Raw genomic sequence first — 140901 nt, forward strand, 5'->3', positions numbered from 1 at the left:
TGACTGAGCTACGCAGGCACCCCCCAGAAACAGATGAGACAGTACCTGAACATTTCAAGCCCATTTCACTTATATCTGTAGATGTCAAAATCCTTAACAAAATCTTAGCTAAATGAATTCATTAGTACATTTAGCAAACCTGTTTTGATCAAATAGAATTTTTTTTAATTTTTTTTAACGTTTTTTATTTATTTTTGAGACAGAGAGAGACAGAGCATGAACGGGGGAGGGGCAGAGAGAGAGGGAGACACAGAATCGGAAGCAGGCTCCAGGCTCTGAGCCATCAGCCCAGAGCCCGACGCGGGGGTCGAACTCACGGACCGCGAGATCGTGACCTGAGCCGAAGTCGGCCGCTTAACCGACTGAGCCACCCAGGCGCCCCTTGATCAAATAGAATTTATCCCAGGAATTCAAAAATTGAGTCTGTATCAGAAAAGCTATAAATGTAGTTCTCTACATTAATGGACCCAAAGTAAACAAACATAGTAATCTGAACCACAGAAAAAGCACTTGATAAAGGTTCAAGAAACCATGAATGAATGCCTATATAAATGAATAGGTGAAAGAGTAAATAAATAGAGAAAGGAAATATTTTTACAGGAGAATGTCAACTGATAATACTAATAATTGTCAGCAGTGATGGAATTAGAAAATATATACATGCCAAATTAAAACTAGCATTGACACTAGCAGTCGGTGGGTCAGGTCGGTTACACTTTGATGAGGAACAGGATATTTACATAGATTCAAAGTATCTCTCCACGAAATGCATGTGAGTTCATTCCAAAGGGAAAAGGAACAAAACAACCATTATCAGTATTAAAATTACGAGCCAAATGATAGCATGAAGTAAGGAGTCCGGGTCGCTTCTGTGATATTTCCTCCCTGAGTGCAGAACCGGAATCCAACCATGAGGAAACATCAGACAAAACCAAACTGAGAGGCATGCAACAAAATTCCTGGCTTGTCATCTTCAAAAGCATCAAGGTCATGAAGGTCAAGGGAAGACTGAAGAACTGTTCCAGACTGCAAGAGACATGCTATTTGAAAGTTCAAATGTCACCTCCTTAATGAGGCCTGTCCTGGCTACCCGGTTTAAAATTCCAAACCCTCCCCCGCCAAACTCCCTGTGCCTCCCTCCTTGCATTACTTTTCTCCATAACACTTCTCAGCTTCTAACATCCTCTAGATTTTCCTCCTTTTCGATATTGTTTGTCTCCTTTACTGGAACGAAATCACCACGAAGGAAGAGACTTTTGCCTTGCTCACCGCTGTGTCCCTAGTGCCTAGAACAGGACTTGGCATGTACCAGAGCTGGGAAGCATGAGTAAATACGCACATCACAACTGTTCAAATCACTCTCACTTAAAAAGAGAAAAAAAAAAAAAAACAAACCAAAAAAAGCTAGAGGCGCCTGGGTGGCTCAGTTGGTTAAGCGTCCGACTCTTGGTTTCAGCTTAGGTTATGCATGATCTCACAGTTTGGGAGTTCAAGCCCTGTGTCAGGCTGTGCGCTGCCTGTGTGGAGCCTGCCTGGGATTCTCTGTCTCCCTGTCTGCTCAAGCTATTCCCTCCAACTGGAATGATTGCTCTTCCCTCTTGCTTGGGAAAGTGCAAATCCCGCCTCAATCACTCCCACTGATCCAGATTCCTTTGAGGGCCGTCAATTCTTCACAGAAGAACTCGGCCACACTCATGGCTTCAGCTGTCACCTCTGATGGTCCACAAGCCTGTATCTACTGTCCCAGGCCTCCCTCCAACCCCTGAATTTCGCACCTGGTCCCCAACTGTCTCACTCAACCAACACATACCACAACTCGGATGTCCACCATGCATCTCAAATGTAACATATCCAGAAACAAACTCCCGATCTTGCCCCACACCTGATTTCCCATGTCAGTTGATAACAACTCCATCCATCCTTCCAGCTCCTCAGGCTAATAACCTGGGGGTCTAGCCTGGACTCCTTTCTACTTTTCATGTCCTTTGTTTATATTTGATCTCTTGGCAAATCCTGGAGCCTTTACCTTCACAACCAATCCAAAATCAAATCCCTCCTCACCACTTCCACTTTTACCATCTCTTTTTAAAAGTTTGTTTAGTTTTGAGAGAGAGAAAACACAAGTGGGGGAGGGGCAGAGAGAGAGAGAGAGACACAGAATCCGAAGTAGGCTCCAGGCTCTGAGCTGTCAGCACAGAGCACAACGCAGGGCTCAAACTCACTGTGAGATCATGACCTGAGCTGAAGTCAGACGCTTAGCTGACTGAGCCACCCAGGTGCCCCTTACCATCTCAGTCTGATCCTCTCTCACGACTTCCTGGACTCTTGCAGTGGTCTCTCTGCTGGTTTTTCTGCTCCCGTCTTTTCCTTCATAGTTCTCTCTCCCCCCACACACAGCAGCCAGCTTGTTTATTCTAAAACATAACTTAGGTATGCCTGGGTGGCTCAGTCAGTTAAACTTTGGACTTTGGCTCAGGTCATGATCTCATGGTTTGTAAGTTCGAGCCCCGCATAGGGCTCTGTGCTGTTAGCACAGAGTCCCCTCGGGATCCTCTGTCCCCTCTCTCTCTGCCCTGCTCCTTCCCCACTTCTGCTCTCTGTCTCTCTCTCTCCCTCAAAAATAAATAATCTTTAAGATAGATAAAGACAAAAAATAAAATGTAATTTATATAATGTGGCCCCTCTGCTTAAAATCCTTTTACAGCTCCCCACAAATCTTAGAACAAAAACCAAACATCTCAGCCTGGCTTATAATACCCTACTTGACATGGCCTCTGATCTCATCACCCAGTGTTCTCCCTTCCTCACCCCTCTCTGACTACACAGCCTTCTGCTCTTCCTCAAACAAGAACCTCCAGCCTCAAGGCTTTGCACCTAATGTTCCCTCTGTCAGGAATGCTTTCTTTCCCCCATGTGACACATGGCCTGCTTCCTCACTTTTCACATGCCACTTCCTCAGGGAGGCAGTCCCTTAACTACTTTGCATGGGGTATCAGGGGAGGTCTCTCTGAAGTGAGGCAAAAGATAAATAAGAAGGAAAATATCTGGGACACCCGGATGGCTCAGTCAGTCAAGCATCCAAGTGCGGCTCAAGTTATGATCTGGTGGTTTGTTAGTTCAAGCCCTGCATTGAGCTCTGTGCTGACAGCTCAGAGCCTGGAGCCTGCTTCGGATTCTGTGTTTCCCTCTCTCCCTGCCCCTCCCCTGCTCGTGTTCTCTCTCCCTCAAAAATAAATAAAATTTAAAAAAAAAAAGGGAAAAGATCTGATGGGAGAGTGTTCTGGACTACTGCAAGGGCAGTCTCCTCCATATGTTCTTTGCTATGTTCTCTCAGTGCCCTGCACTTAGTAGGCACTCAAGAAGTCTTTTTCAAATGAATAAATTTGGAGGTTGTTGACAGGATATGAGATCCAGAATTCGGGATGAGGTGATAAAAGAATTTTGTGGTAAACACAAACATTCAAGCATCACCTTCTCTGCAAAGCTTTCTTTGACCACACTAAAAATGCAACCTGACCCCACAGATTTCCCCTTACCTTGTTCTATCTCTCTCCATAGCATTTGGCAGTTATCACACACATATATACAACACACGTATATATTTAATTATATATTCACATATGAATATAGAATAGACACAACGTATTCAAGACATTTATTATATGTATGTAAAGGTAAATTAGTTACATAGTAACACTAGTTATCATGTTATGTCCACTAAGTAGTATTTATATGTCTATTTTATTACATATAATTTGTATTATACAGTCATATATATCTGTTACAATAAATATATGCAAAACAATAATTTTTACTTATTTGTTATATGTATGGTCTATCTCTCTCGCTAGAATGTCAGCTCCGTGAGGGCAAAGGGAAGAATCCCTAGCGCCTGGCCTACAGCCTGAGCTCCATAAATGTCAAATGAATGAACTCATTTGGCCATCTGAGCCTCAGCCTTCCCATCTGTAGGATGGGTGTGCCTTTCCATCTGGAGGCACCCCATATTCCACTCCCCCTTCCCATCCCCCGGAGCCTATAGCTCCTGCAATTCCACAGCCCAGGTTTACATTTTCCCATACTCTGGGAGCTGTAGCCCACCACGTGCACCAGGCACTGGCCAGACAGGACTACCACCCCCAGCATGCCTCGCGCGTTTAGGAAGTACCACAACCCGTAGGGGTGTCTGGGTCTGACACGGGCGCCGACGGCGCGGGAGCAGGGGCCAGCTTCCCTCTTGCTAAGCATCTGTGGTACGTCCCAAACCGGGCGCCCTCCAAGGCCCCGCGCTTCCGAGCTCCGCGCAAACTCTGGCTCTTGTACGACGGAGGTGGTTTGCTCTTCCGTTGCCCCGTGGCTTCGGCTCATCTCCAGCAGGAAGGCGAGGCTTCCGCCCGGCGCAGGGGGTGAGCTGGAGCACGGTGCCCCCAAACCCTGGACAGCATTTGGGGGAGGGGGCTCTACTGGGGGGATCCCCTAATGGGCACATTGGGAGGCTCTGGGCCCGGGGTGGCGCTTAGGGGTGGCTGTTTTCGAGGGATCCCTTAGGAAGTGGCGTTTGGGGACGCCCGGGTGGGATTTTTGAGTCTGTTTTTGGGAGTATCACCGGGCGGCAGGGTTTTTATACCCCTCGGAGACAGGGTTTAAGGGGATGTTTGAGGAGACCCTTAAGGTCCGTGTATTAGTACTCTGTCCATGGGGCAGGGTTTCGGGGTGCTCCCCAAAGAGAGAGGGGAAGTTTGAGCATCCCGAAGTCAGGGCGGAATTTGGGGAGAGCTTGTTTCAGGAAAGGTCTTGGTGACAGTGAGAACGTTCGGGACCGACGTGGCATTGTGGATGTATCTGTGGCCTTTGTGACCTCAGGCTGTATGATGAGGTCCCCCCGCGCTTGGGTACTCGGGGCGAGGAGAGTGGACACGTCGCGGTCCATATGCTTTTAAGGAGAGGAGCCCCCAGCCCAGGCTGTGGAAGGGACACTGGAACCCAGTGTGCCAGGCTCTTCCCGAGGGGACAGCGTGCTGCCGGGCCTTCGTTGGCCGCGGCTTTTTTCATTATTCATGAGGAGGTGGGGCTGTTGAGGAAGCCTATTTTTGCCTCCTTCGCACCTGGTCCGCGGGAAGTATCGGCTTGTGAATTATTCACGAGAGGGCGGATCAGCGTGCTGGAGGGGTGTGCTGAAGGGGCGTTCTGCCGACTGCCGGGCAAACTAGAACTCATTGATTAATCGTAAAGGTGAGTAGCGCCCCCCCCCCCCCCGTTTTCCGTGGCTTTTCTAGGGGCGTTGCGCATAATTCATGAGGGGCGTAGCTCTTACGGTCTCATCTGCATGACCGGCTGTTAGCTTTCCCTTTACGGGTTCCAGATTTAAGCCTTAAATCTAAGCAAAGGAACGAGGCCTCCTGCATTGTTCATTCCTCATAGCTCAGTAATTCCAGATTATCAACAAAGGCTCTAGACTCCAATCTCATCCATCCTTGTCAGCTGTGTGGTCTTTGGCAAATCTTTCTGTGAGCCTGAAAATGGGTATGGGCATGATGATGGTCAGGTCATTTCACACTTTATTAGCCCATTTAATCCCCACAACAATCCTAGGAGGTAGGTTATTATTATCCCATTTTATAGATGAGGAAACTGGGACACCGGGAGGCTAATTTGCCTAAAGTTACTTACAGTCAGTGAGTGGCTGAGCCAGGATTCAAACCCAGTTAATCTAGTTCCAGAGTCTGTAGTCTTAATCAGATGCCATAATGTGTCCCCACCACCACCAGTTTAGTGGCAGGTACTAATAATGTTGGTCACACAGCACTTTGTGCCAGGCACTGTTCTAAGCCCTTTCTGCCTATTTACTCATTTAAACTCCATCTCAAGGTAGGTTACTATTGTTCTCATTTTATGGCGGGGGCGGGGGGTAGCAGGAAACAGTAGCCCAGAGAAGTGAAGTGTCTGGCCCCAGGTCACACAGCTAGTCATCGGTGGGTAGAAATGATTTTTGTGAGGGTTCAAGAGCTCTCTAAGGAGGTCACCTTCGAGCTGAGACCTGAAGGCCAGGAAGGAACCGATTTCCTGCTCTGCATTCCTGAGACCAGTGACACAATGCATGGAAAGGACCCATCACCATAATATGCCGCCTGTTAATGTGATCTGTTATTATTTGAGAGAAATGTCTCTCGGGTGCTTATTGTGTATCCGACAGTTGTATCTCTGGTGACCTGTTACTCTATCCTACCTATTCAGTGGACATTGTGGTGGCTTTAGCATTCTGTTTTCCAGTGTCCTTCTGGACGGTTGTCTCAAGGCATTGTGTTTTGTGTTTTTTTTAATTAAAAAATTTTTTTAATGTTTATTTATTTTTGAGAGAGACAGAGACAGAATGCGAGTGGGTTGGGGCAGAGAGAGAGGGAGGCACAGAATCTGAAGCAGGCTCCAGGCTCCAAGCTGTCAACACAGAGCCTGACGCGGGGCTTGAACTCACAAGCTGTCAGATCATGACCTGAGCTGAAGTCGGACGCTCAACCGACTGAGCCACCCAGGCGCCCCAATTTTTTATTATTTTAAAAAATTTTTATTTTTGTGTAATCTCTACACCCAACATGGGGCTCGAACTCACAACCCCGAGATCCAGAGTCGTGCACTCCGCCGACTGAGCCAGCCAGGGGCCCCAAGGCATTGTTTTTTAAATAATGCCCCACGTTGGAAGTTTCTCTCGCAACTGGGTATACCGTCACCCATAACTAATTTTTTTTTTACCCATAACTAATTTTATGTTATTTTATGTTATTTTGGGTTTTTTTTTTACTAATTTTATATTCACAGAGGTAGATATTTATATAGTTCTTTTATGTTAATATATAATACTTAAATTTAATAGTGCCCTGTGTCAGCGCTGCTCCGAGCTCACACTGTAATCCATATTCTCTCATTTTCCTAATAGCACATTTTGCCTTTATGAGGTAGATGGGTTCTGTTACTATCCCCATGTTACAGTTGTGGCAGCTGATGCACCTGCCAAAGGCATATAATGAGTCTAGATTTGGTTGGACCAAGGCAGCCCTGGTTCCTGTTCAGTTAAGTCAGGGGTGGGGAGGAGGCAGCTGCACTTCCCCTGGGTTTCCCCTTTGGTTGTGCAGCATCATCTTTCATTATTCATGAACAGGAAGGTGTGGCTGTGTTGCCTTGGCTGGAGTACCACAATCCCTGCTAGCTGGGCAGGGCTGTCTTGAGTGTTTCCGTTCATCCAGCCTCATACATAATTCATAAGTAACTAGGTGGGGCCTTTCTTGACCCCTCTGAGTTTCCAGGTTGAGCTGCTGCAGCATCATTATTCATTATTCATGAGCCGGGGCGGGGGGGGGGGGGGGGAGGAGTGTGTTTTCCCTTTGGTAGCCCTACTTCCTTACTTGTGCTTATGGGGTATTAGATGCAGCAATAGGCGGACCGGTACCTTTTGTTCCAGCCCACCGGGCCTCATGCATTATTCATGATAAGATGTGGCCTTGGTCTCCTTGGCTTCCGGGCTGCTGTAAGGTCGTTAATTATTCATGAGCTACGGGGGCGTGGCTTCCATGTTTAACATTGGCTTTCTGGTTGCCGGGTGTTAGTCCACCAGCCACCAGGCCTCATGCATAATTCATGATTGGGAAGTGTGGCCCTGAGGTCCTTCTTTTCCTTAGCCTCCTGGCTGCAACAATGTATTCATTATTCACAGTTCCATGGGGCGTAGCCTTTATGTTGTTTTACCTGTTTTCTCAGTTACTGCCACCTTCACCACCAGGTGGAGCTCTTCCTCTTCGAATGAGTCAGGGACCACCATACATGATTCATGAAATGGGCGCGGCCTGCCTGCATCCGGGTTTCTGGGGGGTGGGGCTCAAGGTTTTGTTCCGGCCTCAGACTCCGCAGCCGCCATCTTGTGTCGGCGGCGGAGGTGAAGGAGGTGGCCGGGGCGAGCGCAACCACTACGGCCGGGGGAGGAGAAGGCGGCCCAGGCGGAGGCGATTCTAGGCGGCCCAGGCGGCGGGGAGGAGGAGGAGGAGAAGGAGGAGGAGGGTGGCGGCCGGGCTTGGCTTCGGCTCCTAGAGGAGTTGGCGGCGGCGCGACCCGGGGAACCGGCATTGGTAACAAACGGCCTTTCTCAGCGCCTTGGCCGGGGCAGGGGTTTCGGGAGGCATTGGAGGGCCGGGGCAGGGGTTTCGGGAGGCATTGGACTGGGTCGGCGCTGGGCCAGGCTGGTGTCGGGATTGGTGGTGGTGACTTGGCGGTGGTGACTCGGATGCTAGGGATCTGTGGGGAGGGGGTGTACAGATCTTGGGGCGGGGTCCATATTTCCCATCCTGGACCAGCCCAGTCCCTCGGGCTCTGAAATCTGACCTTGGGGTCAGGACCCCCCCCCCCCCCCCCCCCCGCCCCCAGGATCTGCTTGTAGAGACTCAGGCTCAATATCCTTAGTCAGGGTTCGGGACCCTGTCCCGAACCTTGTATCGCAGGTCAGAACGCCCCCCAGTAACCAGTAGACACTTACGGGATTGACATTCCTGGTCGAAGCCCCCCCACACAATGCAAGCCATTAAAGACCTACCCCAGAAGCTTCTTTCAGACACTTCTAGTTTCTCAGTATTTGCTCTTGTACCTTCCAAGAGGGGCTAGACCGCCGGGAATGGCCTTCATTTCTGAAAATCTTCCCTAGCATCTTCCTTCAGGCCACCCCCCCTCCCCCAACTCACACACGCATTATCTGCCCTCAGAGCTTCCAGGGAGACTAGACCCTGTGAAAGACGATTTGGGCCTGGCCTCCATGTCAGAGACCCATTCACGTCTTCAACCCCAACCTGGCCCTAACGTCTTCCATCAGAAAGCCCAGCATTTCTAATCCGAAGTTCTCAACATTTACCTTTAGAGGCTCCTCTAATTCCTGGTATCTGCCTTTAGAGACTTTCTGTACTTTAAGAGAATGCTTTCTTTTTCATGCTCAGTATTCTTTTTAGAGACTGCCTCTTGCGGGTCTCGGCATATCCCTGATCATAGGTTCCTAACTCCCAGGATGTTCCCTCAGAGCCTCCCAGAGGACTAGAAGCCAGGGCAGAACGGTTTGGACACATAATTTGTCCATCACAGATCCACCTGCCTTGGCAGACCCTATTGCCTCCTGGCCAGTCCATCAGACTCCTCTCAAACCCCACCCTTCACTCAACCTCTGCCTTCAAAAGCCAACCAGGGTTCCAGCTTCTCTCACAGCTCCCTTAACCTCACATCAAGCCTCAGGATCTGCCCTCAGAGTCTTTGAAGGTTCCCAGCATCAGTCAGAGGCCCCCGGCTTCTGTTTTCAGGTTCATAGGACCCCAACATCGTTGTCAGATGTCCCTTTCCCCAACAGGCCCAGTTGTCTGTCCTCAGTCAGAGTGGAAAACCCCCTTCTCAGCATCTATTCGCAGAGCCTCCATGGGATTCCACATAATTGGTCAGAGAAACCCAACCCTGCTTGGAGACCTAGTCAGTATCTGCTTACTTAACTTTTTAGGGCCAGACCTGTCTGGGCTCAGCTTCCCCTCTCCTCGCTGTCAGAGCAGTTGCTGTACTTAGCATGTATCAATCAGAGATAAGACCAAGCCTTTGTGCTCCATTAGAAATCCCTCCCCAACCCTACCTGAGGACTTACATTCACCTCCGTAGCCTCCTGGGACTCTGATGTTGATGTCAGAGATCTCTTTCCCTACAAGTCCCTGTTATTTTTGGTCAAAGATTTTTCTGTGCCACCAGCATCTGCTCGATGAGACCCCTAGGTCCCCAGCATCCTCCTGATGGAGAGCACACCTCCCCCCAGACCCCAGCATCTTCCTACAGCCTCCTTGGGCCACAGAATCCCCCACCCATTCCCTGTGCCACTTCCAGGGGACCTGGCTACTGCCCTCCTCCTTGCAGCCTCTGGGGACCTCTAGTGTAATTTCCTGGTCCTTCTCTGAAAGATCTTTTCCAAAGACCCAGATATGAGTCTTAACAGCCTGGCCTGGCTCTGCTCTGCCTGCCCCCTAGGGCTTCTAATCCCCTATCCCATCTCCCTCTGAGCCTCTATGGGCTCAGACAACCACCTCTTGACTCCTCTCTTTTATGTTCCCAGGGACTTCTCAGTTAATCCCTCCCAGGAGGTTTGACAGGCCCCAGCATCCTGTGCCCTAGCTTCCCCATCCCGATAACCTGACCCTCTGCCTGCCCCCTCTCAAACCTGCTCCAGGACTCCTACCTCAAACCTTTTTCTCTGGTTTGGGTGGTAGAGAATGCTCAGGCTTCACAATCACCAGTTTGGAGACCTCAGGCAAGTTCTGAAACTCTCTAAGCCCCAGTTCAGCTTTGCTGAACAATGGATAGTACATGCGTCCTAATTGGGGCCTGAGCATATGTTGAGGGAGAAAAGGTATCAATTTTGTACTGGGGGTGGGGAATCTTTAACTCCTCTCTGGGGTTTCTGCCCCAGAATCCCTCTGCTTGCCTTGACACTGGGCTGTTCCAAGTCTTAGCAATGGACATCCTCTCTGGAACAATCACCCAAAGCCTGATTAGACCCTTGCTGGCGGCAACAGGAATCCAGAGGTAAAAAGTGCACATATTAAAGATCTCTCTGGTTCTGGATCTTCTCTCAGATTTAGGAAGCAAGGGAGATGGTGTGTCCCAGACAAGGAAATGGGTGACAAGGCAAGGAGATAACTAAGTAATGGAGGCCACTACAGGTGCCCAGGGAGGAGCTTAGTTATGTCTTCAAGTTGCTGAGTTCTGACCACAGGAGTAGACATTTTTAACCTTCTCAGCAGCCCCTTGAGGACAGTCCCATTTGTCCCTACTTTTGGAGAAAATGGGGCTCAGAGTAAATGAGATCCCTTCCCCAGGTCAGAGGGTCCGTAAATGGAAAAATATGGTTTACTTTGCATACTAATTCACCAACTTTTTCTTGTCTAGGTTGGTGCTTTGCATTCCAAGTAATTAGGTTGGTTGGCTCCAGGGCCCTAGCCAGCCTCCTGCCTTCTGGGTCCTCCTCCCTCACGGCTCATCCCTTAGCCCTGTGGGCTGGGCCCTGAGCTTGGTCCTGACTCTCTTCTTCCAGGGGGCGTTTGGCAAACAGACCTGCACCAGTTGCCTGACTGTGGGCAAGTGATTGGAGTTCTCTGAGCCTTTGTTTTCTTATGTGTGATGTGGGAATGAGGTTATCTGGTTCGTGGGCATTGTTAGGATTAGACAAAGCCCTGTGATTGACAGGCGGTAAGCTTCTGGTAGATGGTAGGGAGCTCCTGTCCACTTGCTTAGTGTCAGAGTATGACAGGTGCCAAGATGAAATCTTAGGTACAGTGGGGGTGCTCGGTGTGATGGTGGGGGGAGGCAGAAATGGCTCATTGGAGGAGAACAGGGGCTTAGAAGAGCACTGTGGGGTGAGGGGAAATGATTCAGGGTCCTGTTGTCTCCAGCATCTGGATCCAGCCACACGCAGCTTTCACTCCCACAGCAGGCTGTATTGTTCTGTCTCTGAGACCTGGTGTGTGATGCTTGGCAAGTTAATTTGACCTCGTGAGCTCAGGTTTTCTCATTTGTCTGGCAAGGACACTCAACCCTGCCTTGCAGGGTCAGGACCATTGAGGGGATGAAATGTGAGAACACCGGGCGGCCGCCTGGACTTCAGGGTCAGCAGATCTGTTCTGGGCCCCGCTTGGCCACTGTGTTTGTGGGAACCTCAGTCAGGTCGCCAGATGTCCCCGAGTGAGTTTTTTTTCCCTCCTCTGTTAGTTGAGAGATGTCACCAATAGTAGCCCAAACCCTATGGGGGTGCCCTAAGGACAAAGTGAGGCAAGGCTGATGAAGTGCTCAGTGTGACATCTGGCGCAAAGAAGATCTCTAATAAATATTCATCCACTGTAATTGTCCACCTGTGTAAGGGGCTCCGTATGCAGACAGGGCTTGGGAAGCATGTGTTTTATCTCTCACCGTGACCTCTTTTGTTGGCCTGGGCCTTTCCCCTCCCGGAGCTGGGGGGAGGGGTGGAGTGGGCTTTGTAAAACTCTGCCTCCCAAGCCCTTCTGGGGGGACTGGGTTTTCGGCAAGGTGTCTCCTGCCATCACGTTCCCCTGATGGAAGTCTAAGCCATGTTTCCCTCCTGCGCCCCTGTCGCCGGGGTTAAGGGTGAGGAGAACAGCTGCTTGTTGTTGTGTGCCCGCTCTGTGCCAGGCTCTGTGGTCTGGGCTCTATTTCATCACTTCAGCAACTCCGTGGGGTAGGTAAGTTGCATTGTCAGCCCTGTCGCACAGGTGAGGGACCTGAGCCCACAGGGGTTAAATGATGCCTGTCAAAGAGCGGCAGGGTCTGACCTGAGCCTACACCCTCCTCTGACTTTCCCACAAGGACATTCTTCTTGTCACTCCTCTCACCCTGCAGGACTGGAGTCTCTCCCTCATGCTGGGCTGGGGAGAAAGGCGAATGGCCTAGTGGTCAGCAACATGGATTGCAAGCCAGACCACCTGGGTTCAGATCTTAGCTCTGACAGCTGTGTGACCCTGGGCAAGTCACCTCACCTCTCTGTACCCGCCTCCTCTTCTGTAAAATGGAGACACTAGCCCTTAAGTCTTCCCTTCCCCCGCAGTCACCGCTAACCAACTGAAACGCCCATGTGCCCCAGGCTCACCTCTGACCCTCCTTTTCCCTTACAGATGTCCAGCTCGCCGCTGTCCAAGAAACGTCGCGTGTCCGGGCCTGATCCAAAGCCGGGTTCTAACTGTTCCCCTGCCCACTCCGTATTATCCGAAGTGCCCTCGGTGCCAACCAACGTAAGTGTCTTCTCCCTGGACCCTGGCAGGCAGGGTGGTGGCAGTGGTGGGTGGGAGAGCCTTCTGTATCACTGTGCATCTGTCCACGCCCTCCTCCATTTCTCCCCCAACCTGTTCTTCTCTGTCCCTAGGGAATGGCAAAGAACGGCAGTGAAGCAGACATAGATGAGGGCCTTTACTCCCGGCAGCTGTAAGTGGGGCCTAGGTTGGGCCGAGCGGTGGGAGGGGCGCCGGGAGGATAGGGTCAGGAGGGCCAGGCCTTGACCTGGAATTACCCCCTGACCTGGCAGGTATGTGTTGGGCCATGAGGCAATGAAGCGGCTCCAGACATCGAGCGTCTTGGTGTCAGGCCTGCGGGGCCTAGGTGTGGAGATCGCCAAGAACATCATCCTTGGTGGGGTTAAGGCTGTCACCCTACATGACCAGGGCACCGCCCATTGGGCTGACCTCTCCTCCCAGGTATCTCTCCCTGGCCCTTCTTCCCTGCTGACGTGCCGGTCCCCCGGGCTCCGCCGCCACTCCCTCCTTCCCTGGCTCCCTTTTGCAGTTCTACCTGCGGGAAGAGGACATCGGGAAAAACCGGGCTGAAGTCTCACAGCCCCGCCTCGCTGAGCTCAACAGCTATGTGCCTGTCAGTGCCTACACTGGGCCCCTGGTCGAGGACTTCCTTAGTGGCTTTCAGGTACCTGGGGTTGGGGGTGCAGGGGGTGCTACCCAGCCTCCTTCCCAGTTGTCTCAGAGTACATCTCTGCTTTGTTCGTTAGTTCTCTATTAAGTGGGCTGGGCTGTGTGCCAGGTTTCATGCTAGGGATGCAGGTGGGATTTGGACCCTGGGCCTGCCTTTTTGGGGAGCGGGGCATGTGAATGGGCAAGACCTGTGGCGTAATGGTTGTGAGCACGGGCCGGCGCCATGCTGCTGTGGTACGAGCCTCTAGTCTACTAGTGTGGCCTCAAGCAGGTCACTTCATCTTGGCTTTACTTTTTTTCATTTGTGGACCTGGGACCGATAGTAGTACCTACTTCGTAGAGTTTTTGTGAGGGCTAAGGGCTTAGAATAGCAGCTGGCACACGATAAAGGCCATCTGGTTATTCGTTAAATAAAAACTCTGAGCCGGAAAGAGGAGCTATGGGAGCGGAGATTTGTGCCCTGGGTGTCCCCGTGGGCCAGGGCACTGCCGCTGAGCCTGAGGCGGTCGTAGGAGCTCGCCCTGGCGGGGAAGGGCGGGCGGGCTTTCGGGCAGAAAGCAAAGTCCCAAGGAACACGGCTGAGCGGGCATTGTCTCGAAAACTGGGAGCACGTGGGTGTGGTAGGAGTGAGCTCAGACTTTGGCTGCAGAGGGAGTTTTACTGCTGTGTCTCCCGGGCCAAGGCAGGGTTGTGGGCAGGCAGCAGTGGGTGTTGGTGTGTAAATGAGTCAGCTGTTCTCCACACTCCGTCCTCCTGGCCGCCTCATCACCTTGCCTGCTACCTTGCCCGCCCTGCCGTAAGGATTGGCATTTCTCTTCGCTGGGTCTCACCCTGGCTGCGTCTGCTACATCGTAGATACTTTGTGAATGGGAGTTGAACGGGCAGAGCTTTAAGGATCCTTCTCTCTGAGCCGCCACCACCCCTACCCCCACCCCCGGCACCAGCCTTCCTCCATTATTCTCTCTTCTCTGCCCCAGTCCTGGGCCCTTTTCCCTGAGCTTCCACCTCTCCACAGGTGGTGGTCCTCACCAACACCCCCCTGGAGGACCAGCTGCGGGTGGGTGAGTTCTGTCACAGCCGTGGCATCAAGCTGGTGGTGGCAGACACGCGGGGCCTATTTGGGTGAGTGCCCCCGGCCTTGTCCCCCGACCCCTGCCAGGTCCAGGTCAAGACCCCCAAGCTCTCACTGCCCTCAGCACCCTGCTTAGCCGCCCAGGTTTTGGATTCTGTGTGTCCAACTCCCCCCACGTGGCATGGGCACTGTGCAATTCCCAGCAGCTATGGGCTGAATTTGCTCAGCAAGTATTCGCTGCACCTTGAGGGACGCACAGGTCCCCGTGAACATGGGACTCTCGAGCATTAGCCCTGTTGCCTCCCTCTACAGGCAGCTCTTCTGTGACTTTGGAGAGGAAATGATCCTCACAGATTCCAATGGGGAGCAGCCACTCAGCGCTATGGTTTCTATGGTCACCAAGGTGAGATCAGCCTCGGGGGCCCTGGCAGGCAGGTGGGCAGCAGCAGGCCTTCCGTCTGCTCCTGGTACCCTGAGCCTGCCTCTGAGGCTCACTCTGCCTTTATCCAGGACAGCCCCGGTGTGGTCACCTGCCTGGATGAGGCCCGCCATGGATTTGAGAGTGGCGACTTTGTCTCCTTTTCAGAAGTACAGGGCATGGTTGAACTCAACGGAAGTCAGCCCATGGAGATCAAAGTCTTGGGTGAGCTAGGGCCTTGGAGGAATCAGGGAAGATAGGAGATATGTCCCTGGGCTCTGAGTGAGGGGAGACCCATCCTGGGTGTCAGAGGTAAACCAGAGATAGAGTCCCCTGCTGGTGGGCATGGGGTAGAGGTGCTATCTCATGTTTGAGCTGTTCCTAGAATAGGTCCCTAGTATCTGTGTGGAGGGGGAGAAGTTCTCTGGTGTTTGAACAGAGCAGATCAGAGGATCCACTTGTATCTGAGCCGATTTGGACAAGGAGCAGAAAACGTCTTCTAGTATGGACTTGGGTCCAAGGACACAGGCTCTCGTGGGCTCTGAGCCTGGGTCTTGGGGAGAGGAGAGATAATTTCTAACGTCCAAGTAGAATCCAGGGTGGAGAGATGGCTCCTGATGACTGAGCTGGATCGGGGATGGATTTTCCCTTATCTTGGGGGTGTTGTGGGTTTTAGGGAGGGCGGGTAGCCTGACAGTTTCCCCGTCTACCTAGGTCCTTACACCTTTAGCATCTGTGACACCTCCAACTTCTCCGATTATATCCGTGGAGGCATTGTCAGTCAGGTCAAAGTACCTAAGAAGATCAGCTTTGTGAGTGTGGGGGGTAGTGAGTGGGCTGTGGGGGGTGGTTCTGGGCATTTCTAGGCTCTGATGATGCCCTGCCCCCCACAGAAATCCTTGCTGGCCTCACTGGCAGAGCCTGACTTTGTGATGACGGACTTCGCCAAGTATTCCCGCCCTGCCCAGCTGCACATTGGCTTCCAGGCCCTACACCAGTTCTGTGCTCAGCATGGCCGGCCCCCTCGGCCCCGTAATGAGGTGGGTGACTCAGTGGGCCAACCAGGGCAGATGACCTCGGCACTGAGGGCGCACCGTGCCTCTACCGGTCTACTCTTCCCCGTCCCCTTCCTCCCTCCCCATCCCTCTTCCACCAGTGGCCTGACAGGTGCCTTTTTGGTTCCTTCTGCCTCACCAGGAGGATGCAACAGAGCTGGTGACCCTAGCGCGGGCCGTGAATGCTCGAGCCCTGCGAGCAGTGCAGCAGGACAGCCTGGATGAGGACCTCATCCGGAAGCTGGCATATGTGGCTGCTGGGGATCTGGCGCCTATAAACGCTTTCATTGGGGGCCTGGCTGCCCAGGAGGTCATGAAGGTCAGGATGGGTAGAGAGGGGCAGGGGCAGGCCAGGCACCTCCCTGAGTCCCATCATTTATTGTCCATCTGTGTCAGTCCCCAAGTAACCACTGACCACTTTCCCTCCCCTCCCCAATCCCCAGGCCTGCTCCGGGAAGTTTATGCCCATCATGCAGTGGTTGTACTTTGATGCCCTGGAGTGTCTCCCTGAGGACAAAGAGGCCCTCACGGAGGACAAGTGCCACCCGGTATGTGTGTGTGGCCCATGGGGGGGGGCCCATGGGGAAGACATCATTGGGGGCATTTCTGGCGAGGCTCCCTCTGACGTGGCCCTTGTCCCTTCGTGTTCCTCAGCGCCAGAACCGTTATGATGGGCAGGTGGCCGTGTTTGGCTCAGACCTGCAAGAGAAGTTGGGCAAGCAGAAGTACTTTCTAGTGAGTAATCCCCTTAGACGCCTGGAACCTTCACCTCCCTGGGCCTTCAGCTATCTCTAGAGTCTCCCACCTCTCAAGGGAGAGTCTTGCGGTTCTTGTACCTCTGTCGCGTGCCTTTTGCCATGTTCTTTATCTCGAGGGAAAGCCTGGCGTGTCCTGTTTCCCCCCACCCTGGCTCTGCCTTTCCTCAGACAGCTATGGGTTGTTTTTTCTAGCCCTGAGACTTGAGGATGTGGCCCCTAGACCCGCTTCACCTCTCCTGCTGTCTTTGGGGAGAGTGAGGAGTAATATGTGGTGTCACGCTCACCTGTGCCACCCTAACCAGCCTGTCTCTCCTCAACTGCCTCCTAGGTGGGTGCAGGAGCCATCGGCTGTGAGCTGCTCAAAAACTTCGCTATGATTGGGCTGGGCTGTGGAGAAGGTGGAGAGATTGTGGTCACAGACATGGACACTATCGAGAAGTCAAATCTGAACCGACAGTTTCTGTTCCGGCCCTGGGACGTCACGGTGAGTGGGCTGGGGAGAGGGGGTGAGATTTTGTCATCTCCCTTTTCCTCCTGTCTTTCGCTTCCATTCTTTCTGGAAAGGAGGCCTTTCCACCTTTTTCATTCAGTTCTTTCCCTCAGCTTCTCTGTGTCTCTTGTTCAGCATTTATCGAGTACCCTTCCATCGGATCTGCCGTGTTTCATCTTTTTTTATTTTTTATGTTTTCTTTTTCCTTGATCTCTTATCAGTGCTGGTTGAGACAGTGTGTAGGGGTCCCCCAAACCACACCCGGGTCCGATGCTGGACTAGGAGGACTCAGGACAGCTTGTGGCCATTTTCACGGCTAGTATTTCTTCCAGCAAAAGGATGCAGAGCAAAATCAGCAAAGGGAAAAGGCACCCGGGGCGAAGTCTAGGGGAGACCAGACACAAGCTTCCGAGACTCCTCTCCCAGTGGAGTCACACGGGACACCCTTACTTCCCCCACTAGCGAGTTGTGACCACACACGTGAAATGTTGCCAACCAGGGAAGCTCACTAGAGCCCCAGCACCTAGGGTTTGTACTATGGGCTGGTCACATAGGCACCGTCTGCTGGGCACATACCCAAATTCCAGCCTCCTAGAAGGAAAGCAGGAGTTGGGCACACATCACACTGTTTGCATAAGCAGTCTAGGCACAGTGAGCCACCCTAATCAGATAAGGAATGGTGAGAACCGTCCTGAAATCCAGGTTCCTAGACCGGCCAACCAAGGGCCGACCTTGCCAGCAAGCCTTCCCTTAGGAGAACATCTGTGCTACATTCACACTTTTCTGCCAGATGGAGCCCGGGCTGTTCAGGGATCAAGCTGGGAAGCCTTCTGTAAGGGACAGTGCCATGTTTGCCTGCCCAGGATCTGTTCCCCTTCCATTTATTGACTTAGTCACTAGGTAGTCGTGGGCGTAGGTGCTGCTCTTGCACTTGGGATACGCCAAGGAGACAAAGGCTCTGGAGAGGGAGGACAGGCCATAAGCAATCAACACAGCAAAGCGGTGCAGTTTGTAGTTAATGTTGGTAAGTGCTGTGCAAAGGAAACAACGAAAGCAAGCTAAGGGAAGTCAGGCGTGCCCAGGAGATGGGTTGGCAGTTTTGCATTACAACGGCTGAGGAAGGATTTGTTTCTGCAGACCTGGAGGGTAGAAGGGAGTAGGGCCCCTTTTTCTGGGTAAGAGCATTCCAGGCCAGGATCTTGATGGTGTGGCGGTGGGTAGGAGATGAACTAGAGGAAGTGGGGGCCAATTCATTTTCCCCTCAGTGGAGGAGGGACATGACCTGACCCGGGCTTTGAAAGGATCCTGTTTCGTTGGAGAGAATGTGCCCCAGCCCTGGGTGCCGTTCCCTGAAAGAGCGGTAGGTATTGGGTAGGCATAAACACAGATGCCTGGCCTCTTGTCTCCAGTCTGCATTTGTCCAGCTGCTTCTCTTTCCACTGAGCCCCTGCCATCTCTGTTCCAGCCCTAGCCGTGTGGCACTATCACAGACTGTCTCCTTCTAAATCGGGGAGCTTTCTGAACTCAGGGCCTGGTTCTTCCCAGGCATTAAATAAATCTACTTTTAGGAAGACAGCCCTATCGAGGTTTGTTGGATGAGTGTGTGAATAACTGAGCTCCGTTTTCCTGTCCCACCCTCGGCCCCCTAGAAGTTAAAGTCTGACACAGCCGCTGCGGCTGTACGCCAGATGAATCCGCACATCCGGGTGACGAGCCATCAGAACCGTGTGGGCCCTGACACGGAGCGCATCTATGACGACGATTTTTTCCAAAACCTGGATGGTGTGGCCAATGCCCTGGACAACGTGGATGCCCGTGAGTTTGGAGGCGGGTGAGGTGGTCAGGGCAAAGGCGTGCGCGCGTGCGTGTCAGGAGGGCCTGTCTTCCCGTTGTCTGTTGACATTCCTTTCCTGGCACTCCTGTTGTCTCCCCGCCTCCCCCCCATAGGCATGTACATGGACCGCCGTTGCGTGTACTACCGTAAGCCGCTGCTGGAGTCTGGCACGCTGGGCACCAAAGGCAACGTGCAGGTGGTGATCCCCTTCCTGACAGAGTCCTACAGCTCTAGCCAGGATCCGCCTGAAAAGTCCATCCCCATCTGCACGCTGAAGAACTTCCCCAATGCCATTGAGCACACCCTGCAGGTGATCAGCTTTGTGGGGAGAGGGGAGGGAGCAGCCACTGGGCCCCCTCAGGGGTCCCAAGCCTCCTAAGCTCAAGATGTGCTTTTTCTCTACACTGGCCTCCCTCACTCCCATCCAGCAACCTGGGTTTTTAGAGCGATTCATTCGTTCTTTTTCTTTTATTTTGAAAAGTTTTCAACGTGTAGAGAACTGCAGAGAGTGGCATGACGAATACTCAAATATCGTTCCTCGCCTAGATGTAATAGTAACTGTTAACGTTAGGACCCTTTTTTTAAGTGCATTTTCTTCTTCGTTTCCTGTATTTTTCCTTGTTTGGGCTGGACTGTTACCACGGACCGCACAGCACTTCACTCCTTCATACCTCTAGTATGTTCTGCATAACACGGTCTCTCAGCCTTGGCATTACTGACACGTGGGGCCACATATTTCTTTGTCAGGGTTGCGGGGACATCCTCTGCACTGTCCAGTGCTTGGCAGCATCCCTGGCTTCTGCCCACTAGATGCCACTAGCATCCTTTTGCAGTTGTGACAACTCAGGATGTCTGCACACATTGCCACATCCCCCCCCCCCCCCCCCCCCCCGCCAACTTCAGGGGACAAAAGCGCTCCCGAGTGACAACTCCTATCCAGCCAAAACCCCACTTTCACGCAGAACAATTAACAGTATTTTCTTACTGCCTCCTCCAGTTATTTGTCTCTAATGCTTAGTCCCTATTCAGGTGTCCCCAGCTGTAGCTCAGAGTGGCTTTAACAGCAAGTTTCTCAGGATGATTCTGTTTGTGTGATGCATGTGCGAATAGAATACGGCACAGTGAGCCTATCACCAGGCTGAGTTATGACAAAGTGAACACACCCGGGTGACCGGCCCTGGGGCCACAAACCAAAGCCGAACGGCAACCCGAGGATAACCGTTGTGCAATCAGAATGGCCCTGTGGTCTTTGAGAGCAAACCATTCAGGATGTTTAGTTAGGGGTGTGGGGTGAGACCGGGAATAGGGAAATAGAGAAAAACTGGTTTCCTCGGCCACCTTCCCTTCTGACCTATAGTTCAAGTGGGGGTGTTCATATTTGAGCACCCACCTCGGGCTCACTAAGCCACGTGTGACTTTGGACTCCGCCTCTCTGTGCCGGATTCCTCTTCTGTGAAATGGGGCTGACTGCGTGTCTGCTTCACAGTTGTAAAGCCCTTAGTGTTTACTGTGTATCTGGTGCTGTTTTAGGAAACTCAGTATATACACACTTGCTCGTTTTTTCTTTGCAACCTCACCACACAGGTATTATCGTTACAGCATCTGTTTTAGAAAGGAGGGTGTAAAGGTAAGTGTTACTATATGCTCCTGAAGTCACAAAACCATATACTAGGTAGCGGAGCTGGGGTTTGAACCTAGATGTCTTACCCTCCAAACCCCCTCGCCAGTGAGTGCGTTTATTGTCCTAGGAATTTTCACCGTGCTGAGTGGCTGTCTTGTTTGCTGCCAAGCCCCTGGGTCCTGTATAGCGACCGTTTAGGTTTGGGTCTGAAGTTTTGGTTTTTTCTTTCTTTTTTTAAATGGTGGTAAAAAATACATGACCGAATTGTTTTGTTTTTTAATCAAGATGTAACGTATCTCTAGTAAGGTACACAGATCCTTAAGAATGACTTTGTTTTCACACGAACACTAGCATAGCCGCTGGTCAGTTCAAGTGCATTGGTTTTTAAATTGAGGGGCCGTGGGGGGGTGGGGTGGAAGGTTGGGGACCCGTGGTGGGGGGCTTCTCTTTTCCCAGAGCAGCTGTGTTTCTTCCGATTGGATTTATTCACTTTCTTTTTTAAACATGTTTCTTTCTTAATGTTTATCTTAGAGAGGGAGAGAGGGAGAGACAGTGTGAGTGGGGGAGGGGCAGAGAGAGAGAGGGAGACAGAGAATCCAGAGCAGGCTCCAGGCTCAAACTGTCAGCACAGAGCCCAACGTGGGGCTCGAACCCACGGACCGCGCGATCATGACTTGAGCCGAAGTCGGATGCTTAACCGACTGAGCTGCCCAGGAGCCCCTCAACTGATGGTCTTTCTAATGACGTACACCCATTTGTCAACCATCACTCCATGTAGTCCATTTGGTCTGTCTTGCAGTGGGCTCGGGACGAGTTTGAAGGCCTCTTCAAGCAGCCGGCAGAAAACGTCAACCAGTACCTCACGTAAGTACCCAAATGCCGCCCCCGTGCCACCCCTGCCTGCCAGCCAAGGCGTCCCGTCTGCTTTCCTCACCAGTAACACCCAGCACCAGGCACACTTGTCAAATGAATCCATGAATCCTGGGGGGTCAGGACTAGCTTCCCGTGGAGAAAGTGGGGTTGCCCTGGAGCCCACTCCTGGGGCCGCTGTGTAATCCTGCCCCTTTGACCCCTCCAATTCCTGATAGAGACCCCAAGTTTGTGGAGCGGACCCTGCGGCTGGCGGGCACCCAACCCCTGGAGGTGCTGGAGGCCGTGCAGCGCAGCCTGGTGCTGCAGCGGCCACAGACCTGGGCCGACTGTGTGACCTGGGCCTGCCACCACTGGCACACCCAGTACTCTAACAACATCCGGCAGCTGCTGCATAACTTCCCTCCCGACCAGGTAATGCCCGCTTGCCAGGTCCGTTTGGCGCAGTGCGTTTTCCCGAGATAGGAACCTGCTGTGGGCTCTCCACATGCTCTTCCCAGTCACCAGTCCAGCTGTGGCAGGCGCCCCGAGGCACGGGGATCTCAGAAGAATGATTAAGTCTGACCTGTTTCTCCCGTCGTATTGCCTTTGAGCCAGAGACTTCGTTTCTGTCTCCTTTACCTGTGGCATTCTGAGTCACACTCGATTCCCAAGGCTATACGATTATGGGGGAGAAGTTTTGTAGTTGAGAACATGGGAATCCATATGGGTTCGAATCCCAGCTCCATTTGCACTTGGGGGAGTCACATAAGTTCTCCCTGCACCTCAGTTTCCTCTTGTGTGAAGTAGACCTGGTAGTAATTTACCTCGTGGGGGTTTTTGTGACGATTCGTTGGTACTTACTAATAGTAAGTTAGTACGGTGCCTGGCTGTCTGTAAGAGTTGGCGGGCACAAAGTGAGCGCCTGCCTCAGTGAGGTCCCTGGTTCAACCTGGCATCGGAGCATCCACCTCCAGGACCCTGCAGTCGGGGTCTTGCGTGACTGACTCCAGCGCCCTATGTGTGCCCAGCGAGTCAGGGCACGTCTGGGGCCAGTGCGAGGAGGCAGGCCTGTTAGGCCTCTCCTGTCAGGTCCTGCCCCTCAAAAATCTCTTTACTCCTCTAGCTCACAAGCTCGGGAGCTCCATTCTGGTCTGGGCCCAAGCGCTGTCCACACCCGCTTACCTTTGATGTCAGCAATGTAAGTCTCCTCCCTGGGGTCTCCTCAGGTCGGGTGGGGGGGTGGGAGGGAAGGAGGCTGAGGCACATCAGGTGAGAGCTGATGGGTTCATCCTTCCGGGCCCTGCCTTCTCACAGCCCCTGCATCTGGACTATGTGGTGGCTGCCGCCAACCTGTTTGCCCAGACCTATGGGCTGACAGGCTCTCAGGACCGAGCTGCCGTCGCCACACTCCTACGGTCTGTGCAAGTCCCCGAGTTTACCCCCAAGTCTGGCGTCAAGATCCACGTCTCTGACCAGGAGCTGCAGAGCGCCAATGCCTCAGTTGGTAAGGGTGTTTGGCCAGTCGGCCCGGAGTCCCCACCTACCTTGTGCCTGGCCTGGGCCAGCCTCCCCACCGGTCCTCGGCCCCTGGCTCTGCTCTGCGACCCCAGGCCTGAGGCTTCCCTACACCTTCCTTTGATCCTTCCTCTGAAATGATGAAGTTCATTTGGGCAAATTCTCTCTCTCTCTCTCTCTCTCTCTCTCTCTCTCTCTCTCTCTCTCTCTCCCTCCTCTCTCTCTCTCCCTCCTCTCCCTCCTTCCTTCTCCTCCCCGATGTTTTGCCTTTAAGAGAACTAGCTGTTTGTTTCTCGTGCTCCATGTGTATTTGCCTTGGAAAGAAAAACTTTTCTGTTTCTTTTTATGTTTCTCTGGGGGGTATGAACTCCACCAATGGTCTCGTTTCCTGATATCTGCCCCCCGTGTTCCTCTGTGTCTTCATCTTAGTATTGCCCTCCATATATCTTTCCTCGTCCCCCTCAGCACTCCCCCCCCCCCACCGTCTCCCTCTCCATATCTCTTCCCCTCAACTCCCCGTCTCTCTCCATCTCTTTTCCTCCAGCTCATGCCGAATATCAGGTGAAGGGCCAGATAAGAACTGTTAGGCTTTACAGGCCACATAGTGTCTGTGGCTAATCACCTGTCACAGTTGAAGCACGAAAGCAGCCATACACAACATGTAAATGAATGAGTGTGGATGTTTTCCAGGAAAATTTTACACATACAACAGGTGGCAGGCTGACTTTGGTTCAGGGGCTATAGTTTGCTGACCCCTGGTTTCTATGTATTTATCTCTTTCCTTCTGTACCTGTCCCTGTCCATAGATTAGATACTGCATCTATAGCTTTGTGACCCGCCCCCCCACATTTACCATCACCACCACCCCCATCTTCTTCTCCACAGATCTCCCTTCTCCTGTCATCTCCCCATCTCCTTTCCCACATATCTACCCTCTCATATTCCTCTCTGTATGTTTATTCTCATCTTTTCTTCCACATCTCCTTTCGTCTTATCCCTGTATTTGCTCCATTTTTCTCCTCATACAAATATGTAGGTATGTACGTATAGTTGTGTAAGTGGACACAAGATGTAATAGTGCATATTACACCTATATAATGTACATATGGTATACGTAAAGTGTATATAAGCAATATGTAAGGCGTGTATGAAATATACAACATACAGGGGTGCCTGGGTGGCTCAGTCGGTTGAGCGACCGACTTCAGCTCAGGTCATGATCTCACAGTCTGTGAGTTCGAGCCCCGCGTCAGGCTCTGTGCTGACAGCTCAGAGCCTGGAGCCTGCTTTGGATTCAGTGTCTCCCTCTCTCTCTCTGCCCCTCCCCCACTCATGCTCTTTCTCTCTCCGTCTCAGAAATAAATAAACATTAAAAAAAATAAAAAGAAATATACAACATACATAAAATTTCCTACTTGTCAAATGCCCCCAATTTTCCCCTTTTTATATCTTCTGCTCCTCTGCCATATCTTTTCTCTATCTCCATGTCTGCATGTTCCACCCCAGTATTCCCTCTGTATATCTTTGTCGCCCCCCCGTCCCCTCCCCATAGTCTTATCCATGTCTCCCCACTTCTTTTGTAACATTCTCCCCAAGACGTATAGCTCTCCCATCTGGGTCTGTCCATGTCCACTTCCTCCTGATGTCTTGCTTAGTGTCTCTGGAGATCTCCCTCTTGATATACCCATTCCCCTTTCTGTCTCCTTCAGGTTTATGCTCTCTTGCCCTGCCGTACCTCTTCCCCTTGCGCCTCCTCTCTCCCAGGATAGTTTTCCTTTTCACATCTTTTCTCTACCTGGACATATTTTGCCACCCCTGCCCCCCACCCTGGGCTCCTGTTTCCCCCTCAGACGCTGGCCTGGGATCTAAATGGCTGATGGTATCCCTTTCTTCCTGCAGATGACAGCCGTCTAGAGGAGCTCAAGGCCACACTGCCCAGCCCAGAAAAGCTCCCTGGATTCAAGATGTACCCCATCGACTTTGAGAAGGTGCTGGGTGGGGGCCCTGGGCAGGCAGGGGGATGGGCTAGACAGCACAGGTCTGTGGGGATCTGGAGGCAGCCCCAGGCCTTTATGGGGATTGGATCATGGGCCTGCCACAGGCCCTGAAAGAAAAGACGTTCCTAGCCATGCGTTTGTGATCTGAGAGAGCCCAGCAGGTAATTGCAGTGGAGGATACTTGTGTCCCTAAAGTCCAGGAATCCTCTTTCTCCTCTGATCCTGTCATCATCTCCCCACCCTTCCCCTTCTCCGTCCCCCCATCGTAAAAGGATGATGACAGCAATTTCCATATGGATTTCATTGTGGCTGCATCCAACCTCCGGGCAGAGAACTATGACATTCCCCCTGCGGACCGGCACAAGGTGAGGGGAGTCTGGACCTGATTTCCTGCCTCCCCCCCTAAACCTCCCAGACTTGAGTTCTCCACATCCCATTCACTGTGTGTGGGCTCTGAGCTTCTTCTACCTTGACTACCACCTTTCTTGATCCTTCTGCCTCACAGAGCAAGCTGATTGCAGGGAAGATCATCCCAGCCATCGCCACGACCACGGCGGCTGTGGTTGGCCTTGTGTGTCTGGAGTTGTATAAGGTGGTGCAGGGGCACCGACAACTTGACTCCTACAAGAATGGTTTCCTCAACTTGGCCCTGCCCTTCTTTGGCTTCTCTGAACCCCTTGCCGCACCCCGTCACCAGGTGAGGGCCTACATCAGGGCAGGTGGGTTTGTGAGTGGGTTGTTTCTCTGTAGAGCTTGCTTTAGTTTGCTTCATAGCTTGTCACCAGGTGAGAGTTTCTGTCAGTGTGTACCTTCTTTTGTGCACCCGTATTCATTTATTCACTTACCATATTTTGTGCTAAGTATTGGTCTGAATCTGCCAATGGAAGCCCTTAGAAAAGATGGGATTTTTTTTTTAATTTTTTTAATGTTTTTATTTATTTTTGAAGGAGAGAGAGAGCTTGAGTGGGGGAGGAGCAGAGAGAGGGAGACATGGAATTTGAAGCAGGCTCCAGGCTCTAAGCTGTCAGCATAGAGCCTGATGCAGGGCTCGAACTCACGAGCTGTGAGATCGTGACCTGAGCCGAAATCGGACGCTTAACGGACTGAGCCACCCAGGTGCCCCAATGGGATATTTTAATTGTACCCAAGGAGGTTATTAATGACACAAAAAGAGCAACCAACGTCCATTGGGTGCTTATTCTAATTACTTTTACATGTTTCATTCATTAATTCACTTCAAAGTTTAATTGAGCACCTGTGTGCCAGGTACTCTTAATAGGTGTCAAGAAACTCTATTGTGAAATAGAGTGTATAAATGACATGATAAGTGGTTTTAGAACCCCCCAAAAAGGGCAGGGTAAGGAGGACTTGAGTACCAGGTGACAAGGGGATGGGCCGGGGATTTTAAATGTGAGATGGTCAGGAAAGGCCTTGCTGGACAGATGACATTTGAGCCCAGACTTGGAGGAGAGGAGACCAGGCAGGCTCCTGGGGGGAGGGCATTCCAGGCAGTGGGATCAGTCTCCAAGGGTTCTGAGGTAGGAGCATGCCTGGCACGGTTGAGGAAGACTAAGTCGTTAGAGCAGGAGTGAGAGGTTGAGGGGGTAGAAGATGAGAACAGAACAGGATCCCAGTGATTAGGCCATGTGGGTCATAGGTCATCGGAGGGTTTCCATGCTTAACTCGGGGTTTGACGGAAGCCACACGTTCTTGACAAAAGAAGCTTGCAGTCTGACTTAGCGTGTTAGCATGAGCGGTGGTGAGTGGGGCAGAGGCCGAAGATACGACTGACCCTTTGGTGGCCCCCATCCCATGGGACCACTCCTTGTCCCGCAGTACTATAACCAGGAATGGACGTTGTGGGACCGCTTTGAGGTACAAGGACTGCAGCCTAACGGGGAGGAGATGACGCTCAAACAGTTCCTCGACTACTTTAAGGTGAGGTCCCTCCTGCACTCTCCCCCGACCTGCCAGCAGCGCGTGCAGGTGACTCACTGGTCTGTCAATCCCCATGACACTGCTGTCCCCTTCTCCCTCCTCCAGACAGAGCATAAGTTGGAGATCACCATGCTGTCTCAGGGCGTGTCCATGCTCTACTCCTTCTTCATGCCAGCCGCCAAGCTCAAGGAACGGTTGGATCAGCCGTGAGTTGGATGGCGGGGGGGCCTCCACTTGCAGCTACTCCACCCCTGTTCACCAGCCTCCGCTTCTGCCTCCCTGCCCCCCCTCCTTGCCTTTTGCCTCTCTGACCTGCCCCTCCCCCCGCACCCAGGATGACTGAGATCGTGAGCCGCGTGTCGAAGCGAAAGCTGGGCCGCCACGTGCGGGCGCTGGTGCTTGAGCTGTGCTGCAACGACGAGAGCGGCGAGGACGTCGAGGTCCCCTACGTCCGATACGCCATCCGCTGACCCTGTCCATGCCCGTAGACTGGCCCCAGCCCCACCCCCTCCAGCCCAGGGGCTCCCATTTGGCCTCTGGCAGTGGCCCAGCTAGCCACACTTGGTGTTCCCTCTTCATCCCCCTACCTGCACCCCTCTTGCCGCTGCTTTCTACCTTGTTTGGAACCTGAATCCTAATAAAGAATTAACCCAGATGTGGCATGCCCTGCTGGTTCCAGGGAAGGAAGAGACTTCCTGGAGCTGTCTGGTTCAGGTGGTAGCGCAAAGGGCTCAGCGCCCGCTCCCCGCCCCCCCCCCCCCCCCCCCCCCAGCTGCCAGTTGCCTGGGCAGAGAAAACGTGGCAATTGCCACCTCTTCCTCCTGCCCTCCCTGCTTAGGAAGAAATTAGAATGCGGGTACCTAGGCCCATGTGACTATATTTGAGCGGGGGTTCAGATTTCATCTGCTCCAGCTCCTAACTCCCTGCCATGTTGATTTTGAGAGGTAGTATAGAGTAGTGTTTGAGCAAGTCCTGTGACTTCTCTAACCTTGTTCCCCCTCTGTGAAGAGGAAAGTTACTGCGGCTGGTCGGCCAGGGCTTGGTCAACGTGGCTAATGTCCTTGGGGCTGATCCCTTCCCACCTGGTTCAAAGCCCCAAGACCCTGGACAAGTCTTTACCGTCATGGTTCCCAGTGCCAGGAATGCCTGTGGTGCCCTGGTTGAACTTCCCAGCTGCACGAGGGCCTAAACAACTCTGTTGGACTGAGGAATGCCCGTGACTGCAGACTTTGCAGTTTTCATGCAAATAGTTGGCTTAGAACATCTGTGGAGGAAAAGCCCCTTTCCCATTCCACCCTGCTCTCCTTTGGGCCTGGTCTGCTTGTCAGGAGGCCTCCTACCTTACAGAAGAGAGCCAGCTGTGGGTTGTTGGTTACAGCAGGCTCACCACAGGCCCTACCAGGACCACAAAGCTCCCCACACTCATCCGTGGCTCATGGCTGAGCGCTGTAGACAATTGAAAGCACTGATCGGACAGGCAGACTGGCCACCTGGTGTGTGAGGATGCCACTCCCGCCTCTCCGTCACCCAACCAGAAGGCCAGCTTCTCTCTCCCTCTTAGACCCCTCATTCCTTCACTCAACCCTGGGTATTGGGAATAGCGCAACCTATCCCTGAACCGGACCTGACACTCCTCACAGCGTGTCCTGACATCTGCTGCCCTTCCTGGGCCAGCTCCAGACCCCAGGCACAGTGTATGCCCTTGTCCACCCCGTCTCGTGACTCTTTCTTGGCCTGCTCTTCTTGGGTGACCTCATCCTTCCATGCTTCCTTTTTATCTCCCTCCAGGACATTAGGGACTGAGTGTTTTACCTGTGGCATCTATTTAATGGTGATGCTACCTGTTTTAGGTCAAGCAGAGAGGTTTTCTCACCAGGGATACTTTTTCCATTATTGCTGCTCAAGAGTACATCAAACACCATACCTCCTGTCCACTGTTGCTATGATGTTACAGCATCTGAGACTTAAACACAAACTTCCTCTGCCCCCTTTCTCCACTGTCCCAGCTCTTTGTTTGCTATCTCCCCCATTATAGCTCCTGAGTCTGGACACTTCTGTCTCTTTCTTCACCACCCACCCCAGCTCCCAGATCCCTTACTACCTTAATTTGCCCCTGCAACACTTCATCAAGAACCCATGAGTCTTGGTTGCATCCTCGTTTCCCCAAATGCTATTTTACTTTTGTCATGTTTGTATACCTTTATAATACCACCAAGACAGAAGACCAGGGTTCAGTGGGCAGGGTTTGGGTCACTTCATCGAGTCCCCTGCACCCAGCAGGCACCATGTAGTGGTACATGGTTGTCTCTTGTCTCAGCCTAGAGCTTTGCCATCAAACATTTGCCACATTTGTTGAGTGCTTACTGTGTGCCAGGCACTATTGTAGGCATTGGAGACAGCGATGGATCAAAAAGTCCCTGTCTTGGGGCACCTGGGTGGCTTAGTTAAGCGACCAACTCTTGGTATGGCTCAGGTCATGATCTCTCGGTCTGTGAGTTCGAGCCCTACATCGGCTCTGTGTTGACGGTGCGGAGCCTGCTTGGGATTCTTCTCTCAACTCTCTACCCCTCCCCTGCTCGCTCGCTCTCTCTGTCAAACTAAATAAAGTTTAAGAAATTAAAAATTCCTGTCTTGAGGGGTGTGGGTATGTGTGTGGGGGGAGGGGTTCTGTTCTGCTCGGGTGAGACACAGAATAGACCAACAAGTAGATTGTAAGAGGTTGACCGGTGCCATTAAAAAGGTCCGTACAGCCAGGTCTGGGGATCTAGAAAGATGGGGGTGCAGGTAGGCATTTGTAAATAGGGTAGTCAGGGAAGGCTTCATGAAGGTGACATTGAAGCAAGGACTTGGAAGGAATTAAGGGATGAAACGTGGATATCTAGAAGAATATTCCAGGCAAAGGAAACAAGTGCAAAGTCCCTGAGGCTGGATTATGCCTGCTTTATTCAGAAACAGAAGGAAAGAAATACATCTGGAGTGGAGTGCGAGGAAGAAGGGTAGATGAGGATGAGGTCAGAGAAGTGAGGGACCTGATCCTATAGCCCGAGGTGCACTTTTGCCTCTCTCAAGTATTTCCACTCCCATCATGCTCTTGTAAATTCTTGCTAGTATGAAACTTACTGAAAACTCTAACCAGTGTGACCAAGGCTGCTATAAAAGGAAGCCCAGAAGAGGCGGGGAAGCTGGCTTTGGGCTGGGGTGCAGTGTAAAGATATCCCAGAAAGGCCTGCCAAAAGCTGCCGCCATTTGAGCTGGGCTAGGTGATAGTGTAGGAGTTTTTCAGGCATAGAGGAATTGAGGGATTAGTTTTGTTGGCAGTGCTTGACACACAACAGACGCCCAATAAATAAAACAGAAAACCGCAGACCTGGGGAGAGCCACGGGCGGGGCTCTGGCAGGCAAGAGGTAGTTGAGAGGTGGCAAGAAAGAAAACCCAATCCAGGGTGCATACGCAAAAGCTCGCGTGAGGCGGCAAAGAGATCTTCTTCGACCCAAAGTCCCAAGCATGCGCAGTAATGCATCCTTCCCTCTAAAGGTCCGCCTTTCTTTTCTCAGCCTAGGCTCCACCTCCGTGAGTCTTGCTGAGGGAGATGGGAGGGGCTAGAGGCGGGACGAAGGCGATTGAACATTCCTTTGACCAATCACCTTGCGGAATATTCGGCCTATAGTGAGAGAGGAACTCAGAACAAAAAGAAGTGCCCGCCCCCCCGTGGTGAAAACCAATGAACACCGGGCAGAGGCGTGGTAGGAGAACAGTGAAATCACGCCTCTTCAGTTCGGCCACGCCCTTCATTCTTGCTCAGCCTCACCCCAGGGGGCAAATCTGATTGGCTGGGCGACAACCTCAAAGGGCGGGGCCGCACACGTTCACACTGAGAATGAGCTAGCGGAGGGAGCGGGGAGGTGGGGGAGCACATCTGGGCGGGGCTAGACTGTGTCCTATCTAAGGTGGTAAAAGGCCAATGATTCTCCAGGCCGCCTCTCCTAGAAAAGTCATCTTCTCGCGAGCATTTAAAATTCCTGCCTGCTGAGGCACCTCAAGGGACTCAGACTGCCTCATCTGTCTTTTTCTTCCTTGCAAAAGTCCCGTTTGCCACCATGGGGATGTACCAAATGAGACCAAGTAGGGGGACCAAGTGGTGATCGGCACGCTGGTTACTGAATGCTGCCCACTTCGGCGCTAGCAAACTTCTAGCAAGATCGGAACTGAGTACTAAACAACCTCTACACGTCCCCCTGGCGCCGTTCCAGGGCTGGCGCCACATTCCCCGGTGGGCGCGCAATGGCTGCGCCCCCTCCCGCTGCGGACGGGTCTTTTGGTACAGGCAGTCCGAGGTGAGTCCCCTCCTTCCCACTTCAGCCTTTGCTGCGCGTGCGTGCGCATGCGCGGAGCGCGGCGCGCGCGGCGGTTGGGCCATTGGGCGTTCGGCCCTGGGATCCGCCGCGTCTCCGCAAGCGGTCGGCTCTGAGCCGCGAGCCGCCGTGAGCTCTCGGATTCGAGCCGGCACCAGCGAGCCCGGGGGCATCGCCCGCAGCGGCCAAGCTCATGGCCGGCTGAGCGGGACGCCGCCTCCGCCTCAGCCACCGCCGCCGCCGCCGCCGCCTCCTCCTCCTCAGCCGGCGGCGGCCCGGGCCCAGCAGCCATGGCCGAAGACTACTGGGACGGGCGCCTGCGGCGAACAGGAGGAGAAGGAGGTCGCGCGGCCTCAGCCCGGGCCGCCGCCCCAGGCGCCGCCGCGCCGGCCCCGCGGCGCTGAGGTTGCTCGCGCGCCCCCGCCGGTGAGCGCGTTTCCGAGACACGGGGTGGGGGCTGCCCTTTTCCTGCAGAACCAACTCAGACCCCGGGCGGTGCCTAGGGGTCTGGGCTGCACCGCTGGCATGTGCCCCCTCCCCCAGCGAATTTCCCAGAGTGCACCGGGGCGGGGGGTCATTCTGGGCCTCCCTGACCTTGGCCCCGCCCTGGGCCCGGTCTGGGAGCTGGGGATGGGCAGTCCTGTGGGTGCTAATTGGGAGCAGGGTGATCAAGGGACCAGAGAGTGTGGAAATGGGTGGTGAAAGGCTCGAGGTTTGCTAGTGGCCTGAGCTGTGGAGGGGTCGGAGCATGTGATAATAAGTCTTAACCGCTGTGTAGGGCTTGAGGCCCAGCGTGTGCTAATGGGGTGTGTGTGTGTGTGTGTGTGTGTGTAGGACCCCAAGGGTGTGTGATAGGGGAGAGCATGCCAGAGGAATGCTGAGGTGTGCAAACGGGGTTATAGGTGTGGAGAGACCCCGTGTGTGTTAATGGGGGATAGGGTGGTAGAGATAGCAGGAGGTGTGCTCATAGGATCAGGGCTCTGAAGTCCTGTGTGTGGTAATGAGCGTCAGGGTGGTGGTAATTCTGTGTATTTGTCCATGAGGGACTGCGGTGTGTGAGGGTCCAGAGAGCGCTCGTGGAGGTCAGGGTAGTGGAAGAAGTCCAGTGTTGAGAACGTGCTAATGGGAATCATAGCCGTAGAGGGTACATGCATGTGGTAATAAAGGTCTGGGTAGGATGAGGCCCAGTATATGCTAATGGGGACAGAGTGGTGGAAGACCCGAATCTGTGCTACTGGGTATCAGAAGTTGTGGATATATGTGGGGTGGGAGGGCACGGTGGTGAGGGAAGTGCCTTAGCACTGTGAGAGGTCCAGTATATTAAGGATCAAGATGGTGTGAGATCAGTGTGTGTGGGTGTGTGTGTGTGTCCATGTCCGTGAGGACAGGGGATGTGAGACTACTGGATGCGCTCAGGGACAGGTATATATGAAATTCTAGGGACCGTTAAAATGGGCTTAGAGCCTTGGAGGCGCTTAAACGTGTGCCACTGGGGGAAAGAGCCGGGGCAGTACGGGGTCCGGAAAATGCTGGTGAGCATCAGAACCTTGTGAAGACAGTGTGTGCTTGTGTCCACAGGGGACTGGGGTGTGTTGAGGGTCCGTGGGGTGCAATGAGGAGGATCAGGGAAGGTTGTGAAGGGATTCAAGTGTGAACCAACAGGCATTATAGCTGTGCGGGAGTTCAAGCAAAGAGAAATAAATGAGTAGGGATATGTGATGGTCTAGGTGTGCTGAAGTGGATTAGAACCATGTAGGGCTGTGTCCTAATGAGGCTCCAGGCTGGATGAAGACCTGTGTGCACTAATGAGGGTCAGACCATTATAGAGCAGTGTGTTTGTGTATCCCTGGAGAATGGGGCTGAGTGAGGGTTTAGGGTGTGCTAATGGGGACACACAGTGTGTGAGGCTCAATGCGTGCTAATAGAGGTCAGGGTGAAGTGAACGTCCAGCTTGTGCTGATGGGAGGTGGTGGGCACAGGGTAGTGGGAGGACAAGAATGTGTGTTTAATGATGGTTCTAGCTGTGGAGGGGTCTGAGTGTGGGCAAAAACAGGTCAGGGATTGGCAAGTTTCACTTTGTGTTAATGAGATTCAGGGCAGTGTGAAAGTCCAGTGAGTGCTAATGTGGGTCAGCCACAGAGGGTCCCAAGTGCATGTTAATAGGGGTCAGAATCATGCACAGGGAACGGTGTGTTAATGGGGGTGAGTGCTTTGGAGAAGCTAACAGGCAGCCGGACCTGGGAGGCGCCCAAGAATGTGGCAGTAAGAGTTAACTTAGAGGGGTCCGAGCGTATGCTAAGAGTTTTGTTCTCTGTTGGGGCTTCGTATGCTGATGGGGGTTAGAAATAAGTGGGGAAATTGCAGGTGCTGATAGTTAAAATGCTGAGAGGCCTACTTGAGGGTCCAGTGTGTGCTTATGGGGGTCTGAACCAGATGAGGATGGTGTGTTTCTGTGGGAGTTAGAGTGTAATGACTGTGTCCTCAGTGGTCAGTGTGGTGTGCGCTGATGAGTGTCCTTGGGTGTGAGAGTATTCCGAGGATGGGTGTGTGACCTCGGAGGTCAGGAAGGACAAAATGCCCTTTTTTGAGTGGACTTGTGTGTCTAGTTTCTTGCTCCATCCCTCACTCTTCTGGGATCTAAAAAGCTCAGAAAATGGAAATAATAATCTTTAAAAGTTTTACTGTATATTAACGTTCAAGTGTCTCTGTTCCCAAAGGTCTGCCCAGGGCACCCCTGATGGGAATATTGCATGATACACAGATTTTGTGTCCCGTCTTCCTCAAATCCTCAAAACAACTGAACTCTGGAACATGTCCAGCCCTTGGAGTTTCCAGTTAGAGGTCATGGACCCATGGCTCCTTGTGGCTCCCTCTTCATCTTCCGTCCAGTCCTGCTTACCCCTGCCCCTAGATCCCCCATTTCCTGCCACAACAGGCAAAGCAACTGGGTATTTGTACCATGGAGGCGAGACTGCCTTTGGGGGCTGGCCATGCTTCTTCTTCAGCTTCAGGTCCAGTGTTTGGCCTACTGGTTCAGGATTTTTGTTGTTATCTTGGGTTCTCTGAACGGACCTCATCCTCTTTACTGGGGTCTTTCTGCTACACTGGTTTCTCTTCCCCTCCTGGGGGTGGTGGTGAGGTCAGGCAGGTGGAAGTAAGGTATAGGGACCACTGGGGTAAGCACCTAATTTCAAGGTAACAGATGACCCACTTCTCTCCTCGAATCCAGCCCCAGCCTCATCCTCCCACCTCCTATCTAGCTCCACTTCCCTTGGGCCCAGGGCCATCTTAGGCCCTGCTGCGAGTCCAGATGGTTCCTAGGCCAGGTCTTTCCCCCACCTTGCTGGCCTAGAGCCCAGGAGGAAGCAGAAGAAGGCCAGCTTAAGCGTTTTGGTGGCCCTGTTCCCTCCAGCAGCCCCATCTAGGTCATCTTGCCGATGCCAGCGTCCCTGGGCCACCTTTTCTGGAGTTATTCACGAATAGCAGAGACTTACCCTGCCCATCCTGGTAGAGATTGGTCTTAGGCCCTCAGCCCCCCATTCATTAATATCTGCCATAAGCACTTTTTGAGCATCTACTCTGTGTCAGTCACTGTTCCAGGTCCTCAGGATCTAGCCGTGACCTAAACAGACAGAAATCTACCCTGGCGGAGCTGATCTTCTAGTTATGGCGGTGAGGAGACAGACAGTTAAGAATAAAGAAACAAATAAGTAGATGGTGTCATTTCTGAGGAGGTGATAGTGCTGGGGGGATGATTTGACAAAGTGAGGGAGCTCGGTATGGTTGAGATTTTAAATAGGGTTATTTGTGGAGGGTTATCCATGAAAAAGGTGATATTGGAGCAATGGTCTGAAGAGGGTGAGGGAATGACCTATTTTGAAGGGTTGTCCAGGTACCAGGAAAAACAGCCTGTGCAATGGCCCTGAGGTGGGACTGCTGGGTGTGGTTGCAGAACAGCAACTAGCAATGATTGAAGGGGAGATGAGGCCAGAGAGATAATAGGGATGAATAGGGTAAGACTTTATGGGCCACCCTTGAGGACTGGGACATTTATTCAGGGTGATAAGGGAGATGAGCACTCTCAACTAGAGGAGAAATGAGACCTGGCTTGTAAAAATGTGGGTGGGACCCATAGGGTCCCAACCTGATCGAACCTTGCGAGCAGTCCTCAGGACTGCTGGTGTGCATTGAGCCCCCCCCCCCAACCCTAGCCAGTGGTTGGGTCTGGGTAGGACTCCCTTCTCCTGCACCCCTCACTTGGGGAGACCAGTGGGGTGGTCCACCAATCACCGTGACGATGGTTGCTGGGCACGCCGCGAAGGTCCTTGTGGCTGTGGGGAGCATTCTGCCTAGGCAGTTGGGGGTTATGTGGGGCTGGTGCCGGCGGAATATGCCATTCTACGGGCGTGCCCGGGGCCGTATCAGTGGCCCCGCGGTCCTGGGCGAGCCCCGAGCCCCATCTACAGATGGGTACATCTCTGCCGCCGCACCTGAAAATGCCTGCTGTGGAGGCCTCTGCTCCCACAGTGAGGCTGCCCCCATACGGGCCAGCACTTCACCAGTTGGTCCCTTACCCTCAGCCAGCCACCCAGGCCTCAATACCCAGGTGTGCTACTTAGGAAGAGGGTACCCAGGGGCTGGCTGTAGGTGGGCAAGCACTGACAAAGGTCCGTATCTATGCCAGGTTTACAGGAATCCTGAGTGGTTCCAGGGCTCCACAGTGGTTGGGTGGATACTGACACAAGTTCATGTCAGTATACCTCAGTAAACCTTGGGTTTTAGGGGGCCTGTGGTGGTCAGGCCAAGTGCTAATGTGGGATCCATTGCCATCTATACCCCCTGCTCAGGTCGCCATGGATCGGATGAAGAAGATCAAGCGGCAGCTGTCAATGACACTCCGAGGGGGCCGAGGTGTGGACAAGACCAATGGTGCCCCTGAACAGATAGGCCTGGATGAGAGTGGGGGTGGTGGCGGCAATGACCTCGGAGAGGTACCCACTCGTGCCGCTCCTGGGGAACCTCGCTCTGGACGGGGCCCTCTCAGTTCTGCACCAGGTGGGTCCACTGACCACTTCTGCCCCCAGACTGGTCCCCAGGTGCCACCTCCCAGCCGAGTTCCCCTTAGATTTGTGTTATTTCCATTTTCCTTTCTCCCGTTTTCTCCCCCTTCCCTGCTATCCTCTCCGCACACGCTCTCTCTATCTGTGCCCCTTTCCTTGGCTTTGTGCCCAGGCCTCGGGGAGGAAGAGTGCCCTGCCTGCTGCAGCTGCCCCCAACCTTCCCTTTGCCCTTCTCCTGCGCTCTGCTATGGCCCCCCTCAGGCCTACTGGTGCCTGCCTACCCTGGGCCTGCCTTCTCAAGGCCTTTGGCTACTGTGCCGCTGCCTGCCTCCTGGTCCTGGGCCATCCCCAGTCTCAGCTCACCCCTGAAACAGGGTGCTCCACTGGGTGACTATTGCCCCCCCCCATCCCCCGTTCAACCTGTCCTGACCTGTCTGAACCTCCCTGGGCCTTGCCACCCTCTCCCTGAGGGACTCTAGGCTGTTCTGGGGGTTTGTGTGTACGTGTGTGATCAGGGGATTGTGTTACGTTGAGGAGGGGGTGTCCTGGGGCTTCAGCCCTCAACTGGTCTGCCCTCCCCCTGTCCTCACTACCAGAAATTGTACACGAGGACTTGAAGATGGGGTCTGATGGGGAAAGTGACCAGGCTTCAGCCACGTCCTCCGATGAGGTGCAGTCGCCAGTGAGGGTGCGCATGCGCAACCATCCCCCACGCAAGATCTCCACTGAGGTGCTTAACTCCCTGTCTGGCTGGTGGTGGGGCTAGGAAAGAGGGTTAAATGTGGGGAGGTGGAGCTCATGGTCCCGTTTCTCACCCATCTTGCCTGTTAGGACATCAACAAGCGCCTATCACTACCAGCCGACATCCGGCTGCCTGAGGGCTACCTTGAGAAGCTGACCCTCAATAGCCCCATCTTCGACAAGCCCCTCAGCCGCCGCCTCCGCCGTGTCAGCCTGGTGAGTGTTTTCTGTGCCTGTCCTCTCCTCCTTTCACTGCCCACCCGCCTCTGTCCCCTCCTATGAGCCTTCTTCAACCTGCCCCTTTACCCCACAGTCTGAGATTGGCTTTGGGAAACTGGAGACCTACATCAAGCTAGACAAGCTGGGAGAGGTGAGAGACCATCGTCAGGCACATGGTGGGGATGGGGGTCACTGAGAACTTCCTGCAGCTTCCTCTCCTGTCACTCGTCCTCACACACCAGGGTACCTATGCCACCGTCTACAAAGGCAAAAGCAAGCTCACGGACAACCTTGTGGCACTCAAGGAGATCAGACTGGAACACGAAGAAGGGGCACCCTGCACCGCCATCCGGGAAGGTACAGACACACAGGAAGGCTGTCCCAGGCTTTCCAGGCTCACCTCTTGACACATACACACACGCCCTGTAGTAGGAACAGGGACTGGGGGTTGGGGCATTCCCTCCTGACACTCTGGGCTTCACGCGAAAGTGCCCATCATGCACATATCTAGATGATGATCAAGGTAACCAGGAATCTGTTCCCGTTTGGAGAAAAGACCAAGAATTATACAGCAGGGTGTTCGCTTTGGGTCTGAGAGCACCCGTGAAAGTGCTCACCGGTTTACTTGACAACAATTTCTAGTCAGAATATCACGCAGGATGAATTTGAATTGTGTAGAAGTTATGTGTGCAAAGTGAGTTTCGCACCAAGTTGCAGGCCTCTGTACTGAGGGTTGACGCAAAACCCCTTTCCGGAAAGCAAAAACAGGTTGTGAAGATCTAGTGTCCTGTAAGCCTGGGGTGGCAATCCCAGGTCCTTGCTCCATACTTTTCTCTGAGCCTTAGTGTCCACATCCGGAACATGGAGCCACCCCTTCCTGGCATTGGGTGGGATAGAGCCAGTGGCTATGAGCCACCACCTCAGGCTGCACAGGGAAAGAAGGAAACCCTGGGCTTGTCCCTGTCTGGTCCTCCTCGCCTCTACCCTGAGGGTGGGTGGGGCCCTGACTCTTCCCCCATCCCTTCCTCCCCATGCTCCCTGCAGTGTCCCTGCTCAAGGACCTCAAACATGCCAACATCGTCACGCTACATGACATTATCCACACGGAGAAGTCCCTCACCCTTGTGTTTGAGTACCTGGTAAGGTTGGGGGGCAGTGGGGGTGGGGAGTGGGGAGATGGCCAGGAGCCACAGGATGTGGCCCTCTTTCCTCCCGTCTCCTCTTCTGTCCTTAGGACAAGGACCTGAAGCAGTACCTGGATGACTGTGGGAACGTCATCAACATGCACAACGTGAAAGTGGGTGTGGGGCAGGAAGCAGGGGCACAAGGGGGCCCCCACTCACCCACTCCACCCCACAAATCTCCCTGAAACAGACTTTTCCCGTTTGGCTTTTTTGCTGGGAGCCCTTGGAGGGCATTGGGACCTTGTCCTCTTTTGTGAGATAAAGCTCTGGGCTCAGTGTCTGTGTTTGGGAGGGGGAACAGTGTCTGCTGGGGGTCAGGCTTCTGGATGCTCTCTGACATCTGCCTGCCCTTCCTGGGTCCCCAGCTGTTCCTGTTCCAGCTGCTTCGTGGCCTGGCCTACTGCCACCGGCAGAAGGTGCTACACCGAGACCTCAAGCCCCAAAACCTGCTCATCAACGAGAGAGGAGAGCTCAAGCTGGCCGACTTTGGTACCCTGGCCTCCCCCTTCTTCCCAGTGATCGCCCCGCCTTACCCTCTCAGACTCCCCCTTCCTCATGACTGCCTTATCTCAGTCCCCTTCAGCTTCTCCAGGCTTTGCTTAGGACACCCTCAGTCCCAGCTGTGCTCTCCCCGAGGCTGCCCGGGACCTCCTCAATTCCAGCTGCCCCTTCTCTCAACCTACCAGGCCTGGCCCGGGCCAAGTCAATTCCAACGAAGACCTACTCCAATGAGGTGGTGACACTGTGGTACCGGCCCCCCGACATCCTGCTTGGGTCCACGGACTACTCTACCCAGATTGACATGTGGTGAGGACAGGTGGAAGTGTGGCAGGAGCCATGTGGTGAAGCGGGTGGCTTGGTCACAATGGCCAACCAGCCAACTGCCTCTCTATTCACTGTGCCCTCCCTGCCTAGGGGTGTGGGCTGCATCTTCTATGAGATGGCCACAGGCCGACCCCTCTTCCCAGGCTCCACAGTGGAGGAACAGCTGCATTTCATCTTCCGTATCTTAGGTGAGGAGGAACGAGCCCTAGGAACTGTGGGGACATTTAGGGATGCCCTGTGGATGCTTAGGGTAATTCTCCTTCCCTTCCAGGAACCCCAACTGAGGAGACGTGGCCAGGCATTCTGTCCAACGAAGAATTTAAGACATACAACTACCCCAAGTATCGAGCCGAGGCCCTTTTGAGCCATGCACCCCGGTGAGGCTGGTGGGTGGGAGGGTAGGTGGGTGTTAGGGGCTGGAGTGCCCAAACTCAACTTAAAGCAGATCCTCTTGTCCTTGCGGTAGACTTGACAGCGACGGGGCTGACCTCCTCACTAAGCTGCTGCAGGTGAGACCACCCTCCCGGACCAGCCTTGGGGGCTAGGGGATTCTAGGTGTAGGGGGACAGGGAGCTCCCGGGGTACGGTCTGGGATGGGGCAAAAGAGAGGTCTACTTGTTGAAGGGGTCAATACACCCCCCCCCACCCCCCCGACCCCTGCCTGTCCTCCCACTCAGTTTGAAGGTCGCAATCGGATCTCCGCAGAGGATGCCATGAAACATCCATTCTTCCTCAGTCTGGGGGAGCGGATCCACAAACTTCCTGACAGTGAGTGCAGCTGGTGGGCCCTGTGGGGAACAGGATGCTGGGTGGGCTGTGCGGGGCACACCCTTGATCACACATATGACATGTTATGTGTATTACAAGTTATTTAGTTTTCAGTTCCTTTTTACCTTTCACGGGAATTTTCTAACATACGTGAAAATAGACGTAACATCATTTTCCTCTTTTTTTTTTTTTTTTTTTTTAAAGCAAACGTTTCCTTGTAAAATATATACCGAGAAACGCACAGGTCATGAGTATACGGCACAGTGAATTTTTAGAAACTAACCACACCCATGTAACTGGCATACAGGTCAAGAAATAGGATGAGAGAAGCTCCCCCGAAGTGCCCTCTTATTTCCTTTAGTTATTCCCAGCCCCTTGCCAAGGGTTACTACTAGTTTGACTTCTCACAGCATAGGTAAGTCTTCCCCATCCTTGTACTGTACAGAAACAGAATCCCACGTGGTGTTCTCCTTTTATACCTGATTAAAAAACTTTTTCACATGGACACTTTAAAATTATATATGTTTAGGGGCGCCTGGCTGGCTCAGTCGGTGGAGTATGGGACTCTTGATCTTGGCATTTGTGAGTTTGAGTCCCACGTTGGGTGTAGAGGTTACTTTAAAAAATAAATACATAGGGGCACCTCAGTGGCCCAGGGATTGTCTCCCTCCTTCTCTCTGCCCCTTCCTCCACTTGGTCATGCGCGCTGTCAATAATAAGTAATTATTAAATAAATAAAATTAGACCCAATAACAAGTCCCCAAGCACTCTAGCAGGTCATCAACTCGTGGCCAATCTGGTTTTGTTTTGTTTTTTAATGCTTATTTATTTTTGAGAGAGAGCGCGCAAGCAGGACAGGGGCACAGAGAGAGGGACAGAGGATCCGAAGTGGGCTCTGTGCTGACAGCAGCGAGCCTGATGGGGGGCTCGAACTCACGAACCGTGCAATCATGACCTGAACCAAAGTCGGACACTCGACTGAGTGAGTCACCTGGGCCAATCTGATTTTATCTGTATTCCCTCTGATTATTTTGAATCAAATCCTGGATATATCATTCACCTATAAATTTCAGCATGTATCTTTAAGAGGTTTTTTAATAACTATCATTATCCTACCTTCAAAATGTTGGCCCACTTCCTGAATCTCCCCACTGGATTAATCTAAATCAAATCCCAAACACCATCCATCACCTAGACTCAACAGATGGTAATTGCAATACCATTATCACACTTGACAGAATTACTGACTTCTTCGTGTAATAGCCCATATTCCATTTTCTCTAGTTGTAGCTGGTTTGTGTATAAGGATTATATGACAGATGAAAAAGTCAAACTTCTCAAAGACAAGACAGCTTTTTGTAATTCCCCCAATGGGGCCATGTGGGAGGTGGTCCTTGGCTGGCCCCATGGGTCATTTCCCACTGTCTGTCCTCCACCCACAGCTACTTCCATATTTGCACTAAAGGAGATCCAGCTACAAAAGGAGGCCGGCCTTCGGTCTTCATCAATGCCTGACTCAGGTAGGTGTGGCCCTTGCCCTCTTCCCCGCCCTGGCCACCTACCTGCTTACCCACCAACAGCCATCCGCTCTGCTTTCCCCTGCAGGCAGGCCAGCTTTCCGCGTGGTGGACACCGAGTTCTAAGCCAGAGACCGAGGCCCCAGCAGGCAGCAGCTGGAGGGATGCCACTCCCCCTCACAGGGCAGCCCCCAACTGTATCCTCCTTGCTTGCTGCCTGCCTACCTGCCTGACTCATGCTCGCCTGCCCACATGTCCCCTGCTGCCTGTCCAAACACCCGACCATTGGCCTGTCAACCCACCCATTGGCCTGTCTGCTGGGTGCTAACAAAGCTCTCATCGCTCCTTCGCCTGGTTTGTCTGTCTGTCTGTATGTCTGTCTCTCTCTGTCTCGGTAGTTGCCGGCGGACAGCATGGCCGTGTCAGCCTCCCACACTGAGGCCAGGCCTATCCCCCTTCCCATCATCCCCTCCCCCAGGACCACTACCCCATGGCCAGCCAGGGGTCCGGAGCTAGCCCAGGCTGGGGATCTCGACTCAGACAAGACGTGACAATGCCTTGGGTCTGAGGCTTCCCCTGCCTGCTTTCCTGCCTGCCCCACCTGCCTCATGTTGTGTGGGCCTTTTTTTGTTTGTTTCATTCATTGTTGTTTTTTAATTATTTTAAATGAGGTTTTCATTTTTTAAATGCAATATCTCTGTATACAGAATGGCTGGGCCCCACCCCCTGCGTGTGGCCCTCCCACAGTATTTTGTGCAATGAAGCCCCGCTCCCAGCCTTTCCAAGGCAGGGACACAGCCCCTATTTGGAACCCTGACCATCACCAGACCCTGGGGTCGGCTAAGGGAAAGCATGCCTCGACCATTCGCCTTCCTACCCCCCGCCTGCCATCCTCAGCTGCAGGGGGACCTGGGGACTACTGGAGACTCTCTGGGAGGTGGACGAGGTGGGGGGGCCCCCACTCTTTCCTCCTACAGTCCCATAGCTGGGGCCTCCTTCCTTCTCAGGGTCTCCCTAGCCCAACCCTCCTGCCCCCATCCCACTCGGTGCTGTTGAGTAGGGGCCCTGCCAGGAACTGACCAACTCTTCAAGGAGCCATAGTGTATATATGTGCACAAGCAGGGGCAGAGGGGCGCATGGGGGTCTGTGCCCAAGCGTTAGCCCCTAACCCCTGGGGAGGGTGAGGCAGGGCAGGGGCAGTCTCTGGGGTCAGTCTCAGATGGGTGGTTACCTCCCCGTCCTCCACTCTAAACCCTGGGGCCCTCAAATGGGGTGGGAGGGCTGGGGTGGGGGCCCTCCTAGTGGGGTTTGGAGGGTTGGGTTCCTGAATGCACCATAATCGCTGTATGAAATATTAAAAAGTCTAAAGTGAAAAACCTGATTGCAAGTCCCTGCAAGGGTGGGGGTGGGCTCAGTCCAAGGTGAGTCCTGGGACTTTGGAGAATTCATACCTGGCCAGGGACATGTCACGACTATGGAAGGCATTGGAGGGGCTGCACATGCAATAGAACGTCAAGTTGAAACAGGGCAGGCTGAATAGAGGGTGAACCAAGAAGCAGAGGGAAGAGTGAGATTTACTCAAGAATATGAGGAAGCCAAATAGATGGGACACAGGTGTTATGTAGAGAGGCTGTTTGTTTGAAAGACACTTGCAAGGCCCCATACAACCAGGAGGTGGGGAGGTGAGGCAGGCCCAGTATGACCACCATGCGTCAGACCTGGACACCATGAGGCAGGCCAGTTGGAGAGGGGATATGAGAGGAGGGTAGATTTTGGATTGCTGAGTAGATCGGGGGATCTTAATACACGGGTCAAAGTCAGGATTGGGGCCATCGGTGGATGGATGGAGCTGGAAGTTTGGATTGTTGGTGTCCAGGAAGTAACAAACCATGGGCATGGGTGAGAGAACCCCGAGAAGGATGAAATGGCTTGTGAGAGACCAGAGGTCAAATGGCACCGTGGGACTTGGCCTCAAGTGTGAGGATAGTTGCGGCTTTGATTTTCTCCATCCTTGGAGCTCCAGCCTCTGTCCCAACCTCTGGGCACAGCCAAGGATAGATTGCAAGCAGAAGAGAGGAGCATGGGCAGGGCCAGGCAAATACTGCAGAGAATAAGCCTAACTAAGGCTGGTTACTGAAGTTCAGCAGTGGTGGCCCAAGGATCATTCCACTGTGTCCCTGTAAGCACTTTGGTGAGCTCTCCACTTGCAGCCTTACAACTGTAAGGGTTCTCCATGTTCCCAGAGATGGGGAAGCAAGCAAGGAAAACAGGACACCCTTCCTGTTTCCTTGTAGCAGAGCTGAACCTTCCACAAGCCCCTCAGCAGGCTTCCTGTGCCATTCTGTGGCTAGAATAAGATGATATGGTTACCTCTGGCAACAAGGGAGGCTGGGAAGACGAGGGCCTTGCAAAAGGAGACAGGATTGCCAGGCCAGACTTAGAAGGACTAGAATTCACCCAACTGCTCTGGGAAGTGGTAGGGGCATTGGTGTGTGCAGAGGTGGTTGGCCTTTGGAAACCAAACGGTCTAGGCCTGGGGAGGGAGGCCTCTTGTTGGATTGTAGGAAGGGCAGGCTACCTGGTAAGTGGGGTGGGGTGGTCTGTAGAGGGGCAACGAGGAGAGGAGAGGCAGTTCAGAGAATCTGACAAGATTCAGCTGGGCTTGAAGAGCAGCTACTTGCCAAGTGCCAGACCCAACTCCATGCCACTTTAGAGACACCCCCCACCCCCAGGTGAAAGGGTTGCTCCCTTTTCTCCCTCAGTTTGCACAACTGAGTTGCAAACCCTCATCTGTGCCAGGTCTGGGCTAGGGGCTGGAATCACAGTAATAAAGACACATCCCTGCCCTGTAGAGGTTAACCGACAATAGAGGTGAATTATGATGTGTATGGGTGGGTGGGGGTTGCAATTGTGCAGGAAGAGGGTGTTCTGGACGTGCCAGACCCAGTGAGCTATGTGCAGCAACCTAGAGGTGGGGGGAGGCGAGCTGTGGTCTTGGTTGTGGGAATGAATGATAATAAGGAAGTCGCTGAACCAGAGCCAGAATCATGAGCCTGTCTTGGGGAGTTTGTGGGATGGCCAGGTGGAGACAGCCAATAGGCAGGCAGATGCAGGGAGCCGGGGAGTGAAATATTAAAGTTATCTAGTGGTAGGGCTGGGAGCCCTAGCAGATGCCAGAGCCTAGTGCAGTGGTTCTCAACCAGAGATCATCTCCATCCCCCCAGGGAACACTGGCAATCTCTGGAGACACTTTTGGGGATGAGACAAATTAGGGGATGATACTGCTATCCAGTGGGTAGAGGGCAAGGATGCAACTAATGCTTCCTTGTACAATGCTTCCTACAACAGAGAAATGTCAATAGTGCCTAGATGGAGAAGTCCCTGGCCTGGTGCAAAGGTTCTAAACTTTGCGGTCACGATTCCTTTATAGCCTTAAAAACTGAAGACCTCTAAAGAGCTTTTGCTTATGTAGCCTCTCAGGATATTCCACCGCACACGCAAGAGAACAACAATGAAGTACTGTGAAAATAGTTTTGACTTTGTGAACCCCCTGAGAAGGTCTCCTGAACCAGCAGGAAGCCTAGAACCACAGGTTGAGAATCTCTGGTCTGGTGCTTAAGATCATAGCTGAGTTTGAACTACAGCTCAGCAGTTTACTACCTGGGGCAAAATGAATTAACGTTTCCAGTCCTCAGCTTGACCCATTGATGCCCTTAGGGGACAGTGATATTTATCTGTTGCCTAACGCTACTATTTACCGTGCAATAAAGCACTTAAACAGGGCCAACTATCATTAGTTATCATTGCCATAACGCCAACAAATACACTGAGCCTGAGGCTGACTTGCCTTCAACACGTTTGTCTAGAGAATAAATCTAGTTCAGGCAGGGAAGCGGCCCTCAGGCCTGGGCGGTGACCTTTTTTTTGCATTAGGTGGCCCGCAGGCCTGGGTGGTGACCTTTTTTTGCAATAGGTTTGATGGAAGGGAAGAGTAGTGCAATGAAAGAAGGGCATTCTGGTCAGGATAAAAAAAACTCTCAGGGTAGGGGCCGCGGTCCCCAGCAGAGCACGGGACCGAGAAAGCCTGGAACCTTTGCGCCCCTAAGTACTCCCCAAAATGTCCTCGTTCATATCGGGGACCTCTGCCTCCACCTTTCCACACAACCTTTTGCCCCGACTCAACATGGCGTTAGAATCCTACAAGACACCTTTGTCTTTATTAGTTCCCAACTGGAGGTTTTACCCCGCCTATTGGCCGCAGAGGTCACCGCCCACTCAGTCCCGAGGCCCGCCTAGCCACTCCACGCGTCCGAGCGCGGGGTCCCTTTCCAAGATGGCAGTAGACCCCCGGCTATTTGGGGGGCTCTGTTTCCGTTTCCGGGACCAGAATCCGGAAGTGGCAGTTGAGGGGCCTCTTCCTATCTCCAGCTGCGGTGGTTGGGAGAGGAGGGCGAACGGTGATGGCGGCGGTCGCAGCGAATGTAGCGGCTGCGGCCGAGGACCAAGAGCCACAACACGAAGCGGTGCCGGGCCTGGAGAGCCAGTGGCTCCAGATCGAGAATAAGGAGAGTGGGCGAGATCGTCCACTGCGGGCCGGGGAAAGCTGGTGAGGCAGGGCTGCAAGCGGAGCCTCCGCAGAAGGGACGGTGGGGGGCGTTGGCGGCGGTGGGGGACGTGGCGATTAATTGCCATGGGGGCGGGGAAGTGCCTGAGAGTGGATCGCCTTGTCTGGGAAAGAGGCGGGGCCTGCACGGTGGCGCCTGAGGCCTGAGAACAGGAGAGGGTTTGTTGTGGGGAGGCAGGGGAGGGGCCTGAGAGGAAACGGCCATGGGGGTGGAGCCGGGCCTGCGAGGTGGAACTCGGAACCTGGGAAGGGGGCGGTGTTGGCGGCGGGGGCTTGGGGGGTGTGGTCTCCGTGGCTTAAAGTAGCTTCTGGCGGCTGGGGCGGCGTGCGGTTTTTTGGCGGCGTCTGAGAGCTAGGCAGAGCGGATGACGTCAGGCAGGAGAGCGGAATCCAAACCTTAGGGCTGTGGGCGGGGGGAAGAAAGTCGGAGCCTGCGCGGTGAGGGAGCTGGCGCCTGGGAACGAGGCTTGTGACGTGGGCCGAGGGGCGTGTCCTGAGGCCGAGGAAAGACTGCAGAGGGGAGGTGGTGCCTGTGAAGCAGAAAATGGCGCCTGCGAATGAGCAAAGTTTGTGACGCGGCGAGGTTTTTGCCTCTGGCCGAGGCCCTCTTCCCAGGACGGGAGAAAGTGCAGGTGATTGGCACGGGAGGGGCCTTCGATGTTACATTTGTTTTCTGTCTTAGTACTGTCTTGTTTTTGTAATCCAGAGAAATAGCTATTTAGAAAAATGTCTATGCGTATCTTGATAAATCGGTTTGTTTTACTGATTTCTTGGCTAACCAGTGCATGTAATGTAGTGTTTCTGGGTTTAATTTCTTGCTCGCCGAGTTGCATCTCATTTGTTAAATTGTGAAATACGTAAGACCTAAAACGGTTGCAGAAAGCGTTTACGTAGCCCAGATTGATGGACATTCTGTAAAAGTAAACGGCCTGTGGTCCTAAAAAATTTCAAGGTCGTGAAAGACAAAGGATGAAGAACTGTTCCAGATTGAAGGAATTAATGGGATTTAAAGAGTCATGATAACTAAATGCAAAGTGTGATCCTGGATTGGATCCCGGAACAGAAAAAATAAATTACTCAGAAATCAGGGTTTTTTTTCCCCATAAAATTAATTTTCTCTTTTTTACTGTAAAAGATGTTAATGGGAAAATTGGCGAAATTTGACTGAGGTTTGCAGATTAGCTATTAGTACTGATCATTTCTTGCTTTGGATGACTGTATTGTGGTTATGAAAAGGAGTATCTTTTTTTTTTTTTTAAGGGCATACGTATCGAAATATTTACGGATAATGAACCATCGTGTAAGCCGTTTACTCGCAAAGGCTGGGAAAAAACTAGTGTATGTAAAGATGTATTTAAAGAAACAATGATTGGGCAAATGGTGAAAATGTTACATTTGGGGAATCTGGATGAAGGGCATATGGGAATTCTCTATAAAAACTGTTTTTGCATTTTTTTTCCTCAAGTCTGTTTCAAAGTAAAAAAAAAATAGAGAATAATAAAACAAAAATTCGTGAATTCACTATTCAGATTAAGATTCAGACCGTTACCTTAAGAAATCCTGTGCCCTTCCCAGATGAAAATCCCCCTTCCTGTGTGCCACGGGAAACTATTACCGTGAATTTTTAAATTTGTCAACGTTTTCCACTTCTGTATGCACTCCTAAATCGTATTTGTGGTCTGAGCTTTTATTTTAGGAGGATATATATGAAATCGTACTGGATGCGTACCTTGTGCCCTTCGCATCATATCAGGTGGTATATGGTATCCACATGACGTCATTGGTGACGTTAGCCTTGATCATTCGGTGAAGGTGGTATCTGCCTTGTTTGTTCGCTGTGAAGGAACTATTTTTCTCTTTCCGTACACAGTAATTCTTTTAGAAACCTATTTATGCCCATCTATTCCTCAAAAAACGTTTCAGTAGCTTCCCCTCTCCTGCAGTGTAAATGCAGACATTCTTACAGTGACTTGCAGCAAGGCTGGTCCCCAGCTCTGATTGCTTTTCTGATTTCGCTTCTGATTCCTGCCCCCCACCCCCTCATTCTCTCCATCCGGCCATATTGGATATTCCTCAAACATCGCAAGCATGGTCACACCTGAGGGTTTTTCTAAGTGAGGTTTGCTCATTTTGCAGAGTTCTTTAATCACAGTGCTAGTGAATGTATATCCCTGTTGCCGGAGAGTACAGAGACAAGTTGAGATTCTCCAAATAGAGAATACGAAATCTTTTTTTTCTTAACCCTTACGCTATAGCTCTCCAGCAAGGAAAAGCCTCATTTCATCCTGAGAATAAACAATAACTGGAATGTTTTTTATAGTTCATTTGGATGTGTTCAGAAAGGCGTGGGGACTTTGGTTCCTGCTGCATCCTGCCTTTACAGCCTCCTTCTGACAGTACACTTTAAATTCCACACCCCCCCCCACCATGTGTGGGTTTCCTTTTGGGGTGTTGAAAATGTTTTGGAACTAGGTGGAGGTGTGGCTGGACAATAGTGTGTATGTACTAAATGCCACTAAACTGATCACTTGAAAATGGTTAATTTTATGTGGATTTTAAAAATTACATCCTGTCCATAAAAAAAAAAAATTACCCCCCACCAAATGGTGGTTCAGTATTGAAGCCAGTTTATCTCTGCTATTGTGGCTGATATCATGAAGCATTTTTCCTTAACTCCATTTGTTAAATGTTTATCTACTTAGGTAAGAGCAAAGCATCTCAAAGTTCTTTAATGTGCCGCTCATTTTACAGAGATTTGCTGTAGTGGTCAGGAAATTTATGTGTAAAGCATTTCAGAGTCATGTAATAATCCCCAAATCATATATCTAATACCATTATTAATACTTTGTGCCTTTTTGTCAGCTGGCAGATCTGGGCAAGGGCAATTAATTTGGCTATCTGAACCGATTTGATTTCTCCATAGAAACTTATATTCTAAGAGTAAATTCAAATTTATGATAGTATAGCTTCCTTGGCAAATTCCAACTTTTCTTTTTGAGGACGAACCATCTGCAAACATAATTAAATCAGGGAGAGCTGAGAGTCTCTAGAAGGTCTGTGCAGGGTGTGGGTAGTCTAACAGTTAAGCAGGCAAGGAATGGGCTCTTTGTTCAGGTAAAGGAAGGAGTGTGGCTGGGTTGAGTGTTGCGGAATGGATAGTGATGTGTGAAGGGCAAGTAATAGTGTTCTGTTAGAGGTTAAGGACTTAGCCTAGAAATGTTGAGGGTTTTCTGTCAATGGACAAGTCTGCACGGCCCAAGGGAACATTAAGTTTAATGAAGACCCTCGAACTAGATCAGTGCTTCTTCACACGTTTGGTTGGTGATTGCTGCTGTAGCTCTTAAACAATGTGGCTGTGCCTTGACTTCTGGAGCTAATGAAAGACTGAAATAAACAATAGGCCTCTGGTAATTCCCTTTTCATTGAGTCCGTGCCTCTAGTACTTGTTCAGACTTTTCATGAACCAGGGGGAAAGGGTTTGTGCATTTACAATCCTGGAGTGGCGAATCTTTTGGTAGACACTTACTGTACCAGTCTTTGTTGCTTGAACAGGAGTATGCTTTTTAGCTTGAAAAGTATGCAGTTATCAAAAGTTAGGTATATTAGCGTGCCTAACTATAATTAACATAATTATAAGCTAGGAAGATATATTTTTCGATTTGTCGTTTTTAAAAATACTTTTTGCTGAAGAGTACACTTATCATCATGAGCACTGAGTCGTATAGAATTGTTGAACCACCGTAGTGTACACCTGAAACTTATATAATGCTGTATGTTAACTACACTAGAATTAAAATAACAAACTTAATAAAATTTAAAAAATACTAAGTTTGGAAAATGAAAGAACTTTTATAAAAATGTTAGGGTCATTGAAACTCGGAGAATTTTAATTAAACCTAATTATACCTGTTGTCATTCCTTTCATAGGGCAAAGGAGCAAATCTTTGTCTTATGTCCCAGAGACAGTTTAGCCATAAAAGAACATTTTAACAACATTATTATTCTGAATTTGGCAAAGACAAATCAAGAATAGTTGTTAGAAAAGAAAATACACCAAGAGTTAATAATTTGGTGATACAGGGGCGCCTGGGTGGCGCAGTCGGTTAAGCGTCCGACTTCAGCCAGGTCACGATCTCGCGGTCCGTGAGTTCGAGCCCCGCGTCGGGCTCTGAGCTGATGGCTCAGAGCCTGGAGCCTGTTTCCGATTCTGTGTCTCCCTCTCTCTCTGCCCCTCCCCCGTTCATGCTCTGTCTCTCTCTGTCCCAAAAATAAATAAACGTTGGAAAAAAAAATAAAAAAAAAACCCAATAATTTGGTGATACAAAAGGAACTTCTAATCTGGGCATAAAATAATGTCATTCTACAGGGGTGCCTGGGTGGCTCAGTCAGTTAAGCACCTGACTCTTGGTTTCGGCTCAGGTCATGATCTCACGGTTCATAAGTTTGAGCCCCGCATCGGACTCTGCGTTGCCATTGCAGAGCCTGCGTGGGAGTCTCTGCCCCTCCCCCCCCAGGATAGATAAAATAAAAGTTTTAATTTAAAAAAATGTCATTTTACAGAAAAGGCCCAAATTCTAATTTTTCTCCTTTGGTATGTCATTCATGTAACAGCGTGTGGTTAAAGGATTAATTTATATGCCTTTATGTACATCTATTTAGGCTTGCACAGACACATAAATAATAAACTTAGAACAACGTAGTATTACATTTCCATCTGCATAAGAAAGCTTTTAATAAACAAGTAGGAAATCCTCTCTTAATTTATATCCGTATTTTTTTGAGAGAAAGCACAAGCAGGGGAGAGGGAGGGGGAGAGAGAGAATCTTAAACAGGCTCCATGCTCAGGGCAAAGCCCGACTTTGGGTTCCATCTCACAACCCAGAGATTGCCACCTGAGCCGAAATCAAGAGTCTGACGCTTAACCGACGGAGCCACCCAGGCGTCCCTCTCTGTGTAATTATTGTATCTAGTGTAATTAACCTGTTAGGTAAATTGCTATCTTAACCAAAATGACTAATTTCCTTTTCTCCAGACATGAGAAAACCAGAGGACAGAAAATATTGTTTCGTAACTAAATTTTTTCCCATAAGCATCTATTTCATAATCACTTCAAAAAATTTGAGGAAACACAAATAAATGTGACTTTAGCAAGATGGGTTGTATTTCTAGATACTAGCAGCAAGAAATTAGAGAATTGAAATTTCCAACACGTATAACATCCTCCTGAATCCACTACCTAGGGGTGAATATAACATTGTGGGTGCCTTCCCATCAGACAGTGGCAACTCTGTCATGACTGCCATCTGGGCTGACAGATTATGAGGCATCCCAGTTTCAGAGATGTTAAACATTTGTAAAGTGTCCTTGAATTGAAGAAGCGAGATAGTCTTATTTTGTTAAAATTGGCATAAAGCTTCGGTCTTCTGTGAAACCTTTAGAAATCCAGGATGTTGTCAGGTATGGGGGTTTTGCTTACCACTGCAGAGTGATTTTTTTTAATAGAAGTATAGTTGATACACAGTGTTATGTTAGTTTCAGGTGTATGCACAGAGCGATTTTAATGTTAATTCTCCTTAAAGAGCTCTTAAAGAACAGTCAAGATCCCTTTGCATGGATCTTTTCCAAAGATATTAACCTCATAGACCGTCTGTGGAGGCAGTGAAAGCCACGGGGGTTGGGGGGCGGCGGGTTTACAGGTGTGAGTGGTGGAGGGGTAGGGCCAGTGATGGGGTATTCCAGAATAGCAGTGGGAGGTTTGTGGCATGAGCCACTGGGGCCGGGGTGGGGGGTGCGCGTTCCTGGCATGAGTGAGATGTGCAGGTCTGTGGGGGTCGGTGTAGCAAAAACAATGAAATCGCACAGAAACGTGTGCCTATTCAGGTGACTTGTGACTATTGCAAGGTTTTGCTAGCCCTCCATTTTCTCACCTCCCTCATCCTTTCATAAGCGCAGGAAAGTTGCCATTTTAAAGAATCTCGTGTATAGGGTTAAACTGGTGGAAAATGAATCAATACAGTGTTAGATGTTTTTCATCAATTTTGTAATATTTTAAAAAGTGCCTATTTGAGACAGCCTTTTTATGTGTCAAAAATCCCATAGCAGCGTGGGTTTGTGGGTGAGCGTGGGACCAGGGTTGTGTGTCCGTGTATGTAAGCTTTGAGGTCCAAGCCCTGGGGTCGGAACAGTTAACTGCTAAACATTCAGTTAGCATTTACTCTAGGTTGTCTTTTCCAGACTTGAGAATCACTCATGACATTTTACACAAGCAGGCTTCAGCAGTCCTAAATGTCTATCATAGGTGTAGTGATACAACAGTTTCTCTTTTAAAAAGAGAGCTGGCCCAGCTGTACACTTACCACAATTTTTACAAAAGGACGAGCTAGTCACTATAATTACAGGGGTGCCTGGGTGGCTCGGTCAGTTAAGTACCTGACTTTGGCTCAGGTCATGATCTTGCAGTTTGTGAGTTCAAGCCCCACTTCGGACTCTACTGTCAGTGCTGCGCCTGCTTTGGATCCTCTGTTCCCCCCCCCCCGCCCCTCCCCTGCTTGTGCACTCGCTCTCGCTCTCTCTCTCAAAAATAAATAAACGTTAAAACAAAGAAATCTATTATAAAGCCAAAATAAATCCTAAACACAAAAATGATGAAAATGGTGATATGTAGTTTTTGGAGGAAAACCTGATTCTTTTAGCAGTTTAGATTCTTCTTAATTTCTGAGCAGGTTTCCAGAATTTAGTGATTATTTCTTATCCTCTATTTATCTGTCCTTTACAAACACTCCACACTTAATGAATGGTTAAAGCCTTATAAAATTAGCTGTAAATAACATAATTTTCAGCCTAATTATTCTATAATAAAACCTCATATTTCCTGGCACTGAGTATGGATTTGTGGTTTGTTTTGGGTTTTGCCCTTTTCTGTTTTTTTTTAAAAATTAATTAATTAATTAATTAATTTATTTTTGCCCTTTTCTGTTTTTAATGGAATCTTTTAGTATCCTAAGCAGGCAGGTAATCTATCCAAATCTGGGTTTCACTGAATAAATTTTGCTCCTAATTATTTTTATATGATGGTGAAACTTTTATCTTTCATGTTGAATTCTGGGAGGAATTTCCTTTTTCTGTTGAGATAGAATCAACACACGACGTATCAGTTGTAGGTGTACGTGAAACTTGGCACCTTGACTTCCGATGTGTTGATCTTTCTGGTCTAATATCCATGAGACCTGGTACCGCTAAGTCCGGGTAAATGTGCAATCACTCGTGTTCCGTGTCTTGTGCAGGTTCCTCGTGGAGCAGCACTGGTACAAGCAGTGGGAAGTGTATGTGCAGGGAGGAGACAAGGACTCCACCGCCTTCCCTGGCTGCATCAATAATGCTGACCTCTTTGAAGGTACCAGGCCCCTCCCTCTTCCCTCCCCCCTGCAGCCCAGCCCTGGGCTGGGAAACAAGAGTTTCTTGTCCCCTCTGTCCCTGCCAATAATCAGAAAACTCTCCGTCCGAGGGACGTCATTGGTGAGATGGCCAGAGTGACTTACCACTTTCCTTCCCTGATTCTTCCTTTGCCGCCTCCCCCTGACACCCCGCCCCCTGCAGACCAGGTAAACTGGCGCCTCAAGAGGGGACTAGTGGAAAGTGAGGACTATGTGCTGCTCCCAGCGGCTGCTTGGCATTGCCTGGTCAACTGGTATGGTCTAGAGCATGGCCAGCCCCCCATTGAACGCAAGGTACGGTGGATGGGGAGGTGCTCAGGGGAGATTCTTGGGGGTCAGGGTAGGAGAAAGTCCTTGTAGACCCAAGAGGGGTCTAGACCCGTGTGTGTGTGTGTGTGTGTGTGTGTGCGCGCGTGCGCGCACACGCGCTGTGTGGATACACCTTGTCTGCACTCCTCTGCCCTCAGGTATCTCGGTGTGTCCCAAGTGTGCACTCGTCTGTTGGGCGCGCTCCTCCCATCTCCGAGGTCACTGTGCCTGTGTCTGTGTGTGTGTGCTGTGTGGGGACACCTGTGTCTGCACCTTTCCACCTTCCAGGTCGTGGAGCTGCTCGGCGTCCAGAAGATCGAGGTGTATCCAGTAGAACTGCTGCTTGTCCGGCACAGTGATATGGACACACCTTACACGGCTCAATTCAGCCATACAGATTCCGTTGGTGAGTCTGAGGGCTGCGGCGTGAGTGGGCGTGCCCACAGGTCAGGGATCTAAGAATGCATGGGGTTTGGCTGTGACAGACTGAGAAGGCATTGGTCAGACTTCAGAGGACCAAGAAGGTATCCGTCAAGTTGGGCAGAGGCCCTGAGCGAGTGCCCTGGAGTCCTCAGGGTATGCGAGCCGCGTCCCAGTGACTTAGATGGTACGCCAGACGATACTGGCTGGGGGTCTCAAGTCCTGAGTGTGGATCAGTCATTTGGAGACCCCTCGAGGACACAAGGTATTGACCGAGTGTGCAGGGTCTGTGAGGAGGAGTCAGGGTGTGATGCTGAGATGGGTCATTCGGGGTTCCAGGAAGACCTCGAACGTGCTCCATTACCCTCCACAGACCTAGTTTTGCGCACCGCCCGAGAGCAATTTCTGGTGAATCCCCAGGAAGAGACAAGGCTGTGGATCAAGAACGCGGAGGGCTCTTTTGAGAGGTTGTGCAACACCCGCGTCACACTGCTCGAGGCTGCCCTCCAGACTGGGCAGGTAAGGGTGGGGAGGGCCTTTCTGCTCACCGGCAGTGCTCGGGTTGGGGCAAGTGAGGGCTCGGTGCCCGCAGGCCCTCCGTGAAGGCCTGTCCTGCTTTTCTTTCTCTTTCTCAACCCAGTTGATCATCATGGAGACCCGAAACAAGGACGGCACTTGGCCCAGTGCCCAGCAACAGGCCGTGTAAGCCCAGCGGGGGGTCTGGCCCGGGGTGGGGTCCCACGGCAGGTAGAATGGCTGAGCTCATGAGCCCATTTCACCTGCACGTCATTGGCCCTCGGCTGATAAGAGATTCTCACCCACCCCAGGAGCACTGCATCGGAGGAGGATGAAGAATTCCAGGGCCAGCCAGGCATCTGTGGTCTCACCAACCTGGGCAACACGTGCTTCATGAACTCGGCCCTGCAGGTTGGGCAATTAGGCCCGTGTCTGGTAGAGCCACAGGGGTGGGCTGCAAGTGACCAGGATTTGGCGGGGGGGGGGGGGGGGCAGGCTGCAGGGCAATGGGTCAGGTTGCAAGCTGGGGCCCCACAAGTCTGACTTGCCGTGCCCACAGTCCTCCCCCAAGCATTAGTACCCTCTCCCTCCGCTGGCCCCTACTTTGCTGGATCTTCCCTCCTTTGTCGCCATATTCTTCCCTCTCTTGAAATGCTGCTACCTTCTCTTCCCCACCTCCCTGGCCCTTCTCTTTCCTTTCTCCTCTCTTCCTTCTCTCCATCTCCACCGTGGTCACTCCTCCCTCCTTTTCTCTGCCTCCTTCTCCTGGGCCCTGTGTCCTACAGTGCCTCAGCAACGTGCCGCAGCTCACCGACTACTTCCTCAAAAACCGCTACCTGGAGGAACTCAACTTCTGCAACCCACTGGGCATGAAGGGGGAGATCGCAGAGGCCTACGCAGACCTGGTGAAGCAGGCCTGGTCCGGCCACCACCGGTCCATCGTGCCCCATGTGTTCAAGGTGTGACTCGGCCCCAGGCTGCCCCTGCCCGCCCCCCCAACCCCCGCTCCTGACTCCCTCTCGCTCTGACGGCCCTGCCCCATCTTCTCAGACCAAGGTCGGCCACTTCGCATCCCAGTTTCTGGGCTACCAGCAGCATGACTCACAGGAGCTGCTGTCGTTCCTCCTGGATGGGCTGCATGAGGACCTCAATCGTGTCAAGAAGAAGGAATATGTGGAGCTGTGCGACGCGGCTGGCCGGCCAGATCAGGTAGGCAGTCGTCAGAGACCCCCATCCTGAGAGCCCCGTTAAAACCTCCAGGGCCTCTGCTTCAGGGATTCTCTGGCCTCCCTGGGGTATCCCACCCCCCGCCTGACCACCTCTCCAAGCCCAGTCCCAGCCTTGGCTCCAGCCCAGAGTTAAATAAGCCTATATAAGCCGCAGCCTGACTGGGCACAGCCTCCAGATAGCTCTAGCTGTAACTCTGTCTCTGGACTTGGCCATGGCGCTAACCTTGACCTCACCCGCATGCACATCCACCCCAAACTATGGTTTCCCCTGCCCCGGGCAAGCCTTGCTACCCTCCATGACACTGTCAACAGGAGGTGGCTCAGGAGGCCTGGCAGAACCACAAACGGCGGAACGATTCTGTGATTGTGGACACCTTCCACGGTCTCTTCAAGTCCACGCTGGTGTGCCCCGATTGTGGCAATGTGTCTGTGACCTTCGACCCCTTCTGCTACCTCAGTGTCCCTCTGCCTGTCAGCCACAAGAGGGTCATGGAGGTCTTCTTTGTCTCCATGGACCCTCGCCGCAAGCCAGAGCAGGTACGGGGTAATGGTGACATAACGGGCCGAGTAGCCAGTTTGTTTGATGACCCCGCCACACCTTGACGCTGCCCTCACTAACTCCCCACACGCCCTTCTGCTCTTTCGTGGGTACCGTTTCTCCCTCAGCACCGGCTCGTGGTCCCCAAGAAAGGCAAGATCTCGGATCTGTGTGTGGCTCTGGCCAAACACACCGGCGTGTCTCCAGAAAGGGTGAGGCTCTGCAGGCGCAGGGAGGGTGGGATTTAGGGGCAGGGAGGTGAGGGCCTGGGATGACCTTGTCGGCTGCCCGGCCTCCTGTCTGCATTTCCATTCCCAGATGATGGTGGCCGATGTCTTCAGTCACCGTTTCTATAAGATCTACCAGCTGGAGGAGTCTCTGAGCAGCATCTTGGACCGAGATGATATCTTCATGTGAGTGAGGGCACCAGGGGAGCTAGGGGGTCCCCAGGAATCTCCTCTTTAACCAACTTCCCTGTCCCCCATTGGCCTGACTTGCAGGGCACCTGCAGGGTTGTTCTTGGGTATTTTCTTCCTTGTGATGTGATGGAGGTTCCTGTTTCTTCTTTATTCTGTGTTCTGTTCAGCAGTCACTGAGTAGTACCTCACGCTTGATCTGCGTTTGTTACACTGCAGTCACATTACGGTCCTTGGAAGCCACAAGCGATGCTTGAAACAGGGAGCACCTAAGACACTTTCTGAGCATAAGAGCACTCAGAACAAATCTGAAATCTCTGGGTCACTGAAATAGAAAGGGGGTCATGAGTAGAAAAGGTCTTTTTTAACCAAGGAGTGTTTGCCAACAAAAGAAAACGGTTTTAGATCCCTTCGTTACTAAAATTTTGTTAGCCGCCTCAGCACTTTCATAACGCCAGAGTGCTTTATAAACCTTCTCACCAACAAAGTGCTGTGTCATCTAACAGTTTGTAAAGCACAAAACACTGGGTGGCTCTTTAAAAAATATTTTCAGGCTATTAGGGGTGAGTGGTGGGAGCACCTGGGGCAGAGTCCCCACGCCCCTCTTTTTTTTTTTAATGTTTATTTTTGAAAGAGAGCTAGCACACACGAATGCAGGGGAGGGGCAGAGAGAGAGGGAGACACAGAAGCTGAAACAGGCTCCAGGCTCCAAGCTGTCAGCCCAGAGCCTGCTGCAGGGCTCGAACCCACGAACCGTGAGGTCATGACCTGGGCTGAAGTCAGACGCTCAACCACCTGAGCCACCCAGGCACCCCCACGGGCCCCTCTTGAGTGTCCTGATCAGGTGTGGCCTCATGTTCACCCCCCGACAGATACGAGGTGTCGGGCAGGTCTGCTATTGGTGACAACTCGAGAGAGGACGTGGTGCTCCCCATCTACCTGCGGGAACGCACGCCAGCCCGGGATTACAACAACTCCTACTACGGCCTGATGCTCTTCGGGCACCCGCTCCTGGTGTCGGTGCCCCGTGACCGGCTCTCCTGGGATGCCCTGTATCACATCCTGCTGTACCGCCTCTCGTGAGTCTGCCTTTTGGGGGGCAGGGGGAAGGTGGGGTCTGAACTCAGAACCGGGTGTCGAGCTGTTCAGAGTTGCCAGCCCCTTGCCACTTGCAGGAGACAGCTAAGTTTAACATGGCCAGAGAGCAACTCTTAGGTTTTTTTCTTTTCGTCTTCGTCTAAACCTCTGGCTCTGCCACAGTCTCTCCTGGGTGTTCGAGATAACGGGGGTCAACAACATGGACAAAATACACACAATTTTGGTACTTCATTACTCTCTCCTTGGAGAGGCGTGGTGATTTGTGTCCTCACTGGTAGATTTCCATTGTGCCTAAAATCTAGAGTCCTTAGGCAGGCAACCACCTTGTCGAGCCGCCTCTTCGGGCGTTTCTGTATCCTCTCCTGAGCCCATCTGGGCTCGCCACGAACAACTGCTTGTGTGTGGGCCTGCCGGTGGTTTCCCATCATAAGCGAAGTGGAATCCTGGGCCCTGGCCGGCCTGCCTTCGTGCCCTTCCTCCAGAGTCTCCTCTGCTCTCTTGGCAGGCGCTACGTGACCAGACCCAGCTCGGATGACGAAGACGACGGGGACGAGAAAGGTGAGGAAGAGGCAGGAGAGAGGATCGACAAGGGTGAGGGTCTGTACAAGCCGGGCACGAGGGAGGGTCAGCGGCTGGGGGGTCTGGGGTATTTCCGTCTGGATGCGCCTTACCGCTCCGGCTCCCGGGCTCACACGGACCCGTCTGCTGCCCTACCCCGTCCTGGCAGATATGGAGGACAAGGACAGCATCCCCAAGCCCGGACGCGTGGCTGGGGGCAGCTCCCAGGATTCCGGGCCGGAGCAGGCAGGGCCTAGCTCTGGAGTGGCAGGCGGGAGCCGCGCCCCTGTGGACAACTCCCCTGGACCATCTCACTGGCCCCAGAGGGCACGGCGCAAGCACCTGTTCACCCTGCAGACGGTGAACTCCAACGGGACCAGTGACCGCTCAACCTTCAACGAGGATACCCATGGTGTCTCCTTCAGCTGTGAGCCAGGGTGGGGGATGCGGGAGGGGGTTTCCTTGGCAGCAGGGCCCATGACCACCTCCCCTCGCCCCCAGCCCAGCCGTACATCGCCATCGACTGGGAGCCAGAGATGAAGAAGCGTTACTATGACGAGGTGGAGGCGGAGGTAAACGAGATCCCGGGGGTGGGAGGGGCCGCTTTCCGCTTGCGCCCCCGCAACCCTTCACACCCACGCCTCCCCCCCCACCAAATTCCTCCAAGTCGTGACCACAGAGCTCCCAGGGCCTCAGAGTCCATGCCCTTAGCCACGGGCACGTGTCTTCCACCTCCCGTCCCCTTCACCCGTTGCCCGCTCCCCTGGCCCAGGGCTACGTGAAGCACGACTGCGTGGGGTACGTGCTGAAGAAGGCGCCGGTGCGGCTGCAGGAGTGCATTGAGCTGTTCACCACCGTGGAGACTTTGGAGAAGGAAAACCCCTGGTGAGCAGCCAGAACGGGGCCTCTGGGGACGTAGTGGGGGGGTGTGACCTACCCAGATGCCTCCTGCCTGTAAATGTTCATCCTTCGCCCCTCACTCCGGCCCTCCTGCCACTCTGACCCCCAATACCCAGGCTTAGTCGCACGTCAGAGCCTTTGCCTGGCTGTTCCTTCTCCCGGGAGGGAGTGCTCTCCCCCCAGTTATAGCTGCGGGACCTGACCCCTTCACTTTGCTCGGGTCTCCGACCGAATGTCAGTTCATCAGAGATCTCTTACTACCCTGTTAGGAGCCAGGTCCCCCAGCCCGTGCCTCTGCCCCCCACCCCGCTCCCTCCCCACTCTGTTTCTGCCTAGGCCAGCATCACTTTCTTCGCGGTTCCATAACACCGCCTGACGTCATATCCTAGATCCCCTTTTGTGTCATGATTTGTCTTCTCCATTGGAGTAGACCCTCGAGAATGAAGACTTCTGATCTTAAGTTTGTGCTGTGTGTCTGTTCTCACGATCATAATGGTGTGGGGGGTGCAGGAGGCACTCAGTAGATCCTTGGAGAATAAGCAAACAAAACATAAAGGGACAACCAAAAAGATGAAGCCAGTCTCAAACATTAGAGCGGCGTCTCCGTGGAGCAGGAAGGGAACAGAAATACAAAGTAGCGGCCAAAGGACTCAGCAGCAGGCTGTCAGCAGACACCTGGCGAGTGAGCGAATGGGTGACTCGGAGAAGTTAGAGGGACACAGGCTCTAGAATGAGACGAACGTCCCACAGACCAGAAACGAAATAAAAGCGCACACTAGCGTAAGAGCCCGACGGATGACAGGATTGTAAGATGTGAAGAGGGCAGGCTAGAGTGACGGGCGGGCCGGAAGGAAGGGCCAGGCAGCATCTCTGTGGACCAGACGTGGCCTGTGGGGGCCACGCGGTACAAAAAGTATGCAGTAGGTGCTCATTTAGCGTGTGTGTGCACGCGCGTGCGCGCATGTGCCTACTCGTGCTCTTGTGTTTGTAGGTACTGTCCCACCTGCAAGCAGCACCAGCTGGCCACCAAGAAGCTGGACCTGTGGATGCTGCCTGAGACCCTCATTATCCACCTGAAGCGCTTCTCTTACACCAAGTTCTCCCGCGAGAAGCTGGATACCCTTGTGGAGTTTCCCATCCGGTCTGGGCTGGGGCCTTGGCCTGGGCAGGAAGGCTTGGGGGGGGGGGGCACAGGGAGAGGGGAAGAGGCGTTCTGGGAGTGACCCTGTCCTCCCCCACAGGGACCTGGACTTCTCCGAGTTTGTCATCAAGCCGCAGAACGAGTCGGCTCCGGAGCTGTACAAATACGATCTCATCGCGGTTTCCAACCATTACGGGGGCCTGCGTGACGGACACTGTATGTGCGGGGCTGTGGCAGGGCTTGCCCGGGGTCGGGGGGCAGGATGTCCTCAGCGTGCGACTAAGATAAGTGAGCAGGGGTGGGCGGTGGACCCGGGAAGCTCTTCGGGGAGGCAGGGCAGGTGCGGACGGCTCCCCTCTCTTACAGACACGACGTTTGCCTGCAACAAGGACAGCGGCCAGTGGCACTACTTTGACGACAACAGCGTGTCGCCCGTAACCGAGAATCAGATCGAGGTGTGCCCTCCCTCCTCCCTCCCTCCTTGCTCCTCCCCCGCCCCCCCACCGCGCCCCGGGTCCGTGCCGACGCCTGTCCTCTCCCCGCAGTCCAAGGCAGCCTATGTCCTCTTCTACCAACGCCAGGATGTGGCACGTCGCCAGCAGCCCCAGCCCGGCTTACGTGACCCCCCAGCGTCCCCTGCCTGTGGTTCCCCACCCAACTCTGAGTTCATGGATGTAAACTGAGGGGCCCCCAGCCCTGCCACAGGGAAGGAAGCCATCTCTGCTCTCTTCCTTCCTGCCCCGGCCCCCCAGCCCCGTGTTAGGTGCCCCGTGCCAGGTGTCGCAGGCTTTAGTTGTGGCTGCTGTTCTCCTGTGCCGCTATATTGCTCTCTCCCGGGGAAGAAGAGGTGGTGTCTCGCCCCGGCCGTGTGTCCCCCGCCTGTGTTTGCCCCTTAGAGCAGTAACCTTCCCTTCTATTCTCTATTTATGGTTGTCCCCTTCCCTCCGTCCTCCACCTGGGGTGTTTCGAGGGGGTGGTGGTGGGGTGCACCTGAACACAGAGTGTATTTTCTTATCGAGACCCTGTACCTTCCGCCGTGTATATATAAAGTGCCAGTGTGTTCCGTGGCAGTGTGCTTTTCTTGCTGCGTACCAAGTGCCAGCCGGGTGTCTGTGTGCTGACGCGTGCTCGCTGGGTGCGGGGGGTGTGACGAGTGATGCTCTGACTGCGTGTCGCGCACGACTTTGGGGGAGTTTTCGGCACCATCTGGACGCCACGCACGATTCCCAGCACCAGCCGCACGCCCAGTGTTTCCCAGGGCGTTTCACACACTGACTCACAGTCCTCACACCGGTCTCAGGGCGGGCGGGGCTTGTCGTCTCTGGTTTCAGATGGGGAAACTGAGGCACAGCTCAAGTCATCGTTCAGGCTGTCAGGAATTGGTTAGTCACGCTGGTGTTGGTCCCTGGAGGGGGGCGTTTGACCTCTCTGGATGCGAGACCGAAATCTCTGGACGCGGCCTGTGGGAAAGGCGCACCTAGAACACATGGACATCCGTTTGGGCCAGTGTGTGCTTTTGGACACAAAGATACTGACCAGACCACAGACCCTCCCCCCCCCCCCAGCGGTGTCTTCCGAGAACCACAGAGGTGGCACACCTGACCCAGATCAGCTAACCCAGCAGGACAAACGTGCCTTGTCTCTGTTGTCCCTCCACTCAGCCTCCCCGCTCCCCGCGCCCCACCATGACCGCAGCTCCCCCACCAGGCAGGGGCCCTCCGGCCGCACCCAAAGAGGGACGTGGAACACCGTGCCCCAGAATGGGAGCAGCGTGGCGTGTCTGGGGGACAGATACCACTTAAACACGGGACGCCCCCCACCTGACCCCTCCCCCCTCAGGCGCCCGCCATCTCCTCTAAGAACCGGCTCCTCTAACGAGCAGCTGTGGACTGGGCTGTGGGGTGGGGCGGTGCGGACGGATGTGTGGTATGTGGACTTAAACAAAAGCCCCAAGCCCTTCACACCAAGGGAGGGACCTGCACGGTGCCGCCCAATGGACCATTCCCACAGTAACCGCCTCAACACCCGCCCTGGCAAGGGTCGCTCGGCATTACCACCCACAGACCTCCCAGTTGCTCTGTCGACACCGGCGAGGATCAAGGTAGTCGCTGTGAGAAACCTGACTCGACCTGACTTAGGCAAAAACAAATAACTAGTTCTGGGTATGACCGGATCCGGGAACTCAAAAATGTCACTTAATCGTCACGGACACCATGTAATTTGAACACGATGACCCCGTTTTGCAGATGAGGAAGCAGGCATAAAGACCTGGCTCAGAATGGGCTTTCTGTACTGGAAGACGTCCTTACCTATGCATAATCAGTCCTGGACAAAGCCCTCCTAAAGTGAATCCGTTTCAAATAATTTCCCAGATTTAACCAAAAATGTCTTGAAATGACACCATGCATAAAAATCAGGAAGAAGTGAGGGGCGCCTGGGTGGCTCAGGCGGTTGGGCATCCAACAGTCGATTCTGGCTCCGGTTCTTATCTCATGGTTTTGTGGGTTCGAGCCCCATGTTGGGCTCTGCGCTGACCCTGCAGAGTCTGCTTGGGATTCTCTGTCTCTGTCTGCCCCACCCCTGCTCATGCTCTCTCTCTCTCTCTCAAAATAAAATTTAAAAAATTATTTTAAAGAAAAGGAATCAGAAGTGAGAGACAACAGACAGTTCCACAGAGATGCCTCGCATCAAGAATTCTCAGGGGTCAGGGGCGCCTGGGTGGCTCGGTCGGTTGAGCGTCCGACTTCGTCTCAGGTCATGATCTCACGGTCCATGAGTTCGAGCCCCGCGTCAGGCTCTGTGCTGACAGCTCGGAGCCTGGAGCCTGTTTCGGATTCTGTGTCTCCCTCTCTCTCTGCCTCTCCCCTGATCATGCTCTGTCTCTCTCTGTCTCAAAAATAAATAAACGTTAAAAAAAAATTAAAAAAAAGAATTCTCAGGGGTCGGGGCGCCGGGTGGCTCAGTCGGTTGAGCGTCCGACTTCAGCTCAGGTCATGATCTCATGGTCTGTGAGTTCGAGCCCCGAGTCGGGCTCTGTGCTGACAGCTTGGAGCCTGGAGCCTGCTTCCGATTCTGTGTCTTCCTCTTTCTCTGCCCCTCCCCTGATCATGCTCTGTCTCTCTCTGTCTCAAAAATAAACATTAAAAAAAATTTTTTTTTAATAAAAAAAAAAGAATTCTCAGGGGTCAATGTAAAACTGTTGTGCTTACTCTGGTCATGGAAATAAAGATGATTACAAGTGAACAAGAAATGTGAACATTTTAAAAATGAAAACGAGTTGAAAAAGAACCAGGTAGAAGTGATAGGCCTGAAATAGATAATAACTAAATTTAAGAAACGAGTGGATGAGTTGAACAACACATTACATGTAGCCGAGGAGGGAATTGGTGAATTGGATAGAGTTTAAAACAGGGGCTCCTGGCTGGCTCAGTTGGTAGAGCATGTGACTCTTGATGCTGGGGTTGTGAGTTCAAGCCCCACGATGGGCATAGAGCTTAAATAAATAGAACATATAACGGATAGAAGTTAAAGTGTCCTGGAATCCTCTGTTTTCCAGAGCTCTGACATGGTTTGTTCTGTCAATTCTGCTTGGGGTATGTGTGTGTGTTGATGTATATGGTTTATAGTATACATGTTTAACATAGCAAAGTCTACCCTCAAGTGATGGATTCCACTTTGCATTTAATATAAGAACTTTTCCATAGTGTGTCCATTTCTCCCTGCTCAGCCTTTATGTTGTTACCGTGCATTTTACTTTTGCATATGTTATACACCCCAAGATGCGTTGTGTTTTTTTTTTTCTTTAAGCAGTCAGTTGCCTTCAAGAGATTTAAATAGGGGTGCCTGGCTGGCTCAGCCGGTAGAGCATGTGACTCTTAATCTCAGGGTTGTGAGTTCAAGTCCCACGTTGGGCATGGAGCCTACTTAAAATTGAAAACAAAAAAGAGATTTAAATAATAAGAAAAGGAGTTGAATATATTTACCATCCCACACTTACCGTAGTTCGTTTAAAGAGAGAGAGAGAGAGAGAGAGAGCAGGGGAGGGGCAGAAAGAGACAGGGAGAGAGAGAGAATCCCAAGCAGGTTCCATCCACACTGTCAGCACAGAGCCTGATGCAGGGCTTGATGTCACAAACCGTGACATCATGACCTGAGCCGAAATCAAGAGTGGGACGCTTACCTAACTGACTGAGCCACCCAGGCGCCCCTCACCTTGTTTTTTGAAACAGGTTTTCGTGGGTATAGAATTCTAGGTACAGTTTCTAGTTCTTTCAGTACTTTAAAGACCTTACTCCGCTGTCTGCCGTTACTCGGCTGCTGCTGTCCTTTTCCTTGTGCCTGTGTACCTAGCGTGTCCTTTTTGCCCCTGGCTGCTTTGAAGATTTTCTCTTTAGCCGTGGTTTGGAGCAGTTTGATTATGATGGGCCTTGGCGTAGTTTCTTCATGTTTCTTGGGTTTCTTTGAGATCCTTGGATCTCTGGATTTCTAGTGCCTGTCAAATCTGTAAATATTTTGGCCAGTATTTCTTCAAATGTTTTTTTCTGAAGTTCCCTTCTCTCTTCTCTTTCACCGATGCAATTTTCATTAAAAAATTTTTTTAATGTTTGTTTATTTTTGAGAGAGAGAGCATAAGTGGGGGAAGGGCAGAGAGGGAGGGAGACACAGAATCCGAAGCAGGTTCCAGGCTCTGAGCTGTCAGCACCGAGCCCGACACAGGGCTCGAACTCATGAACCCTGAGATCATGACCTGAGCCGAAGTTGGATGCTTTTTTCTTTCCCTTTTTCATATAGAAAATCTTATGTATGTATGTATGTATGTAACCTCTCTGCCTGATGTGGGGCTTGAACTCATGACCCTAAGATCAAGAGTTGCGTGCTCTACCCACTGAGCCAGCCAGGCACACCCATGTGTCTCATTTTCGGTGGTTTCTATTGCTGTGCCTTCGAGGTGATTAATATTTTCTTCTGCAATGCCTAATGTGCTGTTAATCCCATCTAGTGTATTTTTCTTTTTTTTAATTATTAACGTTTATTTTATTTTTGAGAGAGAGAGAGAGAGAGAGAGAGAGAGAGAACACAAGCAGGGAAGGGGCAGAGAGAGAGGGAGACACAGAATCCGAAACAGGCTCCAGGCTCTGAGCTATCAGCACAGAGCCCGATGCGGGGCTCGAACTCACAACCGGTGAACTCATGACCTGAGCCAAAGTCGGACACTTAACCGACTGAGCCACCCAGGCGCCCCAATTTTTCAACCAGGGCATTGTACCTACTCAGTTTGGGTCTTTTTTTATATCCTCAGTGTATCTGTTTAACTTTTTGAACATATGACTACAGTCATACTAATAACCATTAATGACTTTCTCTGCTGATTTATCAGGGCCAGTTCTAAGTCGGTTTTCATTAGTTGAGGATTGTCCTTACAATGGGTCTTTCCCTGCAAAGACATTTCTGGTAATCTTTGGTTGGATCATAGGCATTGTGAATTTTATCTCAGTAGTTGCTGGATATTTTCATCTTCCTTTAAATCTCCTGCAGCTTTGTTCTGGAATGCATCTGATTTTCTTAGTCTCACGTCTTGCTTTTATGGCCTCTTATGCAGTTCCCAAGACGTGTTTGTTCTAGACATGTTTGTTCCATTCCCCGCCACTGAGTCCTCTAGCCCATGACCTGTGCGTTATGAGTGTTTCCAGCCTTGCTGGTTGGACTAGCCACTCTTCCCCACCCTGGGTGAATGCCAGGCACTGTTCCCTCTAATAACCCTTTTGGATGGCCCCTTCCCCCATCTCGGGCAGTTTCCACACGCACACGTGCTCTGACTGATACTTCGCTGACTGTTCGAAGAGAACCCTCCTCTCTGCTACTCTGACCTATGGACTCTAGCCATCCTGGTCTCCACGGACTCTGTGCTCTGGCTCCTCAAGTCGAGGGGTCTGCTGGGCTCTGTCTGGGTTCCCCTCCCTAAACTGAGGACAATCCCTCCAGGCAGTAAGCTGAGAAATTCGTAGGGCACAGCTCATTTGTTTCCTGCTTCTTAGGGATCACTGTCCTTCATTTCCTGAGGTCCAGTATTTTGAAAACTATTTCTGATTCTATTGTCGTTTGGGACAGGAAAGTAAGTCTTGTCCCTGTGGCTCCATCATGGCTGGAAGCAGAAGTACTTTTCCTCGACTTTGTTAAATCGACTTAGCTCTTTTTTTTTTTTCTCACTTCTTGAGATGAGGTTTAGCCCATTAATTATTCCAACTTTGCGTCTTGATATATTTGTAATCTTAGGTACTAAAAGATGGAAACACGGATTGTAAAAACCTCATATACACTGAATTATTATTTTTAACACTGTTGGATTCTTCAAATTCTTTAAATCCAAAAGAAAAAGTGATACATTCATGAAATGCTTATATATATATAGTATATATATATTTTATATATATTATATATATTTATTATATATATTTATATATACATACACATATATGTGTATATATATATATATTTTATGTATATATATATATATGTGTGTGTGTGTATATGTACATATATATATAATTGTGTGATTATAATACATCGTAGTCTTTGTATTAAAAAAATTTCCTTGGGGCGCTTGGGTGGCTCAGTTGGTTAAGGGTCCAACTCTTGATTTCGGCTCAGGTCATGATCTCACGGTCATGAGTTCGAGCCCTGTGTTGGGCTTTGCACTGACATTGTGGAGCCTGCTTGGAATTCTGTCTCCCTCTCTCTGCCCCTTCCCAACTGGTACACTCCCTCTTTCTCTCAAAACAAATAAATAAACATAAAGAAAAAAAAGTTTCTTTAACAACTGGACAAAAATGGATATAAACATGAGTATCTATCATCTATCTATCTATATTTATTTATTTTGAGAGAGAGAGAAAGAGCGTGAGCGAGAGAGGGGCAGAGAGAGACAGGGAGAGTGAGAATTCCAAGCAGACTCCCTGCTGTCCGTGCAGAGCCCGATTTGGGGCTCGATCTCACAAACCATGAGATCATGACCTGAGCTGAAACCAAGAGTCAGGTGCTTGATCGACTGAGCCACCCAGGTGCCCTGGAAACCAGGGTTTTAAGGGACCATCCTCCCCCCTCTCTCCCATAGAAGATCCACGTCCTAATCTCTGAGCAGCTCTAGAATCCTGATTCCTTCCATTCTAGATGCTAACAAAAGTTTGGTTTGGGTTTGTTCTAGCAGATACTCACTAAGGGACTTCTCTCCTTCTCTCCCTCCCTCAGCCAGTAGGCTTTTCTGTGCCCGGTTGGAAGTGGGGAAGGGGTAGAGAGGATCTATCCGCCTTCCAAAAGGAGACCATGCTGAAAGCAGCAGGTTTTGGATCCATTTGGAAACACTGCTGCCTTTTCCCAAGCTCCTGCCCTTGGCTTTCAGTCAACTCTTTCTTTTTGCAACGTATGAATAGGGCTGTGAGTTTCAGTGAAGTTAGCATGTGTTTCAAAATAAAATATGCTTTTGGATCTATCCTGGAAACAAAAAAAAACCCTTTAATAATTATTAAAAACTGTACTGTTCTGTCACGAAAACAATAATGTAGATGGGAATTCAGAAATTCCAAATACATTCTCACTTGCCGTCGTGGTAACGCTATGGAATGTGGTGTTATTGTTGCCATATGAACAGATGCCCTTGCCCAAGGTCATGTAACAAATAAGCAGTATCTTTTAGCCAGGTCTTCTCTTGGAAGCCCCAACTCTTTCTACTACTCTATTCCTTCTAACGTGCTAAAACGCAATTTTATTTGTTTAAAGAGAAAGAAAGCATTTTCAGTTCTCCTACTGATTTTGTTCGTGCATAAGCTCAAAAAACAGGGAAATGTAGTCCTATAACATTTTTTTAGCGTTTATTTATGTATTTTTGAGAGAGAGCACAAGCAGAGGAGGCGCAGAAAGGGAGGGAGACACAGAATCCAAAGCAGGCCCCAGGCTCCGAGCTGTCAGCACAGAGCCCGACGCAGGGCTTGAACTCGTGAACTGTGAGATCATGACCTGAAGTCGGACACTTAACCGACGGAGCCACCCAGGCGCCCCTAGTTCATTATGATAGATCATCTCATTTCCTAGCTTTCCCTCTTTGCACCCTGCCATGGTGGGATTAATGCCATTTTAGTCTGTGACAGGCTCTTCATCACAGGATGGTTGAGGGAGGGATGTCTCTGGGATGGCTACGCGCTCAGCGGTTCTGGCATGAGGTTTGAAAACAAGCAGCTTAGGGGTGCCTGTGTGGCTCAGTCGGTTAAGCGTCCGTCTTCGGCTCAAGTCATGGTCTCACGGCTCGTAAGTTCGAGCCCCGCGTCGGGCTCTGTGCTGACAGCTCAGAGCCTGGAGCCTGCTTCGGATCCTGTGTCTCCCTCTCTCTCTGCCCCTCCCCCACTTGCATTCTGTCTCTGTCCCTCAAAAATGAATAAACGTTAAAAAAAATTAAAAAAAAAAAGAAAAGAAGCAGTTTAACAAAGCTGGCCTTCTCTAAGAATTTTACCGCAGGGTCAAAAAAGCGGAGGTGGTTATTTTCCAAGCAGAGAGAACATCACCTGCTTTGACTGCTACCGTGAAATTCCTCCATGGTTCCATGCCTATCTCCGCCATGTTCTCAGAACTCCCATAATGGAAGAGCACAGAGTTCCTTCTCTATCTTTGCAAGACACAGAAATACCGGAAGCTTCAGGTGGTGCTCTTGTATTCAGTTGAATTTTAAAAATCTTTTTTTAGAAAAATTATTTGTTAAACATTAAAATATATATATATACATATAAAAGGGGCACCTGGGTGGCTCAGTCGGTTGAGTGTCTGACTCTTGATATCAGCTCAGGTCATGATCTTGCAGTCTGTGAGTTTGAACCCCACACCGGGTGGGCTCTGTACTGACAGCGGGGAGGCTGCTTGAGGTTGTCTCTCTCCTTCTCTCTCTGTACCTTCCCTGCTTGTGCTCTTTCTCTCTTTCTCAAAATAAATAAACATTAAAAACATCTATTAAAATTCATTTAAGTAATCTCTACACCCAACTCGGGGCTCGAACTCATGACCCTGAGATCAAGAGTCACATGCTCTTCAGACCGAGCCAGCCAGCCAGGGGCCCCTCAGCTGAGATAATCTTATTTACAAGAAAACAAGTTAAAGATAATAAAGAAGATTATTTTGTGGTTTTGGAAAATGAAGAGTTTATAATATAATCATAGCCGAAAGCTTACATCTTTTCTGATGTTAAAACTCAGCAGAGGGGTGCCTGGGTAGCTCAGTCGGTGAAGCATCCGACTTCGGCTCAGGTCACGATCTCACGGTTCGTGGGTTCAAGCCCCGCGTGGGGCTCTGTGCTGACAGCTCGGAGCTTGGGACCTCCTTCGGATTCTGTGTCTCCCCCTCTCTGCCCTTCCCCTGCTCGCGCTCTGTCTCTCTCTCAAAAATAAACATTAAAAAAATAAAAAAAACTCAGAAAACTTACAGAAATTGTTTTGTTGGCAATAGGTCAGGGAACCACCCTATAGGGTTAGATACATCAAGCAGCTAACTTTTATTGGGTTTACTGAATTAAGTTGATGACAAGGAAATATATTAGGTGCCTGTAGTATTTGTTGACTACATCTGAAGCCCTAAATCTCTTAGCAAAAAGGTGTGAGCCAGCGGGAAAGTGAATGTCGATTCTACAAGGGTGTGTGTGCTCCTGAAATCTTTATTTAAAATTTTTTTTTAAATACTTATTTATTTTTGAGACAGAGAGAGGGGCAGAGTGCAAGCGAGAAAGGGGCAGAGAGAGAGGGAGACACAGAATCCCAAGCAGGCTCCAGGCTCTGAGCTGTCAGCACAGAGTCTGACTCGGGGCTCAAACCCACGAACCACGAGATCATGACCTAAGCTGAACTCGGACCCTTAACCAACTGAGCCACCCAGGTGCCCCTTCCTGAAATCTTTATTTTTAAAGTTATTTAAAATTTTTTTTGTTTTTCCAGTTTTTAGAGATATAATTGACATTGTATTCGTTTTCAGTGTCTGACAGGATAATATGGTATGCGTATACTGAAATGATCACCACAATAAATTTAGTAAACTCCCGTCACATCACATACCAAGGTCTTTTGGGAGGAAGAACAGACATCTTTAATTTTAATTGGAACGCTGTGATGTTTCTTTGTTTCTTATTTTTCCCCGTGTGTCCTCCTTCTTCCTTCACCCACGTTTCTTCCAACAATTTTCTAAAGTAGAATTTGTGGGAAACCTGTGTTTGTTTTAAAGTTGGAATTTTATGAGCCAGCCCTTTATGTGATAGTATTCCCAAGAAATCAGGAGTTATGTCTCTATTTTGGAAATACTATTTTATTTTATTTTGAGAGAGTGAGTGAGTGTGTGTGTGTGTGCACGCACTCGTGCACAAGCAGGGAAAGAGGGAGAGACAATTTCAACCCTCACCCAGTGTGAAGTCCAACACAACACTTGATCCCGTGACCTTGGGATCATGACCTGAGCTGGAACCGAGAGTCGAACGCTCAACCGACTGAGCCACCCAGGAGCTCCTAGGAAGTACAATTTTTAAAACTGCAGTAGTCACTTATTAATTTCACTGAAAGTATAACATCAAAAAGTGATAGTTGCTGGGTGCCTGGGAGGTTCGGTGAGTGAAGAGTCCGACTTCAGCTCAGGTCGTGATCTCACAGTTCGTGAGTTCAAGCCCCGCGTCAGGCTCTCTGCTGTCGGCACAGAGTCCGCTTCAGATGCTCTGTCTCTGTCTCTGTCTCTCTGTCTCTGCCCCTTCTCTCCTCTCTCTCTCTCTCAAAAATAAACATTTTTTAAAAAGTTGATATTTGCACTTTTAAAGCATTTTAGATGATACAATGTGAGATAAAGGAATAATTCACATTTCCAGAGCTCCGCAATGTCCTCAAAACAGCTTTAGGTATGATAGACCTCATTCAATAATGCCAAAGGGTGCCTCCTTTGTTAGCATTTTCCAAGGGTTTCTTACTCTAGGTCTGGTCAGAAGCCTGCTCCTAGCTCCCATCCCTGGCTTTGACCTCATTCTCTACATCTGTAAATGTAATAGGTTGGATGACGCTCTAGGAAGGATATAGTTATGGTGGATGCATTCGCGAGCAACGATAAACAACAAAATCGGGAATAATATAGCTGACTGTCTCTATGGTAACCTCCATTAACTGTGCGTATGCATATTTGACTCATTGCGGTAATTCGCATTTTAAAATAGAAATGATTTTTTTTTGCTCATAATCACGCATTTGTGATCATCATTTACTTGTGAGTGCAGTGATTATTTCTGCTCCGGAATCATAAAAGCTGTGGAGGAGGTGGGTAGAAGAGACACAGGGAGAGAGATGATTCATTTTAACCTTTTCTGAAACAAACAGGTAATTACTTCAGGGGAAAAAAAAAATGGCTTTATCTATTTCCTGCCACCATCCACCCCCTGAAACCTTTCCCAGTGATGTAACGTCTTTCTGCATTGACTTTGTCCTTCAACTGTGGCGGTCAGGCTGGGGCTTCTTTTCAAGTGCTGCCTAGACTTGAGAACACTTTGCATTTAAGTTGTCTTATGCCTGGTGGGGACAATCCTCTGAGGTCCTCATTTGGTAAAGTCTCCCCGTGAGAATTTAAGAAGTGCTTCAGAGCAGGGGTGCCTGGGTGGCTCAGCCGGTTAAGCGTCCGACTCTTGGTTTCGGCTCAGGTCATGATCACCGCGGTTCATGGGTTCGAGCCCCGAGTCGGGCTCTGTACGGACAGTGTGGAGCCTGCTTGGGAGTCTCTGTCCCTCCCCTGCTGGTGCTCTATCTCTCTCCCTCTCAAAGTAAATAAATAAACATTAAAAAAAAAAAAAACAAAAACAAACAGAAGTGCTTCCTCACCCTCGTTAAACCGGATGGCTGAACAAAGTGTGACATTGTGACCCTGAGGCTTGGGATTTGAATGTCCCACCATTTTTTCTCACACAGGGTTATGGCTGCTAACACATTCAAAAGCAATTACATTCAGAACTCTTGCTTACGGCTTGAAGCTTCCAGCAAATCTCTGCCTGCCTGCTTTTCCTGTCCCTCCTGAAATTCCGACCCCATCCGTGCCCACGGTCAAAGCCGCTCCTGTGGCTATGGGAATTTGCTTCCTGTCTTTCTCATCCCCTGTCTGGTTTTCTGGCTGCTGTCAAAGCCAGCTTCTTGTTTACCGTGATTCTCTCTTTTTAAAAAAAATTTTTTTTCACGTTTATTTATTTTTGAGTGACAGAGGGACAGAACACAAGTGGGGGAGGGGCAGAGAGAGAGGGAAACACAGAATCAGAAGCAGGCTCCAGGCTCTGAGCTGTCAGCACAGAGCTTGCCCGACATGGGGCTCGAACCCGTGAACTGGGAGGCCATGACATGAGCCAACGTCGGACGCTGAACCGACTGAATCACCCAGGCGCCCCTTGTTTACGGTGATTCTCTTGGTGAGAATCCTAAGGGGCTTCAATTCTCAAGACATAGAACCCGATTTTCCTGCTTGTTTGGACATTTCTTTCCTTGTCTTTGTTATTCTACTTAGACCCAGACAAGTAACATTTTCTTCTGCATTAGTAAAACTGTCTAGTTTTCTTCCCAAAGATATTTCACCACGGTTGGTGATTTGAACTAACATGTTGCATGTACCACACACTCCTTTCCTTAGTCCTTGAAAATAATCTTCAGCTTTTGTTCTGCTATATGGTTATTCCCAGCGACTTTTTTTTTTTTTTTTTTGGAAGCACGGTACCTTCAAGTTGCTACTTTTGTAAAGACCACAGTGATTAAAAAGCAAACAAACAAAAAAAACCCCTCTCATTTTATCGCCCCCAAAGTCCTAATGCTTCCAAGGAAGATTGTGGAATGGCCAGGGGACAGTCCGTGCCACAGAAAGTGTATCTTTGTTTCTTAGCCGAGTGATAAAACACGGGCCCCTGCAGCTCAATGGGTGAAGTTTAATTTATATTCAGATTTAGTGGCAAAGGGTTTGCATTCCAGTTCCTTGGAAAAGTAATAATCCGGGTGTGGTATGGAGGGTAGCGTTTCGCTAATCAGATTAGTGGACTCCCGGATCCCAACATTCTCCTGTTTACTAAATATAAGAGCTTTCTGTAGAATGCTGTGAGGCCAAAACAGCCTCTCTCTCTCTGAGTACTATTTTGCCTTCTAGATTGAGTGATTCAGCTGCTTGAGAGGTGGCCAGAGAAAGGAGGCAGAATTGGGTTACAGCCCTCATTTGCTAGGCTTTGAGCAAAGAGTGTATATTATTTATGGAATGGGTGTTAAAGTATAGTTGCAACATTCTTATAAATTTTAAGGTTGGCCTTTGAGAACATTTGGATTTCAGAGGATACATTACAATTACAGGATTGATCTCTTTTAAACTCTATAGAGGAAATAGCCACCCCCCCCCCATTTTTGACACAAGGCAATATTTTGAATATTTTGAATCGAAATGTCCCATAATGCCCGCCCCCTTTATTAAAAACTCACCCATGGGCGCCAGGGTGGCTCAGTTAAGCGTCTGACTCTTGATCTGGACTCAGATCGTGATCTCATGGCTGTGAGACGGACACATGTATTGGCTCCTCGCTGAGTGTGGAGCCTGCTTGGGATTCTCTCTCTCCGCTGCTCTCTCTCCCCTCCTCTCTCTGTCCCTCCCCTGCTCACGCGCGCCCTCTCTCAGTCAAAATAAATAAATATATATTTTTAAATTGTTTAAAAATTAAAAATTCTCCTATAACAGTGTACCAGTATGTAATAATGGAACTGTGTTCAGAACAAGTCCTTCCTTTGACATGTTTATATTGCGTGAACACTGTGGGATGTGTCAATTTCCACTGCCATTACCATGTGTTTTTCTTATTGTTCATGATTTTTCCAGTTGCTACACACATAGCATAGTAGAAACCAGTTGCGCATTGGAGTCAGGAGAACTGGTTTGAGGTCCAGCTTACTAATCAAGTGGTGCTCAAATCACCATGGCAAAGGGTCAAAGAAGTCCATTCTCTGAAGTCGGTGTATATGTTCATTTATAGCCTAATATTCTTCTTGACTTCTCAATTCACTCTGTCATAAAGATTCTGGCTGTAACTGGAATCTTTGGAAGAAAAAAAGAAATCCAGAGACTGATACTTTCTTCATAATTTCCACAGTTTTAACATGTAGGGTGTATATAGGGGCGCCTGGGTGGCTCAGTCGGTTAAGCGTCTGACTTCGGCTCAGGTCATGATCTCATGGTTTGTGGGTTCCTGCCCTGCATCCGGCTCTGTGCTGACAGCCTGGAGCCTGCTTTGGATCCTGTGTCTCCCTCTCTCTCTGCCCCTCCCCGGCTTGCACTCTGCCTGTCTCTCTCAAAAGTAAATAAACATTAAAAAAAAAAAAAACATGTAGGATGTAGGTTTATATATATATATATATATATATATATATATAAACTAGATATTTGAGGGGCTCCTGGGTGGCTCAGTCGATTGAACGTCCAACTCTTGATTTCAGCTCAGGTCATGATCTCACAGTTCATGGGATTGAGCCCTGAATCGGGCTCTATGCTGACAGTGTGGAGCTGCTCGGGATTCTCTCTCTCTCTCTCTCTCTCTCTCTCTCCCTCTCTCTCTGCCCCTCCCCTGCTCATGCTGTCTCTCAAAAATAAATACATTTAAAAAACAATAAAATGGTGCAGTACCGACTTCAGTAATTCATGTACAACCTTCACTACCAAATGAGCGGTATTTACTTCCTATGTTTCCCTTAACTAATGCACATTTTGAAAATGCTTTATTATTTTTCTTTAGGTTAGCTCTGTGCCCAACGTGGGGCTTGAACTCACAACCCCGAGATCAAGAGTCACACGCTCTACTGACTGAGCCAGCCAGGTGCCCCTAAACTGATGCACATTTTGAAGGTTAAATGAAACGATGTTCAGTCCTAAGTGCAGGGTGTATTTATCACTGGTGGTAAGTATGGACACAGCGTTAAATATCAGCGAATCATACGGGGCGCCTGGGTGGCGCAGTCGGTTAAGCGTCCAACTTCAGCCAGGTCATGATCTCGCAGTCCGTGAGTTCGAGCCCTGCGTCGGGCTCTGGGCTGATGGCTCGGAGCCTGGAGCCTGCTTCCGATTCTGTGTCTCCCTCTCTCTCTGCACCTCCCCCATTCATGCTCTGTCTCTCTCTGTCCCAAAAATAAATAAACGTTGAAAAAAAATTAAAAAAAAAATAGCGAATCACAGGTGAAAGAGACAGCGCCTTTCCCGGGCTCCTTCAGCTTCTGGGTCTGGAACGTGTGATGACAGAACAGCCCTTGGGCTGAAAGCCTTCACCAAACAGTAGGATTTAGCTAAAATTCAATAAGCCTAGTTTTCGTTGTACTGACACCCAGTATATAAAGGGGGAAAAACCAAATAACTTAGAATAAATTTTGTGATCACATTAACATTCTCCTTTAAGAACGTAAATTGTTGGGGGGAGCCTGGGTGGCTCAGTCGGTTGAGCATCCGACTCTGGCTCAGGTCATGATCTCGCGGTTCGTGAGTTCGAGCCCCGCATCGGGCTCTGTGCTGACGGCTCAGAGCCTGGAGCCTGCTTCAGATTCCGTGTCTCCTCTCTCTGCCCCTTCCCTGCTCATGCTCTGTCTCTGTCTCTCAAAAATGAATAAATGTAAAAAAAATTTTCTTAAAAGAACATAAATTGTTGGGACACCTGGCTGGCTTAGTTAAATGTCCAACTCTTGACCTCAGCTCAGGTCTTGATCTCAGGGTCATGAGTTTGAGCCCTGCATTGGGCTCGTGGAGTCTACTTTAAAAAAAAAAAAAGGCGGGCGACTGTGTGGCTCAGTCGGTTGAGCATCGGACTTCAGCTCAGGTCATGATCTTGTGGTTCGTGAGTTCAAGCCCCACATCGGATTCTGTGCTGACAGCTCAGAGCCTGGAACCTGCTTCACATTCTGTGTCTCCCTCTCTCCCTGCCCCTTCCCTGCTCATACTCAGTTTCTCTCTCTCAAAAATAAAAATAAACATTACAAAATTTAAAAAAAAAGAACATAAATTGTTAAATACAGTTAATCCTATTTAGGAAGATGTAAGCGAACGTGTTAGAATTGACATGTCACTACTCTTTTATTGGTATTCTTTTTTAAATGTTTATTTATTTTTGAGAGAGAGAGAGTGTGAGCGGGGAAGGGTCAGAGACAGAGGGAGACACAAAATCCAAAGCAGGCTCCAGGCTCTGAGCTGTCAGCACAGAGCCCAATGCAGGGCTCGAACCCACGTACCATGAGATCATGACCTGTGTTAAAGTCGGACACTTAACCGACTGAGCCACCCAGGTGCCTCTTTAATTTAATCAAAGCAATTCACAATTATTGTTGGGATTTTTCAAAGAGCCACACAGAAACTCAGAAAAACAATAAAATGCCAGATAAAGAAGCCAGATCTTTTTAGTATTTTGCTTCTTTCTAAAATATCTGAGACCCTGTTATATAACTAACTTGAGTTGTAATACAGGTAACCCTTGAACAACACAGGTATGAACTATATACACGGATTTGTTTTTATAAACGTGGCACAGTGCAGTACACATATCTTCTCTTTCTTATAGCTTTCTGAATACCTTTTCCTTTTTCTCTAGCTTACTTGATTGTATGAATACAGTATATAGTAGATGGAACATGAAAGAAATATGCGTCCATCGATTATCAGTAGGCTATGAGTAGTTAGGCGTTTAGGGAGTCAGAAGTTACATGCTGATGTTTGACTGTATGGGGTGGAGGTCAGCACTTCTAACCTTTGCTTTGTTTAAATTTTTTTTTTAACGTTTATTTATTTTTGAGACAGAGAGAGACAGAGCATGAATGGGGGAGGGTCAGAGAGAGAGGGAGACACAGAATCGGAAACAGGCTCCAGGCTCTGAGCGGTCAGCACAGAGCCCGAAGCGGGGCTCGAACTCACGGACCGCGAGATCATGACCTGAGCCGAAGTCGGACGCTTAACCGACTGAGCCACCCAGGCGCCCCCCTTTGGTTTGTTTAAAGGGCAGCTGTATAACTACGGCGCAAGTATAAGTTGGATTCATGCATTTGACCAAACGCTGCAAGTGAAACAAACAAGCTTTTGGTTCACTTGCTAATCACCCTCCTCCAAGCCCAAAGGTACATGTCACAAGGCAACAGGCGGGCGTGGGACGACAGCCTCAGAACAGAGATTGGGATCAAGAGGGCAGCCAGGTGCCAAGTAGAAATCGTTCGCAACGCAGGAACGCCAGTGTGCAGGCCAAAGGCTGGTGCTGTGGATTAGCGTTGCTGACGTTACCTGAGCACATCATGTAGTACCCTTTGTAGGGTGGGCATTTTCCCCAAGAGTGAAGATTGTCCTCTATGGGTCTGTGTATTTTTTAAATGTTTTATTTTTAAAAATTTTAATGTTTATTTTTTTTTGAGAGAGAGACAGAACGCAAGCAGAGGAGGGGCAGAGAGAGGAGACACAGAATCTGACGCTTAACCGACTGAGCCACCCAGGCACCCCTAAGCTTTGACTTAAAAAAATTTTTTTTTAAAGTTTACTTATTTTTGAGAGTGGTAAGAGGGGCGGAGAGAGAGAGAGAAGGAGACAGAATCTGAGGCAGGCTCCAGGCTCTTGAGCTGTCAGCACAGAGCCTGACGCCGGGCTCGAACCCATGAACCGTGAGATCATGACCTGAGCCGAAGTTGGACACTTAACTGATTGAGCCACCCAGGTGCCCCAGCTTTCACTTAAAAAAAATTTTTTTAATGTTTATTTTTGAAACAGAGAGAGACAGAGTGGGAGCAGGGGAGGGGCAGAGAGAGAGGGAGACACTGAATCCGAAGCAGGCTCCAGGCTCCGAGCTGTCAGCACAGAGCCCGACACGGGGCTTGAACCCATGAACTGTGAGATCATGACCTGAGCTGAATTGAAGTTGGACACTTACAGACTGAGACACCCAGGTGCCCTCTTTTTTTTTTTTTTTTTTTTTTTTAGTTTGTTGTTATTATTTATTTTTAGTGAGAGAGTGGGTGAGCAGGGGAAGGGCAGAGAGAGAGGGAAAGAGAAAGAATCCCAAGCAGGATCCTGGCTGTCAGCATAGAATCTGATGTGGGGTTCGATCCCATGAACCATGAGACCATGACCTGAGCCGACATCAAGAGTTGGACGCTTAACCGACCAGCCACACCCAGGCGCCCTGAGGTGTCTCCATTTCTGACCTGTACGACAGGTTCAAAACTCTGTGCCCGTTTGATTTTGGCCGTTGTTGGTCTAACTAATCTCCGAGTACCCTTTTCGCTGCAAAATGTCTGTGATCTTGGGGTGCCTGGGTTTGGCTCAGGTCGTGATGTCACGGTTTGTGAGTTCGAGCCCCACGTCGGGCTCTGCACTGGCAGTGTGGAGCCTGCTTGGGATTCTCTCTCTCTCTCTCTCTCTCTCTCTCTCTGCCCCTCCTGTGTGTGTGCTCTCTCCCTCTCAAAATAAATAAATAAACTTAAAAAAAAGTCTGTGATCTGTGTTCTAAGATTACACCGATGAACTGATTTCTTTCCATTGGGGTTTTCTTCTAGAAAAATGGCAGTTATGGTTTCCTGCCTTGCCTTTTAGAATCGCTTAAGCGACGCCCAAGCCCCCAGGGGGTTCACAAAGGCTAACGTGCCACAGAGTTCTGCCTTCCTCACAGGTAGCCGTGCACCTGGGTCAATGTGACTCAGGGAGCTGACGCGGGCAATTGTAAGATAAGGTGACACCGGGAAGGTGTTTCATCAAAATGCCACAGTGTGAGAAAGCCTACCCTCCCTCGCATTTCCGCACATTCCTGTCACTCGGGCAAGCAGTTCTTCAGCGGCCCTGTGGTGGCCGTTGCTAGGCTGGCTCGTCACATGTCCACAGATTCAGCCAGGAAAGAGACAGGAAGCCCAAATGCTTCTTACAGAGCCGGCAAAAGTAAGCCCAGCGTGCTGCCAGCTGCCACGTCCCTAGTGCCACAGGCTGACAGTCAACCAGAGAAGCCAGATGGCACAGGTAGTGAGTCGCTCTGTCATTGAGCAGCCAACTCAAAAGGGCAGCCAAGCAGTTTTGTAGACTTACACGGAAGCCTGCAGCCGGACCCTCCGTGTGGTCATGGTGGGGAGTCCCATCTGCCCCAGAGCCAGGGGGGTGAGGGAAAGTCCTCACCAGACTCCCCACCGGGCTGCTTGTCTTGCCACGTCCCGGGGAAGATCGCAGGACCTTCCGCCAAGACCGCTGTCACACTTGAGTCAAGCCTTCGCCTGGTGGCCTATGTGAGGCTGTGCAAAGTCACCACCATGATGGACACAGCTGTTTCCCTACAACTGCACTGCCCGATGCCTCATGTATTCAGCTCAGAATTTTTCTTTTCAATGTTTATTTTATTTTGAGCAGGGTGTGTGAAGCAGGGAAGGGCAGAGAGAGAGAGAGAGAGAGGAAGACAGAAGACCTGATTCTGGTTCTGTGCTGACAGCAGAGAGCCCGACGCGGGGCTCGAACCCACGAACGGAGACCATCACCTGAGCCGAAGTTGGACGCTTAACCGACTGAGCCACCCAGGCGCCCCCAGCTAAGAACTCTTTTTTAGAAGCGCAGGCCACCCCATCGGATGCCCCAAGTAATTGTACTGATAGGGGCTTGGACGAAATCCTTTCTATTTGTCTTGAGTCAAATCAGATGGCGGTAACCATGGCTTTGACTCCCGGTAGAATGATCAGACCTGGTCTGACGATCCCAGACAGACCATAGCCAGGCTCCTGGTCCAGAGCCGAGCCAGCTGAATATGTCAATCCTGGTTCGGCAAGAGGTTTTCCCAACGGCACACCCTCTGCCTTACGGTGGCCGGCCAGAAGTCCAGGGCAACGGGATCGTGTATCTCCAGTCAGACCAACGAGCTTAGACTGGTCTGTGTGTGGCAGGCAAGTAGAGGCCTGATGTCCGTGTTAGAAGTGGTACCCTTGGGGCGCCCGGGTGAGTCAGTCGGTTAAGCATCTGACTCCATTTCAGCTCAGGTCATGATCTCACGGTTTGTGAGTTCCAGCTCCGCATCAGGCTCCGGGCTGACAGTTCAGAGCCTGCTTGGGATTCTCTCTCTCCTTCTCTCTGCCCATCCTTCGGCTCGTGCTCTATCTCAAAATAAAAAAAATAAATGGAAAAAAAAAAAAAGAAGAAGGCGTACCCTACGAGGGCAGAAACTGTAGCAGGATAGAATCATTTATCACATTCATTATAACTGGAAAACGCCAACTTTGCCTCTGTTATGCAGACGAACCCTTTGAGTGGAGTTCAGCATGTCCCGCAAAGCAGGCCGGCGTGTTTCTACAGAGAACAATTAGGCTACCCCAGCCGGCCCAGCCCCTGCCCACGGCCTGCTCACAGGGGACTGTTTTTTGTTTTTTTTTTTTTAATGTTTATTTATTTTTGAGAGAGACAGATGGAGACAGAGAGAGAGAGCACAAGCAAGGGAAGGGCAGAGAGAGAAGGGGGGTGCAGACAGAGGATCTGAAACAGGCTCTGTGCTGACAGCAGACAGCCCGATGTGGGGCTCAAACTCGCAAAGTGTGAGATCATGACCTGAGCCGAAGTCTGACGCTTAACCGACTGGGCCGCCCAGGCACCCGTTGGTTCTGCTGGTATGTTTCTAACCACGTCAGCAGCGGCATTTTGTTGACCTGGGGTCCAGGACAAGGTGTCCACAGCATTCTGAGACGACAGGACAAGGGTCCTGCAGGCAAGAGCCAAGAAAGCCTAAAGGTCCCGCCCACTCCCCTCTGACCCGCTGGCCAACAGGATGGGAAGGGAAACACTAGGTTAGTGTCTCTTACCCCCCATCTCTTCTCAGCCACTCAACGTGTCCAGTTGCATGGCTGCCTTCCTGCTGGTAGGTGTGGGAGGGGAAGAGGTAACATGAAAAGGACCAGAGTCTCTTGGTTTTTTTAAGTGTTTACTTATTTTTGAGGGAGATGGCGAGTGGGGGAGGAGCAGAGAGGCAGGGGGACAGAGGATCCGAAGCGGGCTCTATGCTGACAGTAGAGAGCCCGACGTGGGGCTTGAACTCACGAACTCTGAGATCATGACCTGAGTCTAAGTTGGATGCTCAAAACCGACTGAGCCAACCAGGTGACCTGTGGTCAGAATCTCTTAGGGCCAGTCTGGGCCGCTGCCTCTTACCCCCAACTTTGGGGTTAAACATTTTCTTCAAGCGGGAGGTTCTCCTGTGGAAAATTGCCATGTCTCGAGTCCATACTGCCTGTTTAAAATGTGTGCTCCTCGGGGTGCCTGGGTGGCTCAGTCGGTTGGGCGACCGACTTCGGCTCAGGTCACGATCTCACGGTCCGTGAGTTCGAGCCCCGCATCGGGCTCTGTGCTGACAGCTCAGAGCCTGGAGCCTGTTTCAGATTCTGTGTCTCCCTCTCTCTCTGACCCTCCCCCGTTCATGCTCTGTCCCTCTCTGTCTCAAAAATAAATAAATGTAAAAAAAAAAAATTTTAAATGTGTGCTCCTTTGGGGCACCTGGATGGCTCAGGCCATGGAACATGTGACTCTTGATGTCAGGGTCATGAGTTGAGCCTCACATGTGGTGTAGAGTTTACTTAAAATTAAAAAAAAAATTAATGTGTGCCCTCCTAGGAGGAGTGCCTTGGTGACCTATTATCTTCAATTTTTTCTTTCAGGAATCTATCTTATTTTTTATTTATTATTTTTAAAATTTATTTATTTATGGGGAGAGAGAGAGCACAAGCGGGGGAGGGACAGGGAGAGAGGGAGAGAGAGAATCTCCGTGCTGTCAGCACAGAGCCCGAAGTGGGGCTTGAAGTCACGAACCATGAGCTCATGAGTTGGACGTTCAACCAACTGAGCCACCTAGGTGCCCCTGTTTTATTTATTTACTTATTAAAAAATTTTTTTTAAGTTTATGTATTTTTGAGAGAGAGAGAGAGCACAAGCAGGGGAGGGGCAGAGAGAGAGGGGCACCCAGAATCTGAAGCAGGCTCCAGGCTCTGAGCTGTCAGCACAGGGTCCCATGTGGGGCTCAAACCCATGAGCCATGAGATCATGACCTAAGCTGAAGTCAGATGCTTACCCGACTGAGCCACCCAGGCCGCCCTCCCATTTTATTTATTTTTTAATGCCATTCATACCCAGAGGTGATACAGGGCACGGAAGGTTCAGCGAATGGCCCTCTGCGGGGTAATTTTGCTGAGAGGTGGCCCCGTTTGGTGTGATCGGATGTGTCTGGATAATCCAAAATGTGGCCCAGCCCAGCTAGGAGTCCTTGGCTGGTATGTTCCCACCTGCCATGCCCTGAAGAGGCGCCCACTGCGGTCAGTGCCCCCCCCCCCTCCCCTCACCCTCTAGAGGCAGGGAGGGAAGGACCCTAGAGGGTCTATTGTCAGGACCTGCCAGGTGCCATGCTCTGGGATACGTGCCCTGAGGCTCTCTTTGTCACCGGCGGTATGACTGGCAGTCTCAGCACATTTGCCTGGTTTCCTCGGTTTCTTGTGCTGGAATCACCAGCGTCTGCTCTGGGGGGCCCGGTCCAGAATTGCGGCCGGGTTACCACGCTCTGTGCCGTGTCCAGGCCTCCGTGGTCCTGACCCAGGCAGTGCAGTGCTAGCTAGCTTGTTGGTCCCCTGACACATCCTGAAAGGGTCCTGTTCCGCAGCATCAGTTCACATGGGTCACAAACGGGGCCGTGGGTCTTGTGCAATCCCCCACAGAGGCCGACACTCCATCAGCCAGTGGCCTCGCCACCAGGCTGCTGTCCGTGAGTTCAGGGCCGCAGACTCTGCCTGCGGAACACAGTCCCCTTCTCCATGCCCATTGATTTTTTTTCATTTTTCATTTTGAAATAATAAATCCACACGAGGTTGCCCCCCAAAAGGGATACAAAGAGATTCCCCGGGCCCTTTATTCAGGCTTTGCATGACGATAATCCAGTATCGAAAAGAGGAAATTGACATTGGTACCATCCACCAACTTTGTTCAGATTTCACCAGTTTGCGTGCACTCATCTGTGTATGTGCGTGTGTGTGTGTGTGTGGGTCTGTGTATGTCGTGCTGTGCAATTCTGTCACATGTGTGGATTCATGGAACAGCCACTGCAGTCAAGACACAATTGTTCCATCAGCACAGAGAGCCCTGCACTATGCCTGTACAGTCCCCCTCCCCCCTCCCCGTCCCCTTGGCAACCACTAATCCATTCTCCATCTCTATAATTGTGTTATTTCAAGAATGTTACATAAATGGAATCGTACAATATGAAACCTTTTGAGATTGGCTTTTTCCACTCAGCGTGATTCCTTTGAGATCCGACTAAGGTCTTGGATTTCATCCCCGGGCGCAGCCCATCCTATGGATGTGCCTGCTGTTTGTTTTAACCAGTCACCCACTGAAGGACGTCTGGGTTAATTCCACTGTTGGCCCCTTATGAACAAAGCTGCTAAGACCACTCATGTACAGGTCTCTGTGTGAATATGAGTTTTCATTTCTCTCGGATACATGCCCAGGAAGGCAATGCAGGACCGTATGGTGGTTGCGTGTTTACTTTTATAAGGAACTGCCGAACTGTTTTCCAGACTAGCTGGATCATTTTGCAATCTCCCTAGCAACGCAGAGTTAACCCTTGAACAACACAGAACACAGGTTGGAACTGCGTGGGTCCACTTACCGGTGGATTCCCCCCCCTCCATAAATACAGTAGGGTACTATGAAAGTATTTTCTCTGCTTTATGATTCTCTTAATAACATTTCCTTTTCTCTCGCTTACTTGATCGCAAGAGTACAGTATACGATACATAGACAAAATATGTGTTCATCGACGGTTTAGGTTACCAGTAAGACTTTTGGTCAACAGTAGGCTATTAGTAGTTAAGTTTTGGGGGAGTCACGAGTTATACATGGATTTTTGACTGTGTAGGGGGGGGGTCAGTGCCCCTAAGCTCTGCGTTGTTCAAGGGTCAACTGTAGAGGTGGTCCAGTTTCTCTGCATCCTCTCCAGCATTTAGTATTGTCACTACTTTTTATTTTAGCCATTTTGATAGTCGGGTAGGGATATCTCATTGTGGTTTTCAAATACATTTCCCTGGTGGCTAATGATGTCGACGTCATTATTTGCCATCTACGTATCTTTTGGGTGAAATGTTTCGTCATGTCTTTGGGCCCCATTTGCTAATGATGATTGTTTGGTTTTCTAATTGGCTTGTGTGGTTGAGTTCTGAGAGTTTAAAATTGTATTTTAGATATGGGGTGCCAGGGTGGCTCAGTAGGTCGGGTGGCCGGCTCTTGGTTTAGGCTCAGATCATGATCCCATGGTTTGTGGGAGCGAGCCCCGTGTGGGGCTCTGTGCTGACAGTATGGAGCCTGCTTGGGATCCTCTCTCTCTCCCCCCTCTCTCTCCTCCCCTGCACTCTCTCTCTCTCTCTCTCAAAATAAATAAATAAAACTCTAAAAAATTAAAACAATATATCTTAGATGCAAGTTCTGTGTTGGATATATGTTTTGCAATTTTTTTTCCCAGTCTGTAGCTCATCTTTTCATCTCTTTAAAGGCAAAATTTTTTAGTTTGGATGATGCCCAATGTGTCACATCCCCCTTCTATAGATTGTGCTTTCAGTGTCATGTATAAGAACTCTTTGTCTAGCCTGGTGTCTTGAAGATTTTCTCCTGTTTTCTTTTTCTTTTTAATTTTCTTAAATTTTTTTTTGTTTTATTTATTTGTGAGAGACAGAGAGAGAGAGAGAGAGAGAGAGACAGCGCGAGCGGATGACAGAGAGAGGGAGACACAGAATCCGAAGCAGGTTTCAGGTTCTGAGCTGTCAGCACAGAGCCTGATGAAGGCCTCGAACTCATGAACCGTGAGATCATGACCTGAACTGAAGTCGGATGCTTATCCAACCGAGGCACCCAGGCACCCCATATTTTTTTATATTTTAAAGAGTGCAGGTGGGGGAGAGGGGCAGAACAAGAGAGAGATAATCTTAAGCAGGCTCCACGCTCAGCACAGAGCCCAATGTGAGGCTCCATCCCAAGACCCTGGGATCATGACCTGAGCTGAAATCACGAGTCCAACACTCAACCGAGTGAGCTGTCCAGGTGGCCCTGTATATCTAAGTATTTTATTCTTTTGGAGCAATTATATATGGTATTTTGTTTTGTTTTGTTCTTTTAATGCTTATTTATTTATTTTGAGAAAGGTAGGGAGAAGCAGAGAGAGGGAGACAGAGAGAATCCTAAGCAGGCTCGGAGATGTCAGCACAGATACTGATGCGGGACTTGAACCCACAACCGAGATCATGGCCTGAGCCGAAATCAAGAGTTGGATACTTGACCGACTGAGCCACCCAGGCGCCCCTATATGGCATTGTGTTTTTACATTTGATTGTTAGTATACAGAAATGCTATTGGTTTTGTGTGTGTGTTGTAATAAAACTTTACTTACAAAAATAGACAGTGGTCCACAGTTGGTCATGGGCCATAGTTTTCTGGTCCTTATTCTAAGAGAACACAAAAATAACTTACAACAGATAATATTCCGAGTTCCCTCTCAAAGGCAAATATCCATTATTACCAAATAAACAACAAAAAAGGCAATCAACTGCCTTTTCCATTTTGAAAATTTCTAACGTACAATTCCCAAGTGTAATATTATAGTTACTCATAGGCCACAGGCGCATAAGCTAATGCATATCCCCATGGCTAAGTTGCCTGACTCCTGAATGTCTTTTGTAGTTTTCCTAATCAAATGAAAATAATCTCACTGATGTTTTTATCCTCTGGATGACATATTTAGACAGAAGATCACACATGGCCAAGAATTAAGTAGCTTTTCTGTCTGTTACTATGATATTGATATTGTGATTTATAATAAGAAATACTATTTATTTGATCTTTGCCCTGGATTCCCTAATTAGTGGTAGAAATAGGGAGAGGGGTGTCCACTGCATCGTCTCCAGGAACCAGAAGTCTGGCTGTTGGAGTTTGTCAAATGTTGGGTTTTTATGTTTTTTTTTTTTTTTTTGCATCAATTGATATGATCGTATGATTTGTCTTCTGTTGATGATGGCAGATTACATTGAGTTTTGAATATCGAACCGGTCTTTCATACTTAGAATAAATCCCACTTGGTTATGGTACACTTCTTTTTAAGTATTATGGCATAATTCTTTTTAAACATTGCTGGGGGGGCGGGGCGAGTCGGTTGAGCATCCGACTTTGGCTCAGGTCATGATCTCACAGTTCGTGGGTTCGAGCCCCGCGTCGGGCTCTGTGCTGACAGCTCGGAGCCTAGAGCCTGCTTCGGATTCTGTCTCCCTCTCTCTGGCCCTCCCCCACTCCCACTTTGTCTCATTCTGTTTCTCAAAAACAAATAAGTGTAAAATAGATAAATAAATAAATGTTTGGTAGAATTCTCCAGTGAAAACATCTGGATCTGGAGATTCCTTTTTTGAGGGCAAAATAACGTATCTAATCTCTGTAATCGTTACAGGGCTATTTGGATGAGTTTGATAGTTTGTACTTTTAGAGCACTTGGTTGATTTCTTCTAAGTTGTTGAGTTTATGAGCATAAAGTTGTTCATAGTATTATCCTATTTTTTTTTAACTTTATTTATTTATTTTGAGAGAGAGAGAGAGACAGAGAGACAGCAGGACAGAAGCAGAGAGAGGGGGAGAGAAAGAATCCCAAGCAGGCTCCACACTGCCAGCACAGAGCCCGATGCCGGGCTTGAACTCATGAACCTTGATATCATGACCTGAGCTGAAGTTGGACGCTTAACCGACTGAGCCACCCAGGCACCCCTAACATTTTTTTTTTTAACATTTATTTATTCTTGAGAGGCGGAGAGAGACAGAGCACAGCACAAGTGGGGGAGGGTCAGAGAGAGAGGCAGACGCAGGGGCCGAAGCAGGCTCCAGGCTCCGAGCTGTCAGCACAGAGCCCAACGCGGGGCTGGAACCCACAGACCCTGAGATCATGACGTGAGCCGAAGTCAGACGCCTAACCGACTGAGCCACCCAGGCGCCCCCTTACTATCTTTTTAATAGCTGCAGGATTTGCAGAGGTATCCCATGTTTCATTACTGATGTTCGTGATTTGTATTTTCTCTCTTATCTTTCTCTGTCTTGCCAGAGGTTTTCAGTTTTGTTGATCTTTTCAAAGATTTAGCCTTTAGCTTCATTGATTTTACCTATTATTTTTCCATTTTCCATTTTATTGGTTTTTGCTCTTACCTTTATTGTTTCCCTCCTTCTGCTTGCTTTGGGTCTATTTCACTCTATTTTTTCTTAGTTTCTTGGGGGTAGGAACCAGATTATTGATTTGAGAACTTTCTTTCTTTTTTTCTTATTTATTTTTTAAATTGGAGTAGAGTTGGCACACAATGTTACATGAATTTAAAAGAACTTTCTTCTTTTCTTTTTCTTTTATTTATTTATTTTGAGAGACAGAGAGAGCATGAGTGGGGGAGGGGCAGAGAAAGAGGGAGAATCCCAAGCAGGCTCTGTGTCACCAGCACAGAGCACATGGGCTTGAATCCTCAAAAATTTGAGATTGTGACCTGAGTCAAAATCAAGAGTGAGGTGCTTAATTGATGGACTACCAAGGAGTCCCAAGCTTTCCTCTTTTCTTTAAAAAAATTTTTTTTAAATGTTTTATTTTTGAGAGAGAGAGAGAGTATGAGTAAGGTAGGGGCAAGGAGAGAGGGAGACACAGAATCTGAAGCAGGCTCCAGGCTCCGAGTTGTCAGCACAGAGCCCGACGCGGGGCTCGAACCTGTAAACCATGAAATCATGACGTGAGCCAAAGTCAGATGCTTAACCGACTGAGCCACTGTGCCCCTCCTCTTTTTTAATGTAAGCATTTAGTGCTACAAATTTCCCTCTAGGTACTGCCCTAGTGCATTGCACACATTATGTTATTCTCTCTTTTCTTTCAGTTGTATGTATTTGCTTTTTAAAATATTTTTATTAAAAACCGTTTTTCTGTAGTTTCAAATTTTTAGTTAAATTCCAGTTAACATACAGTATAATATTCAGGTGTAGAATTTAGCCACTCATTACTTGCATACAGCACCCAGTGCCCATCCCAACAAGTGCCCTCCTTAATCCCCATCTACCGTTTAGCCCTTCCCCCTCCCACCTCCCCTCCAGCAACCCGCAGTTTGTTCTCCATAATTAAGAGTGTCTTATGGTTTGCTTTCCTCTCTCTTTCTTCCCCTATGTTCATCTGTTTTATTTTATTTTATTTTATTTTATTTTTATTTATTTATTTATTTTTTAACATTTATTTATTTTTGAGACAGAGAGAGAGCATGAACAGGGGAGGGTCAGAGAAAGAGGGAGATACAGAATCTGAAACAGGCTCCAGGCTCTGAGCTGTCAGCACAGAGCCGACGCAGGGCTCGAACCCACGGACCACGAGATCATGACCTGAGCTGAAGTCGGACGCCCAACTGACTGAGCCACCCAGGCGTCCCTGTGTTCATCTGTTTTGTTTCATAAATTCCACATATGACTGAAATCACATATTTGTCTTTCTCTGACTTATTTCACTTAGCATAATATTCTCTACCTCCATCCACATTGTTGCAAATGGTAAGATTTCATTCATTTTTATAGCTGAGTAATATTCCATTATATATATGTGTGTGTGTGTGTGTGTGTGTGTATACATATATATATATATATATATATACCACATCTTCTTTTTAAAAAACTTTTAATGTTTATTTATTTTTGACAGAGGGGAGGGAGGGTCAGAGACAGAGGAGACAGAATCCAAAGCAGGCTCCAAGCTCTGAGCTGTCAGCACAGAGCTCAATGCAGGGCTCCAACTCACGAGCCGTGAGATCATGACCTGAGCCAAAGTTGGACACTCAACCGACTGAGCCACCCCGGGGCCCCCACATCTTCTCTATCCATTCATCAGTCAATGGACATGTGGGCTCTTTACATAATTTGGTTATTGTGGATAATGCTGCTATAAACATTGGGGTACATGTATCCCTTCATGTTAGTATTTTAGTATTTTTTGGGTAAATACCTAGTAGTGCAAATGCTGGGTGGTAGGGTATTTCTATTTTCAACTTTTTGAGGAACCTCCATACTGTTTTCCAGAGCGGCTGCACAGTTTACATTCCCCCCAACAGTGCATGAGCATTCCTTTTTTTCTACATCCTTGCCAACATCTGTTGTTTCCTGTGTTGTAAATTTAGGCATTCTGACAGGTGTGAGGTGGTAACTCATTTTAGTTTTGATTTGCATTTCCCTGATGATGAATGATGTTGAGCATCTTTTCATGTGTCTGTTAGCCATCTGGATGTCTTCTTTGGAGAAGTATCTATTCATGTCTTTTGCCCATTTCTTCACTGGATCATTTGTTCTTTGGGTGTTGAGTTTGATAAGTTCTTTATAGATTTTGGATACTAGCCCTTTATCAGATATGTCGTTTGTAAATATCTTCTCCCATTCTGAAGGTTGCCTTTTAGTTTTGTTGATTGTTACCTTCACTGCTCAGAAGCTTTTTATCTTGATGAAGTCCCAATAGCTCATTACTGCTTTTGTTTCCCTTGCCTCCAGAGATGTATCCAGTAAGAAGTTGCTATTGCCAATGTCAAAGAGGTTACTGCCTGTGTTTTCCTCTAGGATTTTGATGGTTTCCTGTCTCACATTTAGGTCTTTCGTCCATTTGGATTTTATTTTTGTGTATGGTGGAAGAAAGTGGTCCAGTTTCATTCTTTTGCATGTTGCTGTCCAGTTTTTCCAAGTCCATTTCTTGAAGAGACTGTCTTTTTCCCATTGTATATTCTTTCTTGCTTTGTTGAAAATTAGTTGACCATATAGTTGTGGGTCCACTTCTAGGATCTCTATTCTGTTCCACTGATCTATGTGTCTGTTTTTGTGCCAGTACCATACTGTCTTGATCACTACAGCCTTGTAATATAATTTGAAGTCTGGAATTGTAATACCTCCAACTTTGGTTTTCTTTTTCAAGATTGCTTTGGCTATTAGGGTCTTTTGTGGTTCCATACAAATTTTGATTGTTTGTTCTAGCTCTATGAAAAATGCTGGTGGTATTTTGAGAGGGATTGCATTAAATATGTAGATAGCTTCAGGTAGTATAGACATTTTAACAAATTTTTCTTCCAATCCATGAGCAGGGAATGTTTTCCCATTTCTTTGTGTTGTCTTCAGTTTCTTTCATAAGCTTTCTATAGTTTTCAGAGTACAGAAATTTTACCTCTTTGGTTAGATTTATTCCTAGGTATCTTATACCTAGATTTCTATACATTGATTTTGCATCCTGCAACTTTCCTGAATTCATGTATCAGTTCAGGTCTTCTGCCCATTTTTTAACTGGGTTATTTGGTGGAGTCCTTTGGGTTTTTTACATAGAGTATCAGGTTGTCTGCAAACAGTGAAAGTTTGACTCCTTCCTTGCCCATTTGGATGCCTTTTATTTCTTTTTTGTTGTCTGATTGCTGAGGCTGGGACTTCCAATACTACGTTAAATAACAGTGGTGAGAGTGGACATCCCTGTCTTGTTCCTGGCTGTAGAGGAAAAGGTCTCAGTTTTTCCCCATTGAGGATGATATTAGGTGTGGGTCTTTCATATATGTTGAGATATGTTCCCACTATCCCTACTTTGTTGAGGGTTTTTATCAAGAATGGATACTGTACTTTGTCAAATGCTTTTTTCTGCATCTATTAAGAGGATCATGTGGTTCTTATCCATTCTTTTATTAATGTGGTGTGCCGTGTAGATTGATTTGTGAATATTGAACCACCTTTGCAACCCAGGAATAAATCTCACTTGATTGTGGTAAGTGATTCTTCTAATATACTGCTGGATTGGATTTGCTAGTATTTTGTTGAGAATTTTTGCATCCATGTTCATCAGGGACATTGGCCTGTAGTTCTCTTTTTCAGTGAGGTCTTTGGAATCAAGGCAATGCTGGTGTCGTAGAATGAATTTGAAAGTTTTCCTTCCATTTCTATTTGTTGAGATAGCTTGAGAAGAATGGGTTATTAACTCTTCTTTAAATGTTTGGTAGAATTCGTCTGGGAAGTCACCTGGTCCTGGACTTTTGTTTTTTAGGAGATGTTTGATTTTTGATTTGATTCACTTTCTTTGCTGGTTATGGGTCTGTTCCAATTTTCTATTTCTTCCTGCTTCAGTTTTGGTAGTTTATGTGTTTCCAGGAATTTATCCACTTCTTCCAGATTGCCCAATTTGTTGACATTTAATTTTTCATAATATTCTCTTATTACTGTTTGCATTTCCAGGGTGTTGGTTGTGATCTCTCCTCTTTCAACGTTATTTTGTTTATTTGGGTCCTTCCCCTCCTGTTTTTTTTGAAATAAGTCTGGCTAGGGGTTTATCAATTTTATTAATTTTTTCAAAGAACCAGCTCCTGGTTTTATGGATCTGTTCTATTGGGTTTTTTTGGGGGGGGGTTTGTTTGTTCATTTTTCTATCATTTATTTGTGCTCTAATATTTTTATTATTTTTATTTCCCTTCTGCTAGTTTTAGGCTTCATTTGTTGTTCTTTATATAGCTCCTTTAGGTGTAAGGTTAGGCTGTGTGTTTCAGATTTTTTTTGCTTTTTGAGGTAGAGTTGTATTGCTGTATACTTCCTTCTTATGACTATTTTTGCAGCAACCCAAAGGTTTTGGACCATTGTGTTTTCATTATCATTTGTTTCTATGTATTTTTTAATTTCTTCTTTAATTTCCTGGTTGACCCATTCATTCTTTAGTAGGATGTTCTTTAACCTCCATGCATTTGTGATCTTTCTAATTTTTTTTCTTGTGATTGACTTCAAGTTTCATAGCATCATGGTCAGAAAATACACATGGTATGATCCCAAACTTTTTGTACTTGTTGAGGCCTGATTTGTGACCTTGTATGTAATCTATTCTGGAGAATGTCCCACGTGCAATTGAAAACAATGTGTATTCTGCTGCTTGAGCATGAAATGTTCTGAATATATGTTAAGTCCATCTGGTCCAGTGTGTCATTCAAAGCCATTATTTCCTTGTTGGTTTTCTGCTTAGATGATCTGTCCATTGCTATAAGTGGAGTGTTATCATCCCCTACTATTATTGTATTATTATCAATGAGTTTCTTTATGCTTGTTATTCATTGTTTTATATATTTGGGTGCTCCTAAGTTGGGAGCATAGTTATAATTGTTAGATCTTCTTGTTGGATAGACCCCTTTGTTATGATGTAGTGCTCTTCTTCATCTCTAGTTACAGTCTTTGGTTCAAAATCTAATTTGTCTGATAGAAGTATTGCTAGTCCTGTTTTCTTTTGACATCCATTTGCATGATAAATATTTCTCCATTCCCTCACTTTCATTCTACTGTCTTTAGGTCACAGGAGTTTCTTGTAGGAAGCATCTTGATAGGTCTTGTTTTTTTTTTTTTAATCTATTCTGACACCCTATGTCTTTTGATTGAAGCTTGTGGGCCATTTACATTCAGAGCAATTGTTTTAAAGATTTTATTTTATTTTTTAATGTTTATTTTTGAGAGAGAGAGAGAGAGAGAGAGAGAGCATGAGCAGGAGTAGGGGCAGAGAGAAAGGAGGACAGAGGATCTGAAGCAGGCTCTGCATTGACAGAAGAGAGCCCTGATGCGGGGCTCGAACTCACGAACCATGAGATCATGATCTGAGCCAACGTCAGACGCTCAAATGACAGAGCCACCCAGGTGCCCCTAAGATTTTATTTTTAAGTAATCTCTATACCAAATGTGGGGCTCAAATTTACAACCCTGCGATCAAGAGTCATATGCTCCATCAACTGAGACAGCCAGGTGCTAATTATTGATAGATATTAATTTAGTGCCATTTTATTCCTTGTTTTGTCATATTTTTCTGGAGATTTTCTTTGTTCCTTTTTAGTCTTTGTTGCGTTTGGTCTTTCCCACTCCCTGTAACATTTCTTGCAGGGATGGTTTAGTGGTCCTGAAGTCCTTTAGACTTTCTGGGAAGCTCTTTATCTCTCCTTGTATTTTGAATGATAGCTTTGCTGGATAGAGTATTCTTGGCTGCAAGTTTTTCCCATTCAGCACATTGAAAGTATCATGCCATTCCCTTCCGGCCTGCCAAGTTTCTGCTGCTAACCTTGTCTTCTCTTGTAAGTTAGGGACTTCTTTTTTCTTGCTGCTTTTAGAATTTTTTGTTCTTATCTCTGTATTTTGCAAATTTAACTACAATATGTCTTGGTGTTGGCCTGCTTTTGCTGTTTTTCATGGGAAGTCTCTGTGCCTCCTGGATTTGAATATCTGTTTCCTCCCCCATATTATGGAACTTTTTAGTTATAATTTCCTCAAATAAACCTTCTGCTCCTTTTTCCCTCTCTTTTTCTTCTGGGACTCCTATGATACATATGTTATTATGCTGTATGAATCCTTTAGTACCCTAAGGCTCGGCTCATGATCCCATATTTTCCTTTTCATCTTCTCTTTGGCTTCATTTTTTCCTGTACTTTTATCTTCTATATAACTTATTCATTCCTCTGTTTCTTCCATCCTTGTGGTCATTACATGCAGTTGGTTTCACATCTCCGTTATAGCATTTTTCATTTAAGGGATTCCCTGGCGTCTCCTATACTTTTCTCTAGCCCATTGAGTATCCTTACGATTACTGCTTTAAATTCTGAATCGGGCATGTAACTAATGTCTGTTTCGATTGGATCCCTGGCTGTGACCTTTTCTTGTTCTTTATTCTGGGATGAATTCCTTCGTCTTGGCGTTTGTCTAGGTCTCTGTCTTCTGTGTGTTAGGAAAGCCTGTTATGTTTCCTGCTCCCGAGAGTACTGGCTTTATTAAGAAGAGGTCATATACTTTCCAGGGCCTGAAGCTTTAGGAAGTGTTTCTGGTGTATGGTGTGTGCACCCTGCTGCTGTGTTTGGGCTACTCTTTCCCTCAGGTCAGTCCTCTGCAGGATTTCTCCTTGCCTGCAGTGTGGAGTGTTTGGGCCTTGGCCAGAGTGTGGTTTCAACTAGGTGTGCTCTGGTCTGCTTGTTAAAAGAGACCTGATAGCATTTCCGCTGGTGCTGAAGCTTTGCGGCATCCCACGGTCAGTGGATGTGGAGGGGGGCAGTGGTGGGTGGGGTGGGGATTGTGCTAGTCTTCTGGGAGCAGTGGCCCAGTGCACTGATTCCCAGTCACACTTGCCCCAGAAAAGCAGCACCTGCAGATCGCAAGGTGGTGGGGCTTGGTGCAAATGGCTTAGGCCACAAGTGTCGGTGCTGGGCTGCCTACTGAAGTCAGTTTATGCTGAGGAGTGGGGAAGGGAAATGGATCCAGCCAGGTCTTTCATCCTTGGAGAGGGGATTTTGCATCTGCTGCTGTCTGGGAAGCCCCCCCCCCCTCCAAAGAGCAAACGATCTCCCCTCATGTGTCTCAGGTGTCCCTGTCTGTGTCCCTGCTGTCTCCCCACCCAGCAGCGCAGTGCACCTTGGCCTCTACCCCAGGCAGGCTGGCTGAGTTTTAAATCTCCTAGCTTTAGGAACCCGGCATGGCGGGGACCTATTCTGGTCCTCTGGGTGAGGGCCTCACCGCACTGGGAGTGAGTGATGCAGTTTTGTGCAGAAGAGCAGTCATGAGTAAGAAGTCGAGGAGTAAACAGCAGCAAAGAGCTGGCACCCAGGTTAGCTACCGTCAGCAGGTGTCTCTGTGTCTACGTTGAGGGGTAGGGGAAGGTAACGGCGCCCGCTGACTCTTTTGTCCCCAGAGAGGCAATGCCGCTTCTCCCAGATGCACTCCAAGAAGGGGGAACCATCTCTCCCAGGGGACTCTCAGATTGTACTGTCTGCCCCCAGGCTTCTGCCTTCCTTCTCCACACTCAGCCCTGCACACCCGCCACTCCGTTCACCTCTAAAACTCCAGTCTTTGGGTTCCGCTGGTTGTAAAACCTCACGAAAATCAGCCCCCCTCATTTTCCCAGTCAGTGGCTTTGGGGAAGTGTTTTCCTTGTGTGATTCCCCTGTGCACTCACTCCTCTCTCTGTCACCAGGTCTCCCTCCCCTCCACAGTACCCATGATCTGTTTCTCTCCCAAGCTACGTCTCTGCACCTCCTACCTTTTATGATGTGGCCTCTCCTCTCCCTCTTAGTTGTGCAGTTTGTTCTGTCAGTCCTCAAATTGGTTTCTTTGGTTTTCAGAATGATTTGATATTCATCTAGCTGTGTTCGGGGAATGAGGCAAGTCTAGGGCCCTCCTACTATTTTGTCATCTTAGCTTGTCTCCCCTTTAAAAATTTCTCTTTGACTAATCTCTACACCCAAGGTGAGGTTCCAACCTATGGCCCCAAGATCAAGAGTCACGTGTTCTACCGACTGAGCCAGCCAGGCGCTCCCAGTTCTATGTATTTGTAAAATTTCTTTTTGACTTCCATCTCGACCCATGGATTATTGAGAAGCATGTTTTGAAATAAGTGCCTTAGGGATCTTACTATTGTCTTTCTGTTATTGATGTCTAGTTTGATTCCATATGGTCAGAGAATATACACTGTATGATTCCGATTCTTCTTTGTTGAGTTTTTTTTCCTCAAGTTTTTATTTATTTAGTTAGTTAGAGAGAGAGATAGAACAAGCAGGAGAGGGGCAGAGAGAGAGGAGAGCGTGACAAACACAAGCAGGCTCCGCACCACCAGTGAGGAGCCTGACATGGGGCCCAAACTCATGAACCCTAAAATCATGAACTGAGTCATGCTAAGCCAAGTTGGACGCTTAACTGACTGAACCACACAGGTGCCCCTGTTGAAGTATTTTTTATGGCCGAGATAGTTGTCTACCTTGTGAATGTTCCATGGGCACTTGAACATAATGTGTTGTTGGGGCACCTGATTGGCTCAGTCGGTTGAGCGTCTGACTTTGGCTCAGGTCACGATCTCACGGTTCGTGAGTTCAAGCCCCGTATCGGGCTCTGTGCTGACAGCTCAGAGCCTGGAGCCTGCTTCGGATTCTGTCTCCCTCTCGCTCTGCCCGTCCCCTGCTTGTGCTCTATCTCCGTCTCTCAAAAATGAATAAACGTTAAAAATTTTTTTATTTCATGTTTTCATTGCATATCTTTTTTCCTTTCCTTTCCTTTCAACCTACCTATGTCATCATATTTGAAGTGAATTTCTTGTAGACAATATATAGTTGGATTGTGTTTCGTATCTACTCTGCTAATCTCCATCTTTAAATTGGCATGTTTGGACCATTTACACTAAAAATAATTACTAAGATATGTTTGGACTTATGTCTGCCATTTTATTATTTGTTTTCTATTTATTCCCTCTAATTCTCATTCTTCTGCTCCTCTCCTTTTCCCTTCCTTTGGATCCATAAACAAATTTTAGAATGCCATTTTTGTATATTTATGTAATTTTGAGTATATCTTTTTCTATAGTTTTTTAAAAATCTTTATTGAATTTTGAGAGAGAGACAGAGTGTGAGCAGGGGAGGGGCAGAGAGGGAGACACAGAATCCGAAGCAGGTTCCAGGCCCTGAGCTGTCAGCACAGAACCCGACGTGGGGCTCAAACTCATGAACCCCGAGATCATGACCTGAGCCGAAGTCGGACACTTAACCGACTGAGCCACCCGGGCACCCCAATCTTTTTGTATAGTTTTCTTAGTGGTTGCTGTAGTATTACAAAGTGCAGATGTAACTTATTGCAGTCTACTTATAGCAGGGTTTTGCCACTTTGAAATGGAGAAAACTTAATTCTTTTTTTTTTAAATTTTTTAATGTTTATTCTTGAGAGAGAGACACACACAGAGTGCAAGTGGAAGAGCGGCAGAGAGAGAGGGAGACACAGAATCTGAAGCAGGTTCCAGGCTCCGAGCTGTCAGCACAGAGCCTGATGCGGGGCTCGAACTCACCAACCGTGAGATCACGACCTGAGCCGAAGTCGGAAGCCCAACCGACTGAGCCAACCAGGCGCCCCGCCACTTCCTTTTAGTCTGCATGTTTTCATACTTCCTAGGGGCACCTGCGTGGCTCCGTCGGTTGAGCATTCGACTCTTGGTTTCAGTCCAAGTCATGATCCCAGGGTTGTGGGATCAAGCCCTGTGTTGGACTCCATGTTGTGTGTGGAGCCTGCTTGAGATTCTCTCCCTCTCTCCCTCTCCTTCTGTCCTTCCCCCCCTCCCACTTATGAGCACGTGTGTGCACGCACACACACACACACTCTCTCTCTCTCAAAATAAAATAAAATAAAATAAAATAAAAATCAGTGATCCCTTATACATAAGGTGTCATTTTTCAGTGTTTCCTTGTACATAATATGTCATCTTTCTCTAACTGCTTTCAAGGCTTTTCGTTTGTTTTTAGTTTTCAGAAATTTACTTTATTTTAGTGATGTCTATACCCAACATGGGGCTTGAACTCATGACCTTGAGACCAAGAGTCACATGCTCTTCCAACTGAGCCAGCCAGGCACCCCTAGTTTTCAGAAATTTAATTATGATGTATTGGCATGGATTTCTTTTGGTTAATTCTACTAGGGTTTCCTCAGCTTCTTCAATCTGCAGGTTTAGGTCTTTTCCAAACTTGAGGAGGTTTCAACAACTATTTCTTTTAATACTTTTTCAGTGCCACTCTCTTGCCCTTCCACTTCTGGTAGTCCGATGATAAGAATCTTAGATCTTCGTTATTGTCCTACATGTCCCTGAGTCTCTGTTAATCTTTTTTTTTTCCAGTGTATTTTCTTTCCGTTATTCAGATTGGGTAAGTTTTATTGTTCTATTTTGTTTAAGTTTATTTATTTGTTTATTTTGAGAGAGAGAGAGAGAGAGAGAGAGAGAGCAGGGGAGGGGCAGAGAGAGAGGGAGACAGAGAACCCCCAGTGGGCTCTGTGCTGTCAGCACAGAGCTCGATGAGGGGCTTGAACTCATGAACCATGAAGTCATGACCTGAGCCGAAACCAAGAGTTGGAGGTTTAACTGACATAACCACCCAGGCACCCTATTGTTTCATCTTTAAGATCATTTATTCTCTGTCAAATTTATCTGCCATTGATCCTTTTGCATGAGTTTTCAAAATGTTTATTTATTTTTGAGAGAGAGAGGGGGGCAGAAAGACATGGAGACAGTATCTGATGCAGACTCCAGGCTCTGAGCTGTCACTACAGAGCCTGACAAGGGACTCCAACCCACGAACCGTGAAACCACGAGCTGAGCCGAAGTCAGACACTTAACCGACTGAGCCACCCAAAAGCCCCATCTTTTCCCTGAGTTTTAAATTTCGCTTATATTTTTCAATCCTGTCATTTCCATTTGGTTCTTTTTTTATATCTTATATTTGGTGAGAATGTCTCTCTCTTCATTTGTTTTGAGTTCATTTGTAATTCCATGTTGAATCATTTTTATGATAATTACTTTAAAATCCTTGTCAGGCAGTTCCAACATCCAATTAATCTTGGTATTGGCTTCTGTTGATATCTTTTCATTCATATTATGATGTTTAAAATAGATTTTGCTATGAAATCTGATTTTTATTGTATCCCAGACATTCTGTCTATTATGTTACGAGAGTCTGAATGCTAGTTGAGTCTTCTCTTTTAGCAGTCAATCATCCTGTTTAGGTTTAGCATGGAGGTCTAGACTGTTTTGGGGATGTGGTTCCAATGACAATTTAGTTTTCAGAGATCTTGCAACGTCATTCGGGTCTGCTTTATTTGCCTGGTGCCACTGGAGCACCATCGCAGTCTTTGTTGGTGCCAGGGGTGGATCTTGGGTTCCTGGTCCCATCTGATGCCCGTAGATGTGGGATGGAAGACGTGGGATTGGGAGGTGGGAGCATTTTTTCAGTTTTCCAGTGCTTCCTGTTCCATCTGTGCTGGTGCTGCCTTCAGGAGTGTAGCCCTCTCCTGGGTCTGCATGCTCCATGCAACGCTTTAATTTTTTGAAAAAAAATTGTTTTTAATATGAAATTTATTTTCAAATTGGTTGAAATTATTTTTAAATGCTTACTTATTTGAGAGAGAGACAGACAGACAGACAGAGAGACAGAGCGTGAGCAGGGGAGGGGCAGAGACAGAGGGAGACACAGAATCTGAACCAGGCTCCAGACTCTGAGCCATCAGCACAGACCCTGATGTGGGGCTCGAAATCATGAACTGTGATATCATGACCTGAGCTGAAGTCGGATGCTTAACCGACTGAGCCACCCAGGCACCCCAAGCCTTAGTTTTTAAAGTTTATTTATTTATTTTGAGAGAGTTCAAGTGGGAGAGAGGCAAAAAGAGGGGGAGAGAGAGAATTTCAAGCAGACTCCACACTGTCAGCACAGGTGCCCCACTCAGGCAAAGCTTTAAATAGTTTGCTTTTGTTTTTTGGTGGTTGGACTGCTGTAAGTGGGCCAGAGTGCCCCATCAGGCTTTAGCTTTGTTGATCTGTCCATGAATCAGGTCCAGTTCTCCTCAGGGATCTTGATGTACCAAGGCAAATGCCACGTGCAAAACCACAGCAGAGATTATGGCCTTAGTGGCAACTCAGGCTCCAGTCTGCATAATCATCAGCTATTGACACTTGTAGTTCACAAGGTTTATTAGGCCTGACTGGCCTAAGCAGGATATTTTTTCTATTTTTAAATTTTATTTTATTTTACTTTATTATTATTATTATTACTACTATTACTATTACTATTACTATTATTTTAAAGAAAGAGTGCCACATGCAGCACCTCATTTGGATGGGTCTGGAGTCCTTGACTGCCCTATGTTCTCCTACAAATGAACCTTGAGAGCTTATTTGGAGGTTTTAGCAGCGGAGCGCAGCTACTCGTATACCCTTGACCAAAGAACAGTCCTCCTCTATCTGGGAAGGTCGTCCTCTTTGACCAAGTATGGAGCTTTGGGAGGGACACACATGGAGTGATGATGGGGGAAGGGGGCACCTGCCTAGCCAACCAGATTGGCCAAATCAACCCTGGAGACCAATGGAGACCAATGTGGTGACAGATGTCAGAGCCAGAGTGTCCTCACATCCTGGATATTTTTAAATTTTTTTTTTAACGTTTACTTATTTTTGAGACAGAGACAGAGCATGAACGGGGGAGGGTCAGAGAGAGAGGGAGACACAGAATCTGAAACAGGCTCCAGGCTCTGAGCGGTCAGCACAGAGCCCGACACGGGGCTCGAACTCACGGACTGTGAGATCGTGACCTGAGCCGAAGTCGGCCGCTTAACCGACTGAGCCACCCAGGCACCCCGGACATCCTGGATATTTTTTAAAGCCCTTCCGTCTCTGTTAGGTTATTGTTTAAATTTTTTTTTTCAACGTTTATTTATTTTTGGGACAGAGAGAGACAGAGCATGAACGGGGGAGGGGCAGAGAGAGAGGGAGACACAGAATCGGAAACAGGCTCCAGGCTCTGAACCATCAGCCCAGAGCCCGACGCGGGGCTCGAACTCACGGACCGCGAGATCGTGACCTGGCTGAAGTCGGACGCTTAACCGACTGCGCCACCCAGGCGCCCCTGTTAGGTTATTGTTTAATACAATGCTCAGCCACCCCTCCCCCATCTTGTGTTATTCTAGTTAGCCCATATGATTGGCCTGGGGAAGCCATATGGGGTCCCGGCTGTTATCTTATCCTACTGCTACTGTTTTAATTGTTGGTGTTTCTCCACTGGAAACATCCTTCACAATCAGAAGTATTACTCCTACTTAAACCCTCTGTTATTCCAGTACTTTCAGCAGCATCTGTTACAACCACAACAACCTGTGGGGAGTTCCCGGTGATAACCTGAAAGGGTGTCACAGATCTGATATTGATCTATGAGGAGAGAGTGGGGCTAGTGCCCAGTGTAATGGGGACTTTTTGGTAACAAGACTTTGCCAGAAGTCAAGTCTGGCATGCTGCAGTGGTTTCTTATTAGAAACATAGAGTCCTCTATTCTGTAAGAGACTGGACCTTGTGTTATTTGGCTGCCATAAGGATTTACTGTTTAGATAGCCAATAAAAACAAGGTCAGTGTTGTGCCACTCCCCACGTGCCTAGTCCCACAGGATGACACTGGACCAGAGGAACCAGATGGCAGAAAGCATGCATGTCATTGAGAGCCCTCCTATAAACTGTGACCAAGCAGTTTTACAGACTTCCACAGAGGTCTGCAACTGTACCCTAAAGGGGGCATCAAAGCAGAAAGTCCCGTGCCTCAATTGAACCAGAGATGCAGGTGAAAAAAAAAAATGCTTCTCGAGAGCCTCTGGCAAGATAGCACGGTTTCTGGGAGATGGGGGTGGGCAGATGAGAAACGGCCACGTGACAGCTTCAAGCAAGACCATAATGTCCCAGGGGAGGATCACAGGGTGTTCTGCCAGGACTTGGGTGACTGTGGTCAAAACTCGACTACGTGACCTACGTGGAGAAAAGCAAGATGGCCAGAAAAGCAAGATGGGTTTTGAAGCTGTTCACTTACAATTTATAAATGATCACGCAGGCCCAGTAGCTTCTAATCTTATTAGCATTTCATAGGAAATGACGGTCTCGGTGCGAATAATCAGTGAATAGAGAATTTTAAGTTGTACCATGAGTTGCAATTTTGTCTTATTACATATTGGCTCATATGGTTCAAATAGAAAATATTTTGTTAAAAATATTAGAACGCAAAGATAAATATTTTCTTATTATTTATGTGCCATTATTATAACTTTGTAATTCACCTAATAAAAATGTAGAAGCAAATATATAAATTTTTTTAATGTTTATTTTTGAGAGAGAGAGTGAGACAGAGTGTGGAGCAGGGGAGGGCCAGAGAGAGCGAGACACAGAATCCGAAACAGGCTCCAGGCTCCGAGCTGTCAGCACAGAGCCTGACGCGGGACTCGAACTCATGGACCCCGAGATCATGACCTGAGCTGAAGTCGGACGCCCAACCGACTGAGCCACCCAGGCACCCCTGTAGAAGCAAATATATAAAATCAGAATAAGAAGCTAAATAACATCTCCAAATTTAGCTCCAGAGTTCTGATAAGAGGATAAGGCTAAGACAAAGTCTTTATGCTTATGGGCAGAATAATCTTATGCATTTAAATTTAAAAGTCCTTTGGGGCACCTGGGTGGTTCAGTCAGTTAAGGATCTGACTCTTGATCTCAGGTCAGGCCTTTTTTAAAAAATTTTTTTTATGTTTTTATTTAATTTTTGAGAAAGAGAGAGAGAGAGACAGAGTGTGAGTGGGGGAGGGGCAGAGAGAGAGAGAGAGAGAGACAGACAGAATCTGAAGCAGGCTCCAGGCTCTGAGCTGTCAGCACAGAGCCTGATGCGGGGCTCGAACTCACTGACCATGAGATCATGACCTGAGCTGAAGTCGGGCGCTTAACTGACTGAGCCACCCAGGTGCCCCTTTGAAGTGAAATTTCTTATAAGGATACATCAGAAAGCAGAAAGAAGGTAAATGTTATGGGAGTAAATGGGAAAAATGAGAGAAGAAGGTAAAGGTAAAAAGAAAAAAGGAAGAAGAAATGTGTTTTATTTTTTTTATATTTTGAGAAGGAATATGCCAATTTTTTAGACTTTACTATTTCTTTTTTTTTTTTAAGATTTTATTTTTAAGTAATCTCTACATCCAATGTGAGGCTCAAGCTTACAACCCTGAGATCGAGTCATATGCTCCACTGACTGGGTCAGCCAAGTGGCCCTACACTTCACTATTTCCAAAAAACGTTAGGACAATTAATCTATATGAATCTTAACCTTTGTAATTTCCAATAGTGAAATCACCATTGGAAAAATTACAAGATTCAGGAAGGAAAAAAATCATACTTTCAATTGAAATTTTTATTCCTAATACAGTTTCCTGTAAAAAGTATTGTCAAATGCTGGAGACTTTTCTAGAGATAATATCATGCATGGTGTGCATTCATTATAGACATCTTTATTTTGGCTATGAGATGCTATAAATCCCTCTAAGCCTTTTTTTTTTTTTTGAGAGAGAGACAGAGACAACCAGGGACAGAGGCAGAGGGAAAGAGAGTCCCAAGCAGGTTCCATGCCTTGTGTGGAGGCCGACTCAGGGCTTAATCCCACAACCTTGGGATCATGACCTGAGCCGAAATCAAGCGTTGGATGCTCAACCAACCGAGCCACCCAGGCGACCCTAAACCACTTTTTATTTAATTCAAAAAAATTGTTTTTTACTTTTAAATTCTTTATTCATTTTTTAGCACAGAATGTAACTTTCTCTGAGTCTACTCCAGACTAAGAGCAAAAGGTTGTTTTTTTTTTTAAGTTTTTATTTATTTATTTTTAACTTGTATATTTTATTTTTTAAATTTACATCCAAATTAGTTAGTATCTAGTGCAACCATGATTTCAGGAGTAGATTCCTTAGTGCCCATTACCCATTTAGCCCATCCCGCCTCCCACAACCCCTCCTGTAACCCTGTTTGTTCTCCATATTTATGAGTCTCTTCTGTTTTGTCCCCCTCCCTGTTTTTATATTATTTTTGTTTCCCTTCCCTTATGTTCATCTGTTTTATCTCTTAAAGTCCTCATATGAGTGAAGTCATATGATCTCTGTCTTTCTCTGACTAATTTCACTCAGCATAATACCCTCCAGTTCCATCCACATAGTTGCAAAAGGCAAGATTTCATTCTTTTTGATTGCCGAGTAATACTCCATTGTGTATATATACCACATCTTCTTTATCCATTCATCCATCGATGGACATTGGGCTCTTTCCATACTTTGGCTATTGTTGATCGTGCTGCTATAAACATGGGGGTGCATGTGCCCCTTCAAAACAGCACACCTGCATCCCGTGGATAAATGCCTTGTAGTGCCACTGCTGGGTCGTAGGGTCGTTCTATTTTTAGTTTTTTGAGGAACCTCCATACTGTTTTCCAGAGTGGCTGCACCAGCTTGCATTCCCACCTAAACTACTTCAAAAAAATTTTTTTTTTATTTTGAGAGAGACAGAGAGAGAAAGAATGAGTGGGGGAGGAGCAGAGAGAGAGAGAGAGAGAAAGAGAGAGAATCCAAAGCAGATTCTACACTGTCAGCGCAGAGCCTGATGCAGGGCTCGAACTCATGAACTGTGAGATCATGACCGGAGCCAAAATCAAGAGTTGGACACTTAACCGACTGAGCCACCCAGGCACCCCTATAAACCACTTTTTAAAATAACACCTTGTGAGGCGCCTGGGTGGCTCAGTCGGTTAAGCATCTGACTCTTGATATCAGCTCCAGTCGTGATCTCATGGTCGTGAGATTGAACCCCACATAGGGCTGCACACTGAGTGTGGAGCCTGCTTGGTATTTCTCTCCCTCTCTCTCTGCCCCTCTCTGGCTCATTCTCTCTCTCTCTCTCTTAAATAAATAAACTTGAAAATACACCACCTGTACACACAATGAAGTTATGAGAATTACATTAAGAAGCAGTAACAATACTTTGTTCAACTTAAGTTTATTTTTAAAAATGTTTTGACGTTTATTTATTTCTGAGAGACAGAGTGTGAGCAGAAAGGGGAAGAGAGAGAGGGAGACACAGAATCTGAAGAAGGCTCCAAGCTGTGGACACAGAGCTTGACGTGGGGCTCGAACTCACGATCCATGAGATCATGACCTGAGCGGAAGTCTGATGCTTAACCGACTGAGCCACCCAGGTGCCCCTGTTCAACTTAAGTTTAAACTTGATGTACAAAACTATAGGGGACACAAACTGTTACATGTCAAATATATTTCAACTTAAAAATTGAAAAATCAAAAAGAAATTCCTTGCTGTAGGGGAAATAGTGAGAGGTGGATAGGGGTGGGCACTTGTTTGGGGTCTGGCCCAACTTGAAACAAGAGGTACACTGCACTTCACCAGCCTCAGCTCTCACTGAGGCTCCTAGAGAAGCTGGAGTCCTGTCAGCATTGAGCCCTCGACCTCCTCCTCCTACTGCCCCGGGAAGAAGATTGTTCAAAGCTCTTCCTATCGGTGTCAGGCAGGACCCTGCTTGTGTTTGAAGGGTCATCAGATATGCAGACTCCATAATGTTTGGGATCAAAGTAGAAATCTGTTAATAAACAAAATTCAACGGAGTAAACCTGAAAGATTTTATTGGCTTTATTCAGCAATCCATGAATCAGGCAGCATCCCACCTGGGAGGGAAAAAAAAAGGAGCTCTGAAGAGACAAGGAAAGAGTGCATTGACCTCATGTTTCTTTGGGGGACAGAGGCCGTCCATAAGGCAGACTGCCTCACTAATACTGACCAGGAAATTCCAGATTTATTGGCTTAATATTACATTCCCAGGAAAGGTCGAAACTGCAATTAGGTTACATAATAACACTTGGTTTGGTGATGGGGGCTTAGCACAAGTGACTCCATTTGGGGCCTGTTCTCTCTTTTTTAACAGTAGTCAAATATTTAAAAGATATGATTTCAGCCAAATAGTGTTTTGGAAAACCATGTATATGAAAGTTTCAATTAATGGGGGTAGGTAAGTAGATGGGGATCATACCCTTTCCACGCAGGTTAAAACATGTGAATCTCCCATACCGTGATATAAAGCTCCAAATAGAAGCAGTGGCCTTATTCCTGAGACTTGCCTTAGGGACAGGAGTCTATGATAGTTATAGGGGTAATGAACACTATTATTAAGAAAATCCAGTAATGATGGGAATGCAAGCTGGTGCAGCCACTCTGGAAAACAGTATGGAGGTTCCTCAAAAACCTAAAAATAGAACGACCCTATGACCCAGCAATTGCACTACTAGGCATTTATCCACGGGATACAAGTGTGCTGGTTCGAAGGGACACATGTACATCCATGTTTATAGCAGCATGATCAACAATAGCCAAAGTATGGCAAGAGCCCAAATGTCCATCGATGGATGAATGGATAAAGAAGGTGTGTATATATATATATATATATATATATATATATATACAATGGAGTATTACTCGGCAATCAAAAAGAATGAAATCTTGCCATTTGCAACTATGTGGATGGCATTGGAGGGTATTATGCTGAGTGAAATTAGTCAGAGAAAGACAAAAATCATATGACTTCACTCATATGAAGACTTTAAGAGACAAAACAGATGAACATAAGGGAAGGGAAACAAAAATAATATAAAAACAGGGAGGGGGGCAAAACAGAAGACACTCATAAATATGGAGAACAAACAGGGTTACAGGAGGGGTTGTGGGAGGCGGGATGGGCTAAATGGGTAATGGGCACTAAGGAATCTACTCCTGAAATCATGGTTGCACTAGATGCTAACTAATTTGGATGTAAATTAAAAAAAAAAAAAAGCCAGTCATGAAAAACTTAGTCCATATAAACCTGCAGAATCACAGTGATCTGGGTGGGGGTCACCTTTTTACCTCCAGATTTTTTCTTTTTAAAAAAATTTTTTTTAATGTTTATTTTATTTTTGAAAGAGAGTCAGAACATGAGCAGGGGAGGGGCAGAGAGAGAAGGAGACACAGAATCTGAAGCAGGCTTGAACTCACCAACCATGAGATCATGCCCTGAGCCGAAGTCAGATGCTTCACCGACTGAGCCACCCAGGCGCCCCTTTACCTCCAGCTTTTACAGCAACATAATGTCATTCAAGTGTCATCTCTAGCCATGACTTCCCCTGATGTTTCAGCAAGGGTCGCTTATTGCCAATACTTAGAGAAATGTAAAAGACGCTTTTACAAATAAATTTACAAATATACTTAACGATGCCAACGTTTGTATCAATGTTCCTTATTAAGGTAAGAACTCGGAAACAACACCACCAGTGTCTACCAATAACAGAATGGATAGATTGTGGTATATTCACACTAAAGGAACAAGCTGAGCCTGGCTGGCTCAGTTGATAGAGCCCGGGACTCTTGATCTCGGGGTCAGGAGTTCGAGCCCCACACTGGGCAAAGGGATTTCTTTAAAAAAGCAAAAATAAAATAACACATTGCAAGTCTATGCAACAACATAGGTGACTTTCCTAACATGACGTTGAGTGAAAGAAGCCAGACACCAAACAGTACATCCTGTAATGATTCCAACTTGGAAAGTTGAAACACGGATAAAACTAAGGTGTGGTATAGGGGCGCCTGGGTGGCTCAGTTGGTTGGGTGTCCGGCTTCGGCTCAGGTCATGATCTCACAGCTCGTGAGTTCGAGCCCCGCGTCGGGCTCTGTGCTGACAGCTCGGAGCCCGGAGCCCGCTTTGGATTCTGTGTCTCCCTCTCTCTCTCCCCTCCTCTGCTCATGCTGTGTCTCAAAAATAAACATTAAAAAAAAAACTAAGGTGTGGTATAATAAGTCAGCATAATGGTTACTTACTTTGAGGAGATGGGAGGAGATGCTTGGGAGGGGCCCAAAGGAAGTTTCTGGGAGGCTGGCAAGGTTCTGTTTTCTGACCTAGGGGTCATTACCGGAGTGGTGTATTCACTTTGGAATAATCCAGTTTGCTGTGTACTTAGAATTCATGCATTTTTCTTTTTTTAAGTTTATTTATTTATTTTGAGAGAGAGAGAGAGAGAGACAGGGGCAGAGAGAGAGGGAGAGAAAGAATCCCAAGCAGGCTCCACACTGTCAGTGCAGAGCCTGATGCAGGGCTCGAACTCACGTACCACGAGATCGTGACCTGAGCGGAAGTCGGATGCTTAACCAACTGAGCCACCCAGGCATCCCATGATTTGTGTGTTTCTCTAATAAAAGCATCAATGAAAGGTTTAAAAATCAACTGAAAGAATAAAATATTAAGAGGGAAATATCATGGAAAACTATGCATTATTGTAGATAAGCCTGACCAGCCACAAGCCCTGACTAGTTCTTGGTGTCCTTTCAAAGGTTCTTTCTTTTGCATGCCTTCAGTTGCCATGTTAACACAGAGTGCTCCCGTGGTGCTATTCCATACTTGTCTCCCTGGAACTTGAAACAAGCATTTTGGAAGAGTTTTTTGTTTGTTTTATAATTTATTTATTTTTGAGAGAGAGAGAGAGCAAGAAAGAGTAAGAGAGAAAGCAGGGGAGGGGCAGAGACAGAGGGAGACACAGAATCGGAAACAGGCTCCAGGCTCCGAGCTGTCAGCACAGAGCCCATGCGGGGCTGGAACTCACAAACCGTGAGATCGTGACCCGAGTCGAGGTCAAGAGTAGGACGCTTAACCGACTGCGCCGCCCAGACACCTCAAGACCTAATGTTTTATACACAGCCTTTATTCTAACTTTGAATCCTGCCTTCAGCCAGAGGGTACACATGTCACGCCAGGCTCACTCACAGCCCTGCCGGCAGCAACCCTGCCCGGCCAAGCGTCAGGCTTTACAAGGAGGCCCAGGCCTTACAGGGGCCTCTGAGTGTGATAATGCCTACAGAGGAGATGTGCCGCGTGTGTGTCCCTGCCCCTGAGGTCTGACTCCCTGTCCCCTTATTGACATCTCTCCTTCCAATCCCCGCCCCCTCCCCACTGCCACTCACTCTCCTTAAGCCATGCTGGCCTTTTTGCCATGGATGGGCCCCTACTAACCGGTGATTTCCCTCTTCAAGCCTCGTGTTTCCTTTTCCTTCTGCTTGGTACACTCTTCCTCCAGGTGCCCACGCGGCTTGCTGCTTCCCCCTGCTCTGCTCAAAGGTCACCTTTGCAGAGAGACCTTCCTTGGCCTTCTTTTCCCAAGTCAGGAAACCGGCATCCGGGATTTAAAAAAAATATGTAAGAAATAGAAAAAAATAAATATAAAAAATATGTAAGTAAATATAAAATTTTAAAAATAAATACTATATATATATCGTATTATATATGTATATATATGTCATATTATGTGTATATATATGTATATATGTGTATATATATGTATATATGTGTATATATGTATATATATGTGTGTGTGTGTATATATATATATATATATACACATATATATATATCCTTCAATTACTTCCTGTCCACCACTTATTTGTTTATCTGTTTGCTTGTCTTCCCCATTAAAATATAATGTTGATGGGGCACCTGGGTTTTTCAGTTAAACATCCTGCTCCTGATTTTGGCTCAGGTCACAGATCTCACAGTTCATGAGTTTGTGCACTCAGCTCAGAGCCTGCTTGGGATTCTCTCTCCCTCTGTCCACCCCTCCCCTGCTTGCGCTCAGTCTGTCTCTCTCAAAATAAATAAGTAGACTTTAGAAAATAAGGGGCGTCTAGGTGGCTCAGTCGGTTGAGTGTCCGGCTTTGGCTCAGGTTGTGGTCGGTTTGTGAGTTCGAGCCCTGCATCGGGCTCTGTGCTGACAGCTCGGAGCCTGGAGCCTGCTTTGGATTCTGTGTGTCTCCCTCTCTCTCTCTCTCTCTCTCTCTGCCCCTCCCCCGCTTGCCCTCTCACTGTCTCTCTCTCAAAAATAAATAAACATTAAGTAAATAAATAAATAAAATAAAATATGTTTACGTGCACAAGGATTTTTGTGTGTTCTTTTTCGCTATTGTATCATCAGCGCCTAGCAATTACAATTAACCCCAAAATATTATTTTCATTTATCTAGCAAATGAAAACAAATATTACAAATACTGTAAGGATTTGGGGAAGGCATGGAGTTTGCCTCCTTTGGGCATTAGCAGAATTTCCGGGGTTCAAGATGGGCCACTAGCCCGGAATTAACTTCTTGCTGCGGAAGACGATCTCAAGTCCTCCCTCCCTGGGTCCGCGGTGGGTGTGCACAGTCTCATAAATGACAAATATCAATGGACAGGTGTCAAGGACTCCAGGGTCATGACCCCCACCTCCTGAAACTCTGGTTCCTGCCTCAAGGTCTTTGTGAAGGTCCTGGGTGATGGTGACGAATGCTGGCCATTCAGGCAGAGACCTACTCGTTCATTTCTGGACCAGCCATGAGAGATGTTGGCTCATGTCTAAGAGCTAAAACTCACATCCCTCTAGGGCCCGCCATGTGAACCACAGTCAGAACAGGTTGGTGAGGTCGTGCCCTGAGGATCTTGCAGGAGCAAGAAGGGATACCTGGGAGGCTGTGGAGGGAGAGGAAGGGAAGGACAGGGTCTAAAGGTGAAGGGAACAGTCTGAGGGAAAGGGGCTAAAGGTATTTCTGTCCAGATCCTTCTGTCCCTCATATTGTTTTCCCTTCCCCCTCAGCCAGCCCCCAGCTACCTTCCTCACAACCGACTCTCTGTCCCCAAGGTACTACGTCTTTCCCCTCAGTGTGCACAATCTGCCTGGGCAGGCTAGAGGAGGAGACCAATACCTACCTCTCCTACAACAACACTGCCCACCACAGGGTCTTCCTGAGCCTGACTTGACATGCAGGGACAGGGACAAGGGACATAGCTCGGAGTCCTGGGAAGCTTCAAGACAAAGCTACCAAGCAGGGGGCAAGGGGCCAGAATAAACTCTTCTGTGTCATGTCGCCTTGCTATTCACTTCAGAATGGGACCAGATGGCCAATGGAGAGTCGGACTTAGTGGAGAGTATCACACTGAGACTAACCTTGACCTCTGAGAGTGGAGTCAAGTGAGAGATTCCCATTGGTGTGTGGACTCCTGGTGGGTTGAGGTGCACAAGTTCGGGCTTGGTGATCAGTTTGGGAACTGACATTGCATCTAGGCCTGGGATGTACGGCCTTGTTTGGCCTAAGGCAACTCAAGTCCCCAGGCTGGAATTTAGCTGTAGCAAAAGTCCTAGTGACAAGCTAGCCCCTTAGCTAGAGGGAGGGCACTAGTAATTCTGGCCTGGGACCTCCCCTTGGAATTTTTGGCAAGTATCACTGAGGCCTGGACATCATGCCCAGAGATTGGAATGCTTGGAAGAGAAGGGGTGTCCTGGAGACTAGGGCTGGTACCAAGGCCTGGCAGGGTGATGTGAGGAAGACCAGATTCAGACACAGAAGGGGAGGAGGAGTTTGCTTTAGTTGAAGTGGGCATGGCTAAATGTAACCACCTCTCTGGAGGGCTGACACATAATCCAAGATGGCTGCACCCAAGTCGAAGCCGCAGAGTGGGGGCAGCCTGCTTCCTTGAAGTTTAGGGATAAAGGATGCTCAACGGTGCACAGCAGAGCTATGGGGCCTGCTCTGTAGGTTGAAAGCACCCCTCTACAACCTTAAATCCTCAGTGAGGACTCTAGAAGACTGTCAGCTTCCCAGATGGAGCCTAAAGGGATTAAGATTGTTGTGTTAGATTGGGGCACCTGGGTGGCTCAGTTGGTCGAGCGTCCAACTTCGGCTCAGGTGAATCTTGTGATTCATGAGTTCGAGTCCCACGATGGGCTCTGTGCTGACAGCTCAGAGGCTGGAGCCTGCTTCATATCTGGCTCCCTCTCTCTCTGCCCCTCCTTGCTCACACTCTTATCTCTCTCTCTTTCAAAACTAAATAAACGTTAAAAAATTTTTAAAAATATGGTTGTGTTAGTTTTAAGAACATGGTTAAATTGGGGCACCTGGGTGGCTGAGTCGGTTAAGTGTCCAACTCTTGATTCTGGCTCAGGTCACGATCCCAGGGTTGTGGGATCCAGCCTCGCATTGGTATCTAAATAATAACACACTGCCTTCTCAGCCCTTGACATGTGTCCATTTAATCTTTAAAAGAATAGTATCAGATAGTTGCTATTATTATCCCCACTTTACAAGAGAGGAAACTGAGGCCCACTTACTATGCCACACACTTCTCTATGAACATGAGGGCAAAATAATGTAACATTAATATATCACCTCAGCAAAGATTGGGAAGAATGATAATATCCTCTGGTAGATGTATGGGGGTGGGGAGCTCAGACATCTGCTGGCAGAGATAGGAATTTTAACCCCGATTTGCAAAGGCAAAAACACAACTTTCAATTTAAAAACTCCTGGAAGGGCACCTGGGTGGCTCAGTCGGTTGAGCATCCGACTTCGGCTCGGGTCATGATCTCGGGGTTCGTGGGTTCGAGCCCCGCGTCAGGTTCTGTGCTGACAGCTCGGAGCATGGAGCCTGCTTCGGATTTTGTGTCTCCCTCTCTGCCCCTCCCCTGCTTGTGCTCTCTCTCTCTCTCTCTCAAAAATAAATAAACATTAAAAAAAAATCCTGGAATATACACAAGGATGTTTATTGCAGGATCAGTAAGTTTTGGAAGATCGACACCACAGAATGGTATGTAGCTTTTAAAATGAACGACTTAGAGGGGCGCCTGGGTGGCTAATTGTTTAAGCATCCAACACAATCTCACGGTTCATGGGTTCAAGCCTTGCACTGGATTCTGCGCCAACAGCATAGAGTCTGCTTGCGATTCTCTCCCCCTCTTTGCACCTCCCCTGCTCATGTTCTCACTCTCTCTCTCTCTCTCTCCCAAAACAAATAAACACTAAAAAAAAAAAGAATGAGTTAGAGCTATACCAGGTGACTTGAAGAAAATTTCAAGAGGTGTGAAAAGCAATGTGCAGAGAAGGATGTACAACGTGATATCATCTTTGTAAAACAAGCAAAAACAAATAACCAAAACCAGTTCTGATATTTACTGGCTGTGTGTCCTTGAGAAATGTACTTGGCTTCCCTGTTTATTAGGGTTTTGTGAGGTCTGATGCTTGCACTGCAGTCAGTGTTCAATAAACGTCAGCAATATTTAGAGACAGGGATGGAAAACACACACACCGGGATGCAGAAACTGGTTACCAAGGGAAAGGAAGAAAGGTTTTTTGTTTTTTTTTTTAAAGCTAAAGTAGATATTAAAAAAATCAGTATAATAGCATAACTATTATGATCTGATTTAGTAGAACTGAGTGTGTGTGTGTGTGTGTGTGTGTGGTTATATACAGTGTTTATTGTATAGTGGTGGGATTTCAGGTAATTACTAATTTTCCCTTATGTATTTGAATTTCTTTTTTTTAATTTTTTTTAATGTTTATTAATTTTTGAGGGACAGAGCACGAGGGGGGGAGGAGCAGAGAGAGACGGACACAGAATCCGAAGCAGGCTCCAGGCTCCGAGCTGTCAGCACAGAGCGCGACGCGGGGCTCAAACCCACGAACTGTGAGATTGTGACCTGAGCCAAAGTGGGACGCTTAACCGACTGAGTCACCCAGGTGCCCCTGTATTTCAATTTCTTAACCTGAGCACCAATCATTTCATTTGTTTTATTGTAAAATGTACTGTACACACAGAAGACCATCTATGACATTTATGAACGATTTAAAGAAGTCTAATAAAGTGAACGATCATGGGGGCGCCTGGGTGGCTCAGTCATTTAAGCTTCTGACTCTTGGTTTCAGCTCAGATCATCATCTCATGGTTCATGGGTTCGAGCCCTGCATTGGGCTCTGTGCTGACAGTGCAGAGCCTGTTTGGAATTCTCTCTCTTTCTCTCTCTCTCTCAAAATAAATAAATAAACTTTAAAAAAACGTAAACGACTCCCTCGCTCTCTGCCCCTCCCCCATTCATGCTCTGTCTCTCTCTCTCTCTCAAAAATAAATAAACGTTAAAAAAAAATTAAAAAAAAAGAAAAAAAAAAGGTAAACGACCATGGACTCGTCATCCAGGCTAAAAAATGAAGGTCTTAGAAGCCCCGCTCCGGGAGCACCTGAGTGGCTCAGTGGGTGAAGCGTCTGACTTCGGCTCAGGTCATGATCTCATGGTTCATGGGTTCGAACCCCACGTCGGGCTCTGTGCTGACAGCTCAGAGCCTGGAGCCTGCTTCGGACTCTGTGTCTCCCTCTCTCTCTGCCCTTCCCCTGCTCGTGTTCTGTCTCTCAAAAATAAATAAACATTGAAAAACATTAAAAAAAAAAAAAAAGAGGAAGCCCTGCTCTCATGTGTCTCAGAGCTCGTCATTCTCCTGGTGCCCTAAAGGTCACGCAACGAAGGTGGATTTCAGACTTAGTAGCTATCCCCAAACTGCTTTCCAAAGTTGCTGTACCCTTTTGCATTTTCTCCAGCAAGTTTGAGAGACCCAGTTAGTTGTTCCACATCCTCACCACCACTTGGCATTGTCTGGCTTTTTAATTTTGAGCTATGCTAGTGAGTGTGTTGGTAACTCACTGTGGTTTAATTCTGTACTTTTCTCATGACTAATGATGTTGAACACCTTTTCATAGGTTTATGGACGGTTGGAAATCCTCTTTTGTGAAGTAACCGCTGAGGACTTTTTGCCAATTTTTTTTCTATTGGGTTGTCTTTTTCTTACTGATTTTTAGTTCTTTACATATTCTTGTTATGAGCCCTGTGTCTGTCTCTCATCTATCAATTGATCAACCTATCTATGGATCATTCTATCATCTATCTATCTATCTATCATCTATCTATGGTTTAATATAGTCTCCCAGTCTGTGACTTGCCTTTGCATTCTTTAAATGGTGTCCTTTGAGGGGCGCCTGGGTGGCTCAGTCGGTTAAGCGTCCAACTTTGGCTCAGGTCATGTTCTCACAGTTCATGGGTTCGAGCCCTGCATGGACTCTGTGCTGGCAGCTCCCTCCCTCTCTGCCCCTCCCCCACTTGCATTCTGTCTCTCTCTCAAAAATAAATAAACATTAAAAAATTTTTAAATGGTGTCCTTTGATGCAAGAAGGTTCTTTTTTTTTAAATTTTTTTTAACGTTTATTTATTTTTGAGACAGAGAGAGACAGAGCATGAATGCGGAGAGGGTCAGAGAGAGAGGGAGACACAGAATCGGAAGCAGGCTCCAGGCTCCGAGCTGTCAGCACAGAGCCCGATGCGGGGCTCGAACTCGTGAACCACAAGATCATGACCTGAGCCGAAGTCGGATACTTAACCGACTGAGCCACCCAGGCGCCCCATGCAAGAAAGTTCTTAATTTAATTTAGTCAAACTTATCAATATTTCTTTAATGGTTAATTTGTGTATGTTTGTGTGTGTATCTTCTTGTTTAAGAAACCCTCACCTGGCATGCCTGGGTGGCTCAGTCAGTTAAGTGCCCGACTTGGGCTCAGGTCATGATCTCACGGTTTGCGAGTTCGAGCCCCACGTTGGGCTCTGTCAGCACAGGGCCTGCTTCGGATCCTCTGTCCCCTCTCTCCCTGCCCCTGCCCCACTCATGGGCGCTCCCTCTCTCTCTTTCTCTTGTTCAAAAATAAATAAACATGAAAAAAAATTTTAAAAAAGAAACCACCTCTCCCAAAGTCATTAAAATATTCTCTTGGGTTATCTTCTAAAAATGTTAATTTTATTTGCCTTTCATATTTAGGTATGTAAGAACCTGAAATTGATTATTGCATTTGATGAGAAATGAGGGTCCAGTTGAATACTTTTCCGTGTAGATATTTCAGTGGAGTTTGTTATCGCTGCTGCATAAAGCTTTTGGTGTTGCTCGGGCAGCCTTGGGTATGCACAGAGTCACGTTGCATGGCAATGGTTTTACCAGGGCGCTCTTAGACTCTTTCCCTGATCCCTGGGTTGAACTGTCTTCCTCATCTGCTGTTACTCCTAGACCGATAGGTTCCACTAATTACCCATCGATTGCTCTATTGTTTTTGACAATGCCCTGGGGCATAAATTGCTCAGCATCTTGATCGAATTAAGCTTAGGCAGGAATGGTTTTTGAAGCCTGTCTTATGGGGTTGTTACAATTTTTTTTAACGTTTATTTATTTTTCAGAGAGAGACAGAATGTGAATAGGGGAGGGAGAGAAAGAGAGAGGGAGAGAGAGAGAGAGAGAGAGAGGGAATCTGAAGCAGGCTCCAGGCTCCAAGCTGTCAGCACAGAGATTGACGCGGGGCTCGAACTCACGAACTGTGAGATCATGACCTGAGCTGAAGTCGGACATTTGACTGAGCCACCCAGGTGGCTTGAAGAGAGGTCTGGCCTTTGCTCTTGGTTTCTGGGAAGTAATCTTTAAGCCCTTGAATCGTCATGCCTCATAAGAGTCTCTTTGGGTACCTGGTGTGATTTAGGATGGGACATTCGGATCATGTGGTGCCTGCTCAAACTTTGGAAGGCCTAGAGACTGAGGGCAGCCCGGTATGCAGCCAACCATGACCAACCCCCTTTAGAAACTCTGGGCATCAAGGCCCAGCTCAACTCTCTGGGGTGGCAACACAGTGCATATTGTCACACATTGTTGCTGGGAAAAGTAGCCCTGTCCGTGACTACATTGATGGCACCTGGGTGGCTCATCGGTTAAGCAACCGACTCTTGATTTTGGCTCAGGTCATGATCTCGTGGTGTGTGAGATCGAGTCCCGCATCGGGCTCTGTGCTGACAGCATGGAGCCCGCTTGGGGTTCTCTATTTCCCTCTCTCTCCACCCCTCCCCTGCTTGCTCTCTCTCTCAAAATAAATAAATAAACTTAGAAAAGGAGAAGAAAGAGGGCAACTGAAACTCTGTAGTTGGCACCCTCCTAGTCGCTGCCCTGTGTTTCTCTTCCCTTGGCTGATTTTAATTTGTATCCTTTCTTTGTAATAAGCCTTCATCCTGAGCGTAACAGCTTGCAGTGTGTTCTGTGAGTCCTTCTAGTGAATTATAGAGCCTGAGGTTGGTCTTGGGGACCCATGAACTCTGCAGTTGATGTTAGAAGTGAAGGCAGTCTTGTGGACCTTTTCCTAACTTCACGGGAGCTGTGGTTTTTGAGAGCATCCTGAAGCCTGACTTTCTCCACCCTTTATTGCAAATAAAGTCAGTTTGTTTGGGGAGAGCTTAGGGGCTCTTTTTTCCCCCTTTTCTTTTGTATTTATTCATTTATTTATTTATGAGAGAGAGAGAGCACGTTGTGCCAAGGGTGCTTGAGGGAGGGGCAGAGACAGAGGGAGTGGGAGAACCTTAAGCAGGGGTTCCCAAGTTTCCCAAGAGAACCTTCATGCTCACAGCATGTAGCCCAACCCGGGGCTCGATCTCACGAACCGCGAGATCATGACCTGAGATTGAGAGTTGGACGCTTAACTGATGAGCCACCCAGGCGCCCCTGGAGCATTTTTTTTTTTTTTTTTTTTTTTTGTCTTATGGACTGTCTTCCCCTGGATGGGGTGGTAGCCTCTGGTCTTCTGAGCTTGCCTCTCCTGGCTTGGAACTTCAGAGCTATGAACAGGAACAAGCCACTTGGGCACCGGTATCCTTGGCCTGCCACACCTGGGGTAAAGCCTCTGTCCTACAGGTAGGGCGTGGGCAAAGGAAGGGTACTCCTGACCTCTTGGCTGCACTCACCAGGAATTCAGCCTCTTCAGCTTGAGAGTTGGAGGAAATGGGAAATGCTGGCGGCCTGCCTTTCCTAGTGAGGGGGAAGGACCCCCATTTTCTTGGCCACACTTGCCCAGAGTGTAGCTTTCATTTCTCTGAGCTGGAAAGGGGCAGAGGAAGGGGATAGATCTTAGCTTGAATATCACAGACTCTCACTGTTCTTACTCAGTTTTACTAGATTTTCCTGAATGAATATTTCTACATTTGCTGTATGGAAAGTTTGCCTGGACAATCTCCAAGGACTTTAACTGGTTGCTTTAAAAAAAAAATAGTTTTTTCCAGGTTTGTTAGTTTTGTTGGGTTGTGGTTCCATGGAACAGCTCACCCTACCATCCCAGAAGTGGAACTCTCCATATTGGCTATTTAATTGAGCCAGCTACACTGATTGAAACACTAACCTTTCCCACCATACTGTACTGTGACCTTTGACATTGATCAGGTGTGTGTGTGTGTGTGTGTGTGTGTGTGTGTGTGTATGTGTGTGTGTATGTGTTTCTGGACTCTCCATTCTGTTCTTTTTTTTTTTTTAATTTTTTTTAACGTTTATTTATTTTTGAGACAGAGCATGAACGGGGGAGGGTCAGAGAGAGGGAGACACAGAATCTGAAACAGGCTCCAGGCTCCGAGCCATCAGCCCAGAGCCTGACTCGGGGCTCAAACTCACGGACCTCGAGATCATGACCTGAGCCGAAGTTCGGCCGCTCAACCGACTGAGCCACCCAGGCGCCCCTCTCCATTCTGTTCTTTAGTCTACTTGTTTATCCTTACACCTATGCCACATTGCATTAGATATGGTGGCTGTATAACAAGTCTTGAAATCCAGTAATGTAAGTCCTCCAACTTTGCTTTTCTTCCTCTTTTTTCTCTTCTCCTCATCCTTGAGGACTGTGTCTTTGTTATGGTGTTTCTACCATATACCATTAAATTCTTTTATGTAGTGGGGAGCCTGGATGGCTCAGTCAGTTAAATGGGCGACTCTTGGTTTTGGCTTGGGTCATGATCTCACAGTTTGTGAGTTCAAGCCCCACATCACGCTCTGTGCTCACAGCGCAGAGCTTGCTTTGTATCCACCATTTCCCTCTTTCTCTCTCTGTCTCTCAAAAATAAGCAAACGTTAAAAAAGTTAAAAAAAAATTCTTTTTTTTTTTTCAACGTTTATTTATTTTTGGGACAGAGAGAGACAGAGCATGAACGGGCGAGGGGCAGAGAGAGAGGGAGACACAGAATCGGAAACAGGCTCCAGGCTCTGAGCCATCAGCCCAGAGCCCGACGCCGGGCTCGAACTCACGGACCGTGAGATCGTGACCTGGCTGAAGTCAGACGCTTAACCGACTGCGCCACCCAGGCGCCCCCAAAATAAATTCTTATATGTAGCTGAATATATGTCTTTCTCCATACTGTTTCTAGATTTTGAGTCACTGTTAAGAAAGTTTTCCCGGGGCGCCTGGGTGGCTCAGTCGGTTAAGCGTCCGACTTCGGCTCAGGTCACGATCTCGCGGTCCGTGAGTTCGAGCCCTGCGTCGGGCTCTGGGCTGATGGCTCAGAGCCTGGAGCCTGCTTCCGATTCTGTGTCTCCCTCTCTCTCTGCCCCTCCCCCATTCATGCTCTGTCTCTCTCTGTCTCAAAAATAATAAAATAAACATTAAAAAAAATATTTAAAAAAAGAAAGTTTTCCCAACTCCCAGGTTATAAAGGAATTCACCGCCTTCTGCATGTGTGCATGTGTATGATTTTATTTTATACATTTAAATCTTTGATCCTTATAGGATCTATATTAATATACAATATGAATAATAGGTCTGGTTTAATTTTCTTTTCCATTTTGCTATCTTTTGCCTAATATCATTTTTCAACTGTTCATCTTTTTCACCACTAATTTAAGGTAATAGTTCTACTGTACTAAATTTCTCTAGTGCGCTTGGGTCTATTTCTAGATTTTCTTGTTCCTTTTTTAAAATGTTTATTTTGAGAGAGAGAGAGAGAGAGAGCATGAGCAGGAGAGGGGCAGAGAGAGAGGGAGACACAGAATCTGAAACAGGCTCCAGGCTCTGAGCGGTCAGCACAGAGCCCGACGCGGGGCTCAGACACACGAACTGTGAAATCATGACCTGAGCTGAAGTTGGATGCTTAACCGACAGAGCCACCCAGGCGCCCCATTTATATATTCTTTTATATTAACTTTATAATCAACTTATCTAGCTCCAGAAAAACATACGATAATACTTTAATTGGGATCACCTTATGGAATACCTGGATGTCTGGCTTGGTTGAGCATCCAACTTTGGCCCAGGTCATGATCTTGAGGTTGGTGAGTTGGAGACCCACATTGGGCTCTCTGCTGTCAGCCCAGAGCCCGTTTCAGATCCTTTGTCCCTGTCTCTCTGCCCCTCCCACCCTGCGCTCTCTTTCTCTCTCAAAAATAAGTAAACATTTTACAAATAAAGAAATATATAAAGAAATATTTAATTGGGATCATCTTAAATTTAAAATGAACCCAAAGAAGAGTGCCCGGCTGGCTCAGTTGGTACAGCATGTGACTCTATTTTTTTTTTTCTTGGGGACAGAGAGAAAGTCGGGGAGAGAGGCAGAGGAAGAGAGAGAGAATCTCAAGCAGGCTCCACGCTCAGCACAGAGCCCGATGTGGGGCTCGATCCCATGACCCTGGGATCATGACCTGAGCCAAAATCAAGAGTCAGAAGCTCAACCAATGGAGCCACCCAGGAGGCATAGAAAGTGCAACTCTTGATTTCAGAGTTGTGAGTTCAAGCCCCACACTGGGTGTAGAGATTACTTAAAGATAAAATCTTCAAAAATTAAATAAAATGATGTCAAAGACAATGAAATCCTTATGATGTTACTCATTCTTTTCATTTGTATTTTCATTTGTTCAAGTCTGTGTTGTGTGTTTTTCAGGAGTGTTTTGTAGTTTTCTTATTAAATATATGCCTAGCATTTTATTTTTATGTTAGTTTTGTTTTTTTGTGGTATATGGAGGTTTTGCTTCCATTATATCTTCTAACTGGTTTTGTCTCTATGAAAGTTACTGGGTTTTGCATGTTAATTTTTTATTCTGCTGCTTCACCAAGTTCTCTTTTGTTTTAAAAGTTTATTTATTTATTTTGAGAGAGAGCAAAAGAGAGAGAGAGCAGAAGAGGGGCAGAGAGAGGGAGAGAGAATCCTAAGCAGGCTCTACACTATCAGCATGGAGCCTGACGTGGGGCTTGAACTCACAAACCATGAGATCAGGACCTGAGCTAAAACCAAGAGTCAGACGCTTAACCGACTAAACCACCCAGGTACCCCTACCAAGTTTTCTTTGTATAGTAGTAAGATTTTTCCATTGATTCTTTCTTTTTTAAAGCTACGCTTGTAGGGGCGCCTGGGTGGCTCAGTCAGTTAAGCGTCCAACTTCGGCTCAGGTCATGATCTCGTGGTGCGTGAGTTCAAGCCCCACGTCAGGTTCTGTGCTGACAGCTCAGAGCCTGGAGCCTGTTTCAGATTCTGTGTCTCTCTCTCTCTGACCCTCTCCCATTCATGCTCTGTCTCTCTCTGTCTCAAAAATAAATAAACTTTAAAAAAATTTAATAAAAAAAAGATATGATTGTATAATTATGTCATCAGCACATAGATTTAGTTTCATCCCTTCATTTTCAATTTTTATGTCTCTGATGGCTTTTTCTTATCTAATTGTATTGGCTAACTCCCTACCCAAACTGTTAAATAGGGGCACCTAGCTGGCTCAATTGGTCTAGCATGCAACTCTTCATCTCGGGGTCATGTTAAATAGAAGGGATAGTGGTCCTTAATAGACTGAGCCACCCAGGTGCCCCTGATTCTGTATGTTATACAGTGCTCACCATGATAAATGTACTGGTTAATCCACATAATCTATTTCAGCCATTCCCACCCCCCCCCCCCACCTACCTCCCTTCTGGTAACTATCAGTTTGTTCTCTATAGTTAAGAGTCTGGGTTTTTTTTTGTTTGTCTCTGTTTTTCTTTGTTCATTTGTTTTGTTTCTTAAATTCCACATATGAGTGGAATCGCATGGGATTTATCTTTCTCTGACTGGCTTATTTCACTTAGCATTATATTCTCTAGAACCATCCACGTTATTGCAAATGGCAAGATTTCACTCTTTATGGCTGAATAATATTCCATTGTGTATATACACATATACATCTTCTTTATCCATTCATCTATGGATGGATACTTGGGTTGCTCCCATATATAGGCTATTGTAAATAATGTTTCAATAAACTTAGGGGGACATATATCTTTTAGAATTAGTGTTTTCACATTCTTTGGGTAAATACTCAGTAGTGGAATTACTGGACATTTTATAAGACTATTTTTGTTGCTGTTGTCGTATGATTACTACTTGGAGAAAGACAGCCCGTATCTTCATTCTTTTGCCCACTCTTGCCTTGTTAATAGAAGTTTCCAGTTTTGCATATTTTAGGTAAACAACACTCCTATAAAATCTGTCTCTGGGGGGCGCCTGGGTGGCTCAGTCGGTTAAGTGTCTGACTTCGGCTCAGGTCATGATCTCGCGGTTCGTGGGTTCAACCCCTGCATCGAGCTCTGTGCTGACAGCTCGGAGCCTGGAGCCTGCTTCGGATTCTGTGTCTCCCTCTTTCTCTGTCCCTCCCCTCCTCTCAAAATAAATAAATAAACTTAAAAAAAAATTTCATTATGTCATCTCTACACCCAACGTGAGCCTCAAACTCACAACCCCAAGACCAAGAGTTGCATGTTCCACTGACTGAGCCAGCCAGGTGGCCCTTTATATTATATTTTAAAAATACAAATGCTTTCCTAAACTAAAATTGATGATTTCTCCTGTGAGGGAATTCTCTGATGCTTCAGAAGTCTGGAGTCAGGACTTAAGTAATTCCCACATTCAGGACATACACAGGGCTTCTCCCCAGTATGAGTTCTGTGATATATGATGAGATGTGACTTTGTGCCAAAAACGTCCCCACATTCTGTACATTTATAAGATTTCTTCCTTGTGTGAGTTCTGGAGTGTACAATTAGTTCTGACTTCCAGAAGAAGGCTTGGCCACATTCAGTACATTCATAGCGTTTCTGCCCAGCACGAATTCTTTGATGTCTCATAAAGGATGTGTTACAGGAGAAGGCTTCCTTGCATTCATTACATTCATAGAGCTTCTCGCAAGTATGAATCCTCTGAGGAATGGTGAGTTCTGATTTCTTGCGAAGGCTTTCTTGCATTCATAGGGGCATGAGGGAGCTTTCCGGGGTGGCTACAAATGTCTGTGTCTTGTCGGTGCTTGTTACATAAGTGAATACATTTGTCAAGTCTCACTGGGATTAGGGTTTGTGCACTTTACTGTGTGTTTTCTTAATATAAAGTTTACCTTGGGGCGCCTGGGTGGCTCAGTCGGTTAAGCGTCCAACTTCAGCTCAAGTCATGATCTCACAGCTTGTGGGTTCGAGCCCCGCGTCAGGCTCTGTGCTGACGGCTCAGAACCTGGAGCCTGCTTCGCATTCTGTGTCTCCCTCTCTCCCTCCCCCTCCCCCGCTCATGCTCTATCTCAGTCTCTCTCAAAAATAAACATTAAAAAAATTTTTTTTAAATATATAAAGTTTACTTTGAAAATGTCACTGAAATGTGTCCTTCTACTTGCTGTACATCATTCTTCATCTTTTTTTTTTAATTTTTTTTAACGTTTATTTATTTTTGAGACAGAGAGAGACAGAGCATGAACGGGGGAGGGTCAGAGAGAGGGAGACACAGAATCGGAAACAGGCTCCAGGCTCTGAGTTGTCAGCACAGAGCCCGACGCGGGGCTCGAACCCCAATCCGCGAGATCATGACCTGAGCCGAAGTCGGACGCTCAGCCGACTGAGCCACCCAGGCGCCCCATCATTCTTCATCTTTTACAAAACTTGGGGTCTGGGGGAGGGACCCATTTTAGGGACTCCACCCCACATGATCAGAGCAAGTTGATGGTTTGGGAGGGTAATAAGATAAATCCCTTGTCCTGGGTAGTTTGAAGACTTGGAGAAATGGGCCCCCAAATTAGGAATTCGCCTAGGGGTTGGAACATCAAGTGTGTGGGAGGTGCAAAGAGGGGGAGAGAATCGCAAACAGGCTCTATGCAGTGGGAGAGGCATGGGCCAGGCTGAGCGGGCACAGTAAGTGGTCATAGGACATGCGAGGGATGGTGTTCACAGGGGAGAAGCTGGGTCTTGGGGGCACAAAAAGACTCCATGGGCTCAGGGGCTGCAGCCAGTTCTGTAGGAGTAATGACAGGAGCTGTGTGTGTGTGTGTGTGTGTGTGTGTGTGTGTGTGCTGGAAGATATTTAACAACCAGCTCTCCAGGGAAAAGTATATTATAGATCTGAGCTTATTATACATTTTGCCAATATAAAGGATTGTAGCACTCATATTATGGTGGATTATTAAATATACAATACTCTTCATTGTAAATATTGTATAGCCAATTCATTATCTGAAAGAATGACATTCTTTCATTCACCTTTGCCAAATTCTTGTATCTGTAGCCAACCTGTTTCAACTGCATCCCAATCGGATAACTCATTTGCAAATAAATTCATTGTCATTAAATCTGATAGTTGATCTACTATTAAACTATTTCTCATGGTCGTACACATTATTTTCACGGCACAAAAATTTCTTTTTTAGTTTCAGGAGTAGAATTTAGTGATTCATCACTTACATAACACCCAGGGGGGTGCTTGGATAGCTCAGTCAGTTGTGTGTCTGTCACTTGATTTTGGCTCAGGTCATGATCTCATGGTTTGTGGGATTAAGCCCCACACCAGGTTCCATGCTGACAGCGTGGAGCTTGCTTGGAATTCTCTCTCCCTCTTTGCCCCTCCCCTGTTTGTATTCTCTCTCTCAAAAAATAGAAAAAAAACAGAGGATGATATTAGTTGTGAGTCTTTCATATATGGCCTTTATGATTTTGAGGTATGTTCCCTCATTCCCTACTTTGTTGAGGATTTTTATCGAGAATGGATGCTGTATTTTGTCAAATGCTTTTTCTGATCTATTGAGAGGATCATGTGGCACTTATCCTTTCTTTTATTGATGTGGTACATCACGTTGATTAATTTGTGAATATGGAACCACTCTTGCAGCCCAGGAATAAATCCCATTTGATCATGCTGAATGATTCTTTTAAGGTACCGTTGGATTGGATTTGCTAGTATTTTGTTGAGAATTTTTGCATCCATGTTCATCAGGGACATTGGCTTGTAGTTCTCCTTTTTGGTGAAGTCTTTGTCTGGTTTTGGAATCAAGGTAATGCCAGCCATGTAGAATGAATTTGAAAGTTTCCCTTCCATTTCTATTTTTTTGGAATAGTTTGAGAAGAATAGGTATTAACTCTTCTGTAATGTTTGGTAAAGGGGCGTCTGGGTTTTGACTCAGTTCATGATCCCACAGTTCATAGGATCAAGCCCTGCATCAGGCTAACAGCACAGAGCCTGCTTGGGATTCTCTCTCTCTTTCTCTGCTTATGCTCTCTCACTCAAAAAAAAAATTAATAAGCTTTAAAAAGATAAATGATTGGCAGAATCCCCCTGGGAATCCATCTGGTCCTGGACTTTTGTTTATTGGGACATTTTTCATTAGCGATTCGATTTCTTATCTGGCTATAGGTCTGTTGAAGTTTTCTATGTCTTCCTGTTTCAGTATTGGTAGTTTTTATGTGTCTAGGAATTTATCCATTTCTTCTAGATTGCCCAATTTGTTGACATATAATTTTTTCATAATATTCTCTTATAATTGTTTGTATTTTTGTGGTGTTGGTTGTGATCTGTCCTCTCTCATTAGTAGTTTTATTTATTTAGGTCCTTTTTTTGTGTTTTTTTTTTTTGGTAAGTCTGGCTAGGGGTTTATCAATTTTATGAATTCTTTCAAAGAAACAACTCCTAGTTTCATGGACTTGTTCTATTGGGGGTTTTCTTTGTTTCTATATCATTTACTTCTGCTCTAATCTTTATCATTTCCCTTCTTCTGGTAGCTTTCGGCTTCATTTGCTGTTCTTTTTCTAGCTCCTTTAGGTGTACGGTTAAGTGTGTATTTGAGACTTTTCTTGCTTCTTGAGGTAGACCTGCATTGCTATATACTTCCTTCTTATGACTGCTTTTGCTGCATCCCAAAGGTTTGGACTGTCATGTTTTCATTATCATTTGCTTCCATGTCTTTTTAAATTTCATCTCTAATTTCCTGGTTAACCTATTCATTCTTTAGTAGGATGTTCTTTAATCTCCATGTATTAGTGATCTTTCCAAATTTTTTCTTGTGGTTGACTTCAAGTTTCATAGCGTTGTAATCTGAAAATATGTATGTTATGATCTCATCTTTTTGTGCTTGCTGAGGCCTGATTTTTGACCCAGTATGTGATGTATTCTGGAGAATATTCCATGTGCAATTGAAAGGAATGTGTATTCTGCTGCTTTAGGATGAAATGTTCTGAATATATCTGTTAAGTCCATCTGGTCCAGTGTGTCATTTAAAGCCATTGTCTCCTTGTTGATTTTCTGCTTAGATGATCTGTCCATTGCTATAAGTGTGTTGTTAAAGTCCCCTACTATTATTGTGTTATTATCAATGAGTTTCTTTATGTTTGTTACTAATTGATTTATATATTTGGGTGCTTTCAAGTTGGGGGAATAAATATTTACAATCACTGGATCTTCTTGTTGGATAGACCCCTTTGTTATGATGTAGTACCCTTATTCATCTCTTGTTACAGACTTTGGTTTAAAATCTAGTTTGTTCGTGGGGTGCCTGGCTGACTCAGTTGGAGGAGCATGTGGCTCTTGATCCCAGTGTTGTTAGTTCAAGTCCCACATGACGTGTAGAGATGACTTAAATAAATAAAACTTTAAAAAAATCCAGTTTGTCTGATATAAGTATGGCTACTCTGGCTTTCCTTTGATGCCCATTAGCATGATAAATGGTTCTCCAACCCCTCACTTTCAATCTGCAGGTGTCTTTAGGCCTAAAATGAGTCTCTTGTAGGCAGCATATAGATGGGTCCTGGTTTTTTTTTTTTTTTTTTTTATCCATTCTGATATCCTATGTCTTTTGATTGGAGCATTTAGTCCATTTACATTCAGAATGATTGCTGATAGATACGAATTTAGTGCCATTGTGTTACCTGTTAAGTCGTTGTTTCGGGATACTTTCTCTGTTCCTTTCTAGTCTCTTTTGCTTTTGGTCTTTCTTTCCCACTCAAAGAGTCTCCTTTAATGTCTTACAGGGCTTGTTTAGTGGTCAGGAACTCCTTTAGTTTTTGTCTTGGAACCTCTTTATCTCTCCTTTTATTCTGAATGATAGTCTTGCTGGATAGAGTGTTCTTGGCTGCAGATTTTTCCCAGTCAGCACACTGAATATATCATGTCACTCCCTCTGGCCTGCCACGTTTCTGTGGAAAGGCTTGCAACCTTACTTGTCTTCCCTTGTAAATTAGAGATTTCTTTTCCCTTGCTGCTTTTAGAATTTCTTCCCCTTATCTCTGTATTTTGCAAATTTTACCATGATATGTTTTGGTGTTGGCCTGCTTTTGTTGATTTTGATGGAGTTCTCTGTGCCTCCTGGATTTGAGCATCTGTTTCCATCCCCAGATTAGGAAACTTTTCAGCTATAATTTCCTCAAATAAACCTTCTGCCCCCTTTTCCCTTTCTTCTTCTTCTGGGACTCCTATGATATGAATACTTTATGGAGTCACTGAGTTTCCTAGGTCTACCTTCATAATCCAGTATTTTTCTTGGGGCACCTGGGTGGCTCAGTCAGTTGAGCATCCGACTTCGGCTCAGATCTTGATCTCATGGTTCACGAGTTTGAGCCCTACGTCAGGCTCTCTGCTGTCAGCCTATCAGTGCAGAGCCTGCTTCGGATCCTCTGACCCTCTTTTTCTGCCCTTCCCCCACTTTCACTCTCTCAAAACTAAACATTTAGTATAATGTACTTAATAGTAAATTTATCTAATTTAATATTTAATAATGGCTGTGTTTGACAAACAGCTCACAATGTCACAATGAAACTTTAACAACCAGCTCTTGTAAACCCTACAAGCCAACTCTGGCACACCACTGTCTATCTTCTTTTGTCCACTGAGACAACTTGGGAACAGTCACACCCCAATTGCAATGAGTATGCCTGGTGCCCAGATCTCAGTTTCCCAATAACACTTTCCACCAACCAGAGCTCCCTGGAGAAATGCCTGATTGCAGGGCTGGGACAGAGAAAATACAAGGTGAACCTGGAACATCTTGTTATGCCAGAAAGTAAGGAGATGCTAAGAAAAACGATGGGAGCTGTCACAGCCTAGAGGAGCCTAAGGGGACATGATAATTAAATGTAATGTGATATCCTGGGGCATCTGGGTGGCTCGGTCCATTAAGCATGTGACTCTTGATCTCAGCTCAGGTCTTGATCTCAAGGTCGTGAGTTCAAACCCCACGTTGGGCTCCGTGCTGGGCATGAAGCCTACTTAGAAAAATGTAATGTGATATCCTAAAACGTTAAAAGGGCATTAGGTAAAAACTAAAGAAAGAAAAAGGAAAAATTTTCAAGTGTTAAAAATCGAATCTAATAGTGATATCAAATTTACCAAAAGTGGGAAAAAAATCAGATAGTAACTGTAGCCATATTTCATTTATGCCTATCAATACCTAAATCATATATGAAAAAAATGTGAAACATGCTACCCAACAAAAGAGTAATACCACATGAACACATGAGGTTTTTTTTCCCTAGGACTGCCAGGAGGGTCAGATGGAAAGAAATCTATCACTATAAATCATATTCTATTGATTAATGTTAGGAGAAAAGCAGGATTATCTCCCAGATGTCAAAAACATATATGATAAAAACCGTTAATCATTCCAAATAAAAACTCTTACTATACGAGGAATAGTTAGACATTTCTTTAACATGATAAGATATTTTTATCTCAAACTAATAACCAGCACCCTATTAATTGTGGCACCACAGAAGCCATTCTGGTGAAGTCGGGAAAAAGATGAGATCGGTCCCTGTCAGGGACCTTTTCAAAAAGCTGCTGCAAAGACGGAAAATGTGAAAAGCAATAAACGTCAAACATTAAACGAAAATTTAGAATGTTAATTATATAAATTTGGGGGCAGGCAGTCTCGCCACGCCGTGCTCTATAAAAGGAAAGACAGCCGTAAGTCAACTGGAAGTACTTTGTAATATAATATGGCAAAGGAAGCCAAGGAAATAATACAACTTTATAATTGATTTGACAGATGTCCAATCATTCGTTCCACAGACGTCTCATCACAGACTCTTTATTACTGACCCCACAGATCTCCATAACTCGGCTTACCACCCGCGCCCGCCCATCACTAACCACAGTCACCATTCCTGACAAAACTGTGTGCAGCTGAGTTGCTGCAACAAAGACCCCTTCTGCTTTTTGTCTGCCCCCTTCTCTCAATCCTCACCTATTTGCCGCCAATACACATCCTTTTTTTTAGTGTTTAGTTTTGAAAGAAAGAGAGACAGAGTCGGAGCCCAAGCTGGGGAGGGGCAGAGAGAGAGGAAGACACAGAATCCGAAGCAGGCTTTGGGCCCCGAGCTGTCAGCACAGAGCCCGATGCGGGGCTTGAACCCAGGAACCGAACCCATGAACCGGAAGATCATGACCTGAGCTGAAGTTGGAAGATTAACCAACTGAGCCACAAAGGCGCCCCCGGCCAACATGCATCCTTGTTAGCCGCTTGAAGTCACAGTTTTCCCAGGCCACCTGGACTCAGGGATTGTGCTCCTGGAGGTTGGTTCTTTGGGGGTTGTTGTCCTAGGGCCCTGGGATGGGGCAGCAGGAAAGGGAGCAGCTTTTAGGGGTTTTGAAACTGCACCCCAGAGTGTAAATTTGGAGAAATTTCTTTTCCTGCTTAAATAGTTAAAATCATACATATAATATATAAAGTATATGTATATATAAATTATATAATGTATACAAATAAAATATTAAAATTATATTATACAGAAATAATATATAAATACAAATTATATGTTATGTATTATAAATATATACTTTATAATATATTTTATATATAAGATATACAAATAATAGAATTATATATAAAAATATATTATATATAAAAACATAAAACTACACCGATTAATCACATAGATATAAAGGTGTCATATTTTTATTTTTTAATTTTTTTAATGTTTATTTATTTTTGAGAGAGAGAGAGCATGAGCAGGGGAGGAGCAGAGAGAGAGGGAGACACAGAATCCGAAACAGGCTCCAGGCTCTGAGCTGTCAGCCCAGAGCCCAACACCGGGCTCAAACTCACAAACCACAAGAGCATGACCTGAGCTGAAGTCAGACGCTTAACTGACTAAGCCACCCAGACACCCCAAGATGTCACATTTTTAAATGTAAAGATGTTATGTGTATGTGATTTACGTAGGATTTAAAAATAATTTTCATGATGGGGCACCTGAGTGGCTCAGTCAGTTAAGCATCTGACTCTTGATCTCAGCTCAGGTCTTGATCTCAGGGTCGTGAGTTCAAGCCTCACATCGGGCTCCATACTGGGTGTGGAGCCTACTTTAAAAAAAATTTTTTTTTTTCATGACAATTGTTGAAATGTGATGGTTAGGGGGGCCTGGCTGGCTCAGTTGGTAAAGCATTCAACTCATGGTCTCGGTCTTATGTGTTCAAACCCCACATTGGGTGTAGAGATTACTTAAAAATAAAATCTTAAAAAAAGAAAGAAACTTGTGATGATTGTATACCAGGTCATTGTACGTTTTATTCCCCTTTGTCCATGAGTTTAAGTCTCCATAATAAAAACATTAAAAAAAAAATCATTATTTTAGGAGGGGGTAAATCATTTTGAAAACTGTAATGATAAGAAACATGTTTCTTCTTCTTGCTTTTTAAATTTTATTATGTGTATTTTTTCCTTTTACATCTTTACCTTTACTCCATCTCCGGGCACACTTCTTTTCTAAAATTTTTTTAAATGTTTACTTATTTTTGAGGGGGGGAGGGGCAGAGAGAGAGAGGAAGACACAGAATTCGAAGCAGGCTCCAGGCTCTGAGCTGTCAGCCCAGAGCCCCACGCGGGGCTCGAACTCAGGAACCGCGAGATCATGACCCAAGCAGAAGTCAGACGCTCAACCGACTGAGCCACCCAGACGCCCCTCCAGGCACACTCCTTAAACCATTGTGTCTATTATGTCTAGAGATGTATAGAAGTGTATGTATCTCCATCAGTTAATATTTGTACATAGGGCAAATCAGCTGGTCTATTTCACCATCATGCAACTAAATTCTCTTATGACCACTAAATGCCTTCATTTGAAGATTTAGAAAGCTGTCCATATATCTAACTATAAAATACTGGTTATATATATATATATACACACACACACATACATATATGTATGTATATGTATACATATAGGTATACATATATGTATGTATATATATGTGTATATTCATATAAATATATTTTTTAATTTTTTTCAATGTTTATTTATTTTTGGGACAGAGACAGAGCATGAACGGGGGAGGGGCAGAGAGAAAGGGAGACACAGAATCGGAAACAGGCTCCAGGCTCCGAGCCATCAGCCCAGAGCCTGACGCGGGGCTCGAACTCACGGACCACGAGATCGTGACCTGGCTGAAGTCGGACGCTTAACCGACTGCGCCACCCAGGCGCCCCTATATTTTTTTTTTTAGAGAGAGAGAGTATGTGAGCTGAGGAGAGGGGCAGAGGGAGAGAGAGAATCTTAAGCAGGCTCCACTCTCAGTGCAGAGCCTGATGCGGGGCTCAACCCCACGACCCTGGGATTGTGACCTGAGCTGAAATCAAGAGTCAGACGCTCCACCCACTGAGCCACCCAAGCGCCCCTGATTCTATATATTTTGATATGCGCATATACATATCTATTTAATTTGTAACAAATATATTTATGTTACACATACACATATATTTATACACATCATCATGGTAGACAGCACAAGGTTTACAATGGACTATGTGGTACTGTGATCCATGGATATGAACACCATGAAATAGCAGTGTGGAGCCCTATTCTCTGATTACTGTGAAGACTGGCCAGAGGCCCAGAGGATCGTGGCATCACTCCTGGACAAAATGACTGGACAAATCCAGAGATCAATAAAGGTGTTCTGTACCTGTGTTAGGGAGGGATTTCACTGACTGGTCTCTGAGCATTTCTACCACGCTGAGGAAGAAAAGCTATTTTTTTTTAAGTAGGCTCCACACCCAGCACAAAGCTCAGTGCGGGGCTGGAACTCACCACCCTGAGATCAAGAGGATCTGAGATCATGAGTCAGGCACCTAACTGACTGAACCACCCAGGTGCCGCACCGGCAGTCGTCTTTTTAATGCAAAGTCTCTGCAAGAGATACAAACTGTAATCTGACTCTTCTGAGGAGTTGCTCCCAGTTCTGTGTTGCTATAATCCTCCAAATCAAAGCTATTTCTGCTTGTGCAAGATTGTTCCTATTAATTTTTACTAACCTTGTATAATCTGGTGGGAACACTTTTTTAAAAAATATTTTATTTATTTTTGAGAGAGAGTATGAGCTGGGGAGGGACAAATAGAGAGGGTACAGAGGATCCAAAGAAGGCTCTGCACTAACAGCAAGTGAGCCCAATGTTGGGCTGGAACCCACGAACCGCGAGATCAAGATGTGAGCTGAAGTTGGTCACTCAATCCTCTGGTGGGACTACTTCTTGAGGCTTAATGAATGAACTATCTTCTTTTTAAAGCCCACATCTTATTAAAAATTATATTACATATATATTCTCTGGGATAAATGCCCAAGAATACAATTTCTGGAGTGTGTTTAGTTTCATGGAAACTGCCGAACTATTTTCCAGAATGGCTCTCCCATTCTACATTACCACCAGCAATGTATGAATGAACAATTTCTCCCTATCTTTGCTAGCATTGGTGTTATCATTATATTTTATTTCAGCTGTTCTGATATGTGTATCCTGATTTCTCACTGTGGTCTAAATTTGTATTTCCCTGATGGTTAAAGATGTCGAACATCATTCCATGTACTCATTTCCATCTGTACATCCTCTTCGGTGAAATGTCTGTTCATGCCTTTTGCCTACTTTCTAATTGGATTGTTTGTTTTATGCTCTTGAATTTTGAGACTTCTTTTATATATTCTAGAAACGAGTCTTCTGTCAGACATGTACTGTGCCAGCAGTCTCTTCCAGTCTCTTACGTGTCTTTTTCTCTCCCATTTTCACAAAGTATTTTGCAGGGAAAAAAAAGGTTTTTAGTTTTGATGGGGTGCAATTGTTAAATTTTTTCTTTTATGAATCATGCTTTTTAAAAAAAATTATTTATTTATTTTGAGAGAGAGAGAAAGTGCCAGTCAGGGAGGGGCAAAGAGAGAGGGAGAGAGAGAGAGAATCCCAAGCAGGCTCTGCACTGTCAGCGCAGAGCCCTATGTGGGGCTTGAACCCCAAACCCGTGAGACCATGACCTGAGCCAAAGTCGGACACTTAACCGACTGAGCCACCCAGACGCCTCATGAATCACGCTTTTGATGTCCAGTTTTAGACCTCTTTGCCTATCCCTACATCCTAAAGATTTTCTCCTTTGCTTTTTTCTAGAAGTTTTACGTTTCACATTTTTGTGTTGATTTTCATGTGAGATTTGGGGCTTTTTTTTTTTTTTTTATGATGTCTACTTGCACCATTTGTTGAAAAGCCTATCCTTCCCCATTGAATCGCTGTGGCAGCTGTGTCAAAAATGAACCGGCCATACGCGTGTGGAGCTTTTTCTGGATTCTCTATTCTGTTCCACTGATTTATGTGTCCATGCTTCCTCTAATACCACAGTGTTTTATTAACGTAGTTACATGATAAACATTAATATTGAGTAGCGTGATTCCTCCTACTTCCTTACTCTTTTTTGTTGAAAGTTTATTTATTTATTTTGGCGGGAGGGAGGCTCAGAGAGTGAAGGAGAGAGAGAACCCCAAGCAGGCTCCATGCTGTCAGTGCAGAGCCCAACTCAGGGCTCGATCCCACAAACTGTGAGATCACGACCTGAGCCGAGATCAAGAATCAGATGCTTAACCTACTGAGCCCCCCAGGGGCCCTCCTACTTTTTTATCCTCTCTCAATTGTTTTAGCTATTCTAGATCCTTTGTCTTTCCGTATAAATTTCAGAAAAATTACAGCCTATGTCTACAAAAACTTTTTTGAGATTTTGAAAGGAATTACATGAAGCCTATACATCGATTTGGGGAAAATTGGCATCTTGATTGTGTTGAGCTTTCTTATTCATGAACACAGTGTGCCTCTCTGTTTATTTAAGTCTCTCTTATTTCATCAGCATTTTGGAATCTCTAGACGTACAGATCTCTTACATGTTTTATTAAGTGTATATCCAAGTATTTCATTTTCTTAGGACAGTTTGTAGATCACATTGTATTTAAAATTTCAGTTTCTGTGTGTTCATTTTAGTGATTGTTTCCACGTTGATCTTTAAAAATTTTTTTTTAATGTTTATTTATTTTTGAGAGAGAGAGGCAGAGCACAAGCAGGGGAGGGACAGAGAGAGAGAGGGAGACACAGAATCCGAAGCAGGCTCCAGGCTCCGAGCTGTCAGCACAGAGCTCAGTGTGGGGCTTGAACCCACGAACCGCGAGATCATGACCTGAGCCGAAGTTGGATGCTCAACCGACTGAGCCACCCAGGTGCCCCTCCATGTTGATCTTTTATTCAGCGACCTTGCTGATCTCCCTGATTAATTCTAGGAAGTTTTGGGGTAGATTTCTTGGGATATTTTACAAAGGCAATGCCACCTGCAAATAAGAACGGTTTTACTTCCCTGTTTATAATCTGGATGCTTGTATTCTTCCTTTTGTGTTATTGGAGCGGTTAGAATTTGTGTTGTGTTGAATAAGACTGGTAAGATCAGATATTTTTTCCCTGTTCCCTATTTTAGTGGGCAATGATTCAGTCCTTTGCCAGTAATATGAGGTCAGCTGTAGGATTTTTGTGAATGCTCTTTATCAAGTTCAGGCAATTCTCTTCGATTCCTCTCTTGCTGAGAGTTGGTTTGTTTTTTTTTTTAATCCAAAGCGGATGTTGAATTTTGTCAAATACTTTCTCTGCATCAATGGATATGATTGCGTGATTTGCCTTCTTCAGTTTGTATGGTATAATATGTATATTTGGCCTTTCCCAGTCCTGGCATTGAGTTCCTAAAACCCTCGGAATTTCCTGAGCTACAGGAATGTCTTTCGTTATTCATAATGAGCACCTGATGCAATCCAACCAATCCAGACCCCACATCCTCAACTCTCCTCTGTCAGGCTGTTAATATTCCAGGCCACCATCCACCTGCTCTAATCACCCCGAGGCCAGATACCAGACAACTAGGGACAGCTCCTTATACCCAGAACCCACTGAAATTTTTTTCGCTGTCACTGTTTTATTGAAATATATTTGACATAGAGCGTTGTGTAAATTTCAGGTATACAATGTGTTGATTTGGTACATTTCTATATTGTAACATGATTTCCATTGTAATAATAGCATCTCTATCACATCACATAATTGTCCTTTCTTCTCTGTGGTGGAAATGCAGATCTAGGCTCTTAGCAAGTTTGATGATTATAATACAATTTTGTTGTCTGTGGTGGCTCCTTTTATAAGGTCACTAATCCCATAAGACCAGGGTTCTACCGTTATGACCTCATTTAACCTTAATTACTTCCTTATAGTCCCCATCTCCACACATAGCCGCACTGGGAGTTAGGGCTTCAACGTATGAATTCTGGGAGACACAAACATTCAGTCCGTAACATCTATGTTTTCTTCTTGTTCCTTCATCTTCATTACTGACCCTGGTGCTTCATTATGTGGCCCCTCCGTGGTGTGGCATGCCCCTTCCTCTTGGTATCTATGAGTATAATAAACTCTCTTTTCAATGGCACCTGTCTCCTGACCTATTGGCTTCATTACACCTGAATAATAAAAAATATATATATTTTAGTTTATTTTATTTTCTAAAGTTTATTCATTTTGAGAGAGAGACAGCAAAAGCCGGGGAGGGGCAGAGAGAGAGGAAGAGAGAGAGAGAGGGTCCCAAGCAGGCCCCCCACCCTCAGCGTGGAGTCGGATGCAGGGCTCGAAACCACGGGCCGCGGGATCATGACCTGAGCCAAAGCCAGACACTCAACTGACTGAGTCCCCCAGAGGCCCCAGAAACTTATATTTTAAAACATACTGGTACTGTATTTTGCCACTTCTAGTGAAATAAGGAATCCTCACTTCCATTTAGATCCTTTACCTTCCCCACTTTTGTTTCCATCATCAGATATGATACAGTATATAAAACTAATGAGGAAACGGATAGTCTATTGCATGTACCCACACTGCTGCTCCTCCTTCTGAGTCTTTTCCTTTCCTAGTGCTCCAGGATTCTTTCTTTTCTCGTTTTCTGTCTTTTGAAGAATTCGCGTAGCCGATTGTTAAGGTTATGTGTGCTAGCAACAAATTCTTTCAGCTTCCTTTGTCTGAGTAGGCCTTTATTTCCCCATCTTTTAAAAATTTAATTTATTTATCTTTACTTCTTGGATATTCAGTGCCAAAAAAGGACCTAACTCAGGAACAGCCCAGTGGAGGAGATGAACAGGGCAAAGCGTGGGGGGAAGGATGCGGAGCTTCCATGCCCTCTCCAGGCCCGCCACTCTCCCTATGTCTCCCTATATCGCCCATCTGGAAGCTTTCCGAAGCCTATCCTTTTGGGGTTTTATGGAAGCTTCATTACATAGGCATGGTTGACTAAATTATGGCCATTGGTGACTGAACGCTATGGCCACTGGTGACTGAACAGTCTGTAGTCCCTCTCCCCTCCCAAGAGGTCAGTGGGGTGGGACTGGAAGTTCCAGCTGGCTAATCACACGGTTGGTTTCCCTGGCAACCAGCCCCCTCTCCTTAGGTACTTTCCAAAAGTCATCTCATTAACATAACAGAAGGCTTTACTGCTCTCATCACTTAGGAAATTCTAAGGGTTTTAGCAGCTCTGTGCCAGAAATGGGAATAAAGACAAAATGTGTAATTCTTACCATAAATCACATTACAGTCCACCCCCTGGTCTTTGAACAGGGACCCCTTCCTTATAGCAAAAATAATCATAAATGTTAAAAGATAACGCCACATTATTAGAATCTCATTCAGTCATTAGTAACTATTCAGTCCATCATCATATTATATGAAAATGTCTGCCAGGGTGAAACCACTCAGATTTGCAGGTGAAGGGGAGCAGAATATGTGACCCCAAAACATGCTACTTTGGCATGTGGATTATTTTGAACTGAAGGCAATCAAGACCCAGCAGACTGGAGAAAAACTTTTACCTCTCCCTTAACTACCTAAAATAATTTAGGGACACCTGGGTGGTTCACTCAGTTAAACATCCAACTCTTGATCTCGGCTCGGGTCATCATCTTGAAGTTTGTGAGATCAAGCCCCATGTTGGGCTCCGCACTACCATTATGGAGTCTGCTTGGGATTCTCTCTCTCTCTCTCTCTCTCTCTCTCTCTGCCCCTCTCTTGCTTGTGCACGCACGCTCTCTCTCAAAATAAATAAATACACCTAAAAAAATAATTTAGAAAGAGGGGCCTTGGTCAAAGAGCTATTACCAGAGACAACTTTTATCTGAATGACCTAACTGAATGGAAGGGCGAATATACAATTACCAAACATCTGCTCTTCTTATTGTCCTGTGAATTACCATCCTCCCATTTGAAACCCCAGGTCCCGATGTTATTTCCCAGCTCAAGATAGCATATACGCCTCAACTGACCGACTTGTCCTTGAGTCTTTTATCTTTGGGCCCCCCCCAAAATTTGTTTTTCTCCTATTAATCTGTCTTATGTCAATTTAAATGTTTATTTATTTTTGAGACAGAGAGAGACAGAGCATGAACAGGGGAGGGGCAGAGAGAGAGAGAGACACAGAATCGGAAGCAGGTTCCAGGCTCTGAGCCATCAGCCCAGAGCCCGACGCAGGGCTCGAACTCCCAGACCGCGAGATCGTGACCTGAGCCGAAGTCGGCCGCTCAACTGATTGAGCCACCCAGGCGCCTCTGTCTTATGTCAATTTAATTATTCAACCAGCCAAAGAAACTAGAAAGGTAGAAAGCAATTGTTTCCTCCCCTACACAAGCTTCCATTTCATCTTGTCAGTTTCTCAAAGCAGGAGTGGTGTTGGCAAACTTAGGGTTTCACCCTTTCAGGCATTTGGTATATCAAACTTAGAGCCCCTTTCAAGATGTTAATGTAATACGGGATTTCTCTCATTACATAACAGAGCCCCGTTTACTCGTTCCCATACTCTCAGCTACTATTTTTCCTTCTTTCCATTTTTACCTGACCTTTTCCCCCTTTGGAAGGGACATTAGTTTCTACCACCACGATGGTATGGATTGCAGGCAGCAATACTAGTCAAGAGAGTGCCTTCCCCTCAGTGCACTCCTGCTCACATAAAGTTACCTAGATGCACTGCCTAGTGGGCTATCTCTACCACCAGGCAATAGGGCTACATTCACTGTTAATCCCATTTTTGCCAGATGAGGTAAAAGCAAATCCTGCCCCATCAGGCCCCTAGGAATCCTGACACAAAAGTCAAAAACACAGTTACATTTCTTGCTTAGGAATCATCCCTGCCCTTGTAGTTGCAGCCTGGTCCTCTGACCACGGCATCGACTAGGGGGAAAAGGCTGAGGCGAAGGAAGAGTACCAGCACACTCTCCACCCTCTTTTCCCCAAATCCACCAGAAAAAACAGAGGAATCTATCCAGAGGGGACACTCCCGTAGTCCCAGTAATGTTGATGTTGAATGTGTCAATACTACCCAAAGCAATCTACATATTCAATGCAATCCCTATCAAAATAACACCAGCATTCTTCACTGAGCTAAAACAGACAATTTTACAACTTGTATGGAACCAGAAAAGACCCCAAATAGCCAAAGCAATCCTGAAAAAGAAAACCAAAGCTGGAGGCATCACAATTCCGGACTTCAAGCTGTATTACAAAGCTGTAATCATCAAGACAGTATGGCACTGGCACAGAAACAGACATATAGACCAGTGGAACAGAACCCAGAACCCAGAAATGGACCCACAAATGTATGGCGCAAGTATTTTTGACAAAGCAGGAAAGAATATCCAATGCAAAAAAGGTCTCTTCAGCAAATGGTGTTGGGAAAACTGGACAGCGACCTGCAGAAGAATGAACCTGGACCACTTTCTTACACCATACACAAAAATAAACTCAAAATGGATGAAAGACCTAAATGTAAGACAGGAAGCCATCAAAATCTTAGAGGAGGAAACGGGCAACAACCTCTTTGACCTCGGCTGCAGCAACTTCTTACTTGACAGGTCTCCGGAGGCAAGGGAAACAAAAGCAAAAATGAACTATTGGAACCTCATCAAAATAAAAATCTTCTGCACAGCGAAGGAAACAATCAGCAAACCGAAAAGGCAACCGACGGAATGGGAGAAGGTATTTGCAAATGACATATCAGATAAAGGGTTAGTATCCAAAGTCTATAAAACACTTCACGAACTCAACCCCCAGAAAACAAATGATCCAGTAAAGAAATGGGTAGAAGACATGAATAGATACTTCTCCAAAGAAGACATCCAGATGGCCAACCGACACATGAAAAAATGCTCAACATCACTCACCATCAAGGAAATACAAATCAAAACCACAATGAGATTCCACCTCACATCAATCAGAATGGCTAACATTAACAACCCAGGCCACAACAGATATTGGCGAGGATGCGGAGAAAGAGGATCTCTTTTGCATTGTTGGTGGGAATGCAAGCTGGTGCAGCCACTTTGGAAAACAGGATGGAGGTTCCTCAAAAAAACAAAAATAGAAGTACCCTACGACCCAGCAATTGCACTACTAGGTATTTATCCAAGGACTACAGCAGTGCTGATTTGAAGGGGCACATGCACCCCAATGTTTAGAGCAGCACCATCGACAATAGCCAAAGTATGGAAAGACCCTAAATGTCTATTGATGGATGATGGATGAAGAAGACGTGAAAGAGATATATATACACGTACATACATACATACATACACACAATGGAATTATTACTCAGCAATCAAAAAGAATAAACTCCTGCCATTTGCAACAACGTGGAAGGAACTAGAGTATATCAGGCTAAGTGAAATAAGTCAGCCAGAGAAAGACAAATAGCATATGATTTCACTCATATGTGGAATTCAAAATACAAAACAGGTGGACAAAAGGGAAGGGAAGCAAAAATAATGTCAAAACAGAGAGGGAGACAAACCATAAGAGACTCTTAAATATAGAGAACAAACTGAGGGTTGCTTGTGGGGTGTCGAGTGGGGGTTGGGCTAACTGGATGATGGGAATTAAGGAGGGCACTTGTGGGGATGAGCACTGGGTGTTATAGGTAAGCGATGAATCACTAAATTCTATTCTTGAAAAATTCAATTAATTAATTAATTAAAACGCATTAAAAAAAAAAAAGGAAGCATGTAAGCCAGCCCTTCCTGCTTTTATCTCCTCGTGCCCCTCCTTCACCCTTTCTCGTTTTGGACAACCACTGTTTGAATTGCCTGATCCATTTTCTGTCAAACTAGTACTTTGCGGAGGATCTCTCTGCCCATTGTTGGACATTAGCAGCTGTAAAGTGTATCCCTTGGTCTGATGACGTGACGATGGGCTGTCCGATGTAGTGCAGTATCTTCAGTTCTGGTTCTTTCACCGCACTCTGAGGGTCTGCCCCTCCCATCCGGGAAGCAAAGCCCAGTCTAGAGTCAATGACTCTTCCCACTTATAGCCCCCAGGGCTGCCACCACCAGTGTCATTTG

At 47.5% G+C, this 140901-nt stretch overlaps 3 protein-coding genes and 1 non-coding gene across 12 annotated transcripts; all 4 read left to right on the forward strand.

The window, feature by feature from the left end:
* Positions 1-4387: 4387 nt before the first annotated feature.
* Positions 4388-27689, forward strand: UBA1 (ubiquitin like modifier activating enzyme 1). 2 transcript variants are annotated; one of them, XM_047843724.1, is made up of 26 exons: positions 4388-4406; positions 12681-12797; positions 12929-12987; positions 13088-13256; positions 13345-13479; positions 14500-14606; positions 14869-14959; positions 15067-15199; positions 15689-15786; positions 15868-16014; positions 16172-16348; positions 16473-16577; positions 16684-16764; positions 17116-17271; positions 18927-19092; positions 19225-19421; positions 21532-21596; positions 21821-22016; positions 22708-22782; positions 22899-23088; positions 24999-25087; positions 25369-25461; positions 25602-25793; positions 26933-27034; positions 27140-27240; positions 27369-27689. In XM_047843724.1, exons 2-26 carry the CDS (start codon positions 12681-12683, stop codon positions 27502-27504), a joined length of 3177 nt encoding a protein of 1058 aa, XP_047699680.1. In that variant the 5' UTR covers positions 4388-4406; the 3' UTR covers positions 27505-27689. The 2 variants fall into 2 exon arrangements, with proteins under 2 accessions (XP_047699680.1, XP_047699679.1); XM_047843723.1 differs by lacking the exon at positions 4388-4406 and adding an exon at positions 7932-8114.
* A 3317-nt stretch (positions 27690-31006) lies between these two features.
* CDK16 (cyclin dependent kinase 16) lies at positions 31007-42050 on the forward strand. Of its 6 annotated transcripts, XM_047843527.1 has the most exons (17): positions 31420-31813; positions 34976-35059; positions 36235-36442; positions 37044-37177; positions 37279-37404; positions 37502-37558; positions 37650-37764; positions 38452-38546; positions 38642-38704; positions 38957-39080; positions 39278-39398; positions 39507-39604; positions 39688-39793; positions 39862-39925; positions 40094-40184; positions 41627-41704; positions 41790-42050. In XM_047843527.1, the coding sequence occupies exons 2-17, from the start codon at positions 35054-35056 to the stop codon at positions 41825-41827; spliced, it is 1524 nt and encodes a 507-aa protein (XP_047699483.1). In that variant the 5' UTR covers positions 31420-31813; positions 34976-35053; the 3' UTR covers positions 41828-42050. The 6 variants fall into 6 exon arrangements, with proteins under 6 accessions (XP_047699486.1, XP_047699483.1, XP_047699484.1 ...); XM_047843530.1 differs by lacking the exons at positions 31420-31813; positions 34976-35059 and adding an exon at positions 31007-31369; XM_047843528.1 differs by lacking the exon at positions 34976-35059.
* A 3936-nt stretch (positions 42051-45986) lies between these two features.
* USP11 (ubiquitin specific peptidase 11) lies at positions 45987-61950 on the forward strand. 3 transcript variants are annotated; one of them, XM_047843522.1, is made up of 21 exons: positions 45987-46307; positions 53609-53718; positions 53922-54052; positions 54356-54473; positions 54861-55006; positions 55128-55189; positions 55315-55414; positions 55789-55962; positions 56054-56212; positions 56545-56769; positions 56899-56982; positions 57089-57183; positions 58059-58265; positions 58790-58842; positions 59012-59269; positions 59344-59414; positions 59615-59727; positions 60734-60883; positions 60984-61099; positions 61250-61338; positions 61429-61950. In XM_047843522.1, exons 1-21 carry the CDS (start codon positions 46162-46164, stop codon positions 61564-61566), a joined length of 2745 nt encoding a protein of 914 aa, XP_047699478.1. In that variant the 5' UTR covers positions 45987-46161; the 3' UTR covers positions 61567-61950. The 3 variants fall into 3 exon arrangements, with proteins under 3 accessions (XP_047699478.1, XP_047699479.1, XP_047699480.1); XM_047843523.1 differs by having other exon boundaries at positions 59012-59254; XM_047843524.1 differs by lacking the exon at positions 45987-46307 and adding an exon at positions 46934-46957.
* A 2774-nt stretch (positions 61951-64724) lies between these two features.
* Positions 64725-64797, forward strand: TRNAK-CUU (transfer RNA lysine (anticodon CUU)). The gene has a single exon. It is a non-coding gene; the product is annotated as a tRNA-Lys (tRNA).
* Positions 64798-140901: the final 76104 nt, after the last annotated feature.

The sequence above is a fragment of the Prionailurus viverrinus genome, chromosome X (genome assembly GCF_022837055.1).
Source record: "Prionailurus viverrinus isolate Anna chromosome X, UM_Priviv_1.0, whole genome shotgun sequence".
Classification (NCBI taxonomy): Eukaryota; Metazoa; Chordata; class Mammalia; order Carnivora; family Felidae; genus Prionailurus; species Prionailurus viverrinus.

What these genes read in the sequence shown, in the direction of transcription:
- UBA1 (XM_047843724.1), top strand. Translation starts at nt 12,681, where the DNA reads ATGTCCAGCTCGCCGCTGTCCAAGAAACGTCGCGTGTCCGGGCCTGAT. An exon ending in CATGGAGATCAAAGTCTTGG is followed by an intron (nt 15,200 to 15,688) that starts GTGAGCTAGGGC and finishes CCGTCTACCTAG; the next exon opens with GTCCTTACACCTTTAGCATC. An exon ending in CCCCTCGGCCCCGTAATGAG is followed by an intron (nt 16,015 to 16,171) that starts GTGGGTGACTCA and finishes CTGCCTCACCAG; the next exon opens with GAGGATGCAACAGAGCTGGT.
- CDK16 (XM_047843525.1), top strand. Translation starts at nt 35,754, where the DNA reads ATGTGGGGCTGGTGCCGGCGGAATATGCCATTCTACGGGCGTGCCCGG. An exon ending in GCCTCCGCCGTGTCAGCCTG is followed by an intron (nt 37,405 to 37,501) that starts GTGAGTGTTTTC and finishes TTTACCCCACAG; the next exon opens with TCTGAGATTGGCTTTGGGAA. An exon ending in AGCTAGACAAGCTGGGAGAG is followed by an intron (nt 37,559 to 37,649) that starts GTGAGAGACCAT and finishes CTCACACACCAG; the next exon opens with GGTACCTATGCCACCGTCTA.
- USP11 (XM_047843522.1), top strand. Translation starts at nt 46,162, where the DNA reads ATGGCGGCGGTCGCAGCGAATGTAGCGGCTGCGGCCGAGGACCAAGAG. An exon ending in AGCCCCCCATTGAACGCAAG is followed by an intron (nt 54,053 to 54,355) that starts GTACGGTGGATG and finishes TCCACCTTCCAG; the next exon opens with GTCGTGGAGCTGCTCGGCGT. An exon ending in ATGACGAGGTGGAGGCGGAG is followed by an intron (nt 59,415 to 59,614) that starts GTAAACGAGATC and finishes CCCCTGGCCCAG; the next exon opens with GGCTACGTGAAGCACGACTG.